The sequence below is a fragment of the Theropithecus gelada genome, chromosome 8, assembly GCF_003255815.1.
Source record: "Theropithecus gelada isolate Dixy chromosome 8, Tgel_1.0, whole genome shotgun sequence".
NCBI classification, from domain to species: domain Eukaryota; kingdom Metazoa; phylum Chordata; class Mammalia; order Primates; family Cercopithecidae; genus Theropithecus; species Theropithecus gelada.
Genome location: NC_037676.1, coordinates 87,587,908 through 87,732,086, shown reverse-complemented (window position 1 = coordinate 87,732,086; position 144,179 = coordinate 87,587,908). Strand labels below are relative to the sequence as shown.

Genomic DNA, 144,179 nt, shown 5'->3' with positions numbered 1-144,179 from the left:
CACAGCCAGCTGTTCATTGCATCCTTATTCTATAAGTCAGACTCAAGACATCCGGTCAGGGATTTTTAATTATTATCACAATGCATTGTTGTATGTTCTCTATTGCTTCCATAACAGTTTACTACAAACTTAGTGGCTTAAAACAACACAACTTTATTATCTCATAGTTCCCTAGGTCAGAAGTTCTACATGGCTCGGCTCTTACTGCATGAAAAGTAATTGTCAGCAGGGCTCAGGTCCTTTTTTGGTGGCTCTAAGATCAAATCTGTTTCTCTGACTTTTTCAGCTTTAGAAAGACCACTCACACTCTTGGGGTCATGGCCCATTTCTTCCATCTTCAAAGTGCACACTCTCTCTGACCTCACTTGTGTCATCGCCATTGCTTTCTCCAATCCCAGCCAGGGGAGATTCTCTGCATTTTAAAATGTATGTGATTACATTGAGTCTACCTGGATGATCCAGGAAATCTCCCGTCTCTTAGTCTATACCTTTATTCACATCTCTGAAGTTTCTGTTGCCATGTTAGGTAATATAGCCACAGGTTCTGGGGATTCAAATGTCAGCATCTTTCAGGGCCATTATCCTGTCCACCACAATTTCAAACAGTTCAAAGATCTTTCATAAAAGGGAGGATATCCACCTTTGTGCAATGCCCATTCTCAGCATGTTTCTTGGGGCCTTTGTCCTGTATCCATTCCAAAAAGCTCTCTCCTCTCAGACATAATACCTAGCTTATGTAACTCTTAGTGTAAGTCATAGTCTTTAATTATCAAGCCAAAACTTGTCTTTACTGCCATTACCCAGGTCAACTTCTAGAGACTTGTACGTCATAGATGAACAGACTAATTTTTCAACCTGCCTATTACTCTTTGCTGGTAAATGATAGCAAAAGGCATCAGATTTTTTTTTCCGGAAGTTGTATTGAACTTCTGGAAAGTTGAGAGGAAAGAGAAGAGAGATAATACATTAATTTAAATGGTTCAAATTATATCATAGAAGGACCGATAAATTGATAAATACTATTTTTTATGCTTTGAATAGCTCATCATTGCTTTGCTAAAAATATTCATAACAAACGCCTCTGATTCTCCACTACATCATGTATCTAGTAGTTTTGCATTTCTATAACTGGAGTCAATACTCACTCCCATATCAGCTTCTCCTATCGTAGGGCTGACATTTGTTTCCATGATATCTTAAAGGCCACCCATCTCACAGGATATATCATTATTCATTAAATTCAATGCTGTATTATCTTTCACAATCTTAAAAAAACTCACTCTCAAGAAATGAGTAAAGAAAACTAATAATACAGACTTTAAAAATTCTAAAATGTCTCCAGGGTTCCATGCTATTTTAGAGCATCAGCTCTACAGAATGCAAGTGTTAACTGATGCCATTTGCTAGAAAAACATTTGATTTCCAAAATAGGATCCAGTTTATTGAGTTCATTTTATTTCCTCTTGGCTGTTTTCGTTTCTCTTTTTCCTTCTTTCTTTTCTTTTTTTTTTTTTTTTTTTGATGATTGAATGTCCTCCTGCTTGGAGGCAAGGGCTGAACTACCTGACCTCTCAATGTCTCCTCTAGTCTTACTATTCTTTGCATCTGGATTTTCCTTCTTGTATAATAGAAGAATGATTGTTGTCTCTGCACACATTCTTTCACAGTAACCTCTGACCTTTATAAAATGTCAGTTGACTACCTCAGGTTTTCTGTTTACATGTCATAGTTCATTAATAACTGGGACTCCTTGTCTCACTTGGCCAAACTGGAGGAAAGCTCTAGCAAGCACTCACTCCAAGTCTATGAGAGAGGTTTATGCTGAAATCAAAGATTGATACAAAACTCTGTCCTGGTTATCTTGTCAAACTCTTCTTTATCTTCTCACTTTATCAGAAAGCCAAGGATGTTTATGGAGATGCCATTGCTTTGCTGCTGGTACTATGGATTCCTGGAATAGCAGAGAATCTCAGCAGGGTTCTGGCAGCAAAGGGAGCAGCTTCTCTGTGTTTGTGTGTATTCCTAGCCCACTGTTCTTTTCCCTGGCAGTGCAGTCTACTGTGGGGGTGGCTGTCTCTGGTAGAAAAATAAAATCTAAATTCTAACACATCTATCAGAAACACCCAGGATTTATACCCTTGCAGTAGAGGAAAGATGACTTATTCTTACACCTATCTTTTCTGAATAGTACCAACCAGAAATTACATATACTTTATATGTTTTTCTACTTTTGCTTTTAAAATACCACTCTCCACCTTAATTTCATGCATAAAGAAATCCAAATGTAAGAATGCTTTTGTATTTTGTAAAATAAATTGATGAATATTTCCATACCATATAGCTATCTCCCTCACAAGATTGTGGGCCACTTCAAGTCAGGGACAATGTCTTATTTATTTTTGATACCAGTGCCCATAACAGTGTCTTGTGTGTAGTAGGAACTCAGTAAAGGGTGGTCGAATAAATAAATAACAAATATTGTGAAGCAACTATTATTTACTTTTTTATTAATTTAACAGTGACCATACTCATTTATTTATAAATGAATGAGTTTATTCCAAAGTATTAAACAAGCATCTACTATGTGTCTGGCACTGCTAGTTCTGGGGATACAAACATGTAATAGACACACCCTTGCTCCTAAGGAGCTCCAGTTGACCAGCAATGGGGGACGCGAATACAAAGAACTGCATAACAAGGTGGGCAGTGCTATGAACAAATCACAACAGAGCAGAGTTGAAAAACCTCTTCGTTCTGCTCAATGCAGGGATGGTCAAAGAAGATTCAGATGCTATCTTTATGCTGGTCCTTAAAGGAGAGTGCAATCTGCTTTCTTCCAGGAAAGGGAACTTCATAGAAGGGAAGAAAGCATGCATAAGAGCAAAAGAAGAGAAAAACAGAGCTGGCTTAGAGAATGACAAGGTTGTCTGGAGAGATTGGAACACAAGGGGGCTGGCCAGGGAATGGGAAGAAATGAGGTGGAAAAAGGGGTTGGAGCTAGAGAGTGAAAGAAAGCTCTTGAAGGCAGGAGTAAGGGGTTTGGACTCTGCTCTGTTGTCAATGTAACCCTCATCAAAGGTGTGTGGCCAGGGAAAAATACCACCAGCTCTGTGTTCTAGCAATGATGAGTATAGTGGTGAGGGAGTCAGACTGAAGCAAGAGAGTTGGAAGGTTATGACAATAAAGGCCTGAACTAGGGTGATGGGTGTGAAGAAGAGTTTCTTCTTCCAAAGAGACTGTCATATCACATACACAATTTCCAGGTTCCTTCATGGGATCTGAGTGTGAATGTGTGAAGTTGGGGTATCCTATGGCCTCATTAATCCAATCCCTACTGAATATAGAGCCAGGCCTAAAAGCCAACTTTTCTGTGCTAAAAGGTAAATGTATGACTTTTAACAATTAAAATCCTAGTGTCTTCTTGAACTTTAATAAAGACGGACATACTCTGACCTTGTTTGCTCCAACCTTAATGTTGGCATCCATGTGATACCATAGACTGAATGTCTCTGCTTCATGAGAAGAGAGATTAGCACCAGCCAGCAGGGCAGTGTGTGACATCCTTCAGCCATTTGCCACTACCGTGTCATGGGTGATGTCATATGGAGGTGAGAAAATTGTACAATTGCTCCTTGTCCTCTCTGCTGAGCTTGCAGGTGGGTTTATAGGTGGGTTTACATGTTTGACTAAGAGAAGTAAACTAGCACATTTGGATATAAAGTAGCCTTAGCCTTCATAATATAAAGGACATTATAAATTATTCAAATTTGGCTGGGCGCAGTGGCTCACACCTATAATCCCAGCACTTTGGGAGGCCGAGGCAGGTGGATCACGAGGTCAGGAGTTTGAGACTAGCCTGGCCAAGATGGTGAAACCTTATCTCGACTAAAACTGCAAAAATTAGCCAGGCGCGGTGGCAGGCGCCTGTAATCCCAGCTACTTGGGAGGCCGAGCAGAAGAATCACTTGAACCTGGGCGGCAGAGGTTGCGGTGAGCCGAGATCATGCCACTGTACTCCAGCCTGGGTGACAGAGCAACACTCCATCTCAAAAAAAAAAAAAAACAAAATTATGCAAAGCTGAGATTTATAAGAACAATTTACCAATGCATTATCCGGCTTATAAAAAGTGATGCTAATTACCAAAATTGTATTAGAGCAAGATACATTAGAGACTCATTTATTTTAATTTCCAAAAGTCAAAATAGTAAGAGTTATCACTGGTAAGGGGTGAAAATATGAGTGATTTTTTTTCTCTTTCCTTTTTTTTTGTCCTTGGTAATGTGATATTTAAAAACCACTACCTGTAGAAAATAAATACATTAACATTTCCTCCAATGCAGCCTTGTGAATAAGCAGCACTAATTACATTCTGCCCCATTTAAATTTCAGAGTGAAGAAATCTTCAGGAAAAGTTCAGTTCCCCAAATTGCAGCCCCTCAATGATGGCTTTCAAGATTCCAAAAGGACCAGTGTGTCTTCCCTTTTCTGTGATCCCTGAATAGCTTTTTAAATTGGCTCTTGAAGTGTTTTGGTTTTTGTTTTTTTAATCTTGACAGGCTTCTTATTCACAGCTAACCTTTTTTCTCACTATTTTTCCAGCCACCTACTACAGCACATTCTGTGAGCTAAACTTTGGTGGCACCAATCGAGCTCGGCCAGTTAGCCTCACTTGGAACATGGTAGACAAGCTACCTTTAAATTAGGATGATCCAAATACACTAATTTACACTGCTAGGTTTTATATTGTTTTATTTTTTGTCTTTTATATGTGTAGGGTTTTTTTGTTTGTTTTTCAAAGCCGTCACTGTTGGGTTGAGAATAAACAGGAAGCACATGTGCATTGCAACTGTAAATTGCCTTAGCCAGGGCAATTTGTCAATGCTGCTTAACATGCTTATAAATGTTCATACCCTCTAGGCCTAAATTAGTGCCTGGAAATTTAAAGTAAGGAAACGGTTAAGAGGAAAAGCAAAAATAGCATGTGTACGAAGCTGCTCATAGTGATATTTTCTGTAACAATAAAAAATGGAACGAACCTAACTGTTCATTAGAGGAATTCTAAATTACAGGCTAACTCATGATATTTAAACTATTTTGACTATGGCATCCTTTCTTTAATGAATAGTATGCACTAAATATGCAAGTTGATTTTAAATACTTCATTTTTTAAAGTGCAATAGCTCTAGATGAAGCAAGTGGGTAGGGGTAAGAACCAAGACCGGCCTGTTTGTGGTCCTGACCTATCTCCACTCCTGGCCCCAAACCAACTCAGAATTCTGAGGGCACTCTGGAGCACACCATAATTCCTATTGCCACTAAAAATAAGTGTTCACCACATTAAAAAAGTATTTACAAGACAACATTTATAAAGTTATGCTAAATGAGAAGAGTGGAACCAATGTGTACTATACGTACTTAAAACTATATAAAATGTTTAATTAAGAAGATCAGAAAGATGGTGGATAGATGAACATGATTGACCTTATCTTACAAGTTTTTTTTAGAAACATGTAACTCAACTTAATGAAATCTTGTTTTATCAAACCTACTAACTAGCCCAAATGCTTTAGGTAATTAACCTGGCCTTCCTCAGCATTCTCATCTGTAAAATGGGAATAATTATAGTACCTGTATCATGGGGTTATAGTGAGCCTTAAATGAACTGATCTGTGAACAGTGCTTAGAGAAAAATTTAGATTTATTTAGCTGCCCATCTCTTACTCTTTTTCTTCTGCAAAGTAAATGCCTGCCCTCCTCCTGGGCTAAGACTTCCCGCAGCAGTCGATCAACTATTGTGAATGGCGAGTAGGTGTGCTTCTAAATCCCTGCCACCACCTCTCTTTTCAATATTTGATAAAAAGTAGCATTTCCTGTCTCAAACCTCTAATGCAATTAACAAAATCAGTACAGTTTGAAATTCCATTTCTCTTACATATATGCTGAATATGGGAATTTTTACTTTTAGCTATATATTTTTATTAATCTGATGTTCTATACATATACAGACTGAGGGAAATATTTCAAAGAAGGCTTCAACATTTGAATAAATTGACTAAATATTTAATGGGAAGAAAAAGATCCATATTTATCTAATGTTACCCATCATGTAAACACAAGATCTGTAGGCTGTTTTGTCTTTTACTGTTTTTCTTCCTTCTATTATTCAGCTGTTGGTTAACGTCCCTTTTCCATCTCTTCCTCCATGCCTCTAATTTTTGAGGCTTATTCCATTGTTTCAGCCTTTCAGCAGAAGCAGCATCTTTTTAAATATAGTAGCACTATTTATTTTTGTGTCAACTTTAATTGGTTAAATCAGCAAACCATACTGACTTAATTGATGTCTAAGTACATTGATTTAAGCCTTACAATTTTTCTAAGGCTAGCTCACTTTTAATATAACATTTAAAGAAATGCATCAAGGCTTGTGTTCTTAAGAGGGCAATGTCTACTTTCCCTTCTTCTCCCACCCCCAGCACGTTGTTTTCATTAGAACTTTTTTGTAATTTTGATTTTTATTTTAAGTTCCAGGGTACATGTGCAGGATGTGCAGGTTTGTTACATAGGTAAATGTGTGCCATGGTGGTTTGCTGCACTTGTCAACCCATCAGCTAGGTATTAAGCCCAGCTTGCATTAGCAATTTTTCCTAATGCTCTCCCTCCTCCTACCCCACCTCCCACTCACAGGCCCCAGTGTGTGTCGTTCCCCTCCCTGTGTCCATGTGTTCTCATCATTCATCTCCCACTTATAAGTGAGAACATGCAGTGTTTGGTTTTCTGTCCCTGTATTAGTTTGCTGAGGATGATGGCTTCCAGCTCCATCCATGTCCTTCCAAAGGACAGGATCTCGTTCATTTTCATGGCTGCATATTATTCCATGATGTATATGCACCATATTTTCTTTATCCAGTGTATCATTGATGGGCATTTGGGTTGATTTCACGTCTTTGATATTGTGAATAGTGCTGCAATGAACATACGCATGCATGTATCTTTGTAACAGAATGATTTATATTCTTTTGCCTATATGCCCAGTAATGGGATTGCTGGGTCAAATGGTATTTCTGGTTCTAAGTCTTTAAGGAATCACCACACCGTCTTCCTCAGTGGTTGAACTAATTTACATTCCCACCAACAGTGTAGAAGCCTTCCTACTTCTCCACAGCCTCACCAGCATCTGTTGTTTCTTGACTTTTTAATAATCACCATTCTGACTGGCGTGAGATGGTATCTCACTGTAGTTTTGATTTGCATTTCTCTAATGATCAGTGATGTTGAGCTTTATCTCACATGTTTGTTGGCCTCATAAATGTCTTCTTTTGAGAAGTATCTGTTCATGTCCTTTGCCCCCTTTTAAGGGAGTTGTTTTTTCCTTGTAAATTTGTTTAAGTTTCTTGTAGATTCTGTATACTCAACCTTTGTAAGATGGATAGATTGCAAAAATTTTCTCCCATTCTGTAGGCTGCCTGTTCACTCTGATGATAGTTTCTTTTGCTGTGCAGAAGCTCTTTAGTTTAGTTAGATCCCATTTGTCAATTTGCTTTTGTTGCAACTGCTAGAACTTTTTTTACCCTCTGTTTGGAAAGTACTAAACATCAGCAGTGACCCCTAGTGTCTGGACCTAAAAAAGGAATCTGGAAATACTAGATTGTTCTTAAATCTCCCGTGTTGACAGATTGTACACATTCAAACAAATAACAGCTAACATTTATTGAGGGTTCCAGGCACTGCAATAATTCCTTTATGTGCCTCATCCTGTATAAGATGCACATCAAACTTATTATATGGATACTATTATTATTTTCATTTTTATGAATTAGATAAGCAAGACCTGGAGATGTTAGGAAACTTGCCCTCCAGCCTGGGCAAAATGGCGAAACCTTGTCACTTCAAAAAATACAATTAGTCTAGTGTAGTGGTGGGCACCTGTGGTCCCAGCTGCTTGGGAGGCTGATGTGGGAGGATCAGTTGAGCCCAGCAGGTCGAGGCTGCAATGAGCCAAGATGTGCCACTGCACTCCAGCCTGGGTGACAGACCAAGACCTTACCTCACATTAAAAAAAAAAAAAAAAAAAAAAGGAAAGAAAGAAAAAGAAGAAACTTGTTCATTCTAACAAGCCATCGTACTTTATCCTCTGTCCTTCAAGTGAGAATTAGTACTTCCCTCATGGCCACTGCCCTTAATCTAAATCTAAAAATATGCAGAAAGTCATGCTTATATTGGGCCTTAGGTGATTCAGTTGGGGGTGGGTAGGGCCAGCAATCCCAAAGGCTTCTCCAAATTTTTTCTTATATGAAAAAGCAGTACCTGAGTTCTCTAGAAACCCAAGGCTAGAAAATTCTAATCACATTCCCATAACTTTTCATGAACAAATAAGTGCTTTGCTTGCTCTAATGCTACGAATGTCCTCTGAAGAATGGAGTCTTGTGTATGAATAACTGGGTAGACAAGGTACCACAGAGGAAAAAGCTAGACTGGGCAAGGTTGTAGATTGCTTTTAATGAAATCGCTGAGCCTTGAAGGCAGAGACGTGGTCTTGACCCAGCAGAAAACCTGAAATTGAATAAGGAATGGAGAAAGAACAGTAGCTAACCTTCAAGGAATCCCAACTCACTGGGAATCTTGACAAGAATGGAGCATGCCAAAGAGAAGGGCAGGGAGGTAAGACAAACACAGGTGCCCTTTGTAAGAAAGATTTTTATCAAAAAGCTTTTAATTAATGGGTCTTTGAAATCCACTGGTTGATCAAAGCTGCTGAAGACCCTTGATCGAGTCCATCCCACCTGCAGAGAAGAACAGTGTTCACAGATGAGACTCTATGCCACTTGTGGAAAACTTAGAACAAGATTACACATTTATAGAAGTATAGGTGAAGAGTAATCCAACATTCAAGCAGCCTTGGCATTAGGAAATTTTAATCCAAACCTGCTTTTACCCGAAGCCAGTTCTCCTTATTTTGTGCTTAGTAGAGGTAGATTACAGAGGGCTGAGCACATCAAATGTTTACTGTTAAAGAATACTTCTCTGCCTTCTCTTCCCTAGCAGCAGCAAAAGCAAGGCCCAGTGGAATCAGTTTGGGACCCAGAGGATTAACAATGCCCAGAGCAGGTGGCGGAGCTGCTCCCACAGGGAATGGTGGCCAAGTGATGCACCTGGAAGGTAGGAGGAGGAGAGAGGGAGGTGAAGACAAAACAGAAGAAATTATGAGACACCAAGTGCGAGCTGACTTGACTCACTCATGACCACAATTGAGACACTCTTTGGGAATATTTAGAAATAATTAGGAGAGGGAGACTTCGGAAGGGACTGAACTCTTGCACTAGCAGGTGGGAGTAAAGTAATGGCCATGGTGCCCCATAGGCTCATGCACTCCCAGGCAGTGCAAATCAGCTTTTCTGATGCGACACCACCACCTGGTGGTTAAGATAAGGAACAAGTCACTGCTGTCTCTGTACCTTCCTTTTTCCTCTTTAGAGGAGATTATGCTCACATAATTGTTTCCTCTGAAGGCTTAATTCCTGTTAAATACTCCTTTTCTTTTACTGCATATTCTCCCTTTCAAGTACTGACCAGTTACTGTAAGAACATTTTATTTTATTCTCTCCATCCTCTCCCTCACTCTCTTTCTCTCTTTCTCACCCTAGCAGTGTTGTTGTGGAAGATAAGGGGCCCATAGTGAAGTGACCACCTGAGTATTGGGAAATATGGCATCATATTCCCAAGGCACTGTGAATAGAAGGCATGATCATTCCGTGCTGGTTGCTAGACAAGTTCAAAGAAGGCTAAGAGAGATGAGGATGAAATCTAACAGACACGTCTCTGCCTTCTTGGAACTTCAGAGAAGCCAGCAAGAGACAGGCCACAATGCTCAGAACCCAGTGTCCACATGTGAGTCCCACATGGGACACCAACAAGATTGGGTCACCCAGTAGCTCTGTCCCGCTGAAATGCCAAGTTTGCAATTCCAGGTTTAGTTCCCAGGTCTGACAGTCCCTATTCTTCCTCATGCCAGTTAATCACTTTATCAAAGCATTAGCAAGAAAAAAAAATATAAATCTTATGCCTTATTGAAATGCTGACTCTACTTTTGGCTTGAGAAACATCTCTTAATTGAATGACAGTTATCTCCTGGAAACTCTGAATTACCTTATGAATTTTATTCTTTTCTGTCCTATTTGAGCCACTTTTTCAGGTCTAAATAGATATTTGTTGCTTTTGCTGTGCAGAATATTTTCCCAACCTTTGGGTCCTAGCCCCCATTTTCTTTCACTGCAGTGTCCCTCTGAACCCCACCACTCTTAGTCTGCTCAGTTATGGAAGAAGCTGACTCCCGCTGCTGCCCTGAGCCAATGTTCTCTCCATTTGCCGTGAGGACTTGATGAAGAATGGGCATGTGACTCCATCCAGGTCAGTCAGAATTCAAGTCAGACACTTTTTGAAGTCTTTGGACATAAAAGCCCTCCTTTACCTTCTAGAAGCTGTCTTATAGAAGGTGGTATAGGTACAGAGGTGCAGGCATTCATCTGCCAACACGAGGGGAAAGTCCCACAGAAGTTGGGGGGCAGCCAAGAAGTAGAGAGACTGAGGCCTGATTGCAGGTCCTGGCTTTGCCATAATGAAAGCCAGCTTTACCTCTGGACTTTTTGATTGTGTGAATCAATAAATTCCATTATTGGTCAGGCGTGGTGGCTCACACCTGTAATTTTTGGGAGGCCAATTCAGGAGGACTGCTTGAGGCCAGGAGTTCAAGACCAGTCTGGATAACATAGCAAGACCCCATCTCTATCAGAAAAAAATTAGCCAGGCATGGTGGTATACATCTGTAGTTCCAGCTACTTCGGAGGCTGAGAAGGAGGATCACTTGAGCCCAGGAATTTGAGGCTGCAGGGAGCCATGTTTGAGTCACTGCACTCCAGCCTGGGTGGCAAAGCAAGACCCTTCTCTAAATGAATAAATAAATTATATTATTTGTTTTGGCTATTTTGAGCTGAGTTCCTATTATTCTAAAACAAAAGAGTCCTCGTTGATACATCTCCCTGTCCCCAGACACTTGGTACCAAACCACACAGGGAACCAAAGAACTCAATTTCCAAATATATCACACTTGGAAATCTTCAGGCTTTTTGTTAATTTTTCCAGAACTAATAATTTCTTCATTTTCTCCACATTCCCACAGCACTCTATAGATGCCTAAAATTAAGAAAACTAATATTTTGTATTGAGGCATTTTGTTTTTATACGTGCCGTGGAAGTTTGAGCTGTTTAAGAGCAGGAATAACATCTTAAACATCTTTATATCTCTAATCCCTAGCATTACATTTAGCATCTAACATGTCCAATAAATGGTGGTCAAATTAAATTTACAGAATGGGAGAGAAGTATAACATTGGTTTTCTCTCTCTGGAGGCTTTCACCCTAGCATCATAGTCTTTTGTCTGACCTAATAATGGAGGTTCTCAGTGCCGGTGTCTTGGCTGATCTTAAGCCCATATGGTCTCAGATTCAATCCTAGACCTTTCCACTAATCTCTGTATCACAAAGTGGATGGCCTTTCATGTGTCTGGCTTCTGGCGAGGTTCCATCTACGGGTACTAGTGGAAATTTAGTGGATACAACAAAGAGAGAACCCAGAGTATTTCTCCCCTCCTCTCTGCCTCAAGCAAGATCTTAGATAATAACTGTGTTTTTTTAAAAAAAAAACAGATCCTACCACTCAGGCATACTTTCATTTCAACTCAGCTGTTCCATAGCTCCTGGGCTCCAAGAACACTGCCTCCTCCTGTGGAAGACGGGAGCCTCCTGCTCTTGCTAATCTCTTGGTTGCCTCACTGTCCTCTGTTTGGTTTCTCAGCATCTTTCATCACTTGTATAATTAATCCCAAGTATTTACACCCTCTGTTTGGAATACTGAGTGGTTTCTGTCTTCTTTTTGGAACGTGACTGATACTATGCCATCTATTTTTTTTAATGCCAGTATCATTTAATTATGTGTTTGTGTCTGGAGCCTTTAGACACATAATACAGTTATGTATCTCCTCCATAACACAGTTATTTCCAGGAGTCTTTGTTAAAATACAAAATCTTTGTGTAACATATTTTTCCTAAGTCATATCTTCCATAAATAACTTAGGGCTAAGTTATGGTTCATCTGATCTCATTGAGACACAAACCCACACAGTTTCTGCAACTCTCACTCTCTGAGCACAGCTAAGATAAACTGACCATTCTCTTCACCCAGAAGAGCTATATTGGAAGCAAACTCATTTGAAACAAGGAAGTTTAATGTACCCACTTTCTTCCGCTGGGTAACTTATTCTGGCAGGAGTGGTGAAGCAAGAAAATGCTGAAGCTCTTCAGGAAGAAAGACTGCTGTCAGCCCATGACAGAGACGGGGGTCCTTGCTTGGTATAATTTCTCTTTAGGAAGGGAAAGGCAGGTTTCCAGCCACACCAGAAAAATCGCCAATTAATTCGACTCAAGAAAGAGTGATTTCTATTCACCAAAATTGAGTATTTACTATACATCAGTCATGGTGCAAGGTGTTAGGGTACAGTAAGCATACAGGCAAAACTGTGAAGTGGTTCAAGTCCACCTTGGTTATCCAAACACTCAGATCATTCACTCTTGTATTAAGCTAACTTTCCTTCTGTCAGAGTCTTCCGTCCTACCAAAACTTGACATATGAAGATCAGTTACACTCAAGTGCATATCACTGCCGGTAACTTGGAAAATTATCCTGAGTGGAGTTTGCATTTCAATGGGTATTGAAACCTTAACGTAAAGGATTTAGTCTTCTTCAGTAAAATGTGAAAGATCTTGGTGAGGTAGTTATCTGAGGGCCAGGATGCCTTCCCATCCTCTCAAATAAGACCACTATTTCTTGACCTACATTTTCTGCAGCCCCACTCAGAAGGTACTGAAAGCCTTTCAAAAAATATCCCATTCCCATACCATTTTTGATAGAATGTGTATAAGTAAAGCTACTAACTTTATGTTAGAAAAACAAAAAAGGACTTCCCTATGAACAGCTCAGCAAATATTTCAAAGCATAATCTTACTCTTACCCCAACCTTTCCTCCTCTCCCCTACCCCTCCCCTTCCCTACGCCCCCTCCTCTTGCCCTCCCCTCCCCCTCTCCTCCCCTTCCTTTCTGTTCCCTTCCTGAAAATTTAGTCCAATGTCTATAAGATAGAGCCAAGCAAGGTGGACACTGCATGATGACAGGAGGGACAACGCAGCCTAGCCCAGGATGCCAGAACCCAAGCTGAGTGAGACAGGCATCTGTGCAGTGTGAGGGTGAGAGGTGAAGTAGTAATGGGGTATTTGCTACACACAGAAGAATGAGCCAAATCAGAAACTATGTTGGGGATAATGGAAGCCAGGTTTCTCACTGTTGGAGAAGGAAATTACAAATATAGAAATGGAGAAAACTAGAATGAACAGTGTAGTGCTGGATTAGAATTGGAGATATGAGTGTGAAATCATGTTTTAATGTAAATAAGTATAGACATGTAGATATTTATCTGTGCGTATACATTCTCAACCACTGTTTATCAAGAGGGCCTCCGAGTAGCAACATTCCAATAGCAATGAGCTCACCCAAATCTTGGTTTTCTCAATACTATTTTCTACTAAGAGAAATCAGGGCTACTTGGTTCTAGGGCTGGGGAAAGAAAAGTATAAAATGAGCCAGGAACATAGGAGAGCTGCCAGAAAGTAAGTACATGGTGACATGACAAAAGGAGACACAAGTCAGCTTGAAGGTGCTCCTGCTGGGCAAAACAAAAAATTTGAGCATCAGAATAAACAATGATAATAACAGAATACAGCCTATTAAATAACACAGGTATCTCTAAATCTATGCTGGAAACAAATGAATAAATTACAGGTTTAATGAGGAACAGAATATTTATATACTCTTAAAAGAATCCCTTCCCAACAAATATTTACAAAGGACATAATAACTTTACAACAAAGACATCTAGCAGACAGCATCTGATATAGTTTGGCTGTGTCCCCACCCAAATCTCATCTTGAATTGTAGCTCCCATAATTCCCACGTGTTATGGGAGGGACCCAGTGGGAGGTAACTGAATCATGAGGGCGGTTTCCCCCATACTGTTCTCCTGGTAGTGAATAAGTCTCAGGAGATCTGATGGTTTTATAAGGGGAAACCGCTTTTGCTTGATTTTCATTCTCTCTCTTGCCTACCACCATGTAAGATGTGCCTTTTGCCTTCTGCCATGATTGTGAGGTCTCTCCAGCCACAGGGAACTGTGAGTCCATTAAACGTTTTTTCTTTATAAATTACCCAGTCTCGGGTAATTGAAGGACACGTGAAGGAAACATGAAAACTAAATGGACAAGTTATTCTTGAATGGATTGAGTGATTAATAATAAAGCCAAGTTTGTGAAAATGAAAGCTTGTCTCATTCTCTTTATTGTGGTTGAATCCAATTTAAAGTAAAATATGAAATGCTTAACAATCATAAAATCAATATTTGCTGTGGTAAACAAAAGAGATCTACACTAGTATTTACAACTTTTTAATTTGTTTAAAAAGGAAGCAATATAACCATTTTAACACACATTTAAACCTTTTGCCTCTAGGAGATATATCAGTTAACACACAATATTCAAGGAAATCAGTGCCGTATAGATATTTCTGGTCTATTAAGGTGCAATTTATAATACAGAACCAACACAACATTGCAGCAGAAACCATAAGTTACAAAGTAGTAACTCTCACAGACAGTAATTAGAACCCCTGTCCTACATGCCCCTCCAGATATAGTAACTTACATTCTTCGAGAAAACAGGTTCTTTCTCTGACTGGGACACTTCACAGGTCTTTCCAAACTAAAGAAACACTTTTCCACTCAACACTGGCTTTTAGAAACCATTAGAACTTTTAGTTTTACAAGTTACAATTAATTAGTATCCCTTTAAAAATAAACTATTTTCAAAAGAGAATGTATTTTACTTGTTATATTAACTTACAGTACATTTGATTTCAACCAGAGAGATAATTACCAAAGACAGCAAATAAATTTTTTAAAAATATTTGATTCATTAAATAATCGCTACAGATCAATCTTCTAAAAGCCTTAAACTAGACACCGAGGGAAAAAGAACATTGACCAAAGTATTAGCTTCACTCTTAGGGAGCTCACCTTATGCAACAGTATCCATCACTGTTACACAATTTACTGATATTCAGTTACTCTATCAACATTGCAGGATAAGGTCAATTATTAAAATCTACATTCAAGCCAGGTGTGGTGGCTTATGCCTGTAATTCCAGCAATTTGAGAGGCTGAGGCAGGCAGATCACTTGAGGTCAGGAGTTTGAGACCAACCTGGCCAACACTGCAAACCCCCATCTCTACTAAAAATACAAAAATTAGCCAGGTGTGGTGGCATGTGCCTGTCATCCCAGCCACTAAAGAGGCTGAGGCAGGAGAATCATTTGAACCCGGGAGGTGGAGGTTGCAGTGAGCCGAGATCATGCCATTATACTTCAGCCTCAGTGACAGAGTAAGACTCAGTTGGAAAAAAAAAAAAAGAAAAAAAAACTACATCCAGAGGAAGAGAGATATAAGAAACAAATCATCAAAATCAAGGGAACTCAGGTAAACTTATGTTAGAGGATGACAAAAGTATAGCATGTGTGCAAGTCTTAAATGTGGTTATTAAATTAATGCTTAGTGTCCCTCCGTTTGTACCAGAAAGAGCAAAAGAAACACTACTCTTATCCCCCACCAAAAACAAACAAAAAAAAGGATAATAGGTTAAAATTAAGATCAAGCTCCACCTGACAAAATTAAGAGACGGAGGGACATGCATAAAAGGAAAAGTGAGTTTTGCCATGGAAATGGGTTGAAGGGCTTATGGACCCATTATATATTTATAGGAGACTGAAGTAATTTTTTCCACAAATTGACAGAATAATGACCCACACAAGATTGCGTTCTGCTTTGCTGCCAAAACACCAGGCAAAAATGGGCAATGTGTTCATCATGCCTGAGGGCAGCTGTGACTGTACTGGTACTATGTTATATGTTAGTTTCAAACCATGTTAATGTCATAAACTGGCAGGCATTGCATTTTGTCAGCTATTAGCCAGTTCATTATTAACATTACTGAGTGAATATTATATATGGTATAATTCATTACAGTGTAAATAGCCATTTATACCCTGAGGAATTCCTCACCAAGACCATAAGGAATATTTTTGATCAGTGGAGGAGACACATTAAGTAGCTTTATCCCATTGCCCTTAACTCTTATATTGTGCATTTTATTAAAGGTATCATGCAATGAGAGTTAGCAACATAATCACTGCAAAAATTATCCTTATAGGAAAACATAATCTACTTTTTATGAATTGGAATAACAACAAAATATTAAGCAGAATCACTTGTTTCAAAAAAAAGTATCACAATCCTATCATTTGAGATGTAAGTTTCCACCTAACATCACTGAGAGCTGTGACTAATTCAGTCTCTATGGCCAGCTAAAATTTTTAATACATTCTGAAGTTTGCAATGTTAACCATATTTTCATGCAGGTTGAAGTAGACATATTTCATGGCTTTTAATATATGTCAAACAATGCTTACTGTGAAAATCCATGAGTGCAAATATGAGACAGTAAGTTAGTAAAGAGATCTAAGCCAGCTGGGCTTGATGGCCCAGGCCTGAAATCCTAGCACTTTGAGAGGCCAAGGCAGGAGGCTCACTTGAGGCCAGGAGCTGGAGACCAGCCTGGGCAACACCGCAAGACCCCATTTCTAAAAAAAAAAAAAAAAAAAAAAAAAAAATTAGCCAGGCATGCTGGGTCCTACGTACTCTGGAGGCTGAGGTGGGAGGATCACTTGAGTCCAGGAGTTGGTAGCTACAATTAGCCAAGATGGTACCACTGCACTCCAGCCTGGGTGACAGAGTGAGACCCTATCACTAAAAAAATTACAAAAAGAGAGAGAGAGAGATCTAGTGTTCTTTGTGACACTGAAGCTCATAGTAAAATGGTTCCTATAAATTAGAATTCTACAAAGGAGTTGTTGGCAGAGACTTTTGTGTTGTGTTTTGTTTTGTTTCATTGTCTCTCCACAGCCATGTTTGGGGGAGTTCATTGGTGACAATTTTTAACGGAAAGAGGCTCTCACTTTGCGGCCCTTCAGAGGCTGCGGTGGGCGGTGATTGCTCACCAGAAAAGCTGCTGCTTCACCCTCCGCTGTGCACAGGAGACTGCGGAATTTGGCCAGCTGTAGAAGAAGAAAAGAGTTAGCTTCAGCATAGAAATTCCCACCAATATTAATGAATTACCCTGCATAAAGAATTAAGATATATTTATAACCAGGAACAAAAAATATTGCAACGAAATTTTTCTGTTATATGTCATATATAATAAAGAAACTCTTTTGCTAAATTCTCATCGCTCTACAAATACCTACAGGTTCCAAAATTAAATGTATAAGCATTTTTAAGTTGATGATCAAAGTAACAAGAGGAAACATCTAGAGTGTGGTTTAAAGAGTAAATATCTAGAAATCAGAGAATGCTTTTCAATGTTTTTCAATCTGTAAACACACACATTTTATGACAAAAATGAACTCAACTATATATGCTCTTTTGAAACCTAATTTTTTCACTTGGTATATATACTAGCCATTTTTGCATAACAATATCAACCTACATCACTATTTTTTATTGCTGAAAACTTTTCTATTATAAATATGTTTTATAAATTTTTAACAACCCCTTGGTGGTTTAATATTATTTATTAAAAGTTAGTACAGGCCTAAAGTGAAGTTGGAAAAATTAAAACTAATTTTATCTTCTCAAAAATATGCACCAAAATTATATTGTCAATTAATAAAAGTAAATCTTTGGTGTTTGTTTTATTTTGATGAAGACAAATTAGGAATGAGAACCTACATTCTCTAAACTTTGTTAACCATCTAATCTCAGAGTCAAGCAAATTCAGACTAGGACACATCCTTTAGGTTTTCATCAAATACCTGATGCCTAAAATGTTTCTTATACAGTACTAACCAGGATGGGGGGCAGAGGGGAGGGAGGGCCTTTATAAGAAATAGGCAACAGTTTGTAACTATGCTCTAAGGCAATAGGATCAACCATCATATATACAAGCAACCATGTTTTCCACATGTGGTATTTTGAGGGCTTTATTTGTTTGTTTGCTTGTTTTTTGAGACAGAGTCTTGCTCTGTCGCCCAGGCTGGAGTGCAACGGCACAATCTCAGCGCACTGCAACCTAAGCCTCCCAGGTTCAGGCAATTCTCCTGCTTCAGCCTCCCATGTAGCCGGGACTACAGGCAGGAGCCACCACGCCCAGCTAATTTTTGTAGTTTTAGTGGAGATGGGGTTTCACCATGTTGGCCAGGATGGTCTCGATCTCTTGACCTCATGATCTGCCCTCCTCAGCCTCCCAAAGTGCTGGGATTACAGGCAGGAGCCACCACACCCAGCCATTTTGAGGTTTTTTTGTTTTGTTTTGTTTTTAAGTACAGATATGGGAAGGAGACAAATGTTTACAACATACTATTACTCATGTTTCAATAGACCAGATCATTATAGCTAAAACCACATGAGGCTTAAGAGAATCTCTGGTCAAGTAGCAGAGGCTAACAGCAGAGGCTAACCTCTGAGACCATAGGAAAGACACCTAGTCTTCTGCAGATCATGACGATCCAGGTCTGTCTGGAGTGGTCATTCCAGGTGGCTGTGCAGGAATTCTGAGTCCTGAATTAAAGCATGGGTCCACAGGCTTCATCAAGCAACCTGCCTCCACAGTGATACTGCTGATTCCTCTGAAGAGGTTGGCTTTATTTTTCTCCCACAACCCCAGTTCCTGCCCCTGTTCAATCCCTCTGGAAGTTGATCATGGCTCCCTGCCCCAGCAGCACTCTCAGCTCACCAGTCTAGAATTGGATCCGACTTCAACTCCTTCTCTGAACAGCCTGTGTATTTTGGTAAGAGTTCCTAGACCTGTTCTGATGTCTCGCCAAACCCCTTCCCCTTATAACTGGGTCTCACAATCATTTGGCCCAGCTAGGTCAACCCTGTATTTGCCAGTCCCCATTCAGATTTGCTTCTCTTGGCTCTAGGTGTCCTCTACTACTGCCCTGGCCTTAAAATGCACATCCCTGGCTGGTTCCCACTGGTCTTATCCCTTTATGTGGTTCCAGGCTTTATCCAGGCAGGCAACAAAGCTGCCCCCTGTCACTAAGGCTGACTCAGTACCTACAGGTTCCCAGTAGAAATGTTCCCAGTTCAGCCTTGAGGCTGAAGCAGGTATGACCTGTTTTGCTGGTTTCCTTGACTCTAATACTGAAATTCTAATTTCATTGTGTAGCAACTCCAATAAGCTGAAATACTCTTCTTCTATGGTTCTGTAAACAGCTTTATGTCACTCTTATGCTCAAACCTCTTTGATAGCACTCGACTGCCTGCCAAAATTGAGTAATAATAAAAATAAGTTCTGTTATGGAAAATGATGGACTAGGCACTGTGTTAAGTGCTTTACATTACCTTAGTTAATCTCCAAAATATCCTTATCAATAATATATAATTATTCCATTTTACAGATGAGAAACTTGAGGGGTAGCTGAGAAGTTTCAATAAATAAGCCATCTTGACAAGCCATGCACAAACCACAGAGAAACTTGTTTTCTGTTTCCCCATTTTCCCCTATCCTTTTAATTTACATTTTATTATGTAAATATTCAAAAGGACACAAAGGTAGAAAAAGCAACATCATAAATCACCAGGAATCCATGACCTAGCTTCAACAATCATCGACATACAGCCAATTTTTCCATCCATTCTCCCACCAAAGCTGTCTTTGCATTTGCCATCCTACCCAAACTAGGCTATTTTTAAGCAAATTCCAAACATCATATCATTTTAGTGTAAACATTTCCAAATACATCCCTATAATACATCACATTTCTAACATTTTTATAGGTACCCAAAACAAATGTGTCAGCATGGCTTCCAAGCCCCTTGACCACCCAGTTCTAACTAACCTTCCTAGATGGATCTATTATGTCCACACGCATGTCTCACTCTAAGCCAGTTTTGGGAGGGGTGGTCCCAAAGCATCTGAATGAAAATACTTTGAGTTAATTCTTAAAAATTCAGATCCCTGGACCCTACCCCAAATTTGTGAATTGGAATTTCTAATAAGGTCCAAGGATTCACTTTTTTCTTTCTTTCTTTTTTTTTAAGATAGAGTCTCGCTCTGTCACTCAGGCTGGATTGCAGTGGCATAATCTCGACTCACTGCAACCTCCACCACCTGGGTTCAAGCAATTCTCATGCCTCAGCCTCCGGAGTAGCTGGGGTTACAGGCAGGCGCTACCACGCCAATTTTTTTTTTTTTTTTTTTAAGTGGAGACAGGGTTTTGCCATGTTGGCCAGGCTGGTCTTGAACTCCTGGTCTCAAGTGATCCTCCCGCCTCAGCCTTTCAAAGTGCTGGGAGAAAGATTGTCCCCAGGGCCTGAAAGCTTAAGGGAATGAATAATTCCTCCCTCCTCAGGCCCAGTCCCAAGGCGTAAGGCCACTTGCTCCAGCAGTGTGCGTCAGCAAGATAGCAGAAGCAGGAAGAGAGCTGGCTGGAAGACACACACCCCCTGAAGATCCAGAGGGAGGCCGTACGGGTATATGCAGCGGTCACATCAGACTGGGACACTTCCTGTTTACAGAGGACTATAGAGTCCCTCCCCCATCCTCACGTGGGGATGACGCCATTTTAGGCCTCCCCCCATCTGCACCCAGGCGCTCATTACAACATCGTGTTGCTCCACACCGCCTCGTGTTGTCTGTCTGTTGGTGCGCTCTCAGGGTTCAAACCGATACACAAGCCTTGCATCTAGTATCAGTACCCGCCCTACTGTCCACGGCAGCCCCTCCGAGCTGCCATGAGTGTTATCTATCAGTCTTTCCACTACGGAGGAAAAATACAACAATCCTTTACTTACCATACTCATACAGAAGAATCCTGTTATGGAATCTTAATCGAGGAATGTGTTGAGTCAGGGAAAAGTTACTATAAAGTAAAAAATCTAGGAGTATCTGGCAGTCGTAATGGGACTACATGTCCAAAAGGTAAGCAGTGGCTTTGCTTCACCAAAATTGGACAATGGGGAGCAAACACTCAAGTGCTAGATGATATAAAGAGAGAACAGATTACAGCCAAACAAAAGCCAACAGCCCCCCTCCAAAATTACCCGTGGCATTTCCATCCCTTTATATAAAACTACAAGCAGACATATCCCATCCTAAGCCAGGAAAGAACCTGTTTGTAGATCTAGGAGAGCTCATCGTGCTTACCATGAATGTGTGCAATCACTGGGTATGCGGGGGAGCCCATGTGAGTGAACAGTGGCCACGGTATGGAATAGACTCTATTCCCCCTTACTTACTAGCATCCCAAAACTCCAGCCTCACTTTCACTCCTCAGGAATGCCCACAGTCCTGGACACGTCTAGTAACAGGGACGATGTGCATATCCCGCAGGTGGAATAAAACCCATCACGCCATAGGTGAAAGCCCCTGTCACCAAACCCTAACAGTCAGTGCCTCCACAGCAGAGTGGTAGCCAAAATTACCCCACGGAGCTTGGTCTCCTTCTAACTTAAGCTGCCTCAATTATGTCTTGCCAAAAAAGGCCTGGTACTGTACCAACACCATTAACCCTTATGCCGCATACCCCAGCCTAAGTGCACTATGGGACAATCCTATTAACACCAGCCTATAACAGATTGCCCCTGATGGATTCTTTTGGATATGTGGAACCCAGGCATACTCATGGCTACCTTATCACTGGCAAGGTACTTGCTTCCTAGGCACAATTAAACCTGGATTCTTTTTTACCTCCAAAGCAGGCGGGCAACACCCTCGGAGTCCCTGTGTATGATAACCTAACCAGAGAAAAATGATCCTTGGAGGTAGGAGGGAGCCAAAGATGACAAGAGGACAAGTGGCCTCCACAACGGATCATCAAATATTACGGCCCTGCCACTTGGGCTGAGGATGGTCCATGGGGTTATTGCACTCCCATATATATGCTAAATAGAACAATTAGACTACAAGCTGTTCTAGAGATAATCACTAACCAAACCGCCTCAGCCCTAGAAATGCTCTCACAACAAAACCAAATGCGCGCAGCAGTTTATCAAAACAGGCTAGCACTAAACCGCTTATTAGCAGAAGAGGGTGGGATGTATGGTAAGTTTAATATCTATAATTGCTGTCTTAACATAGACAATCATGGAAAAGTGGTTCTAGAAATCGCTTCAAACATCAGAAAAGAAGCCCATGTATCAGTCCAAACCTGGAAGGGATGGGACCCAACAAACCTTCTAGGAGGGTGGTTCTCTTATTTAGGAGGATTTAAAACACTGGTAGGGACAGCAATCTTCATCATTGGGAGCCTCCTGTTTCTCCCTGTGTTATCCCACTAATAATAAAAGCATTAAAACTCTTGTTGAAACTACAGTTAGCCTCCAGGACAATCCAGACGATGCTCCTGCTACAACGACACGATGGATACCAACTCGTCTCTCAAGAATACCCCCAAATTAAGTTTTTCTTTTTCCAAGGTGCCCACGCCACCCCTATGTCACTCCTGAAGTAGTTACTGAGAAAGTCATCCCTTTTCCCTTTTCTATAGCCAAACAGACAGGAATGAAAGATTCTCCGGGGGACCTGAAAGCTCGGCAGGGGGTGAACAACTCCTCCCTCCTCAGGCTGAGTCCCAAGGCACAAGGCCACTGACGCCAGCAGCATGCGTCAGCAAGATAGCAGAAGCAGAAAGAGAGCTGGCTGGAAGACACATATCCCCTGAAGACCGAGAGAGAGGCCGTCCGGGTACCACATAGCAGTTACATCAGACTGAGATACTTCCTGTTTACAGGAGACTATAAAACCCCCGCCTGCCCTGTCCTCACTTGGGACTGACGCCATTTTAGGCCTCAGCCCGTCTGCACCCAGGCGCTCATTAAAACAACGTGTTGCTCCACAGCACCTGGTGTTGTCTGTTGGCCCGCTCTCGGGGTTCGAACGGATACAAGAGCCTTACATCCCCGGATGCAGACGGGTTGAGGCCTATGGCTTCAGCCCCAAGTGAGGACAGGGCAGGGATTTTATAGTCCTCTGTAAACAGGAAGTGTCCCAGTCTGAAGTAACTGCTACGTAGTACCCAGATGGCCTCCCTCTCGGTCTTCAGGGGGTATGTGTCTTCCGGCCAGCTCTATTCCTGCTTCTGCTATCTTGCTGACGCATGCTGCTGGTGCAAATGCCCTTGCACCTTGGGACCGGGCCTGAGGAGGTAGGAGTTATTCATTCCTTTAAACTTTCAGGCCCTCGGGAGAATCTTTCACTGGGATTACAGGGGTGAGCCATGCGCCCAGCCTGAGAAAGAGCTGTTACCCAGACTATATAAAGGACTCTTGCAAACAACTCAGTGTTAAAATGGACAGATGATTTGAACAGATACTTAACAAAAGGAAATACATACATAGCCATTAAGCATATAAAAAATTTTCAAAATCAGTGGTCATTAGATAAATGCAAATTAAAATCACACATACCCACTAGAATACCTAAAGTTAGAAAAATTGACAATGCCAAATGCTTGCAGGGGTATGAAGCAACCAGAAATCTCATACATTGCTGGTGGGAATTTAATATGACACAGCCACTTTAGAAAATAATATAGTAGTACTTTACTCAGCCGGGCACAGTGGTTCATGCCTGTAATCCCAGCACTTTGGGAGGCTGAGGCGGGCAAATCACTTGAGGTCAGGAGTTCGAGACCAGCCTGGCTAACATGGTGAAACCCTGTCTCTACTAAAAATACAAAAATTAGCTGGGTGTGGTGGCGAGTGCCTGTAATCACAGCTACTCAGGAGGCTGAGGCAGGAGAATTGCTTGAACCCGGGAGGTGGTGGTTGCAGTGAACCAAGATCACACCACTGCACTCCAGCCTGGGCAACAAAGCGAGACTCCTTCAGAAAAAAAAAAAAAAAAAGAAAACAATATAATAGTACTTTACAAAATTAAGCAAACATGACCTAGTAATTCCAGTCCTAGGTATTGACACAAGATACATAAAAATGTGTGCACACAAAAGTGTGCAAATTATTCCTAATATCCATATATGGATTGCCATTATTCATAACGGCCAAAAATTAAAAGCAAACCAAATGTCCATCAACTGTGAAATATATTTTTAAAATATAATATATCCATACCATGGAATATTACACAGTAATAAAAATTAATGAAATGGGTCAGGTACCATGGGTCACACCTATAATCCCAACACTTTGGGAGGCCAAGATGGGTAGATCACTTGAGGCCAGGAGTTCAAGACCGGCCTGGCCAACATTGTGAAACCCCATCTCTACTAAAAATACAAAAATTGGCTGGGCGTGGTGGTGAGTGCTTGTAGTTCCAGCTACTCAGGAGGCTAAGACAGCAGAATCACTTGAACCTGGGAGGTGGAGGTTGCAGTGAGCCAATATCACGCCACTGCACTCCAGCCTGGGCAGCAGGGCCAGACTCTGTCTCTAAGAAAAAAATAAAATAAAATAAAATGGATGAATCTTAAAAAGATTATACCAGTAAAAGAATTCAAACACAAAACTCTATTGTATGACTCATTTAAATAAAATTCTAGAAAAAGTAAAATTCTAGCGACAGCACATCAGTTGTCGCCTAGGACTATAGTGAAGAAGGTTAAGGACTACAAGAGAGCACCAGAAAATTTTTGGCTGAGATCTCTATCTTTTATTTATTTATTTTGAGATGGAGTCTTGCTCTGTCACCCAGGCTGGAGTGCAGCCGTGCAATCTGGGCTCACTGCAACCTTGCCTCCCGGGTTCAGGCGATTCTCCTGCCTCAGCCTCCTGAGTAGCTGGGATTATAGGCGTACACCACCACACGTGGCTAATTTTTGTATTTTTAGTAGAGACAGGGTTTTACCATGTTGACCAGGCTGGTCTTGAACTCCAGACCTTAGGAGATTCACCCGCCTTGGCCTCCCAAAATGCTAGGATTAGAGGTGTGAGCCACAGTGGTGGTTGAGAACTACATCTTGACTGCAGTAGTTGTAGCATGTCTATATACAGTTACCAAAATCAGCAACCACACACTTAGAATTCATGAGTTTCACTGCATGCAAATAATATCATAATAAAAAAGAGTTATTTTTCTTTAAAAGGAGAGTAGAAACAAAGCCAAGTATTTTGCATATTGAATTTCAGCTAAGTAACCCAATGTTGATGATTTAAGATAACCCAAAGAGATTTGGCAAGAGAAGTTGGCCCTCCAGAGAAAATGACAGATTTGTCTTCAAAAGGATCAGAAAATAGTACATTTATCTGCTCACTGGCATGGCAGTTAAGAATTTAGTCCTGAATGAGTGACTCTGAGAGAGAAAAATGGACTTAAATCAAGAAAAAGAAAATGAAAAACATCTGATTTGCCCCTTAGGTCAAACTGTAACTTGACAGGAAACTGTGGAGAAAACCCTAGGAAAAAATCCGGACAACACTACACTTAGTATTCATATCTCCTTGGGCATTTCTTGATTGTGACAGTGTCTCAGACTTACCTTGTTTTTGATGACCTTGGCAGTTTTAATGACCTTGAGAATACTGACTGTTTTATAGAATGTCCCCTGACTGGATTTTGCCTGATATTTTTTCATGGTTAGACTGGGACTGAATTTTTTTTCTTTTGCTTTATTCTTTAACTTTTAAAACCACCACAATATCAGATTTTAATAAATTGAATTGTTACTCAAATAATTTTCTCAATTTGGTTAGAAACTAAAATATGTGAAAGTGTTCCTACTAGAGGAGATTTAAGTGGATGCTCCAAAGTGAATTAACGATCACTTCAGAGCTCTAAAACACAGCTATTATTTTATATACTGTTCTGCAGAAAAACCACATTAATAATAGTAATCCATTGAGCCTCAAATAAGACAAAGTAGTGAATCCACAGCTAGGCAGTCATAATTCCTAAACTTGCAGGTAGATATTTTTAATAAGGTTAACTTTATTATTTTTAAGGAACTAAACTATATATTTTGATATATTCTCCTCCAGATCACTGGTGGATTGAAAGCAAAAAATAAAACTAAACAAAAAGTTATTTTCCAAGTGGCTTTAAGAAATAATAGTATCCTTGAAATATGATGGAAAATATGATTCCCTTATTAACCACCTTGATGTTACAGTTTATTCATTCTTAGTATCATTCAGTTCAAATTTAATAAAGAAATATAAAAGTAAACCATTTAGCATGTGACAGGGAGAAAAATGAATTCCCTTATTAAGGACTCTGAATCAGTAACAGGTCATTTTTCTCATGATACAATGATAGAAAAATTCACAGGAGTTTTCATGTCAGTCAAGCTCTGGATTTCTACACAGACCTTTGTAAAATGTTTTAAAAAGTATACACACTAGGTTATTATTTGCCTTTAATCCTAAAAACAAGGTCAACAAGGAGAAACACCCAACAGAAAGAAGGATGTGTTCAATGCTCCAAGGGGAAATGCTGCCTGAAATGATCTCGGTAAAGGTGGGCCAGCTCTGGTATCATTAGGAGAAACAATAAAGAGGTAGGCAGGTGGGCAAGCCCAGTACATGTGTACTTTATTAGCTGCAAAAATTACTAGACTATCACGCCTGTAATCCCAGCACTTTGGGAGGCTGAGGTGGGCAGATCATGAGGTCAGGAGATCGAGACCATCCTGGCTAACATGATGAAACCCCGTCTCTACTTAAAATACAAAGAATTAGCCGGGCGCGGTGGTGGGCACCTGTAGTCCCAGCTACTCAGGAGGCTGAGGGAGGAGAATGTCGTGAACCCGGGAGGCGGAGCTTGCAGTGAGCCAAGATCGCGCCACTGCACTCCAGCCTGGGCAACAGAGTGAGACTCTGTTTCAAAAAAAAAAAAAAAATTACTAGACTATGTTCATGATAAGATATTGCACCTAATTCAAAAAGAACAACAAAAACAAAACGAAGAAGCACAGCATCCAAGAACACACAGCATCCACCCATCAGATTGGCCAGCCCCCTGGTTCAGCGCTCCAGGCACAGTTTTTGAACATTAAAGACTGGATATCCTGACTGGGCGCAGTGGCTCATGCCTGTAATCCTAGCACTTCGGGAGGCCGAAGCAGAAGGATCATTTGAGGCCAGAAGTGGATCACTTCAAGACCAGCCAGGGAAATAACGCAAGATCCTGTCTACACAAACTTTTTCAAAGTAATAAGCCAGTCATGGTGGCGTGCCACTGTAGTTCCAGCTACATGGGAGGCTGAGGCAGGAAGATGAACAGCTTGAGCCCAGGAGTTCAAGGTTGGGGTGAGGTATGGTTGCATCCACTCCACACCAGCCTGGTTGACAAACTGGATATCCTGAGTCTGGCAGACTCTTGGCCTACAGGGGAAGCTCCATAAGCATTTAACAGAAGAATGAGTGACTAGATGTCTACATGAAAAGAGCCTCCCCACAGCCTCTCTACAAATGCTTTAAGCATTAAGCCCCTCAGACAGCCCAACAAAAGTTTTTGTCAACAAATGCCAAAAGATCAACAATTCTTCCTCTCCCTCTCACTCCCCTCCCCTTTCTCTCTCTTTTCTCTAACACTTAAATGAGATCTACCCTCTTTTTTTTTTTTTTTTTTTTTTTGAGGAGGAGTCTGGCTCTGTGGCCCAGACTGGAGTACAGTGGCCGGATCTCAGCTCACTGCAAGCTCCGCCGAGATCTACCCTCTTAACAAAAGAAAATTTTTTGAGACAAAAGTCTTGCTCTGGAATGCAGCAGCATGATCCTGATTCACTGCAGCATCTGCCTCTTGGGTTCAAGCAATCCTCCCACCTCAACCCCTCGAGTAGCTGGGACTACAGGCACGCACCACCACACCTGGCTAATTTTTGTATTTTCTGTAGAGACGGGGTTTTACCGTGTTGCCCAGGCTGGTCTCAAACTCCAGGGCTCAAGCGATCCACCCATCTCAGCCTCCCAAAGTGCTGAGATTACAGGCAGGATCCACTGTGCCCAGCCTACCCACTTAACTAGTTTTTAAGTGTACAAAACAACAATTTCTTACACTTAGCAGGCACACATTTCTTAAGGCACTGCACGAATCACTGTCCTCAAGTTTCACTTGGAAATTTGTAGAAGCAGGAGTGGAGACTCAGGTCAGAAAGAAAAATGTCACCTTCTATAAGTAGCCTGTCTCTGATTTTTTTGTTTGTATCTCAGCCTGTTTATATCCCCATATCAAACAGCAACAAAACAAAAGCAAATGACTATAGTGCTCAAAATGATGCTTCACTTTCATCAGTGTCGCTATGTACATTTCTAAGAAGTGGCAAATAAATCGTCTAATCACAGAAGGTCAAATATGAAAGGGACACAGATCTCATCTAGCCCAATCATCCATCTGATGAATAAAGAGAAAACACAGACTTCAAAACACAGCAGAAATTAAGGGCAGGGTTGAAAAAAAAAAAAAAAAAAAAGCCCACTTTCCTCTAAGGGAATCAGTATCAACCTGGAAGAGATTATGTACCTGTTGAGAGCTGACGTTTATCGGTTGCTTTAAAACAATCCATATGACACTCTCAAGAAGAGGTGGAACTGTAAGAGAACCAGGATATGTCCAGTAGTCCCAGGATGGTGGAAGCAGAGATAATGGGTCAAAATTTGTGAATCGAGTTTGTTTACCCTGGGGGAACAAAAAGAATTCCCACAAATTACAATGGGATAGCTTTACATAGACCTCAAAAAACATACATCCATGCACATCCATTATAATTATGTAAATATAGAATATCTGCATCCAGAGTTATCTAATATCTTCTTTTAGTATCTTTTAAAAAGCATCTATCTTCATCTTAAAAATTTTAGATAAAGTAACATATCATATAGATTTATTTAAGAAGCATAAGGTTTGTTTTAATATAAGTGGTCCCTTAAATGTGTTACAATTAAAGGCTTACTCTGTAATATAATACCAGAGACTAGTTATGCATAAGTATATGTATTCATGTTTATTTTAGGTAATTTAAGACCTTTACATTCAAAAGATAAGTGATAATAGGTTACTTCTGCTTTTTTTTCATCAAGTATGTTGCAAACTTCAAAGCAGGCAGCATATATCTAAGTCTTTAAAGGAAGATAAGAAAATATGGGAGAGAACAAAAAATACGTTAATTATTAACAAATAGTAATTCATTTTACCTTTTCTTTAATGGAATCCAAAATGTCAGTAATCTTTTGCAGTTGGGAATTAGGTTCACCAATCTAAAAACATGAAATTTCAAAAGAAATGGTTACTGTAGCAGATCAGGTCTGAATCACTCAATTTCAGCCACTATTTTAAAATTATTTTTAAAAAACCTCAGCCAGCACAGAACATACAGTGATTGTTCTATAACAAAGCTTCTCTTTTACCTGCCGGTCTTATCATGCCAGAAGGATCTGAACAACAAGATAATATTACAGGGTTCCTGTACTGAACTTGCAGCTTAGACCCAAAACTAATAGTAACAGCTTAATATTTGTTAAGTTTTATCAGTGTTTAAGATGTAGGTTAACTTGAGAGAAACTTTGCGTAAGACAGTCTAACAAATAACCTGCACTACCTAGCTAGATGTGACAGTCAGCCCCTCAATTCAAACGGACAATGGTGGCATCAAAATACTAGATGCAAACATCTCACATTTGCAGCCTACAATGATTTGAGGTCCCAAATCAAGACAATATATCATCATAAGCAAACTCATCATAAATTATAGATTCATAAAGGATCCTCTTTTCATTATTACAGGTGTTCTGAATCTACCTGAAGGTTTTAAAGCACCTGGATCCTGCCGCAACCACCCCTACTTGGTGTCCAAAGGCAAGGAACTGTTGCCATCCGTGGTATTCACTGTTCATGAGTTACAACACATGGAGAGTATGGGGTGTGACAAAGGGGCACACCTACAAGAATGTGGAGGCGGAGGGAGGTGAGAAGCCCAACCTGTTCCCAGGTATGATGACAATAATTGTCTAACCACATGTGAATATTAGATTAAAGGAAATACAATAAATTTTTTTTAAAAACCAGTGAGCACATTGGGACAATATGTCATTGTGGTGAGACCGGTGTTTGAAGAATCAGGAGCTTGAACTTTATTCTGTCCTAAATAGTATACAATTAGGAAGAGCCCAGAATAAATGTTTTCTTCCAGTATCTCAGTTGTTATTTCTGCTGCTGTTCTTGATGTTGATGCTGCTGTTGTTATTCACATAAAAATGATCAACGGACAATAAGAAGACTTATAAGACAATGCTCCTAAATGAATATATAATTTGTAAATATTCATTGCAAAAGGAAAATGCTACACCTAAATTGAGTTTACTATTAAACAAGACGGTTAAATGTCTACTTCGTGACTGAAGCTCTTTCTTCAACAAGGCTGATCATTTAACATGAAATCAGTAGATTCTCACCTGTAAAAACACTCCCAAGACAGCCAGTCCATCTGGTTCATGAGCTGCCTCAACAAAGCTGGGGTATTTGTCTGAATTCCAGTGAACAACATGGAGCTGAAAGGGAGATACACAACATAGTAGGAATGTTTTGTTAGACATCCTGAAAAACATAAATGCAAATAAAACATTTACAAATTTTCTGGTGCTGTACGCTTATGTATAATGTATTTACCACAAGAATCTTGGACAGAATCCTCTTACTTATTTTTGTCCAAAAGTGAAAGTTCATGCAGTGAAGGATCACAGTCACTTAACTAGCCCGTGGTGCACTATATTAAAGACTATATAGAATGCCTCGAGCATCCTAGCTGGATATGGTAGTGCATGACTATAGTCCCAGCTACTCGGGAGGCTGAGGCAGGAGAATTGCTTGAACCCAGGCGGTGGATGTTGCAGTGAGCTGAGATTGAGCCACTGCACTCCAGCCTGAGCGACAGAGCAAGACTTCATCTCAGAAAAAAAAAAAAAAAAAAGCTTTGAACATCCTTCACAGTCCCTCCAGCCCTAACAAACTCCAGTCATTGCTCCCAAGTAACTGGAGGCTCCTCCATGTCTTCCACAGATGAGACTGCAATGCAGCAGCCTCAGATCAGATCCCGGCTGGCAGTAAAGTCCATGGAAGGGGCCTGAGCTCACAGGTGAGTGGAGAAGTCAACCTCCTACATAGTAGGTTTTCCAGGACAATCCCGCTACCAAGGACAGTGAGGCTGTTTCTAAAACTGCCCAGTTAAATGTTTACTACCTGTCATTTTAAGACTTTTTATGGCTTGAAAACACAAAGTCTCCTTATGAGTAATCATGTTAAGTAGCATTCACACTTTTTTATTATTAAGAGCATTTTTAATTGGCAAATCATAAGTGTTATATTTATGGGGCACAATGTAATGTTTTAATATATGTATAAATGTGGAATGATTAAGTCAAACTGATGAACATATTTGTCATCTCACACATAAAAATGCTTATCATTTTGATACACTTACCATGTTCTATGAATATGTTTAGATACTTTGCTGTAAGCAAGTTTCAATGGGGGAAAAAGAGGTAGAAAATGGGAGGGTAGCTGGTGCTACGAAGGAGGGGGATAAATAGACAAGGGGTAAGGGAAGGAGGTGGAGGGCCTGGAACTCTGGAAAACAGACTTCACCCACCTCACAACTCTACTCATATGCAAGCAGCCTCATGCAACACCTAAAGGTATCCTAAATGTTTTACCATTGCAAGCAATACAGTATCTCGAACACACCCACAAGTGTGAAAGATTTCAGAATAACAATAAAGGAGAAAACCACTTTTGGGGAGTCTTCCCCAAAAGGACAAACTGAGACAGAAGCCAAAGGGCAATGCGACATGCCCAAAAGATTTAGCTACGATCATAAGTGGTGATCAAGCCATGGTGTCCAAGGACCTGATATGAGGGACTGACTTCAGACAAGATCTCCTTCTAATGAATCCCTTTTGTTTATCAGGAAGAAAATACTTTTGTGAGTCTTCATGCCCAAATCATCTTTCTAGCTGACTGTTACAGAGAGGGTTTAGCATTTTCAAATACATCTTTATCCCATCCTTTAAATATAACTCTATGTCTTACAGGCAATTTATAGGAGATAATTTCTGAATAGATAACAATCATAAACAGTCAACTGTAAAACTATAAAACAGTGTACCATCCACAAACAATCAAGGAAGACTGCGATATCAGGCAAGTAATATAAAAGTGGATTCCTATAGTGCCATGTTGCAAGTTGGTGTGAGATAGTTGGGGGAGGAAAGAAACCTGAAAACACTGGGTGATGAAACAGAATTCATTTGGCTCACATGAGACAGATGACATTCACTGTCAGGGAAGGGCTGATAAGGATGTTAAAATTGTTTTAAGTGGCTCCGTGCCAATGCACCAGTTCTTTTAGTAAGAGATGAGACCAAAGAGAGGAAGATATAAAATGACTTCTTTAGGGTCACAACCAGAACTGATTAAAATATGAATGTGTAACTAAAGAGAGATGAATGGACATATATATATATCCTACATATAACCATCCTTCTGCTAGCTAAAAATACAACTATTTAAACTATGATGGGAAACTAGGCCAAGAAAATCTTTTTCTTTCTCTCCTACACACCTTACTTAACTGGCAGCAATAACTTCACAGAGAAACTGATACCACTTCTATTAACATTTATATTTGAATTAAAACATTAAAAAAACTAGCAAACTCACATTTCCTGACTAACATTGACAACAGCAGTGATTTGAGCTGAATGACAAGAAATTGTAGCCACTACAAAAATGAAAATTAGATTCTCCCCTACTGGCAACTAATTTCTAGATAATAATATTAAAATTTAGCAGTTTCAAACACATATTAGTGGTATGCAAAATATACTGCCAAATACTATGCCAAAAATCCATGATGAATGTTGAAATCAGTTTTATTATTAGTTACATATTTAAAATGCTTGCTATATATTTTGCCTAAACTTTCATTAGATAAAGTTCCAAACACAGAATGGACAATTAGCCTAGTTTTGCAGATGCCTAACTTTTGGGATAAAATGTGTCTTGATTTAGATCACTTTAATCTCTCTGTAATATCACAAACCATCATATTAGGCCTAAAATTAAATTTGTATATGTTGCAACTTGAAATGTCTTTTTTCTTTCTTTCACTTCTTCTTTTTACTTACAAGGGAACATAACTTGATGACGGTCATGAACTTAGTACAAAAGTGGCTGGAAAAACTAATCAACTCCTTGGAAATATGGAGCTGAGCACAAAAGGGTTCTTTTGAACGTGAAACCAAATGCAAGGACTCCCAAATGCCCCCATCTCCAGCCTTGACCTCTTCTTAAACTCAAAGTTTTTATCCAACAGCCTACTTGAACATGAGCCTAGAATGCCTAACAAGCATCTCAAACAACATGTCTAAAACAGAGAGTGAATTCCTCTCTGCATCCTGCTCCTTCCCAGACTTGCACATTTCAGTAAATGGCACCACTAGCCTCCGATATGCTTACACCAAAACCTTAAGAGTGTTTCTAAACTCCTCTTTTTCCTTCCTTCAATCATGACATCCTTTTCATCAGCAAACCCTACTGACTTTATCTCCCAAACATCATAGATTTGTCCAGCTCTCTTTGTCTCCACCACCCCCATAGTCCAATTTACTGTCACTGCTCACTTGAATGACTTCCATAACCTTCTAGTTCTTCTCCTTACTTCAACATTTGCCTGACAACAGCCTCCTCTCCACCCAGCAGCTAGTTATATTTTATAAAATATAAAGCAGAACATGTCATTCCCCTGATCAAAACCTTCCATTGTCTTCTTCCCACTGCGTTACAGATAAACTTCAGACTGCTTACCATGCCCAACGGCACCCGATGTGGCATGGTCCCTGCCTGCCTCTCTGGGACAGAGCCCATAACTGTTCCTTTCTCATTAATTCCAATCCTATAGGCCAATGACTTTCTCCTGTTGAACATGCCAGCCACACGCCTGCCTTAGAGCATTTGTGCTTGCTGCTCCCACTTCCTGGAAAGCTCTCTCTAGATTTTTCTCACAGTGCTTTCTTCTTATCATTCAGTCTCAATTCATGTATCACCTCAAAGAGGCTTTTCCTAAGCCCTCAGCCACTCTACTAGACCACATGGTATTGTTCCCATCAAAGAACTTACCATGCACCACTTATTTGTTTATTGTCTACCTCTCCCACTCCACCAACCCTGAGGTTTGACCCAGACTTTCTCTATCTGCATTTCCTATCTCAATCAGAAACATGGATCCTGCCCTTCCTCACTCTCAAACCCACCAATCGACAAATCCCACTAAAGCTGCCACTGCCAGCCAGCCAGCCTCCACTTGCACTCTCATTTATTGCCTGGAACTTTCCCCAAAAGTTTCCTCCAAAGCTCCCCTTAGCCACTCCTGCTTCCATCCAATCTATTCTCAAACAATAGTTGTGAATTATTTTTGAAATGCAAATATCACCACTTCCCAATTCAAAGCCATTCAGTGGATTCCCATTGCGCTCAGAATCACCTTCATAATCCTTACCAGGACTTACCTCAGTTAGATCGGGCCCTTCCCAGCCTCTCCAACTTTGCCTCTGACAACTCTCCCCGTCATTCTCCATGCTCTAACTACACTGTTGAAGGACATACTGTTTTTCAAATGTGTAAGCCTCCTTCCCAACCCACATCCTCACACATGATTTTATGCAAAACTACTGCTATCTCCCCAGTTGACCTGGTTCCCTCCCCTTCATCCATCCATCCACCTGGTTTAACTTAAAACAGATGCCCATCCCATAGGGCAGCATTTTCTGACCTCAAATATGTGTGAGGCTGCACTCCCTTCAGGGTAAGCATCAGTAAGCTGTGTAAAGATTAGGAGCGGGTTTGATTCTCAAAGAATTCTTACTGAGTGAAAGAATGAATGAATATATAAGCCAATGAAATAAGAAATAGCCTTGAATGCATATTAAAGAACAGTATACAATTCCAAGGGTGGGTGCAGTGGCTCAGGCCTGTAATCCCAGCACTTTGGGAGGCCAAGGAGGGAAGATTGCTTGAGCCCGGGAGTTTCAGACCAGCCTAGGCAAGATGTCCAGACTCTGTCTCTACAAAAAATAAAAAATAATTAGCCAGATGTGGTGGTGCCCACCTGTGGTCCCACTTGCTCCGGAGGCTAAGGTGGGAGGATCCCTTGAACCCAGGAGGTCAAAGCTACAGTGAGCTATGTTTGTACCGTGGCATTCTAGCCTGGGCAACAGATCTCAAAGAAAAAGAAAGAAAGAAAAAAGAAAATCTATTCCAAGTTTTATTCACAAAGCTTTATCTTTAAATGCTGGTGCTGGTCATAGCTTTTTTGTTAGAGTCTCTCCTTAAAAAAAAAAAAAAAAAAAATACTGGCCTGGCGCGGTGGTTCACGCCTGTAATCCCAGCACTTTGGGAGTCTGAGGCAGACAGATCACCTGAGGTCGGGGGTTCGAGACCAGTCTGACCAACATGGAGAAACCCTGTCTCTACTAAAAATACAAAATTAGTCAGGCACGGTGGTGCATGCCTGTAATCCCAGCTACTCAGGAGGCTGAGGCAGGAGAAGCACTTGAACCCAGGAGGCGGAGGTTGCAGTGAGCCGAGATCGCACCATTGTACTCTAGCCTGGGCAACAAGAGCAAAACTCTGTCTCAAAAAAAAAAAAAAAATACTGTTTGTTTAAAGCATGCATAAAAATGTATGTCTTAAAATATACTTAAAAATTCCTAGATGCTTCCAATTTGTATAATATTTACCTGGAGGACTCATACTTAGGTGTCTTAACATGAATTGAGTCTCCAGGGTCTCCATGTGAAACAAAAGAAGGGAAAAGAATTATCTGTAATGTTGTAAGTTGTACCTAAGTTTTTGAATAAGTGAAATTTGCATTACAAATTTTTTCCATTCATAAATACATAAATGAACCAAAGGTTTTGGTCCTTTCCTTCACTGGTTTGCTATAAATAAATAAATAAATAAATAATGATTTATTGCAGAACAACAACAACAAAAAGTCTTTATCTACAGAAATGGCCCTTGATCTGCAGGTAAGGACTCTGAGCCTTTGACACGTGTCAGGAGGACCCTTTTCAGGAAACGACTTGCCAGCTGGCAGAAAACCTAAGCCTCTCTGAGTATATAGTACTTTCAAGTTTATTAAAGTACAAGGTGTAACTACACAAAGCATTTTGACCAATTTCCCTGAGTTGCTAAGGAAAATGAGAGACCAGTGATCCAAAGCAACCAGTAATTAGTCCCGAGGGTGCTTTGGACATTTAGTACAACATGTTATATTCAGAACATAAAACTTTAGAAAGAAAACATGAAAACTATTTGGTAAATGATCTAAATTGAGACACCATACAAATTCAGGAGTCCCACTTTCTACCTTCTTGACATAGTTTGTCCATCATCATAAAAAACTTTGTATGTACCTTTTATTTCTCTACCCTGAGGACAGAGCAGGTTCCATACCCTAAAGCTACTTGGCCTCAAACACAAGTGATTTTCGTGGCAAAGCAAACGTTTTGGATGATAAACTTAAAAGGGCAGAGGTACATGTCAATGAAAGAGTGAAACTGGAAAAAAGTTCGATTGTCGGATTTCTCTGAACAGCAGGGCTATACGGGGTATCTAAACTCTACAGCTCAGTAACCATGAGAACATGAAGAAAAACTGCACTTGCCTGATAACTTAGCTCTGTCTTGCCTAGGCGACTCAGAAACCAAATTATTTTCACGGGAATAGTATTGATTGAGTCATATAATTCATTTTCATCTCACGGTTAAGTTGGGTGTTAGTAATATTTAATCATATTAAATCTGAAGCTTATTATGCTTTGTTCTTTAACCAGAGGATTAAAAATGTAGAGTATTTTTTTAATCCAGATCCTGCACAGAGTATTATTAGTGAATATAATTATAAGGAAAAAGGAGTAGAAACAACTCAATAAATGCTTTATTGTGTTATGATTTACCAATAAGCTGAATAATTAACAGATTTTTATTTTTTATACCTGTAAATATAGAGATAGAGTTCAGAAGAGTTTGTCTTTTTTTTTTTTTCTTCAGTGAGACTTTGCCATTTACCTATTTAAATATTACCCTATTGAATGTGGTCTTTACATATTAGTGGATATTTGTATCTGGATGAAACATGACCACATTTGGACATAAGACAAATGTTTCTCTCTCTACTCACTGGCCTTTCAGTAGATAGAAACAATTTGTAATTTGATATCAGACAGATCTAGATTTAAACCTGTCTCAATGCTTCCTAGCTGGATAAATTACTTAATCTCTTCAGCAACCAGTTTACTCATTTCTAAAATGGGAACATATAACCCTAAGCTCTCAGGGTTGGTTTAAGGCTTAGGAGGGCAACATTTGAAGCTCTCATATTGATAAACTCTCATATTGAATGAATAAAGCAATTTCAGACACTAAGATACTTAATTGGCTCAGGATCTATTTGGAATCAGTAAAGTTGTCTCTGTACCCTTTAAATCCCACCATGTAGGATAACCGTGAATCACAAAGATGTGTCTGAGGGCTTACCTCTGCAGCATAGCTCACTCCATCTACTATGTGCTCGGAGCCGTGGTCATCAGCAGACCCCCAGTGAAGGTGAAACTGCCGTAACCTGTAGCTTCCAGCGAGAGGACCACCACGCAGAACTAAACACCAACATGTTTTATATTGTTAGCAAGAAAAAAAAATTTACATAAGCTGCTCAAACCACAACATCTCCCTGAATTATTCCGTACGTCCATGTCCTCCAAGGAATTTTTTACAAATATGTCATCTGCTTTGCTGAAAAGAATACCACTTTTAAATACGTGTAGAGTGAAAATAGAACATTTCTAAAAACTTAAAGCGTCCACAATACAGATTTTTATGGAACACCTGAGAAATCATCTGGTTAGAAAGCTATAGAAATTAGGACTTCTGAAAGGTAAGGAATGGTTGTGTTTACCTGAGGATAAGTCAGCCTGTCTGAATAAGGCTGTGACATGCAGAGAGGTCCAGTTTGAGCTTGGTAGAGCAGTGCAGCATTGTGGTTAGGGCGCAGGCGTCAGCAATTAGAAGGCCTACACTCATGCTGTCCTTTCCTAATTATGTGATCTTGAACAAACTCTAACTTCTTTTTTCTTTTTTTTTTTTCTTGAGACAAGGTCTCGCTCTGTTGCCCAAGCTGACGCAATCATGGCTCACTGCAACCTCTAAATTCTGGGCTCAAGTCATCCTCCCACTTCAGCCTCCCGAGTAGCTAGAAGTACAGGCGTGCACCACTACACTCAGCTAATTTTCTTTTTTTTTTTGTAGAGACAGGGTCTCACTATGCTATCCAGGCTGGTCTCAAACTCCTGGCCTCAAGCGATCCTCCCAAAGTGCTAGAATTACAGGCATGAGCTGCCACACCTGGCCACAAACCCTAACTTCTAAGCTTTATCTTCCACGTGTAAAAACAAGATAGTAATGGCACCTCCTCCTAATGCTGTTATTAAAACAGAAGAAAAATTGAAAACAAAGCACTTATTAATACCTGACACACAGTCAACACAATCAACACAGTTTTTTACTGTAAAAACAGGCAAAGCAGGCACACTTTTTGTCCTTAAATTCTATATTCTTGGGGAAATGTGAAATACAGGACAAAAATAATTTTTCAAAAACCTGTCATATCATATCTTTGTCACTTTGACAAAGTACATTTGAGTACTTTTCCTCAGCAAATATGATCTCTAAAACTATGACAATAAATCATATCTTAAGTATATAGAAAAATTTCTTAATATAAAACATAGTCCTAAATTGTCTCATCCTAATTAATCTTTATTGGGCATGTTTAAAGCATATGAGAGAATCAGGAAGCATTGGATGCTAAATATACCATAAGCATTATTAAATTTCCATGAACAGTCCTGGCATGATGGCTCACACCTATAATCCCAGTAATTTGGGAAGCCAAGGAAGGAGGATTGCTTGAGCCCAGGAGTTCAAGACCAGCCTGGGCAACATAGCAAGACCCCATCTTATTATTTAAATATATATTTATATAAATTTAATATGTATATATTTAATATAAATATATGTTATATAGTTGATATTTAACATCTATATATAGACCTATTTTATATATATACTTTTTTTTTTTTTGGCTGGGTGTGGTGGTTCACACCTGTAACCCCAGCACGTTGGAAGGCTGAGGCAGGTGGATCACTTGAGGTCAGGAGTTTGAGACCAGCCTGGCCAACATGGTGAAACCCTATATCTACAAAAAGAAAAAAAAAAATACAAAAATTAGCCAAAAGTGCTTGCTTAAACCCAGGAAGCAGAGGTTGCAGTGTTTTGGGTTGTTGTTGGTTTTTTTTGTTTTGTTTTTTGAGACAAGGTCTCTCTTGTTGCCCAGGCTGGAGTACAGTGAGGCTCAAACTCGCAGCCTCAATCAATTCTCCCACATCAGCCTCCCTAGTGGCTGGGACTATAGGTGCACACAGCTGTGCCCAGCTAGTTGTATTTTTTTGTAGTGATGGGGTTTCACCATATTGCCCAGGCTGGTCTCAAACTCCTGGGCTCAAGTGATCCTCCTGCCTCAGCCTCGCAAATTGCTGGGATTACAGGTGTGAGCCACCATACCAGCCTTAAATTTGACTTTTTAAAAATTGTTGGTAATTTGCTAACCCTAGCCATATTCCTAAACTACACTATAGTCAGCTGTCTTGAATAACAAACAAGCTGGCAACAGGATCTGTTTGCTCACGCATTTACTCTCTGCCAATTAGGATGCAAATTCCTTTGAGGCAGAAACTGTTTTGGTCCCCTGTATCTCCAGTGCCTAGAAAGTACTTGAATCAATTAACATTACCAAGATAAAATAAGAGACCTCACCTGTTAAGGCACTCCTCCACAAACTTTAGTTTGTAGGGATGCTACTGAAGTTACCTAGGAATCACTAAAATCTAAGTTCTTAGGACTAGTAAACCTGAGAATAATCACTTTATGGTAAACTTGTTCTCTGAAGTAAAGCTACATGAACAGCACATCTGCAATTTGCTTGGAATCTAGAGAAACAAGAAGCAAGAGCACAAATCTGCCAGGAGAGAAAGACAGAGAGAGAGAGAGAGAGAGAGAGAGAGAAACCAAAGAACATAGATGTTCCCACTCAGTAGGACCTTGTATTATTTAGGGAGCCAGAAGAACCTTCGTTAAATCTGATTTATTTTACTCAGAGCATATACACACCAAGCTACTCTCTCATTCAACAATTATTAAGAGCTTACAATGGGCTAGCAACTATTCAATACTAATTATGCAATGACAAACAAGTTTGTTCTTATCCTTAAGAAACTTAGTCTATTGAAGGAAACAAATAATCATAATAGAGCTTTATATAATTATCACATTGTCATAGATTACCAATTCATTTCCTAGCTATCTTGGCTCCTGGGAGGATTATACACCTATGGTATGTCCACCTACTAAATCTTTTTCTGTTTGTTGTTTGTTTTTGTTTTTAAGAACATATAGTGTAAGATCTTGTGAATAATTTGTTTGACTTCAGGCAGTTACCTAGAACCAGATAATGGAAGCATAACTGAAAAATTGGCATTTTCCAGAGATGAAAATTAAAGAACAATCACTGAATTCATCAACTTACTGCTCTTCCTAGCAGGACTTTCTTAATCAGAAGACAACTTTATTTTTGATATCTTTTTAAAATTTCAGCACACATATTTTATCCACAAAAAGAACACACACCATTACTGTTAGTAGTAGTAGTTACTAATTGTTATTGAATGCTTACTATAATCCAAGAACTATTTCATTTATAAAATACAAAAATTAATACCACATATTTTTTAAAAATAAAGGTTCCAGCAATGAATAATGTTTAAGTACTTAAGTGTTAAATGGTAAATATTAATTGATTTCTGGTGGTTTGTAATTTTATTGAGAGTTAATCTATGTATGCTAAGGCACCCTAATGCTGTGTCATGGTATTTTCCATGTGTTTCCGTCATACAAAAAGGTTTTTTTTTTTTTGTAACTTAAACACACATGTATTGAGTGCCTACCATGTGCCAGGCACCATCCTAGGTAGGTAAATAAGACATAGTTGTTGTTCATAGAGAGCTTTAGCTAAATGGAAAGACAGAGAAGCCAACTAGCAGTTACAACATAATGTGGAGAGTTCTGTGTCAGGAAAATTCCAGGATGCCCTGGGAGCCACAACAAGGGTGATAGGGCCTCAGGTGAGCTTCCCAAAGAAGCGAGATACTGTTTGAGTCCAGAAAGACCAGGAGCTCAGGTGAGAACAGCCTTGTCTTTCTTCATCAGACTACTATTTTCCCTGTATATTACAGCCAACCGGAAGTCTTCCTAAAGAATTTCATGAGCCAGGCATGGCACAGTGACTCATGCCTATAATCCCAGCACTTTGGGAAGCTAAGGCGGGTGGATTACTTGAGGCCAGGAGTTCAAGACCAGCTTGACCAACATGGCGAAATCCTGTCTCTACTATAAATGCCAGGAGTTCGAGACCAGATTGACCAACATGGCGAAACCCTGTCTCTACTAAAAATACAAAAAATTAGCTGGGCATGGTGACTTGCACCTGTAATCCCAGCCACTCAGGAGGCTGAGGTGGGAGAATCACTTGAACCCAGGAGGCAGAGGTTGTAGTGAGCTGAGATTGCAGCACTGCACTCCAGCCTGGGTGACACAGTGAGACCTTGTCTTAAAAAAAAAAAAAAAATTCATGAGCCAGACATGGTAGTGTCCGACTGAGTGGGGAGAAGCAATTGAGCCCAGGAGTTCGGGACTTCACTGAGTTATGGCTGGGCCGCTGCATTCCAGGCTGGGAACAAAGCAAGTCAAGAAAAGAAAGAAAAGAAAGAGAGAAAGAGAGAGAGAGAGGGAGGGAGGGAGGGAGAGAGGAAGAAGGAAGGAAGGAAGGAAGAAAGGAAAGAAGGAAGGAAGGGAGGGAGGGAGGGAGGGAGGGAAAAATTTCACATCCACCTGCTCCCTTTTGCTCCCTTTTGAAAGGATTTCTGAGTAGTTCTCTAAAGGTTTAACTATGGAGCATGGATGTGTCCAGCCAAACAAGCCCTCCAAGGACTATGAGGAAGATTTCATGCCTGTGGTTTACTGACATGCCTGAGGTGGGATTCAGGGTTAATCCTGGTCAAAAATGGCTTCTTTACAAAATGGAAACTGTTTTATTCAAATTAATGTAGTTTGCTACAGAAAGTATCTTTGTGTTTTTTATAGTTTAGCAAAAATAAAAATAAAACAGCAAAAATTTATTTCGTTTAACTACTGTGGTTTCTTCTTTTTAATTGACTTAATCTCCCAAATCACCATGAAACAATCTCTTTGGTGGGTGGTAGGTTTATCTTGAGAAAAAAAGAATAAGAATCATGACCCATATTTACATAGTTACTGTCTCAGAGGACTACAAAGTACTTTATGGATATTTTCAATTAATCCTGGTAATTTTATTGTGAACTAGATAGGAAAAGGATCTTCATTTAAAAGAAAGAACACACACTACTGATGACAAAGTGTCAAATCTGGAAACATAAATTGATTTCACTGATTAACCCGAAGTAGACAGAAAACGAAAGAGAAAAACAGAAGAGAGAGAAACCTGGGTTCTCATACAGCAAATTAGAGTAGAAATTTTTTACCTTATGAATGTCTACATTTATAAAGAAAATACTTAAAGTTTTAGATGAAGTAAAATGTAATCTTTTCTCATTCTAAAATGAGGAATGAGTAGCTTGAGTAGCTTTACTTTTTTTTTTTTTTTAAGATGGAGTCTGCTCTGTTGCCCAGGCTAGAGTGCAGTGGCACGATCTTGGCTCATTGCAACCTGTGCTTCCCAGGTTCAAGCCATTTTCCTGCCTCAGCCTCCTGAGTAGCTGGAATTACAGATGTGTGTCACCATGTCTGGCTAATTTTTGTATTTTAGTAGAGACGAGGTTTCACCATATTGGCCACGCTGATCTTGAACTCTTGACCTCAGGTGATCTGCCCACCTCGGCTTCCCAAAGTGCTGGGATTACAGATATGAGCCACCACACCTGGCCTTATTTTTTTATTTATTTGTCTTTTTATTTTCTGAGACAGTTTCACTTTTTAAATGTTTGAGATATTGTAAATAGTAACAAACTACAATTATGGGTGGTATAAACTTTGTATTTAGAAGATTTGGACACTTTTACAATAAATCTATTACATTAACCACAAGAGATGCGGTCTTCCTATGTTACCCAGCTGCCCTCGAACTCTTGGGCCTAACTAATCATCCTCCTTCCCCAGCAGCATGGTGTACCAGTGTGTGCCAGCATGCCTGGCTTAACCATTTTTATTAACATAGATTCACAAAACTGAGGGGTTGAAAGAAACATAGTTGAATATGTATACAAAAGGCCAGGTCCCTCCTTACTTGCATTTCTTCCAAAAAGTTGAAAATACCATGTATTTATTTGTCTTTATGCATTTTTTACAATGCTCTGATGAAAATGTACTACTTAGGCCAGCATGGTGGCTCCCAGCACTTTAGGAGACCGAGGTGGGTGGATCCCTTGAGCCCAGAAGTTCAAGATCAGCCTGGGCAATATGGCAAAACCTTGTCTCCACAAAAAATACAAAACTTAGCTGGGCATGAGAGCACATGCCTGTGGTACCAGCTACCGAGGAGGCTGAGGCAGGAGGATTGCTTGAGCCCAGGAGGTCAAGGCTGCAGTGAGCCATGATCGCACCACTGCACTCCAGCCTAGGCAGCAGAGCAAGACCTTGTCTCAAAAAAATAGATTAAAAAAAAAAAAAAAAACTTAACCACTTTTATGAATTGGACAAATATGAGGAAAAAATGTGTGTGGGCTTATAATTTTTGCTAACAATAAAGCTTTACATAAATATAAGATATTACTACTAATCTAAATCAGGGCTCAATTAGTAAGTAAAAACTTTCTTTCAATTAAAGATTTTTAAAAATTAACTATATTTTTTCATTAATATAGCTAATACAGCTCCATCCTGATCTTAGACTAAAAATAAAAACAATCTGTCAGAGACCCTAAAAAGTGTTTCCAGGTATGATTCCCTCTAATATTTTATCTCATCTTACACTTAAACTTGACACCTTGGGCAGAAACTCTGCTTGGGCAGTAGATAGTCTGAAGAGGGATTAAACATTCATTTCAAGAAATGTTTTTTTCATCACTTAATAAATTAACAAATAATCTGTGAGTCCATTATTTATTCATGGTGTGAAAGACACTATCCCAAGAACTAATCATTAAATGAAATGATTACATGTCCTAGAAAAAAAGTATTAACAGGGAATATACAGAACGTTTCCAATATTTATATATTTTTAAAATTAAACTTCTACTTTCCCTCCCTTCAATGTTCATTATTAGGAGAATGGTACATAAATTACGATACGAGCATAGATAATACAATTCAACTTTTAAAATTATTTTATTTTTATTTTATTTTTATTTTTTGAGAATGGAGCTTGCTCTGTCACCCCCGCTGAGTACAGTGGCGCTATCATGGCTCACTGCAGCCTTGACCTCCTGAACTCATGCAATCCTCCTGCCTCAGCCTCCAGAGTAGCTGGGACTACAGGCACACCCCATCGTGCCTGATTAATTTTTTATTTTTTGTAGAGATGAGGTCTCACTATGTTGCCCAAGCTGGTCTTAAACTCCTGGACATAAGCAATCCTCCCACCTCAGTCTCCCAAAGTGCTGGGATTATACGTGTGAGCCACCACACCTGGCTGCAGTTTAGCTTTTTAAACAAGATATATTTTAATCTGGAAAGATGTCTATAAAATATTTGTAAATGGGAAAAAAATTTCAGAGTTATATAGCATTATTCCAAATGTATTTTTAATAAGAAAATGCAAAGCAAGGACGATACACATGTATGTATACATAACTAAGCACTGAAGTATTATGGAAGAAATAGTTACTTCAGGAGAGACTGTGGGAAGAAAGAGATGTTAATATTTGTCATATATTTCCATATTGTTTTATTTACTATGAGTGGATATTACTTTGGCAATTAAAATAAGGGAATAAGTTTTTTTAAGAACTAAACTTTTTCTATTAAAGCATGTACTAAATGGCATTATAGGTTTGCAAATAATGCTAAAATAATTACGGCTAATACTTTGCAGAAACAAATCATGAAATATTTATAAAAGCTATTAAACTTCAATATTTTTATAATGGTAAATTCTAAGTTATAATAAGTTAAGGTCAATTTTAAATTATCATGCAACATATCCTTTCCTAAATACTCTTTATTATTTTAAGGTAAAATTATCTGAAGGTTCAAATATATAACAAGATACCTCAATTCACACGAAGAAAAAATATGCTTCAATTTGACAAATTCCAGGTCTAGCAAAAACAAAACATGAAAGATTAGAGAGTGTATTCTAGGCTGGGCGCGGTGGCTCACGAAGGTAATTCCAGCACTTTGGGAGGTCAAGGCAGGTGGATCACAAGGTCAGGAGATCAAGACCATCCTGGCCAACATGGTGAAACCCTGACTCTACTAAAAATACAAAAAAAATAGCTGGGTATAGTGGTACGCGCCTGTAATCCCAGCTACTTGGGAGGCTGAGGCAGGAGAATCGTTTGAATTCAGGAGGAGGAGGAGGAGGTTGCGATGAGCCGAGATCGTGCCATTACACTTCAGCCTGGCATCAGAGCAAGGCTCCGTCTCAAAAAAAAAAAAAGAGTGTAGTCTAATTATTCAAACGCTTCACCCACCACCACACACACACAAAAAGAAAAGCCAACCTGATTTGTCCTCTGTGTCATCAAAGTCAACATTGAAGGAATGGCCGCTGTTGCTGATGATTTTAGCTGAGCTTGGGTCATACTTGATACTAAGTGGTCGGAGGGAAGAGTCATATTTCACTTCTTGGGTTTTAATCTCAATCGGAGATTGCTGATCACCATCAGCAATAGGGAAAAATTCCTTCCAGTGAATAGGACCTTAAATATATAGGACCAAAAGAAAAGGATTAAATAAGTTCTTTCTTTCAACAAACATACATTGAGTATAACACACTGTGCTTGAAATGGAAGAAAACGCAAAGATTAATACAATGAGATTCTCATCCTCAGGTCCTTGGCATCTAATTGTTTTTTTTACAAGATGGGTTGTTTTTATTATAGATGTGGGAAACTCTTGGTGTGCCTTAACTCATTTTCACAATTAAACTAACCCTTGTAGACAAAGGAGTCTGTAAATTTTATAAAGTACTCTCCAAAGGTAACCTTCTACCAAACTAAAAACAATAATACAATTCATCATTGAAAACAATGACATTCAGTCTCAGCTCCAAGAATAAGCAGTTGCTCCAGAGGTCAAGTTTGCAGATTGGGAGAGTCAAAAAAGCTGAAAAAGCCATGAAGCAAAGAAAGGGTGTCATTCTTAAAGATGCTGTGCTTACTTCTTTATTCTTCCTTCTATCACTCAGTGCTATCTTCTAGTGTCACTCAGGCCTCCACTCAATTACCTGTGATGTGCAACAGGCATACTAAGAAAACATACAAATTTTTCACCTAGGATAATCCAAATAAAATGGCTGCACCATATCAGGAAATGTAATATTGTTGATTATCTGCAGTAGAGTCAGTTGTAATTTATTTCTCTCTTTCTTCATTTCAGAAGGTTCTTCTGTGGTTATTTTGCCAATGTTACATTTGAATTTCAACACAAGAGACGAGTGTCATCCCGGTCCTCTATTCAAAAAGTCAAAATCGTATCCAGTTCACAAATCAGACACATTAGAGGAAACTGAAACGAGCCAATCAGCTGACAGTTCCCTTTTCAATCCTCTTTACTTCTTTGGGAGACTCTATAAAGTCTTGCCTCTCAAAATCAGCAGCAAAGCTGTAGTTTCATGTAAGCTCCACATCATTCTACAAATGTGAGTCACTTTATAGGTTATAGGTTCTTATTCTCTTCTCTCTACTATTCCTGAAATTTATACAGCTATCACCACCTACACTGGGCTACTGACTAAGGTTTACCCACCTACTTTGCTAAGCAATCTTTCACTAAAAATCAAGTACTAATTAAAGAAATGCAATATATCACAATCATCAAAAAACTCTAAAGAGTAAAACTCTAAATCTTTTTTTTTTTTTTTTTTGAGACATGGTCTTGCCACGTTGCCCAGGCTGGAATGCAGAGGTGTGATCTCAGCTCACTGCAGCCTCAACTTCCCAAACTCAAACAATTCTTCTTCCTCAGCCTCCCAAGTAGCTAAGAATACAGGTGTGCACCACCACACCCAGCTACTTTGATAAAAACTGTTTTTTTGTTGAGAGAAAGTCTCACTATAGGCTGGTCTCAAACTCATGGGCTCAGGTGATCCACATGTCTCAGCTTCTCAAAGTGTTGGGATTACAGGCATGAGCCACCACGCCTGGCCCAAATTCTAAATCTAATACCGCTTACTATGCATCATTTTTGCAAAAGAGAATGCACACATACACATATTTTTTCTTTCACATATCCTTCAGGCACAAAAAGTCATAGCATAAATATATAACTATACACTTAGCTTAAAAGGTGTCATCTGACAAACTGGACTTCAAAGCCACTTGAGCATCAAAAGTCCTTGCTTAGAATGTATTACAGAAAAAGCCTTGTTTATTCAATAATTTTACCATCTTTCTGAGTACTTTTTCTATATATAACCCAGACCTTTTTTCCCCCTTAATTCAGAAAAAGCCTTCTATTTCACTGCCACCAAGTAAGAGTTAACCTAATGAAAATTCAATTTTAAATACGCAATGTGTGTTTCACAACATGCAGGTGACATTCTTCCAGTCACTAAAGAGTTGCTTTCTTCTCCTAATTGCTTTGCTCTCCTATTTCCAGTCATTTATAAACAGAACTATTTTTCTAAAAAGTCAAACCAAAATAAAATAAAAGTAATAATACTTTGTATCACATTTCCAATATTATCTACTAACTACCAAAGTCAATTCAGCACCTTGCCTCTTAAAGACATCCCCTTTTTCAATTTTTCCAAAAAAAAATTTCCTCCTCCTCCTCCTCCTTCTCCTCCTTGTCCCCTCCATGACCCAGCAGGCTAGTCTAGAACTCCTGGCCTCAGGCTATCCTCCCATCTCAGTCTTTTGAGTAGCTAGGATTACAGGTGCAAGCCACCATAATCAGCCTAAACATAAGTCTTTTTTTTTTTTTAGACGTTGTTTCGCTCTTGTTGCCCAGACTGCAGTGCAATGGCGTGATCTCGGCTCACTGCAACTTCCGCCTCCCAGGTTCAAGCAATTCTCCTGCCTCAGCCTCCTGAATAGCTGGGATTACAGGCACGCGCCACCACGCCCAGCTAATTTTGTATTTTTAGTAGAAACGAGATTTCTCCATGTCGGTCAGGCTGGTCTTGAACTCCCGATCTCAGGTGATCCACCCGCCACGGCCTCCCAAAGTGCTGGGATTATAGGTGTGAGCCACCGAGCCTGGCCAGCAGAATTCTTAATTAGAGATATGTGGTGGTTGCTCAATTGATTTAGGAACTTTTAAATATCTACAGTGATACACACTTTTCAGTGATGTCACATTCCCTAAACTAAACTAATAAAGCAGTCAAAAGTTAGGGGAAGACATCTTAAGTTATTTGTCAAGGCAGTACCCTTTCAGGGCTTCAAGACTTGATGTTTCATTTCATCAGTGTTGCTATCCCCAGCTCAAGTTTCCTTTTATCTGCTCAGTCACTGGTTTTACCAATGTTTGAACAGAAAAAAAACAACAACAATAAAACTTGCCTAGTTAAGCCCAGAGCGGTGGCTCATGCCTGTAATTCCAGTACTTTGGGAGGCCAAGGCAGGCAGATCACTTGAGGTCTGGAGTTCTAGACCAGCCTGGCCAACATAACGAAACCTTGTCTCTACTAAAAATACAAAAATTAGCCAGGCATGGTGGTGCGTGCCTGTAATCCCAGCTGCTTGGTGGAGCTGAGGCGGGAGAATCGCTTGAACCCAGGAGATAGAGGTGGCAGTGAGCCAAGATAGTGCCACTGTACTCCAGCCTGGGCAACAGAGCAAGACTCATCTTAAAAACAAAAAACAAACAAACGAAAACCTTGCCTAGTTAGTATATAATACATTTCCAATAGGATTTTCCCAATCTTTCTCTGAAGACCACACCATTAAGTAAGGATGTGGTCTTCAGAGAGAGATTGCATCTAAAAGAAGGGAATGGCTAACTCCTAACAGAACAATTCCTAACAGAAATACAAAACCACTCCTTATTAATGGCTTTGCTAAGATGAATTTTTAAAATTCCTGAAATAAGCTTCATCTGGGCCAGTAATTTCTAACCTACTAAAGAATAATCAATATCCATTGATTGAAATACCCTTCTTCTTCCTAACTACCATAAGGGCGCAGTTGGGATTCAACGACTGTTAAATAACTCTAATAAAAACGACTTCAGCAGAGAGGGAAATGAAAATAGATTTGTCATGTTTTCCCCCTAAACATTCAGTGGAAATTAGCAAAATGTAAGATTATAATTATTGCCTTAATCAAGAAGTCTGTGTATACACTTTATTATTAAAGTTATAAATTTTACCTGCTGCCATTTTTAAACTAGCATGTTTAAAAACAGGCTACAATTAGAAATAAAACAGGCTACAATTAGAAACGGAATTTTTCTGTTAGTTTGTGAAATTAAACTTTCTATAAAATTTGACCATTCTATACTATTCAATCATGTACATGCTAATAGAAGGAAAGTATTATTATTCACAGCCTTAATTTTTTTCTTTAATTATTATTACATATTTACTCCTTAAAAAGACAAAAATTGTATATATTTATGTGTACAACATAATGTTTTGAAATATATGCACATTGAGGAATGGCTAAATCAAGCTTTAATTTTGCCAGTTATTTACTATAAGGCTTTTTGGTGTCACTGCGATTATTTCAAATAATTATTATTTGAAATAATCAGTTCAGTTTAACGTAGTAACAAGAAAAAATGTTTTTACTTTTGATAATGTGGGATATGCAAGATGAAAAGTGTATGTCTCGTTATTGTTTATCCTATAATTTCAGTAATCCTTTGCTCACCCTGCAAGGATGAGCATGGAAAGAGAGGAAGAGTGAAGAAGTAACCCACGATGTAACTTCATTTCCAGCAAGAACGTGAACCCTTACCAAAGTCCCCAGTAGTAGTCAACCAACTGCAAATTGCTGTGGGAATATTACAGTAACAGTTATTAGGAAACATACAGTTTTTTGTTTGCCACGAAGCCAACTTAGTCTTCAATGTCACAATGCAAGTTAAGATTTCCTAAATATATTTCCAAAGATTTTCTATGATTTGTTTCTCCTAAGTGAATAGTGAGCTTAAAAGACTGAAAGCGGACTTGTCCTTATTTCATCAAAGTGTGTCATCAGACTTCTAATTTCCAAGCCTTTAATTGATAAGTGGCGGTTACTAGGCAAAGTCCTTGGCTTTTCAGATGAAGGTGAACGCACACGTATGAACACTTGGGAGTTTGGGGAATCCTGACAGAGATACACACCAATGCTCACATCCACTACCAACAACCCGTCCACCCTGACAAGCCAGCTCTCCGCTTCCTGCACTGGGCTCTGAGGAGTGCTGCTAGGTTTAAAGAGGAACCGAAAAGTTTCCCAAAGTGTGAGCCGAGTGTGCGGTCAGCGAGCGCCGGGGCGTCGCGCCAGTCCTCCCGCCCCCCCCGCCCAAAGCCCCCCTCGGATCAGGAAAAGGCGCTCACCATTGTGCTCCCGGTATCCCCAGCTGAGCCTCGACATGGTCCCTCGGGGTGGAAGGCAGAGGAAGATGTGGCTGGGCAGCGAGAGCGCGGAGGGAGCGGGCGGGGAGGGGCGCGGGAGGGAGCCTGCTAGGGCGGGACCGCGGGGCGCCGGCGGCAGGAGTGCGAAACCGTGAACCCAGCTCGAGGCGCTCCCGCCCGCGTCCTACAGGCGGCAGAGGCGTGCGGGGAAGGCGCCCCCGCGGCTGGCTGAGTCCTGGAGGGCGCGAGTCCCTGGGGGATCTCCTGCCTTCCGAGAAGGAGTCACTCGGGAGAGGAAAGTTTTGCCTAGAGGGCTTCCAGGAAATAAATGAGTCACCAGAGCCTGGAACTGCCAGGCTGGGAGGTGGGGATCCCGGTGGAGGCGTAAAAGAGGTCGGTGATGGTCGTGGCAGTGGTGATTACAAATACAAAACAATAATGACGATGGTAATCACCACCATTGAAAAAATAACTACTTATTAAGGGCTTACCGTGGGCAAGGGTCTTAGCTAAGATGTTTACCCACGTTTTCCCATTAGATACTCTCAGCATTTCCTCGAGAAAGACGTGTGCCCCCTAATTAGGAGATCAGGCTTAGGAGACACGAGGTAACCTGCCCCAGGTCGCACAGCTAAAGCGGGTGGGGTCGTTGTTAGAGAGGGCCAGCTCCCTGTCCTGGACTGGCTCCATTGCCCATTCACCCTTTCCTTACCCCTTCCTCTCACTCTGCAGACTTGTGGCTTGTTGAGTGAGGAAACCAAAACCAGTTGTTGAGATTTGGTCCCAAAATTCTGCTGCCCTCCTGACCCCGCAAGAAAGAAGGTTTTCAGAACATCTTTCCTGGATGCTTGGTGGGCTTGTTACCCTAGGACTGGAGTCAGAACTAGCTGCAGAGACTTGAATTTCTGGCCTGGAATCGTGAGTGTTCTGGGTTCAAAGTGAAAAATAAAAATTGGGTACATGAACCACTTTCTACCTCCTTGTCTCGGGTTAGCTGCCTCATATTTTATAAATCCAAGCAACCTCTTTGTAAGGAACCTAGTAAACCCATTTTCAGTAACTGGATGATTTCGTATGTCAAGATGAATAATGTTCTTAACGTTCTAAGTAAATATCAGTTCCTGATACTCAATAATAGTGGTTACATGAATGGATGAATGACTGAATAGACCAAAATTGTTAAAGAAATTTTGGTCGTCAGTGGGTTTCAACTTCCCAAGTTGTTACTTCTATTGCTTGGGTACACAGTTTGTAACCACCCAGTGGGTTTAACTTGCCCGCTGTCAAGACAGAGCTGATTTATCAAGACAGGGGAATTGCAATACATAAAGGGTAATTCATGTAGAGCCGGCTGTGCAGGAGACTGGAGTTTTATTATTACATAAATCAGTCTCCTCAAGCATTGGGGGATCAAAGTTTTTAAGGACAATTTGGTGGGTGGGGGACAGCCAGCAAGTCAGGAGACCTGATTATTTGGGTCAGAGGTGAAATCATAGGGAGTCAAAGCTGTCTTGCAGTCAGTCAGTTCCTGGGTGGAGGCCGTGGGATCAGCTGAGCCAGTTTATGGATCTGAGTGGTGCCTGCTGATCCATCAAGTGCAGGGTCTGCAACATATCTCTAAAGCACTGGTTTTAGGCTTTACAATAGTGATGTTATTCCCAGGAGCAATTTGTGGAGGGTCAGAATCTTGTAGCCTCCAGCTGTATGACTCCTAAACCATAATTTCTAATCTTTTGGCTAATTTGTTAGTCCTATAAAGGTGGTCTAGTCCCCAGGCAAGAAGAGGGTTTGTTTTGGGAAAGGGCTGTTACTGTCTTTGTTCTAAACTATAAACTATGTTCCTCCTCAAAGTTAGTTCAGTCTATGCCTAGGAATGAATAAGGACAGCTTGGAAGTTAGAAATAAGATGGAGTTGGTTAGGCCTGATCTCTTTCACTGTCTCAATTATAATTTTGCAGTAGTGGCTTCAAGTTCCTTCTTGCTTAAATTCATAGCTCAGTCTATATAATTTTCTAAAACAGCAACCTAAGTATTGGCAACAATCTAATTACCTTTCATAGGAAACTAGTTAGATCATCTGTAGAGCATCCATCACTCAATGGACTTTTTTTTTTTTTTGAGATAGAATTTCGCTCTTGTTGCCCAGGCTGGAGTGCAATAGTGCGATTTCGGCTCACTGCAACCTCCGCCTTCCGGGTTCAAGCGATTCTCCTGCCTCAGCCTCCAGAGTAGCTGGGATTACAAGCATGCCCTACTACACCCGGCTAATGTTTGTATTTTTAGTAGAGATGGGGTTTCACCATGTTGGTCAGGCTGGTCTCCAACTCCTGACCTCAGGTGATCCACCTTCCTCGGCCTCCCAAAGTGCTGGGATTACGGATGTGAGCCAACACGCCCAGCTGCCATTCAACGGATTATTGTCCATTTATAAAAAGAATGAAGATCTCCATGAGCAGAGCAGATGTAAAGTGAGTCCTGGGATGTATTGAGGATGCGGGGGCGGGGGAAGCAAAGGAGCAAAGAGTGTATATAATAGATTACATGCTTAAGAAAAAAATAGAAATAAAAAACTGCACACATATTTTCCGATTTTTACCAAAAAAGTAGAGAATAAGCCATAAATCAATAAAAATGGTTCCTTATAGAGGATGAGCGTGAATGGGGTGGAAGTGTCAGAGGCAATGGAACCAACCTCTGACTCCTAGGTTCAAACGATTTTTCTGCCTCAGCCTCCCGAGTAGCTGGGACTATAGGCGCACACCACCACACCCGGCTAATTTTTGTATTTTTAGTAGAGACGGGGTTTCACCATGTTGGCCAGGCTGGTCTCGAACTCCTGACCTCGTGATCCGCCCGCCTCGGACTCCCAAAATGCTGGGATTACAGGCGTGCGCCACTGCACCGGCCCCTTTTGTTTATTTACTTCTCTAATAAACCTGCCTTACTTTACTCTGTGGACTCACCCCAAATTCTTTCTTGCATGAGATCCAAGAACCCTCTCTTGGGGTTTGGATTGGGACCGCTTTCCAGTAACAGAGGGATAGGGATGAGTAAAACTTCTCAGTGTATCTTTTTTACTTTTAATCATAAATGTCGTTAAATTAACTTCAGCCTAAAGCTGCCTCCTTATATATTTTAGTTCAGCTTAAAGTTTTCTCTGTATATAGTGAACTCTAACCTAACTAGATGTGTAAATAGACTGTAGCCCACTCTTGTGCCAATCACTGAGTGTTGGCCAATCAAAGGCAGCCAACTGTTCAAACACTGTTCAACTAAGGTAAACTTTGAGCTGTAACAAACCAGTTGTTTCTGTACCTGACTTTCATTTTCTATCCATCATTTTCCTTTCCCTGTCCATCAATCTAAACACACAGAAGGGCTAGAGTCTCTCTGAACCTATTCTGATTGGAGACGCTGCCCAATTTGCAAATTGTTGTTTGCACAATTAAACTCTGTTCAACTTAATTTGTCTAACATTTTTCTTTTAACATTGTTCTGCATTTTTAAAAAATAAAATTAAATCAAAGAGAATAAAAAAGCAAACCCTGAAATTGAATTCAAACAGAAACAATTAAAATTAATTGTATATTGAATTGATAATGTAACCATAAAGAAAAAGTTAAATAGCATTCGAATATAGTACTTTGGCTATATATCCTTAGTAGGACATATAACATATTAAGAAGAAATGCAAGAAAATCTTGAACGTTACTAGTAGGTTTGTTTTTGGTAGGATACTGCTGTTATGCTTCTGAAACCACTTTTCATTGGTTGGTTTGTTTGTTTGTTTTTTGAGATGGAGTTTCGCTCTGCCACCCAGGCTGGAGTGCAGTGGTGCGATCTCGGCTCACTGCAACCTCCACCTCCCGGGTTCAAGCGATTTGCCTGCTTCAGCCTCCCAAGTAGCTGGGATTACAGGTGCCCCTCCTCCCCAACCCCATGCCCTGGCCCTGGTCATTTTGTGTTTTTAGTGGAGACAGGGTTTAACCATGTTGGCCAGGCTGGTCTGGAACTCCTGACAAGTGATCCACCAGCTTCGACTTCCCAAAGTGCTGGGATTACAGGCATGAGCCATTGCGCCTGGCTGGAAACCACTTGTGTGAAAATCGTAAGATAGAGCAAATGAACAAATATATTGATAATCTCTGGAAGCATGATTTTCATTCTGGTTTATATAAAAATAGGAAATGAACAGAAGCTAAGAAATAAACCCGTGGTGTTGCATTTGAACATTCTCTTCACTGAACGATCCTAAAAACAATAATATCCCAATAATAATGAAGCTAATAAACCTTAAAATCTATAGCCCTTCACTGAGGGACCACTTCTAAAGCCATATACTAATTTTATATTTGTAACTTTATGTTCCTTTCCTTAAAAAAAAAAAAAAGTCCCAAAATTGTAGTAGCTTCAGGCTCTACAAATTTGAATCTCCCCCTTGCTATGAGACACTGAAACTGCCCAGTGGGTTCATCTTGCCCATTTCTTAGGCAGAACTAATTATTGATTAAGACAGGGGAATTGCAATAGAGCTAGCTAAATGAGTGACTGGAGCTTTTTTGTTTGGTTGGTTTTTTGAGACAGGGTCTCATTCTGTCACCTAGGCTGGAGTGGAGTGGTGTAATCATGGCTCACTGCAGCCTCCACCTCTCAGGCTCAAGCATCCTCCTGCCTCAGCCTCCCACGTAGCTAGGATTGCAGGCATGTGCCACCATGCCTGGCTAACTTTTTTTTTTTTTGTAGGGGGAAGAAACAGGGTCTCACTATGTTGCCCAGGCTGGTGTCAAACTCCTGGGCTCAAGCAATCCTCCTGCCTTGGCCTCCTCCCAAAGTGCTGAAATTACAGGTATGAGCCACCATGCCCTACTCACAGTTTTATTATTACACAAATCAGCCTCCCACCAAAAACCAAGGTTAGGGTTTTTCAAGAACAGTTTGGCAGGCAGAGGGCTAGGGAATGGGTGATGCTGATGGGTTGGAAATGCAATTATAGGGGTGTAGAAAATGGTCCTCATGAGCTGAGTCCACTTTTGGTGGGGGCCACAGAGGAGTTGCTGGTCTGGGTGGGGCCATATGGTCATCATAAATGCAAAAGCCTGAAAAAACATCTCAAAAGGTCAATCTCAGGTCCTACAATAGTGATGTTATTTATGGGAGTAATTGGGGAGGTTACAAATGTCGTGAGCTCCGGAACAAATGGCTTTGGGAAGGGTTATTACCATTGAAATTATAAACTAAATTTCTCCCAAAGTTAGCTTGGTTCACACTCAGAAATGATCAAGGGCAGTTTGGAGGTGAAAAGCAAGAAGTTGTTAGGTCAGACCTCTTTCACTGTTATAATTTTCTCACTATTACGATTTTTGCAAAGGTGATTTAAACACTAGCACCCAGATCTTGTTTCCTAAACAGCAGTCCCCATTCGAAGGAACCAGAGCTACTTGGAGAAGTGACTAGTTTTGTTAGCAGCTGCGAATCTGTACAGGTTTACAGCAACCTCAATTCTTGCCTCCTCAGAAGAAAGAATTTGACCATGGGGCATAGGGCAGAATGAAAGACCAAGGCAAGTTTTAGAGTAGGGATGAAAGTTTACTAACAAGTATAGAGGGAACAAAAGGAAGTAAAGTACACCTGGGAGAGGGCCAAGCCAGCAACTTGAGAGACTGAAGTGCACTGTTTGACCTTTGACTTGGGGTTTTATACATCGGCATGCTTCTGGGATCTTGCAATCCTTCTTCCCTGATTCTTCTTTGGGGTGGGCTGTCCACAGGCATAGTGAACTGCCAGCACTTGAAAGGGGCTGCACGCACAGTGTGTTTACCAAAATTGTGCACATGCTCACTTGAGGGGTTTTCCCCTTACCAGCTGAGTGTTCCTAGTGGAAGATCATATACCAGTTAAACTCTGCCATTTGCCTCTTAGTGTGCATGCTTGAGACCACTCAACCAACTCCTGAGATCCTATCAGGAAGCTGCTGATCACCAACTTTAAGTATCTCTATCTATTGGGAGACGGCCTTTTCCTGATGCCAGTTGCAACCAATTATTATTTTAGAGAAGCAGTTTAATAACTGCCTGACCATCACCTGATGGTTGTGTGACATTCTTGGTTGGGGGCAGTAGGGGCTCTCCTGCCTTGCTTATGTCTGCCTGACTACCTACGTAACAGTTTCAGGTCTAGAGCAGAGAAAGACCAAGATAAGCCTAGAACATATTTCTTATGCCAGAAAGCTAGAAAGCATTCAAACATACACACACACAGGCACATTAACACACACACACACACACATACACAGATACGCACAAATAAGCTAGCTTAAAGGAGGACCTGCTGACAAATTTGGGATAATTTGACCATCAAAAGAAATAATGATAGTAATAGATTATAACTCCCCACCCACTGAATATCCATCAATGCATAGTGATGCTGAGAGAGAATGAGAGATCTTCTTTATGTCCACTAGTAAATACAGATGAAATGACAAAATTTTAAAACCACCATTTTTGCAAGGCCTATATAATCTCTGTATAATCTCTGGTTCAGGCAAGGATCAGTAATGGTTACTAAAACTTCTGGATGAAAGGTTATTGGGGAATAGAATACAGTCTAGGATTAAAAGAGACAAAAGATATGTAACAACAACAAATGCAATATATGACACTTAATTAGATTCTAGGTTACATAAAAACTGTAATAAATGTTTGGGGGCCATTTGGATAAATTTAAATATGGACAGCATCTATGTGATATTATTAATTGATACTAATTCTCTCAGGTGTGATAATGGTACTGAGAATGATTTAAGAGTTCAACACTAAAGCTACAGGGCTGAAGTACTTTTTTTTTTTTTTTTTGAGATCGAGTGTCCCTCTGTTGGCTGGAATGCGGTGGTGCAATCTCGGCTCACTGCAACCTCCGCCTCCCTGGTTCAAGCAGTTCTCCTGTCTCAGCCTCCTGAGTAGCTGAGACTTCAGGCACACACCACCACGCCCCGCTAATTTCTGTATTTTTAGTAGAGACAGGTTTCACCATATTGGTCAGGATGGTCTTGAAACCCTGAACCTAGGTGATCCACCCGCTTCAGCCTCCTAAAGTGCTGGGGCTGAATATCTTGATGTCTGAAACTGACTTCCAAGTGTGTCAGTAATAATTGATTAATCTAGCTGAAGGATATTTGGGAGCTCATGACACTATTCTTACTATTTTTCAGTAGGTTTGAAATTTTTTCAAAAAAAACACTGAGGAAACAAAAGAGGAGGAGACTGCCTTGTCCTGATGCCAGCTGCATCTACATAACGGTTTCAGGTCTAGAGCAGAGAAAGACCAAGATGAGCCTAGAAATCAAATGAATGAATCCATTAACTTACTAAATAACCTTTCATAACTATTTGTGTGGTTTCTCCTTAACAAAGAGCCTCTGTCTCCAGGCTCACAACCATTAAGTGTAATCAAGTAAAAGAAGACTAACACTGGCTGGGCACACCTGTAATCCCAGCACTTTGAGAGGCTAAGGCAGGAGGATTGCTTGAGCCCAGGAGTCCCAGACCGGCCTGGGCAACACAGTGAGACCCTATCTCTGCAGAAAAAAACACAACAAAATATATATATATATAAGCCAAGTGTGGTGGCACCCATCTGTGGTCCCAGCTACTTGGGAGGCTGAGGTAGAAGAATCACTTGAGTCTGAAAGGTGGAGGCTGCAGTGAATTGCTTGAGCCTGGGAGACGGAGGTTGCAGGGAGCCGTGATCATGTCACTGCACTTCAGCCCGGGTGACAGAGTGAGACCCTGTCTCAAACAGAAAACAAAAACAAAAAGACTAACACTAACCAAATAACCCAGAAATGCTGACCCACAATATGGTCATCATCTCCACCTCACTCTTTTTTTGGTGGGTGGAGGTGTGGGGTTTTTTTTTTTTTTTCACTTCACTTTTGAACCAGTTAGATCCAATTTAAGCTCTCTTAAGGAACAAAATGTGCCTAAGTCCACTCTCCTCTTCAATGACACTGTGTGTCATAATAAAGTAGCACTTGTAGATTATAAATCTAGCCATAAAAATAACAGTAACATATTAAGGAAATATCCCCCATAAATTCATATTGTTTTATTAGGGCATGTATACAGACTCTGCCTGAGATGCACATTTTTCCAGGTATTCTTTTTTTTTTTTTTTTTTTTTTTTTTTTAACCCCTTTTTTTTTTTGCCCGGGCTGGGGTGCATCCTCTTGGCTCACTGCAACCTCCGTCTCCTGGGCTCAAGCAATTCTCCTGCCTCAGCCTCCCGAGTAGCTGGGATTACAGGCCTGTGCCACCACACCCGGCTAATTTTTGTATTTTTAGTAGAGACGGGGTTTCACCGTGTTAACCAGGCTGATCTCAAACTCCTGACCTCAGGTAATCTGCCTGCCGCAACCTCCCAAAGTGCTGGGATTACAGGCATGAGCCACCGCGCCCAGCCCCCAGGTATTCTTTTTAAAAACTCTAAATGTGAACCGAAGTAGCTATTATCATCTGATTTTTATCAAGCACAAAACTTAGATGAGCAAGGTTCCCCAGTCCCCTAGAGAAGCAAGCCACACAGTCAGGGACATAGCCCCAGTCTGCAGAGTCCCAAGTCCAAGGTGCTTTCCAGTTTGTGCCCAGCTTCCTTTATTCATTGAGTCCTGTGATTTGTACAACCAGGACTTATTAACCACAAGAATGTCTTATCACTTGATATCTTGTGGAGATTGTTGACTTTATGGAACTGATACTATGTGGGGTTTCGATTTCTTTATTTTCTTATTCCTAAGGTTAGGCTTGCATAATGCAGTCTCCCAAAGAGGAATTTGAGACCCAAAAGGGTTAAAGGACTTACTCAGGTGACCAAGGTTTCATGCCAAGATAAGGATTCTCAGACCAAAATTGAAAGGATAATTTTAGTAAAACTCTTCTCCAGTCACCTCTCCAATGATAGATTTCAGAAACTAGAGCCAAACATTTCTTTGTCCTATATTGTCAGATAAGAACACATTGCTAATACCCAATTTCTACATTTTTGTTTTTTTAAATTTTATACAGTTTTCTAATCAAAATTTATCCAGACCCTATTTTGTAGTGTTTCGTATCTTATTTGAGCACATTACAAAAGAAGGTAAAGTGTGAAAGAGAAAAAGGAAGCATTAAGACTATTTAAAGGGAAATACACTTGTATAAACATCAGATCAGGGTTGAAAAGTCCAGATAATTCATGCTAAAGTAATTCAGCTGTTAAAGAATTTAGTGGTTCCTTGGCCTAGAATGAATAAGTCAATGTCATTCTATTGCTGTCAACTCTTTGAAATATAACCACAGAGAGATATTAGGGGCATGACAGGCATTCTGTCATCAGCTCTTGTGAGGTTTATCTATTCCTTTCTGTCCTCTAGAAAAGGAAAGTTTGTTCATTTATTTATTTATTTATTTTTTGAGAAAGAGTCTCACTCTGTTGCCCAGGCTGGAGTGCAGTGGCACAATCTCAGCTTACCGCAACCCCCGCCTCCTGGGTTCAAGCAATTCTCCTGCCTCAGCCTCCTGAGGAGCTGGGACTACAGGCACGCACCACCACGCCTGGCTAATTTTTGTATTTTCAGTAGAGACGGGGTTTCACCACAATGGCCTTGAACTCCTGACCTCAGGTGATCAGCCTGCCTTGTCCTCTCAAAGTGCTGGAGTTACAGGTGTGAGCCACTGCGCCCCTGGCCGAAGTTTGTTCTATGAAGAGCAGTACCCATATCCCCCTCTCGCCACTGAGGAAGGTGTGATTTACCCTCATTCCAAGAAGTTCTGACCTGGATGCCACCATTTCACTACTGAAAGCTTGCTGCACTAGCCCTATGTGCCTAGCAAAACTTTGCACTCTTGCTGAATGTATACTGTTTTATCCTTTATTGCCTGCATTGCCAACTCCATTCACTCTTCTTCATTACTGCCATCAGCATACTAACATGTTCTGGAATTTCTTCTCATTAGGAGGAAAATTTATTCCTGAATTTATATTTTCCACTTGCTACCCACCCATGCTCTCTGGAATTCCCTGGGTTCTTCTTTCTATACTCAACTGCATTATGTGTTAGTTAGGGTTTTTGAAAATCATGTATATGTATTGAGAGAGAAAATGAGATTTATTATTAAAAATGGCTCACTTCATTATGAAGCCTGACAAGTTCCAAGATCCTCAGAGTGAGTAGCCAAGCTGGAGGCTGGAGACCCAGGAGAGCTGTTGGTGGAGTTTCGGTCCAGAGTCCAGTAGGCTTAAAACCCCAGGTAAAGCCATTATTTCAATTTGAATTCTAGAGTAGGAAAAAGCCAATCAGGCAGAAGGGAGTTTCCCTTACTTGGAAGAGGATCCGCTTTTTTTTTTTTTTCTCTCCAGGCTTTCAGCTGATTAGATGAGGCCCAGCTCCTTAGGGAGGCAGTCTGCCTTAGTCTGTCTACTGGTTGAAATGTTAATCTCCTCCAAAAACACCCTCACGTAAACATCCAGAATACTGTTTTACCAAATATCCGAGTACCTCATGGCCCAAATTGACACATACAATTAATCATCACACCAACCTTTAAATTTGGGGGTTTGGGGCTTTCTACTAGAATCTCTCCTCTCTCTACACTCTCTTCCTAGGCTCTTCCGTCAGTTCTTATGGAAGGAATCGACCTAGCTTAGACATCTATTCCAGAACTCTCCAAGTGCTAAGCATATATGTTACTTAAATTTTTGACTAGGTACACTTTAAAAACTAAAAAGGAAAGTGAAATTATTCTTAATGATATATATTATTTAACCTAATACATCCAAAATATCATTTCAACATTAGTCAATATAAAAAAAAAAATTAATGAACTCACGACTGTAATCCCAGCTCTTTGGGAGGCTGAGGGGGGCGGACTGCCTGAGCTCAGGAGTTTGAAACCAGCCTGGGCAACATGGCGAAACTCCGTCTCTATTAAAAATACAAAAAATTGGCTGGGCATGGTGGTGGGCGCCTCTAATCCCAGCTATTTGGGAAGCTGAGGCAGGAGAATCGCTTGAACCCAGGAGGTGAAGGTTGCAGTGAGCCGAGATCATACCACTGCACTCCAGCCTGGGTGACAGAGTGAGACTCTGTCTCAAAAAAAAAAAAAAAAAAACAAGTAAATGAGTGTTTCAGTTATCAATTTATTGTCTTTCACGTCTAATTTTACCCTGCATTACTAGCTCTGTGATAATGAAGCTTTAAGCATTTCTTTTTTGCAGCAAGCATAATGTTCAACTTTCTTCAGTGGAAGGTCATTGCTAGAGAAAGGAACTTGTCTTCCTGGTTCCTGAATGCTGTATTTTTTGTTTTATTCTTGCTCCTGTTGGGCTGCTTTCGGCAGCCACATGTGGCCATGTATAGAGACATCCAGGCACTCTGGCCCAGCAGCACACCCAGAGTATGCAGTCTCTCAGCAAGCTGACAACCCTAGCCCCAACCCAGTGACCACCTCACTGCCCCTCCCAAAACAAACCCCACATACTCCAGGTCTCATGCCACCCTATTGGCAAGCAGATGCCCCAACTCCCTCTGCATACCTGCCCACCAGCCTTAGTCTGCCTGCACCCCAAAGAGTGTTTCCCATGGCCTCCTCACATGGACACTGTGCACTCTGGGCTATGCATCTGTCAGCCAGAGTTGTTCCCAATGCTTTGAGTCCCTCTGCACACCTGCATTCTTGCACACCAGTCTTAGCCCACCTGTACCCTGTTTCTTGCTTGTCTAGTAACTGTGGACCAGCTCAGACCTGGACAACCCAGCAAAATTCTCTGTCATCCACTGGGTTGCAACTGTATCTTCTCCAGTGATCTGAATCCCTTTGGAGTGGAGGCTGGCATCCAAGTTTGTCCCTCATTAGAAACTTCCTTAGCCTCAGGATATTCTTTAGAGTTCTCTTTTACATCTTTACAGTTGCCCCATTATACTTAATAATTCTTTCAGTAAACTTTCCCTGTTCAAATTACTGTGTGTTTTGTCTCCTGATTGGATCTTAACTGATACTATCGTATCTTTTACCTTCTTTTTACTTATTTACCTTCTTTTTACTTACAAAGAGTTCCAAATCTGGCGTATATTTTATTCTGACGGCACATCTCAATTCAGGGTAGCCACATTGCAAGAGCTCAATAGCCACATGAGGCTAGTGGCTACTATGCTGGTGGCACAGCTCTAGATCTACTGAATTATATCCAATGACTTCAACTTAAATTGTTCACATGGAATTATATACTTTTTCCCTGTCCCAATTTCCCTGTCACATTTCTATCTCATCCAATGGTACCACCATCCACTAGATGCACAAACCAGAAACTTCATAGTCACATTAATTTCTGATTTTCTCTTTTTCTCCTCACCTCTAAATTTTGTCTATTTTAACTCCTAAGCAATCAGTTAATTTCACACACACACAAAAAACACCCCACTATACTATAAGCCTAAAACAAAATTCAGAAGATGTATAATTTTAAAACAATCTGTTTGCCCTTTCTTCCTAATCAAATTTTTTCTGCTTCTAAAAAAGTATCGGGCTGGGCACGGTGGCTCATGTCCGTAATCCCAGCACTTTGGGAGGCCGAGGCAGGTGGATCACTTGAGCCTAGGAATTTGACAACAGCCTGGGCAACATGGTGAAGCCCTGTCTCTACAAAAAAAGAAAGAAAAAACAAAAATTAGTTGAGTGTGATGGCACAATCTTGTGGCCCCAGCTACTCACTGAGGCACGAGGATCGCTTGAGCCCAGGAGATGGGAGGCTTCAGTAAGCAGTGATCTCACCAGTGCACTCCAGCCTGGGCAACAAAACAAGCAAGATCCTGTCTCAGAAAAAAAAAAAAAAAAAAGAAAAAGAAAGAAAAAAAAGAGAGTGGCCAAGCTCGGTTGTTCACGTCTGTAATCCCAGCACTTTGGGAGGTCGAGCCAAGTGGATTACCTGAGGTCAGGCATTCGAGACCAGCCTGCCTGGCCAACAAGGTGAAACCCCATCTCTACTAAAAATACAAAAATTAGCTGGGTGTGCTGGTACGTGCCTGTAGTCCCAGTTACTCGGGAGGCTGAGGCAGGAGAATAGCTTGAACCCTGGAGGCGGAGGTTGCAGTAGGCTGAGATTGTACCACTGCACTGCAGACTGGGTGACAGAGCAAGACTCCATCTGAAAAAAAAAAAAAAAAAACCCACCAAAAACGTATAAACAATTTGTGTTAATGAGAATATGGTGAAACAGGAATGCTCATACACTATTGGTAGAAAAGTAGAATATATGATCTTTTGGAGAAAAATTGGTAATTTAAATCAAGAATTTTAAGTGTATTCATAACTTTAGATCCTATTGATAAACATGCTGCCTGAGCAAATATTAAGAAATTTTGTCAAAGATTATGCAAAAGGATGTTAATTACATTGTATTTATAACAGAAAAAAGATCTAGAAACAACAGAAGTGATAATGATAAGAAAAGGGTTGAAACACCTTATGTATATCAAAATGATACAATTTTTGAAAGACATTAAATACCGTATTTCCAAACTACTTATTAATGTGTATATATAGATACATAGATTATAAAATTGTATCTGCACAGAAATTTTAATTTTAATAAGCAATATAGTATGTATGCCTAGAAAAAAAGATTGTAAAGAAATACATCAAAAAAGCTGGGTGCAGTGGCTCACACCTGTAATCCCAGCACTTTGGGAGGCCAAGGCAGGTGGATCACCTGAGGTCAGGAGTTCGAGACCAGACTGGACAACATGAAGAAAGTCTGTCTCTACTAAAAATACAAAAGTTAGTGGGACGTGGTGCTGCATGCCTGTAGTCCCAGCTACACAGGAGGCTGAGGCAGGAGAATCACTTGAACCTGGGAGGTGGAGACTGCAGTGAGCCTAGATCGTGCCACTGCACTCCAGCCTGGGCGACAGAGCGAGACTCCATCTCAAAAAAAAAAAAAAAAAAAAAAAAGAAAAGAAAGAAAGAATGAATTAATTAATGAAAGCAAAGTACTTGCAATGACCTGCAGAACTCTATGTAACCGCCTTCAGCCGTGCTGCTCTCTGTTCATTAATCATGCCAGGCTTTCTCTGGCTCTTGGCCTTTCTGCCTAGAGCACCCTCCCCCTAGATATCTGCAAGACCCACTCCTTCTCCTCTTTCCAGTATTCTCTCAGTTTTTGACTGTCTGCTTTGGTTTATGTAAACTCTGAAAATAACACTTTCAACTGAAACACAAAATCATAGTTGAGACTTAGCCGAGAGTTTACATTATCAAACTTGGTAATTATAAAGCACTGCATCCTTTCATTTTTTTAAATTTAATAGCACACTGCCTTCTTTGCCTTTGCCAACTTTCTGAGTCTTAAATATGCACCTGCTAAATATTTCACAGTTCCTCTAATTTTTAACCATTACTCATATTTTAACCAAGTATCATAGTGAAAAAGGACGAGGCATGCCCTTGGAATATTTTTATTGTCTTTGTGATGTGTATTTGACCATTCTTAACCCTCGAATATTTCAAATGCAAGTCCTTCTTTGTGACTGTAATTAGTTCAGGTTCAAGATCCCTAGGCATTTGGCCAGGAGATGATTCTAAATCAAATTTGCTTAATTAAATTAATATGATATTTGTGGAGCACCTATCACATCCAAGAAGCAGTGCTACAAGAAGAAAAAAAGTGTTCTTCTAGGTATATCTTGGCTGTGCTAACAGTGATAGTGCTTTACAATCATTTTTAGTGTATGGCTGCAAACCCTTACCTACTTTTTACATTTCAGGAAGTTTTATTTCATTCAGCAAATGCTTCTTTCACACCTCCTATGTCAAGGAAGTATGTGTACATGAATGGAAATTCAAGGTGACTTTTTTTTTCTGGGCCCTGAAAAGAGCACGAGAGAAAAGCATGCATAAAAGTAACATGGTATTTGAATACAGAAACCATACCATGAAAAGCTAAAGCCTGTGACTCACCTCTTGCAGCTTCATAGTAATCTACTGATGGGAGTCACTTTTCCTTCAGTGCAAAGCATTAACATCTCTTTTCATTAACTGGTTCTTACCCTCCAGATATTTCCAGGAATTTGACCTAGATAGAAAGGTGGTGGATCCTGTTTATTCTGCTGCATTTTCTTATATAAGCCGTGTTATAAATTTTCATTTATAGTCTAGAAATAAATGCTCCTGTCATTAGGGGGTTAAAAAAAGATTCCCCATTTCCACAATCAATCATGAAAATGTTCATCTGATTGGTTCCTCATAAGAAATGTAGATTTCTTTTCCTTCCTTCCTTCCTTCCTTCTTTCCTTTCTTCATTCTTTCCTTCCTTCCTTCTTTCCTTCCTTCCTTCTTCAGTCTAAAAGACATTAGGTCTTATAAGGAGGAGAGAGATGGCATCAGCCCACAGAAAGTCAGAGCCTGAACAGGATGGGGAAACCACCTATTCAGGTGGCAGCACATGAAGATGGCAGCAGCCCAGGTGGATGATGAGAGTCCATGGGGGTGTGGAGGACACCTGCATGGCGTAGAGGTAGGGGAAGTAGGTGGCAACAGTGAAAGAAGACTGGTTACATACAGAAAGATGAACCAAATTGGTACATATATTTCAAATCAGGGAGCCAGGAAAAAATGACAAACATGGAAAGGTAGAAAACTAAAACCTGTGGTATTCAAATGAAATTAGAGATATCAGCATGAACTCATGGTACATACATATAGAAATAAATACAGTTGGTGTGTGAATATTGATAGGTAGATAGACAAATAGTATGTACATACATGCATGTATTTCCTAGCCATGCTCACTGCAAAGACATGGAAGTATCAACTTCCCAGATCTTGGTTTCTTTTCTTTATTTCTTTCCCCCCTTTTTTTTTTTTTTTTTGAGATGAAGTTTCACTCTTGTTGCCCAGGCTGGAGTGCAATGGCACGATCTCAGCTCACTGCAACCTCTTCCTCCCAGGTTTAAGTGATTCTCCTGCCTCAGCCTCCCGAACAGCTAGGATTACAGGCACCTGCCACCACGCCCGGCTAATTTTTTTTTGTATTTTAGTAGAGACAGGGTTTCACCATGTTGGCCAGGCTGGTCTTGAACTCCAAACCTCAGATGATCCGCCCACCTTGGCCTCCCAAAGTGCTGGGATTACAGACGTGAACCACTATACCTGACCCAGAGTTTGGGTTCTTTTCTTGTCTTTTTTTTTTTTTTTTTTTTGAGACTGAGTCTCACTCTCTCACTCATGCTGGAGTGCAGTGGTGTGATCTCTGTTCACTGCAACCTCCGCTTCCTGGGTTCAAGTGATTCTCATGCCTCAGCTTCCCAAGTAGCTGGGATTACAAGTGTGCACCACCACACCTGGCTAATTTTAATGTTTTTAGGGTTTTGCCATGTTGGTCAGGCTGGTCTTGAACTCCTGGCCTCAAGCGATACACCTGCCTTGGCCTCCCAAAAAGTGCTGAGACTACAGGCATGAGCCACCACACCTGGCCCCAGATCTTGGTTTCTAAGTATCATTTGTCACCTAAAAGAACCACGGCTCTGTGGAGAAATGACTGATTCTAAGATTGGCAAAGCATAGGTCCAAAATGAGCCTGAAATGCTTTGTTGTGCCAGAAAGTAAGGAAGTGGTCAAAGAAGGGTAGGGATGGACCAAAATAGTGGGGCAGGTGAAGGAGCACTCACTGTCCAAATCTGGGTCCACATGTGGGTCCACACTGTCCAAATGTGAACATCAAAATAAATTATAATAAAAGACTATAGTCTGAGGCCAGGCATGGTGGCTCACTTCTGTAATCCCAGCACTTTGGGAGGCTGAGGTGGGCAGATCACTTGAGGTCAGGAGTTTGAGACCAACCTGGCCAATATGGTGAACCCCTGTCTCTGCTAAAAATACAAAAATTAGCAGGCGTAGTGGCACATGCCTATAGTCCCAGCTACTCAGGAGGCTGAGGCAGGAGAATCGTTTGAGCCTGGGAGGCAGAGATTGCAGTAAGCAGGGACTGAGCCACTGCATTCCAGCCTAGGTGACAGAGGTAAACTCTGTCTCAAAAAAAAAAAAAAAAAAAAAAAACAGACTACAATCTGTTGAATAAGATAGCAACCTATGAGCTCACACTGATCTCGATAAATACATAAGTGGAGGAGAAAGCTTTTACTAGCAATAAAATGTCAACTGATGACTGCAGAAAAGATGGAAATACAAAAATTAAAAATTGGCAATCATCATAGTAACAATTCAGCCAAGAAACATCAATGTGTACCAAAAACAAAAGTTTGATTGTCTCCTTAAAAAAATACTTACTGATTAAAAAAGGGATAACTTTCTGGTTTTCTTGGGTTTTTTTTTTGTTGTTTTTTTTTTTTTGAAATGGAGTCTTGCTCTTGTTGCCCAGGCTAGAGTGCAGTGGCGTGATCTCTGCTCACTGTAACCTCTGCCTCCTGGGTTCAAGTGATTCTCCTGCCTCAGCCTCCTGAGTATCGGGGACTAAGGCACGCACCACCATGCCTGGCTAATTTTTGTATTGTTTTTAGTAGAGATGGGGTTTCACCATGTTAGCCAGGCTGGTCTCGAACTCCCGACCTCAGGTGATCCACCTGCCTCGGCCTTACAAAGTGCTAGTATTACAGGTGTGAGCCACTGCACCTGGCCTGAGAAGGGACAATTTCATGGGAGAGAAACCTGATAGATACTGTCTTAACGAAGTGATCAAAATTCACATTTCCCTGTACAGGGACAAATAAAATCATGTACCAAGTAATAGGATGTAATGAAAGATCACAGCACTACTTTTCTGGTATTTTTGTCTCTCTTTCTCCCTCATCACCCAAAACAGTATACACTAAATCTAATCATAAGAAAACAATAGAAAAAGAAACATTCTAGAACATTTCAAAAAAATGATTGAATGGTTATTTTCAAAAGCATCAAGCCAGGAAAGCCAAGGAAAGACTGAGGTTCTATTCAGGTAAGAGGTACCTAAAGAGACATGACAACTTGATGCAACACTTTATCCTGAATAGGATTCTTTTGCTATAAAACATGTTATTGGGATAACTGATGGAATCTGAATGACAAATATGGATTAGATAGCAGTAATATGTCAGTATCCATTTTTTGAGTTTTGATGGCTGCATTGTGATTATGAGGGAGAATATCCTTATTTTTTGGAAATACTAAAGTATTTAAAAATACTAAAGTGAAATGAACCCTTCCTGGTTGTTAAGGCCCTTCATTAGTTTATCTTACCAGTCTCATCTTCAGCAGTATCTCTACAACCCCATCCTCTGCCCATATTAGACCTTTCTCACAATCATAGCATGTCCATCTCTGGGTCTAGGGCTTGCTCATGTTATGCTGTATGTATATGTGTATGTATACAGATATATGTATATGTATCTTTTAAATTTTTATTTATTTATTTATTTTTTGAGACAGAGTTTTGCTCTTGTTGCCCATGCTGGTGTGTAATGGCATGATCTCAGCTCACCGCAGCCTCTGCCTCCCGAGTTCCAGCAATTATTCTGCCTCAACCTCCTGAGTGGCTGGGATTACAGGCATGCGCCACCATGCCCGGCTAATTTTGTATTTTTAGTAGAGATGGGGTTTCTCCATGTTGGTCAGGCTGGTCTTAAACTCCTGACCTCAGGTGATCCACCCGCCTCGGCCTCGGCCTCCCAAGATGCTGGGATTACAGGCATGAGCCATCACACCCGGCCATATGTACGTATATCTACAAGGCCTTACAGCTCCATTTTTGCCAGTTAAAATGCTTGAGTTTAAGAAACTTCATGGTAGGGTATGATGATTTGCGCTTGTAATCCCAACACTTTGGGAGATGAAGGCAGGAGGATTGCTTGAGCCCAGGAGTTCCAGGACAGCCTGAGCAACAGAGTAAGACCTCATCTCTACAAAAAATAAAATTAGCTGGGCATGGTGGCATGCGCCTATAATCTGAACCACTCAGGAGGAGGGGCGGGAGGATCGCCTGAGCCCAGGAAGCAGAGGTTGCAGTAAGCCTGTGTGACAGAGCAAGACCCTGTCTCCAAAAAGAGGATCATCAAAACACTTCAATACCTGAGAATAAGTGTGTTAGAAACATCATAAAACTTAAAATTTTAGATAAAATTAAATCTGACTCCGACTTTCCCTTCTTAATTTGGCATACAAATGTGATCTCAGTCTCAAATATATGGAAGTGGGTGGCTTACCTGACGCCCAGAAAATAGGAAACTTTCTCTGGTCTTCAATTCATCACAGTGGCTGCTGAGTTGCTCAATGCCAAAGTCCAGGTTACATTTAAAGGCAGAAAACTCCATCCCTTCTGTGACATTTATTGGTGCAAGGATCTTACACTACTGTTCCTAGGGCTGTGGTAGGGGGTGCCACAGGGAGAGTCTCACGCACTTGCAGAAAGCCCTTAACCGCCCTTTCCCCAATCATTTCTCCAGTCTTATCTTCTCCTCTAGGATTAAGCCATTTCCTGTTTCCACTTTCTAAGACAGATCCAGGTGGAAATATCTTCTACATAACTGGGAGCTTCCATTTTTAGCCCAGAAGAATGAAAATTATTGATAACCATCAGATGAAAGGGAACCCAAACTCATGACATTAAGGTTTTTCTACCTTATTGAAATGCTGGGAGGAAAAATTCTTTTAAGCTGCCTGTGTATTTGAGTATAAAACAGCAATATTCTGAATAATACCACCATGCTGCTCAACTCTAATATAGGGATTGGCAATGTTTTAAAGTTTTAAATTGGTGACTGGGTGCAGTGGCTTACACCTATAACTGCAGAATCTGGGATGCCAAGGAGGGTGGATCACATGAGCTTAGGAATGCAAGGCCAGCCTGGGCAACATGGCGAAACCATGTCTCTGCAAAAAATACAAAAATTAGCCAAGCATGGTGGTGTGCACCTGTAGTCCCAGCTACTTGGGGGGTTCAGGTGGGAGGATCTCTTGAGTCTGGGAAGTGGAGGCTGCAGTGAGCAGTGTTCACGCCATTGCACTCCAGCACAGGCAACAGAGTGAGATCCTGTTAAAAAAAAAAAATTCAGGGCCGGGCGTGGTGACTCACGCCTGTAATCCCAGAACTTTGGGAGGCTGAGGCTGGTGGATCACCTGAGGTGGGGAGTTTGAGACCAGCCTGACCAACATGGAGAAACCCCATCTCTACTAAAAATACAAAATTAGCCGAGCATGGTGGCGCATGCCTGTAATCCCCAGCTACTCAGGAGGCTGAGGCAGGAGAATCGCTTGAAGCCAGGAGGCAGAGGTTGTGGTGAGCTGAGACTGTGCCACTGCACTCCAGCCTGGGCAAAAAGAGCAAAACTCTGTTCCAAAAAAAAAAAAAATTAAATTGGTAAAGGACCAGGTAATAAATGTTTCAGGCTTTGCAGGCTATGCGGTTTTTGTTGCAAGTACTCAGCATTACGGTTATAGCATGACAGCAGCCAGATAAGATGTAAACAAATGAGCATGGCTGTGCTGCAATTACTCTTTGTGGACATTGAAACATGAATTTAAAAGAATATGCATGTGTCACTATGTATCATTCTTATGTTGAGTTCCTCCCTATCTTAAGATGTAACTTCATTCTTAGCTCCCAGGCTATACAAAAATAAGTAGTGGGCTGGATCTGGCCTTTGGGCTGAAGTCTGCCTATTGCTGCTCTGAGACAATCAAATGAGAGCTTTAACATGAATATTTCCAGAATTCAGAATTATCTCCACTCATAAATCGCATATTTTGTGCATTTATCATAGTTCTTATCACTTTGTCAAGAATCATTGTTCCCTGTGCATTTACAAACCAGACGATTGTGCCCTGAGAGACAGAAATGTGTTATGTACTTCCTTTGAGCACCCACAGAGCCTAGGTGTCCAAATTATTTTGACTTAATAGAACTGTGTGGTGGAGAGAAGAGAGGGAGGTTGAATAAGTGAGACAAATTTATTATGGAGTATCATATATACAAGGCTGGCTCTGTTCCCTTGGAGGACTATGAGTTTTGTTATAGATGGTTTGTAATTTTATGTGGTGTTCTCATTTTCTTCTTCTCCTTAATTATCTTTGTTTACTTGTTGAATTGCTTCCAAGACAATTATATGAGGTTCAGGTCTGTATAAAGAACTTGGCATTGCTGAGTCTATCCCAGGAAAAGTAAGGTTTCTGAAAGATTATTTTTCTATTTATGATTTTATTCATCTTTAAGATTGTTAGAAAAACTGGAAATTTACTTTTTGCATATATTTTTAAAGATGGAAAATCTTTAAGCTATTTTCTTTATGCATGGTTCATTTGGAACATGGGTAAATATGGCTCTTAGAAAATTAACATGATCCTTTCTTTTGTTTTAGTAATACTTTATGCTTTCAGGTTTTATATTTCACTAACTCTGCACAATAATCCTGTGAAGTAGGTAAGACAGTGGAGTCAAGACTCTTTCAGGTAAAAGTGACTAAAAAATAAAATAAAACAAAGTAGTTTAAGCTCAAAGGTGGTAATATTTTAGTTCAGGTACTTGAGAAATAGAGGGATGGATCTTTCTTCCATCTATGGCTGAATCCAAGGACTCAAATGATCGCATTAGAGTCCTCTGCTCTGTTCAGTTCTGTCTTCTTGTGTGTGTTGCTCTCATTGTAGGAAGACTTCTTCCAAGTTGCTGGAGGAGATGGCCACTAGTAGCCTCCATTTTATATCATCCCAGCACAAAGACACCAAATGCAAGAGACAGCATTTGCCACCAGCTCTAGCTGGAAAATCCTTAGAGGAGGACTGTAGCTATCAGCCCAGCCAGGACCACTTGATCAGAGAAGAATGGGATCCAGAAAGGGATGCTAAGCAGATAATCAGTGTTCTCTGAAGTGGGTATAACGACCGTTTACATGTATATGGGAAAGGGAGGCACAGAGAAATGAAGTAACTTTTCCAAGGTCACACTGTTGGTTGGTGGGAAAGGAAAACCAAGAACCGAGGCCTCCTCACTTAGATCTCTGCTCTTGCCTGAATAACTATGTTATTTTGCCACTTCAAAATAAAAGTGAGACCTACCAGTTTCCATAAAACACTGTAATGTCGTTCTGTCACATCTATTTCTTTGCTTTCTGTATATACATCAATAGCTTCACATTCAAAGAACCAAATAATTATACCCAACTTATTCGCCTCAGTATTTGTGAATAACTCTGGCCTTATAAAAAGTCCAATGGTTTTGTATATGTTTTGCTCTTACACTTTATGGGCATTTTATACCAGCATTTTTAGGTGTTTTTAACAGGTGGATCTTCAGAAAGAACATAAAAGTTTGAATAAACATACATTGGCAAGCAATTAAATTCCTCTCTCCTTAGTATATTCTATTCCTCAATTTTTTTGTGTGATGGGCATAAACATAATTAAATGATTTATCACAAAAATTGCTTATCTTTCTGTAAGTAGGCAAGTGCCTGGTTTGTTGGAAGGAGGACTCGACCAAGTGCTAACCAATGTGGATTTGCGAATTACTAAATTTACAAAAACTTCTAAAAAATTGTTTTAAAAAAGTGCTTAGTTTTACAAAACCGTCTGGCTTTGTCAATTACTAGTTAGTTGTATGGCTGCCAGCAAACGACTTACACTAAACCTTAGTAGTATCACCACTTGCCAAAGAGGAGTGGTTTTATCACCTTATTTTGAGCATAGTGTAGGCTGAAATCTTTTGTAAGCTACAAAATGGCATGTAAATGTCAGTTTTACTGACAGAGCAGGAACACCGCCATCTCGGACAAACACCGCCACTTTTAAGTTCCAGCTCCCTTTCTAGCCCCGTGCATTTCAAGGAAATCACTTCTCCTCTAACCACAAGCAGATACAAAGAGCAGTCAGTAAAACACAGATAAGACAGCTCAGGCACAGAGTGAAGTAGGGGGAAAGTCTCTTGGGTAACTACCAAACCCTAGTAAAACAGTAGGCCTTAATAAGCACATTCCTTTCTCTTCAGGTGCACTAAGATAGGGAAGCTAAAAGCAGACTTTTAGCTGCCAGTATGCCTGCAGCTGCAGAAAGATGTATGGGAACAGACACATAACTCTCCCTCCCAGATAAGCACAACAAAGAGACACAGAAGCAGTCCAAGCCTCTGATAAACTCTCCCACCCTGAATCCTTAAAAACTCTTAGTCTGTAAGAGAGTGTGGCTCTGACCTAACTCGGCCAGCCGCCACTCTCAGGTTTATTTAAAATAAAACTGTCCCTGTCGACTATAAAGCCACCCTTCGTGCTTCTCTCCTCTTTATTTCTTACATCTACATTTGTTTGAAATCCAGCTTTTCCTATGACTTCGACAAAATAAATAGAGGCACATGTGAAAAGTTAGCTTTAATAGGGTTATTCTCTTGGAAGAACTGAGTCAATTTTCTTAAAACAGAAAAACCTAGACGACATTATGGGTTGAATGTTTTAAGTTCCTTGGTACCCGCTTTACTTGTATATTTTATATTGTGCCTGGTTTCTTGTGCCTCTGCAGTGCTGCCAAAAATTTTCTTTTTGAAACAAGGAAGCTGCAATGAGAAAAGCATTTCTAACTGGCAGTGCATTACAAATCTTCCTTTCGGAGATTATAGCTCTAGATCTTTTCCAACCTCAAGCCCTCTAACGTCAGCAGAGCCCTGGAAACCACCCAGAAGTGCACAGCGCCTCCTCCTGGGAGCGTGACAGAGTCAGCCGGGAGTTCGCGGCGGAGCGCTGACCTCCAGTGCGGCGGTCTTCACTGTGCAGTCACAGAAGCATCTCGGGAAGTTTCTGCACAAGTACCCACGCCAGGAAGGGGAGACTTGGCTGGCTCTATAATGTCCCGAGCTCGCTTGAGCTGAGGATAAGTCTGCAACACTGCGGAAGACAAGGGACGCTAATGAGACTGGACTTCCGAACCTCGCTTTATGGTAAACCTTGCTCGGTAGAGTTGGCTCTATGGGCGGGACTACGCCAGGTGGGTGGGAACCCGCTCTATGGGCGGGACTTCCGCCTGTGGGCGGGGCTCCGTTCGGCGGGCGGAGCTACGGCTCGTGAGCGGAATCGTGACTGGTTCATTCTCCCCGGAACTTCCTAGACGCCGTACGTGCCAGATGGTGTCTGCTGGAGCTTAGGAAGTTGCACGCAAGTATTAAATTTCTGGTGAGAGTTTAATAAATTAAGTTTTCTGGAGGGCTGGCGTGAAGTTTGTAGGGGTCGGGGTTGGATTGGGCCGGTTTCTTACCGCTGTGACCTGGAGACTCGGTTCCGTCGCGCTCTGCCTCAGGCAGCCGTACTGGGTAGCAGGCCCGAAACCCCGGTGCTTGTTGGGCTTTCATCTCCTGACAGGGTCCCAGTTTTGGGGCTGTATCTTTCATGATCAGTTTCCACGTGGTTGTCAGAGAATATCCCTCCACTCGCACACCCCCACTAATGTATTACTTTCTCCACGAACCTTGCTCAGGTCTACAGCTCTAGTAAACCTCTCCTCCACTTGTGTGCTGTCTGTGCATGGCCCTTGTGTATATGATAGGTAGTGTCATGTGTAATCTAATACCTATCATGTCTGTGTATGTTCCGTATATGTCCTGTCATTATGTATGTTCTATATATATTTTTTGTGTGTGAAATATAAGTTCTCTACCACACCTGGCATATAGCAGTTGATTAATATATACTAGATGAATGATTGGATTTTGGTTACTATTGTAATGATTTTTTAAAATTTTTATTTATTTATTTTTGAGACTGAGTCTCACTCTGTCGCCCAGGCTGGTGTGCAGTGGCGCGATCTCGGCTCACTGAAACCTCCGCCTCCTCGTGCCTCAGCCTCCCAAGTAGCTGGGATTACAGGCGCGCGTCACCACGCAGGGCTAGTTTTTATTTTTTTAGTGGAAACGGGGTTTCATCATGTTGGCCAGGTTGGTCTCGAACTCCTGACTTCAAGTGATCCGCCCGCCTCGGCCTCCCAAAGTGCTGGGATTACAGGCATGAGCCACCGCGCCCGGCCTGAAATGATTTTAGATTACTTCATTTGACGGATTTTATTATGTGTATTTTATTTTTTGCATCTTCTGTAATAACCATGTATTTTCTATGGCATTCTTTTTTAAGTAGGAGGAATACTGTTGGGGTTCAAAAGCATTGCTGTTTTAGTTAAGTAGTTCCTTAATTACTTACAATGTAGTAAGGCTACATTGAAGGAAGGTGCAAGGCTACGAGTGAGCAAAGGAAAAAAAGGAAGAATGTTCAAGATGTCTGTGCAAGAGAACAGTTAGACCAGGCTGGCTAGAGCAGGGTTTATAGAGACGTAGCAGCAGATTTAGGGTAGATTCAGCGTGCCAGTAATGTGCCAAGCCAAGGCACGTTGCCCCTTATACATTGGGAAGGTCGATCGCATAGCTTGGTGCCAGATAGCCACTGTGCAGATGGCTTAAGCCAGGGGTTGGCAGACTTTCTGTAAAAGGTCAGACACTAAATATTTTGGACTTTGTGGGTCATAGTTATAGCAGGAAAGCATCCATAGCAGCACGACTGAATGGATATAACTGTATTCCAATTAAAGTTTATTTTTTATTAATTTTTTTGAGACAGTCTTGCTCTGTCACTCAGGCTGGAGTGCAGTGGTGCAATCTTGGCTCACTGCAACCTCCACCTTCCGGATTCAAGCGATTCTCCTTCCTCAGTCTCCTAAGTAGCTGGGATCACAGGCATGTGCCACCACACCCAGCTAATTTTTCTATTTTTAGTAGAGACAAGGTTTCCCCATGGCGAGGCTGGTCTCTGCCTTCGCCTCCCAAAGTGCTGGGATTACAGGTGTGAGCCACCGTGCCTGCACTTGGCCTCCAGTTAAACTTTACTTACAAAGACAGGTGCTTGGCCTGATTTGGTCCATGGGCATAGTTTGACAAACAGTGGTTTGAACAAATGGACCTACGAACTTCAACAGTCACCCAGTCCTGAGCTAAGCAATACTATACCATGTTTTTGTATAGCTTTTATATTTATACATGAAGTGCAATACCACATAACGTTAGCTCTGATCTAGTCTGCCTGGCTGTAAGTCCTGGCATCTCCTGGTTATTGACAGTGTGACATTGGGCAGATTAACTTCTCTTTGCATCAGTGTTTTAATTTTAATCTTTAAAATGGGGATAATAGTACTTCTTAAAAAGGGTTGTTGTAAGGAGTAAATGAGTTAAAGCACATTAGTGTGCTTGTACATATAATAAAAGCTCAATACATGTTAACCTAATATTTTAAAAATTATTCCTCATATACATAATTAAAGGCAGATCTGAGAGATGTTTTAAGGTAGAATCTACTGGCTTAATACATCTCTAGCTACGGAGGAAAGACAGTATCCAACATTTCAAGGCAAGGGCCATTCACATAGAGGAAATATGGAAGTCATAAAAGTAATTTAAGGGAGAGAGGGAGGTAGGAAGTGGAGGATTAAGGACTGATTTTGATGGGATGCACAGGTGAGAAAGTGGGGAGAGTAAAGAGGAATAAAAAAGAAGTCAAGAAGGAGGCAGAATCAGTCTCTAAAGTATGATAGGAACCAGAATAGCACAGTAGTATATGGACTAACAGAAGGATGGGTACTGCTGAGAATAACAGTTATTGTGTTGATGATATTAATGAATTCAACCAGCAGATATTAATTGGATGCCTCCTATGTGCCCAGTACTGGGGATACAGGAAAGAATTAGATACATACTCTGTACTCAAAGAGCAGAAAATCTAGGAGTGAGAGACATGGAAATAATACATGCACCAACTTTAAAAATACGAGTAAGATGAAATTTCTTAGATTTAATTGGTACCTTTAAAAGCTTAAAATTGACTTATGGTTCATAAATGTGGGCAATTTAATTGAATTTGTTTTCTTTTCTAGACAATGGGCAAGAACAAATTAAGAGGGCCGAAGTCCAGGAATGTATTTCACATAGCCAGCCAAAAAAACTTTAAGGCTAAAAACAAAGCAAAACCAGTTACCACTAATCTTAAGAAGGTGAGTATTAGTTAAGCACTCTGACTTTATTGTTTACAAGCAAAGTGTCATTGTAAGCTACTGAACAACTGTATGCTATTACTTTTTAAAAAGGTTCTTAGTTTTTCCTAGAAAGGTAAGGACGGTTTCATGCATTTGTCTAAAAAAAAAAAAAAAGAAGAAGAAGAAAAATCACCTCCTTTTCTTGAAAACAAATGTTGAAAAGAAAAAAACATTTTAACTACAAATGTGTGAAGCTTCAATTTAATAGTTTTACTGAAGCATAGAACTCATTTAAAAACCATAGTATGGGAAACAGTTCTTATCTCTGAACTCAAATATAAGAATGTATTAATAGAGGCAAGACATGGGATGTCAGTGAGCACCCATTCTTTTTCTCCTCAGTAATTATCTCTTTGAAGACATCTGCAATTCAAACAAAAACCTGTAAAATGAAGATAAAAAATATTTATTGAAACGTACAATTTGAAAGGGGTTTCTTTCTTTTCTTTGTTTATATTTCAAAATACCTGAGAAATTTCTTCATTAAGATTAACTAGAATCTTTTAAGAAACATTTTTTAAAAAATGTTTTCAAGTTTCAGTAGTAGATGGAGTCAGCTCTCCAGGACTCAGTTTAATTATAATAGTCCATAGAAATCTAACATTTCATCTTTCAACTTGCATGAGCTAGCTGAGTTAAGCTTTTTGGTTGAATAGTTTTATGATTTTATAAATGCTAAGAATGAAATTAAGCAGATGATGGGGGTTTTGGGGATAACAGTTTACAAAGGATGGTCTTCATAGTTGACACATTGAAACCAAGACTAGAATGATAAAGAGCTAGGAAGTGTTGGGAGTGGTGGGTTTGAGGCAGAGAAATAGCAAGTGCAGAGGCCTTGAGCTAGGGAAAAGCTTGGTGTATTTGAGGAAGATTATTTTATTTGGACAGGAGGTACTAGAACTTTTATATATGCCACCAGGTAGGATCTAAGAGAGAGATCTATGGGTAGGTAGCATAAGGTGCAAAGGAGGTAAGGGTTTTGAAGGAGAAACTGTTTGGTAGCAGCAGTGAAGAACAAGAGCACCACCCCTACGTCTCTTATACTCAGAAGAGGAGGACTCCAAGGGAAGCTGTTGTCAGGGGTCTTCCATTAAGACAAGAAGGTCAAGGAAGGATTCCGAGATGTACTATTATGTTAGAAGGGACTAAAAGTATTTGATCCAGGTTTCTTGTATAGATGAGAGATAACAGCACTGTAGCCTAGAAAGATTTTGGTCACTGTAAGGATACAGGAAAAAACAAACTCAGTTTCTCTTATTCTCACTCTCATACAGTCACTCAACACTTCCAATACTGTATTTGTGGGGCGATTTCCCCCACACCTAACAATTCTGCAGATGAATCTTCAGCAGGCAGCAACTAGGTGTCTTTTAATTCAAATCTGACACTGCTGACCTGGAGATAGCATCAGATTCCACAGGTTGAGTCCTAAGCCTCTCTCCAACTTCCAGTGACAATCGCAAGCCCCAGATGTTTTACCTGTGCTTCTCACCAACCAGCTATAAATAAGGGTTCCCATGACCACCTCCTTGGGTTTGATTAATTTGCTAGAGCAGCTCACAGAACCCAGGAAAATACTTTTTTTTTTTTTTGAGACGGAGTCTCGCTCTGTCGCCCAGGCTGGAGTGCAGTGGCTGGATCTCAGCTCACTGCAAGCTCCACCTCCCGGGTTCACACCATTCTCCGGCCTCAGCCTCCCGAGTAGCTGGGACTACAGGCGCCCGCCACCTCGCCCGGCTAGTTTTTTGTATTTCTTAATAGAGACGGGGTTTCACCATGTTAGCCAGGATGGTCTCGATCTCCTGACCTCGTGATCCGCCCGTCTCGGCCTCCCAAAGTGCTGGGATTACAGGCTTGAGCCACCGCGCCCGGCCTATCAGGAAAATACTTTTACCAGTTTATTATAAAAAGTACTACAGAGGAGACAGATGCGTAGCCAGATGGAAGAGGTACAGAGGGCAAGGTACGTGGGAAGGCGCATGGAGCTTCCCTGCTCTCTCTGGGCATGCCACTCTCTAGGAGCCCGCATGTGTTCAACTATCCAGAAGCTCTTTGAACCCAGGTCTTTTGTAGATTTACGGAGGCTTCATTATGTAGGCATAATTCATTAACTCATTGGCCATTAGTGATGGGCTTAACGTTTATCCCCACTCCTCTCCCTGGAGCACAAAGTCCTAATCTTCTAACCCTGTGTTTTTTATCTGACCAGCCCTCTTCCTGAAGCTATCTAGAGACTCCCAGCTACCAGCCATCTCATTAGCATTCAAAAGACACTCTTATCCCTCTTGATACAATGATTTAAAAAGCTGTATGACAGGAAATGAGGACAAAGACTAAATATGTTTATCTTATTATGAATCACAATATCACAGTCACATATTTTGGCCTTCTGTATCAGTAAGTGTGAGGCATATCCACATAAATTCCATTTTTTAAAAACCAAAACCTTTTGTCTAAAATTTCCCAATAAGACTGTAAGAATTTTTGAGTGAATTATCCCTAATTTGTTGGTAAGAGTTTTTAGATTTTAGATTTAACAGGTTAAGGTTGAATATATCTTATCTTTAGTGGTTATGAGATCATAGATTAATGCTTTTTTTCTTTTTTAAAAGATAAACATTATGAATGATGAAAAAGTTAACAGAGTAAATAAAGCTTTTGTAAATGTACAAAAGGAACTTGCACATTTCTCAAAAGGCCCCTCAGTTGAACCTCTGCAGAAAGAACTGGTAAGCAGAAATCATTTGCTTTTCTTTTATGGCTAACAAATTGAGGCTAATAAATTAAACTCCAAGTTTTCAAAGCCTGTAAGTTGAGTGTAACTTTTAGTACTTGGCTCTCTAGTACTAGGCTCTCTAGTATTAATAGCATATTCAGACTCTAAAACATTGTCTGAATATGCAGATTTATTCTACTTCCAAAGATATGACTAGAAAAATTGAATGACAGATTATATAAGTCATTAGTCTGCTATTGTTGTCTACATTTTTAAATATAATACTTTCTCCTTTCAGATTCCTCAGCAGCGTCATGAAAGCAAACCAGTTAATGTTGATGAAGCTACAAAATTAATGGCTCTGTTGTAATATAGTGGTGATGCATCAAATTCTCCACAAAGACCAATAAATTAAATGTTTTATACAATTTTATTTTTAAAAATCTTGTTAATGTACAGGCATTGGCACATTTTAAAAACAAACTACATAAACAGATCTTTCCTATAACCTAGGAAAGTGGAATGTCAGAAGTCAACGAAATGTGATAAACTTAAAGTGCTAAAACAGAAGGCACTTCACAAAATCTGTTCACTGAAACAGTTATATATCCTCGTTTACATCCTTCACTTTACAAGTGGCAGTGAATGTCTGTTTGGATAGAAGGACATACAGAAATACAGGCAGTTTCGTGGCAGTAAAAATATAAGACAAACAAGTAATGAGCCCTTGGCCAACTTGTTTTTGATGACCTGTAGTGTCCTTTAACTTTCCTCTTATAAGAAGAAAAAACAGAAGGATTCACAATTAGAAGAAAAGTTGAAATCCAGAATATAATTACTTTTGGGAGTTGGGAGGTTTGTGGATATTCAATCACTTATCCCCTAAAGCAATCAGAGCCCTTTGTTTTTATGGTTGAAGTTTTGTGAAGTAAAGAAAGTATTAGGGAAGAACACTTCAGAATCAGTGAACTAAAAAAGGTGTTACATTCATTATTTTAAATACTTAGGTTATTAAGAAGTCTAAAATGTTACACAGTTAGAGGTAGATAACAGTCCCAAGTTTCCATGGAATCTAATAATTTAGTATCTGGACATCAAACAGATCACAAACTCCTTCATTATCATCTAAATTAAAGTTGTAGTCATCTGCCGGGGTAGGAGAAAGCCTTAAGAGAGGAAACACTGCAAACAAAAAACAAATTCATTGTTAAAGATGGTTTCTACATATGGTTAATGATCTTTAACAAAATACTCTCAAATACATCATTCCAAATTAAAGACTTGTGTAATGTGTATTTTAAAAGATTCTCATTTAGTAACAGTTTATACATTGATATTAGATTGAGAAATATAATTTTTTTTGGTTTTTTTTTTAGACGGAGTCTTGCTCTGTTGCCCAGGTGGGAGTGCAGTGACGCAATCTTGGCTCACTGCAAACTCTGCCTCCCGGGTTCACGCCATTCTCCTGCCTCAGCCTCCTGAGTAGCTGGGACCACAGGCACCCGCCAACACGCCCGGCTAAGTTTTTGTATTTTTTAATAGAGATGGGGTTTCACCGTGTTAGCCAGGATGGTCTTGATCTCCTGACCTCGTGATTTGCCCGCCTTGGCCTCCCAAAGTGCTGGGATTACAGGCGTGAGCCACCGTGCCTGGCCTAGAAGTTAAATTTTTTATTGGTTGCACTTACCACTAAGATAATATGACTAAAAGGCACTAATGAGGCCAGGTGCAGTGGCTTATGCCTATAATCCCAACACTTTGGGAGCCTGAGGCAGGTGGATCACTTGAGGCCAGGAGTTCGAGATCAGCCTGGCCAACAAACATGGTGAAACCCCTTCTCTACTAAAAATATAAAAAGTAGCCAGGTGTGGTGGCAGGCGCCTGTCATCCCAGCTACTCAGGAGGCTGAAACAGGAGAATCACTTGAACCCAGGAGGTGGAGGTTGCAGTGAGCTGAGATCGTGCCACTGCAGTCCAGCCTGGGTGACTGAGGGAGACTCCGTCTAAAACAAAAAACACACAACAAAACACTAATAAAAGTGCTTTGTTTGCCACTTTGCGAACAGAAGAATGAACTGGGCTTACAAAGTCTGCTGATGTTCTCTGCTTCTACATATATGTTTAGTACATCTCTAGTTACCATAACATTTGCTAACTTAACTGCTACCACTTCGTAGGTTTCTACTATATTGTTAGGAACTAGGACTCAGATCCAAGAACTTACAGGAGAGAAATTATTAAAGTAATTAGCATATTGTAGCTAACTGATATTTAATAATTTTTCAGGTTAGATGACAACATGGTTAATGTTAATACTAATTCAGTGACTTCATATTGGCAGCTTGAAATTGGTCAGGGTAGGGGTATTTACAAAAGCAGGTGTACAGATCATTTGCTGATTTAGACAAGTTATTTTACTCTTCTTGGGCCAAATCCTTCAGGAGTGGAAAGGGCTAACAGTTTATTTTCAATGAAGGTGAGAAGTATCCCCATATGGATTCCTTTCCCTCAAAATGCAAGTAAAGAAAAATAAATTCTGAAGGATGCCTATTACTTACTGTAAGTATTAAGGGAGAACTTTCATGAATCTTCATAGAAAAGCAGTTAGCAAATATATGTTCATTTCTTTTAAATCATGTTTCACTTATAAATTCCAAAAAAGCATTACTTTATGAGTTAGTAAAATTTTTAACCTACTTACCATCAGAAGACATTAACTCATCAATGATATCTCCACTAATAGATCCTGCTGGAAACAGTATCAAAGTTTTGTTACATTTCTGTTAACAGTAAAAGATACTTATATTTAAACAAAAGTAGTCACAGCAGCAGCTTGACTGACATGCACATTTATTTAAAGTACTAGTACTTTGTGGACAAGTTGTTTTCATGAGCACCTACTCTGTGCCTGGCATTACTTTTAAACTCCCAAACTCAAGACGAAGACCAAAAAACTCATTATCTGCCAGGCGTGGGGGCTCATGCTTATAATTCTAGTACTTTGGGAGGCTGAGTGAGGCGGATGGATCGCTTGAGCTCAGGAGTTCCAGACCAGCCTGGGCAACATGGCGAAACCCGTCTTTACAAAAAATATTTAAAAATTAGCCAAGCGTTGGTAGCACGTGCCTATAGTCCCAACTACTTGGAGGACTGTGGTGGAAAGATCACTTGAGCCCAGGAGGTTGAGGCTGCAGTGAGCTGAGATCGTGCCACTGCACTCCAGCCTGGCTGAGAAAGTGAAACCCTGTCAAAAAACAAACCAACAAACAAAAAACTCATCATCATTCTACCAAAACTGACTCAGTTTTACAGTCAGTAGTTTTAATTCTCCCAATTATTCAACCTTAAAACTTCAACATCACTTTCCATTCCTCCTGTTAAAAAGTTATCTCCAGATCTCACCCATCAAATGTTATTTTGTCTACAGTGTTTGTCAAATCTGTTCGTTATTTCTCTTCCTGATCTCACTGTAATCACTATTTTAGCCTTTTTATTTATTTATTTATTTTGAGACAGGGTCTCGCTCTGTCAGTCAGGCTGGAGTACATTAAGTGCTATCATGGTTCACTGCAGCCTTGACCTCCCAGGCTTGTAATCCTCCCACCTTGGCCTCCCTCCCCAGTAGCTGGACCACAGGCACACGTCACGATGCCTAGCTAATTTTTTTTTTTTTTTAGAGAGATAGGGTCTCACTGTATTGCTCAGGTTGGTCTCAAATTCTGGGGCTCAAGCAGTGTACCTGCCTCGACCTCCCAAAGTGTTGGGATTACAGGCATGAGCCCCACCACACTTAGCCCTTGTTTTAGCCCTAATGTTCTCAGCTATATAACTGCAAACATCTACAGTTTCCATCGCCTCTGAATTCTGCTTCCCAGGGCCAAAAGCATCTTTCCTAATCATATTCTGTGTGCACCATTAGAGGTAATTATGCTATTTCCTTGGTCACACATCTTCACTGGTTTATTGGATAAATGTCCTAACTACTCTGAAATTCAAAGCCTGCTCTAATTTGGCCCAAAATTACTTTCCTTAGTTAGGATTTCTAAATATGAAACAATAAAAACAGAATACTCACTTTTTAAAAATACTTTGTTGAAGCCAATGTGTTAATTGTGCCTAAGCTAACCCACGTAAAACCCATGTAAAGCTTGCCAGCTCTATATCCTAGATTGTACGCTTTTTAAGGATTACATTTTCTTTTTTTTTTTTTAAGACGGAGTCTTACTCTGTCACCCAGACTGGAGTACAGTGGCACGACCTTGGCTCACTGCAACCTCCAACTCCTGGGTTAAAGCAATTCTGCCTCAGCTTTCCAAGTAGCTGGGACTACAGGTGTGCACCACCATGCCCAGCTAATTTTTGTATTTTTTAGTAGAGACAGGGCTTCACTGTATGTTGGGCAGGCTGGTCTCGAACCCCTGACCTCAGGTAATCTGCCTGCCTTGGCTTCCTTCAGTGCTGGGATTATAGGTGTGAGCCACTGCGCCCAGCCAGGACTACATTTTCTATTGTGCATCCTAATGGCCTATTGTATAGACATATTTATAGGGGAAGGAAAGGAATAGATGTGGGCAAAAAGAAGCTAAAAAACATTCCATGTCCAGTTAGATCTTGTTAGTGTCACTTTTAACCTGTGAACTCCCATTTAGGCAGTGAGACACATCCTAGAGGTAAAATAAACAATTTGGATTATATACAGTATAGTTGTAAATTATCTGCAAGATGATATCTATATTGGCACAATTCATTCATTCATTCCCTAGTCACTGAGAAACTGCCTACCATGCTCCCTTTATTTGGAATCAGTAAGGTACTGCCAAATTAAGAGTTGCACTCTCTACTCCTGATACCCAGTGTGAATTGTTTTAGCTTTTTACAATTTCATAGATGAAACAACTGAGGAAAGTAAGATTTCCTACATAACTGGAATTGAGACCATTTATCAATTCTATAAAACTAAGCTTCCCAAATAAAAAGTATAACAAAGAATATGGAGAAACAAGAGGCATAAGTCACTGTGGTTTATACTAGTTTGATTTTTCTTAAAGGTAGTTGGAACATATTTCACTAATGTATCCTAGACTTAGTAAGAGATAAGAGAAGCTTACCAAGTAAACTTCAGGTGAAAGCTGACATCTATATATGCCACAAATGGAAAATTCCACACCCGACCTTGTGATAGGTTGCAGTCAAGCCAGTCAATACTTTGTTTCACCCAAAAAGTAAAACTATTGTATAAAATTATCTTCAGGCTATGTGAATAAGGTGTGTATGAAACAAATGAATATTGTGTTTAGACTTAGGTCCTATCCCCAAGATATCTTATTATGTATATGCAAATATTCCAAAATGTTGAAAGTGCTTGGGACATTTCTGGTCGCAAGCACTTTGGATAAGAGATACCCAACCTGTTTTTATATTTCTTCCTCTCTAACTTACAAAAGAAAGGCTCTGAACCCACCTGAAGATATTTCTGTAGCTGATGTCTGCTGCAGAGTCTGGCTTCTCTCAGAGACATGTTGCTCAGGCAGATTTTCAGTTGCCATGCTGGATTTCTGTGGAGTCACTGGAGTCAAGGACTGCGAGGAAGGCTGTGTGAGGTCATCAGGTGGGGGAACAGGAAAAACCACGGGCTTAGATGAACTCGACTCTTTATTTATAAGCAGCACATGGATAGGTCCTGAATGACTCTTTAGATTGATCTGGTATTTCTTTTGTCCATTCTGACCCTTTGAAATTATTGGGTATAAATAAATGTATAATTATTAACATTTCTAGCTAACTTAAGACAGTAAAATAAGACAGGCAAAGCTATTAGGGACTTACTAAATTCACATAACACAATAAAGTCATTAAGTCAAAACACAAAAGTAGAGACCTAGAGTAGAATGTAATTTTGAGGGCTCTAAACCACTAGTTTCTGAAAAGTAAGCTTTTCATAAATACTGATCATCAAAAACTCTGTTGTAGAATTCTGGCAACCGTCCGTTGTTACCATGTGTGACTACATAACATGTCAGGGCCCAGCAGTGCTCCAGGTATTCTCCATATACAGGAACTTTATCCCTTGGAGTTGGCCACCACAGATGTGATCATTTCAACATGCTTCACAGATCAAACTCTTTTTTTTCCTATCTGCAAGCAAAAGGACAACTAATTTCTCCTACAAAGAAATAAATATAACAGGCTTCCAGCTGAAAAAAGTAATCTGTATCCTGAGGCTTCAGACTCCAGTAATACAAATGCCTAAATGTAAACTTTTTGAATAAGGGGGTGGGGGAAGGAGGTAGATAATATAGTAATCTTTTTCTACTCCCTTTTTTGGTTATTGCTTTCAAATTAGTTTGTTTTTAAAAATCTGAATCTGAAAACAAAAATCATGAAACTCATTTATAGAGTCAGTAAATGTCTTTGACTTAATAAGCCAGACAATGTTTTGTAAAAGACCTAATTGAAAGGAATTGATTGTTGATACTTACATTGAACTTTTTCCTCAGTGGCAATTTTTATATCAGTTGTAGATGTGGTGGTGGTGTTTTGAGACAGAGTTTTGCTCCTGTTGCCCAGGCTGGAGTGCAATGGTACAATTTTGGCTCACTGCAACCGCTGCCTCCCAGGTTGAAGCAATTCTCCTGCCTCAGCCTCCCAAGTAGCTGAGATTACAGGCGTGCACCACCATGCCCGGCTAATTTTGTATTTTTAGTAGAGATGGGGTGTCACCATGTTGGTCAGGCTGGTCTTAAACTCCTGACGTCAAGTGATATACCTGCCTCGGCGTCCCAAAGTGCTAGGATTACAGGGATGAGCCACTGCGCCCAGCCCAATGTGGTCATTTTAACTGATTTTTATAGATTATTGGCCATATCATTAGTCATTTCTTGACATCCTCTAACTTAAAAAATTCAAATTTAAAATAATAATCAAAATGTTAAATCATTTGGTTACTTGGGGATAGATATCTTAGGGATAGGACCCAAGTCTAAACACAAAATTCATTTGTTTCATACACACCTTATTCACATAGCCTGAACATAATTTTATACAATAGTTTTACTTTTTGTATGAAACAAAAATCACTTGTTAAAGCATTTTGATTACTTTTTAAAAATTGACTTTATTTGAGCTAAATGATACCAATAAATGACTAAGGATATAGTCAATAATCTTTAAAATCATTTATGATTGATTTAGTTCTGTAATTTTACCAAGGTATTAAAGACATACAAATTCAGGTATCAATACTTGCAGATAAAAACTTGAGTAACTCAAAAGTGTTTACACAATTAGCTCACATTCAGCTAAAGAAAATATATTTATCCTTCTTGAGACAGTAGATCCATTTTTCCCACTTATATAAAAGTTATCCTACATACCATTTCTGGAATGGGTACCTCCAGTTGTGTACCAGAAGGTGCCTGAATGGCCAAAAGTGTATCACCTGATCAAAAAAATAAATATAAAAAGTTACATAAAATACTGTTGATCATGGAATACAATGGCAAGAATGTGGACTCTGGAATCAGAATGTTTGGTTCATCCCAAACTAGGTGACCTTGAGCTTTGTTTTTCAATTCTATAAAATGGGGGACACACAACCTCCTGCATAGATGTATTTTGAGCATTAAATGAGATAATAGGTGTATAAGTATTATACATGGGTTAGGTATATGATTCTCATTAACAAATTCAGCTCAAGTTGATTTTGCTGTCACTAAGACTCCTGTAACTACAAGTCTGAGATTCTTAAAACCATTTAGCCTCAATTAAATAACACTGTTCATTGGATTGAGGATACTGGATATTAGGTATGAGACAGTGAAATGTTGAGCTTAAATGAATTTATTATTTTTGAAGCCAAATTCTACAACAAATCTCTGTTGAGTTGCAGATTAACAGAACTCTCAGCAAACTTCCTTTAAAAACTCAGGAAATACAGTGGTAAAATAGAACAATAGGCCCATATGTATTTCCAATGTAGTCTTACATATCAGATTCTGCTTGATGAGGTACTTGGCTTTTTTAAATAGGTGGATAATAACACAAATTTAAATATGCATAATTTCATTTTACTTGTGCTGTAATTTTGGGAACACACACCCCCATTTTAGTTATATTAATAACTATAATTACTAAAATGATATTGTTATTTTTAAGGAGAAAACACAGGGGCAGCAAATTGCATAGGAATAGGTTTCCTGGTTATAAGATAGATTCACCTAATTCTTTCCTCATGGTTTCTTTGGGTTTCATTTGTGACCAGCATACTTACTGCATATAGTTTCATAAACAGTGCTGATGAGAACCATGTTCTAGTTCAAGTCTGGTCACTAACTCTGTGACTGTGTGACAATGACAGTTGCTTAATCCCACTCTGATTTAGCTTGCCCTCTGCCCCTGCCTCCTTCCCCTTCCACATACAGTTGATCCCTACCAGTGGAGCTAATGAAGTGAATGCTGTGAAAAGCAGCTATTCTCATGAAAACAGAAACAAAAGCAGCCTATCAATACACAGCACGGTGCAGTGAGACACAATGTCCACAACTTCTGAAAATAATGACAGGATGAAGACACGGAATTCTGAATCACTTCACTGAATAGGTTAAGGAGAGGAAGAATGCAAGGAAAAGTCTAATGGTACTTACCATTAAAGCAATTACAGATGTCTTCATGAGTTACATAGGAAAATGTACTGTCGTAGGAGTTAAGGAACAACATTTATATCAAGCCCTAGGCATTTAAATTAAGGTAATACATCTGAAGGTCAAAATAACTAAATGACCATATGCACAGAGGGACTGCCACACATGGACAGATAAAAAAAGAAATCTAGTCTAGCAACGTAAAGACAATCACAATCAAAGGAGTTCCTATCCTTTGCTCTTAGAAGAAGCCATTCTGATTGTGACATTTGAGGACCCTTAGGAGAGAGATGGAAAGCAGTGCACATTCTTCATGGAGGCAAGGGCTTCTGGGGGAAGGGAATGATGGGGAAAAGGAGGTCATCAGCAACCATATCAGCTTCCACATCAGGAATTTTCTGTGATTGTTGATTTTTGTTCTTGTATTAAATGGTCAGGTACAGCCACAAGAGGACACAGAGGAAAGGAAAGGCTCAGAAAAGCAAAGTATTATACCCAGGTCCTAGTGATGGGAGGCAAGGCAGGCTACTCAGGGCCACGTGGTTAAGACACCAGGGTGGTTAGGAGGCAGAAGACAGGAGCGGGAGGAAAGCATTAGCCCAGAGCTTTTATTGGGGTTTCCTTGGGAAAAGAAATGCAGGGTGGCCAGTCATGGTGGCTCACACCACCCAGCACTTTGGCAGGCTGAGGCGGGTGGATCACTTGAGGTCAGGAGTTCAAGACCAGTCTGCCCCTGTGCACAGAGGGACTGCCACACATCGACAGATGAAAAAAGAAGTCGAGTCTATAAATGGTGAAACCCGTCTCTACTAAAACACAAAACTTAGCAGGGCATGGTGGCAAGCGCCTGTAATCACAGCTACTCCAGAGGCTGAGGCAGGAGAACTGCTTAAACCCAGGGGGTGGAGGTTGCAGTGAGCCGAGATCGCGTCACTGCACTGCAGCCTGGGCGACAGAGCAAGCCTCTATTTCAGGGGAGAAAAAAAAAAAAGTGCGGGGCGGGGAGGACATTTCGATTAGCTAGTTTGGATAATTTTGTTTTGAGATGGAGTTTGCTCTGTTGCCCAAGCTGAACTGCAGTAGTATGATCTTGGCTCACTGCAGCCTCTGCCTCCTGGGTTCAAGCAGTTCTCCTATGGCCTCCCTGGTAGTTGGGATTACAGGTGCACATGGCCATGCCCAGCTAATTTTTGTACTTTTAGTAGGGACTGGGTTTCACCCTGTTGGCCAGGCTGGTCTCGAACTCCTGACCTCAGGTGATCCACCGACCTTGGCTTCCCAAAGTGCTGGGATTACAGGCGTGAGCCACTGTACTTGGTCTAGTTTGTATAATTTTGGTGGGTTCTGAGCTATGCAGGTAGTCCCTAGTTGTCTGGTACCTGGCCCTGGGATGATTAAGGCAGAAGAATATTGCCACCTGGGTGTATGGGCTGGAGAGAGGAGGTCTGGACCTGGACTGGTTAGTTTATATCAAAGGGATGCTTCTGGCTGAGCCCTTGCTGTTTCTAAGAAGTGGCTAGTCCTGGGATGGGCAGTCTTTCCTCAGCCAGAAAGGTTTATTGAGACGTCAAAATACCGTAATATACAGAAAATTTTGTATGTATCACACATAATCATGGTTGGTGCATTGGGAATGGCCAGCATCTTGTAAAGCAGGGCAGCAAAGTCCAAGATAAAATAGATCAATGGCTTTTGAATTTCAGAGCTCCACAGAACACAGCTTGAAAACTCCCATTGTTCTCCAACTGTTAAGGGGCTCTGATCCATAGAAAGGAAATAACAAATGAGATCATGGACTTGTTCACCAAATACATGAAAATGTGAAAAGTAAATTATATTGTATACATTAGTCAAAATTTCATGAGGTGCTACAAGGTAAAATATGGTTAGTTTCCTTATGAGTACAGGTAAGTTTATAAACTAAGAGAATCACAGATATCTAAGAGAAGACAGTGGTTTGTAAGAAACACATGGATATATCAATAATGTTTTCCCCCAATATATGATAGGCACACATGACTTAGACCCCTGTTCTCCAGCAGGAACTATTTTGGGGTTCATATTAGGCAGAAAGTATCAAGTATTGATTGTGGGCCCATGATATCTCATCTTTAAATGAAAAGTTTTCAAAACTTTGAGAGCTGCTGAATTTTATACTTCAGAACACTGAACATAATTATTTAAAAATACATATGTACTTAACAATGGCTTCTAATATTCACAGATCTCCTAAGCACACTGGCTAGCATACCGCATTCTATCAATAGGTAGACCAAAAGTCGATTAATCTCTTTTTCTCCCTCGGTGCACCACAGGAATAATGCTAATGGATCTGTACTATATCACTTAAAAATGTAACATTTAAAAAATATTAGTATATATTATAAGAATATCATAAAATTAAAATGTTATATTTACTTATAAAACTGTCTAAAAACAAAGTGAATGATCTTCAGACTGAAATAATTTATACATACATATTCCAAAGCTATATGTATATGCATAACTTATTTAAAAGGATATCTATTATTAATGGAATCGTCCATCACATTTTTGATGCTTTGCTGTAGCCACAACTTCTGCTGATCAAGTTCTCTTTCCTTCAGTTCTAGATCTTCAATTTCAGCTTTAAGATATCTTAATCTATCTATGACTTCTTTAGTATTACAGCCAGCACCTACACCTCTTAAAAACATATGAGAATTAATATCCTCAGTATCAGATCTAGGTTAATATCACTTAATTTTTACTGTAATAAAACTGACTTATTTAGTAATATATTCAAGATAGAAGTCTTTGCACTCTTAAAATCAAGCACTAAAAATGTTAAAAATTTTAAACACCGTACCTCTTGCTTAGAAAATTTATTGACAGGAACAACCAAATTATAAAAATTCTCAATCTTCCCTACAATGTTTTTTTGTCATCTGGAAGGCCAGACTGGTTGGTGACTGGGTGCCAAAAGTGTGCGCTCAGCAGTCACACCTAGCAGTCTCAGGATGTGACTGAGGTGCTGGTAAAATAAATTACAACCTTTTAATGTTTTGGTGGAATTTTGGCTAAAACAAAACAAAACAAAAACGATAGTCAAAGGGGACACATTAGAAGAACAGAAATTGTTTGTTACATTCAAACGTATAACCAGGCCACAATTAATGACAACATGCATTTCAATCAATTACTATTTACAAAGTACAAATTCCTATGAAAGTAGTTCTTGCTCTCAAGGATGGGTCAAGACTTAGGAAGAGGTTAATACAAGATAGTATGCAATGTGTGCCAAATGAGTAATACCTCGAGGAAGAAAGTAAGATTTGAACTTTAAGAGTGAAAATCCAACATCCAAGAGAGCAAGGGAACACCCCAACACAGGAGTGACAAAGAGGTCCAGAGAGGGTGTTCAGGGACAGCTGAGGGGCCTAGCTGAAACAGAAGATTTGAGAGAGATAAACATTGGGAAGGTCAAATTTTACAGAGCATTGAGAAGAAAAATAAAGATTTCAGAAGAGGGTGCTGGTTTGCAACTTACTTCCACTGGATACTGTTTTTTGACTTTTTTTCAATCAAGTCAATTCCCTCTAAGACATTGGTGATATCATAAATTCTCCTTTTTTGCCTCACAGCCAAAGTATCAGCAGCCTGTTTAGGAAAGACAACGAGAACAGTGAAATAAAGGGCAAGTCATATTTTAAAGCCAAAAAGGGTTGATTATTAAGTCCACAGCAAGTCCAATCTCAAATTTGACCCAGTCAGTTGCTTGGGGACAATAGCTAAGCATGTTCAAAGCATCTCCCAAACATTGCAAATACCAAAGAAAGTATTCCATTTAAAAGCCAGCAGATGTTGGAACAGAGAAAGAAATTAAGGTCATGACACAAAGCCTGCAAAAATAAAAGAACACAATAAGAATACTTTGTGTCACCTTATGGACTAATCCTGAGGAGGAGCTACTAATTGCCTATCCATGTCACCTCCTATCTTATTTCTGTGTTCATAAACAGTCTCATCTAAAGATGCATTATTTATTTTTTAAATTTTAAAGAATTACATCTCAGCAATTTACTTTGGTAATTAAGACACTTGGAAATTCTGAACTATATGTACACTCATAATACCTTAAAGTCAATATCTACATTTTTAAACTCATAATGAAAACAGAGGAATGAATCATGCCATCCTAACACAAAGCCCATCAACAAGAAATCAGAATCAATAGCTCAAGATTGCACTAGCAGCTGTTATACAAAAACTTGGTAGTTGCATTCACATTAGATAAGATCAATGAAAACAACATATGCTATCATGTTATGAATTAAACAACACTGTACAATTCTTCTGATTAGTTCCAATTCACATTTTTGATGTTTGTTCTCAGAAGAACAAAGAGAACCTCAAAGGAGTTTTCAGAGTGGATTAGACAATAGCCTGTTTTGAATGTGGAGCCACATTTTAAGATTCATGGTAGTTACAAATATTTATGTCTCTACTGACAATTTTCAGCACATTATCTAAAATATCTAAATGAACAGGATTTAGTTTCACATAATTGGTTAATAGCTCTCCCAGAGAGCATCACTACTTTCTTCATTCTGTAAAAACCTAGCTCAGCACAGTGTTTGCAATCTGGACCTGCCTTCCCCCTGGAGCAGGTGCAACTGACAGCTATACTCACTGTACAGGCATTTGGGATCTAGAGAGAAATGTCAGTTCTCTCAAACCCATTTTTTTGTGTGTGCCACCAAAACCCCCAGGTTACTACTGTCCCATCATTCAGGTCTTCCTCAGGAAGGGGATTCATGCCTCAGCGGACCAGGAGAGTAAGCAGGATGTGGCAGAAGGAGGAAAAACTGGATGGTGGGGCTCTTTGTTCTCCAACTCTAACTTGGCTCTGTCCCTTCTAGAGAACCAGAAAATTAACAGTAGGACTAGCCATGGTTTGTTTCATTGATACTTTCTTCCCTTGTACTTAGCAATTCCATTCTTGTTTCATCTACCTTCATAGAATTTTTACTCTCAACTTCGAGGCTGTTTTTATGAAGAACAATAGACGACTGCAAAATTAACGGTACAAATCTGAAGCTGAGGTTTCATTTCTCACTTTCCTCTCTCTAGAGAAGTAACTCAGAGAACTCCAAGCCATGGCTCTGTGTTATTGGTATCTATGTACTCACAAAAGCGTTCACAGCCATAGCAACAGCACACTGGTTTTGGTATCAGAACATGTTTGTATGAACCAGACCACAAGAGCTAGCCTAGGTCATTAGGCAAAGTGCCATGAGATTTAACTTGTAGCTCAAAGTTTTAAAAAGGTGTCTTGTTTATCATTTATATTTATTACTGCTTAACAATCACAACATTTAAGCCCATTTTCTAAAACTAAACATTATTTCTCAAATACTTTACTATTTAAGTATGTAAACCTATAAATGACTAACATGTACAGATCATATGTAAAAGAATCTCCAGGAGGCTTTTATTTTAGAAAGTCCCATCATTCTTTTTTTTTTTTTTTTTTTTTTTGAGACAGTCTCCCTCTCTTGCCCAGGCTGAAGTGCAGTGGTGTGATCTTGGCTCACTGCAACCTCCACCACCCGGGTTCAAGTGATTCTCCTGCCTCAGCCTCCCAAATAGCTGGGACTACATGTGTGTACCACCACGCCTGGTTAATTTTTGTATTTTTAGTACAGATGGGCTTTCACCATGTTGGCCAGGCTGGTCTCGAGCTCCTGACCCCAGATGATCCACCGGCCTCGAACTCCCAAAGTGTTGGGATTACAGGCATGAGCCATGGTGCCCAGCCAGTCCCATCATTCTTAAGAAATTCTGAAGCTAAACACACTGAGATCCAATCCCAGGGCTGCCACTTCCTATCTTCAGCTGGCCTCATCGTATGCTCACTAAGCCTCATTTCCTTTTTCATAAAATGGTATAACATATACTGAAAGGAGTATTGTGGGAGTTAAACTGGATAATCTTAGCACAAGGTCTACTGCATAGTGATTACTTAAATATTGGCTAGTCAGCCTCATCATCAAATACAGGTTGAAACGGATTGCGGGTAAGATTGTGTGTAAGATTGGTTAAAGTTTGTGTGTATACAGACCTACCTTGTTTTATATAGTGTTTGAAAAAGTTGTGTGTGAATTCTTTAAAAACTAATTTGGGGCTTAAATACCTAACAGAATCATACCACGAATCTCCACCACCACCACCACCATCACCACTACCTTACTCCGTTCATTTAACACCAAAATGTTCCAGGCTTGGTTCTGGGTCTTAAAGATATAGTTGTGACAGAACAAAGTCCCTGCCCTCAAAGAAGGGAGGGAAGTTAATAATATACAAATAATTATGTTTGGAGAGAATGCAGGCAAGAGGAAGGTGCTATATCTAATAGGATTTTCAGGGAAAAAGCTCTCTGACAAGGTGATATTTGAACATTTGAATGGAGTAGGAGACCCCTGTGAATGTTTGGTGGCAGAACATTCTGGGCAGAGGAAGCAGCAAGCACAAAGGCTTTGAAGTGTGTGGGGTCCTTAGCTCCTTCAAGGAGAGGCAGGCAGGCCAGTGTGGCAGAATAATGAGAGGGAAAATGGAAAAAGGAGATATAGACAGGAAAGGAGACCAACAAGAAGGCGATGGCAATAATCCATGCAGGAGATGGTGGTGGTATGGAGGGGTAGCTATGAAGATGGTGAAAAATGTTAATATTCTGGATATATTTTGAAGGTACGGCAAGCAGCAGGTCTCTAGAGAGGAATCAGAAATTACTTCAGTTTTTGATAAGAGCAATTACAGATAAGGTAAACTACAGAAGGAACCAGTTTGGGGCACTGGAAATAAAGAAACTGGCCTTGGACCTTCTGACATCCATGGGGAGAAATCAAGGAGACCACTGGACATGAGAGTGTGTGGCTTAGGGGAGAGATCCAAGCTGGAAATATAAATTCCGTAGTCTTCAGCAAATAGACATTTTACAAGAGGGAATACACTAGTTTGATACAGGAGGTGAGCATAGAAGGGAAGGTTAAGAACCAGCTCTCGGGAAATGTAAGGTCTAGGAAATGAGGGAGCAACCTGCCACTGAAATCAGAAGAAAAGCAGAAAGTGTGGGGTCTCGGAATCCAAGGAAAGAAAGTGTAAGAAAGTGTGACCATGTCAAGTACTGCTATCACAGCAAGTTAGAATTGATCAGTGATTTGCCTTTGGAAAGATCATGGGTGACCTTGATCAGAGCTGTTTTGGCAGAGAGGTGGGGCTGAAAGTCTTAATGGAGAAATTTCAAGAAAGAATGGAAAGAAAGCTAGAGTAGACAACTCTTGAAGAGTTCTGCTGCCAAGAGGAAAGGAGAAATGGGGCAATATTTTTAGGGAACTATGGGGTCTCCAGGAAGTTTTTTTTTTTCCTTTTAAAGATGGGAGCTATTTCAACATGTGAGTATGCTGATAGGAATGATCTGGTAATAAAGAAGGAAGAGGAATCATTAACAATGCAGAAGAGAGAAGGGACGACTGCTCGAGATGGCCATAAGTAGGCAAGGCGGGATATGAATTCAATAAGTGAGGATTGGCCTCAGATAATAACAGGGTATATTAATAACTGAAGTCCAGCAGAGTACCTGGGTACAGATATAGGTACATTAGTAGACCAGGTAGGGAGAAAGGTTAGACATTTCCTTCTGGTTGATTTTTATTCTCTCATCAGCATTGGGATGGGGGAGAAAGGAAAGGAGCCATTAATGGTTGAGAGGAGAGGAGAAAGTGCAAAATATTCATATAAAAAAGCAAGACAATAGGTAGCATGGAAGGAATGCTGGACAGCACTACTGGCCCCTTTGTAGTTGGCGATCATGAATTTAAAGTGAGACCTATCAGCATTATTTTCCATTTTCCTCCAGCCTGGACAGCTGTCTGGGTGCAGACAAGGGGTAGGTGGAGAGCAAAGCAAGTCACCATTCTCATCCCATGCTTGCCACTGTAACTGTTGAATACGTATATGCATGTCTTAATCACATTTACTTTAAAAGGCTACATTTACTCTCATATGATTTTACCTATACAGCCATAAAGGAAGCATCTAATTGTATCACATTAACTCAGTTTACAGAAAAACAAACAAAAATATTCCTCTGAAAGAATTATATCTCCCCTCCAAATATTAAATCCTGTTCTAAAAATATAACCAAAGGTGAACAAAGCAATGTCTATAGGTGGAATAAAATTAAAGCTTGCAATGCTTCTAAGAGGTGCTCAAGACAAATGAACCAGGAAAGCTGAGACAGGTAGTCCATAAGTGCTAAAAACGGCTTTAATAATCATGAGGCCACATCCCTTCATTTGAACAAATGAGCCCACTAAGACTCGGTGTTAACTCTGGATAGGGAGAGACATTATGTGGTAGCTTTATTTGAGTTAGGGTTAGCTGAGGCTCATTGGCTCAGGGTTGTTCTTCTGGTGGACCACGATGTTGTATTAAAAAGGCTAATACCAAAACAATAATAGGAAACACCCTGTCTTTCAGGTTCTCCACGCAAAGCAGGTACTTTATTTGCTGTCTTCCAAAATCACAAGAGTCAATACATGTACACTCAATAGTTTAGCTACTGTGATTCAGAAACTAACACTACAATGAAGCAGGCCAGAATCCCAAAATAGAAAATATGCAACAGAAGTACTATCTAAAACCAGTCAGTTCCACTTGAAAATAAGATGAGAAGGACCCCAAGTGATGCTCCAAAACTGCCTGTAGATTATTTTAATGAGAATTAAAATAAAAACTGAAAGAACTTGCTTTCAACTCAGCCACATGGTACTTTATGTTGATCTATTCCATGATGAGGTTTGGACTAATTATTACCTAATTTTAAACACTGTTAAAGATAATATATATCTTTAGATGTTAATGCAGAATGTTTGATTTCAATCCACAATTAAGAGGAACCTTTTATAAGTCAGTAACAGGATAATTGTGTAACAGAATCTTACAGAGACATTATCTAATTCAATGCTCATGGCAGCTTTGGTGTTCTCCCTGTTATATTGGAAACAGATTCACAAAGCTAATGAATGATCAAGGTGGAATTTAGCATTAACTGCATATTCATAAATACATTTTTGGTAAAACATTTTCAAATGGACTTATATAATTTCAAATGACTTTAAATAAATTTGGTGCACAGCCAAAAGTTTCCAAGTTATATAACTGCATTGAAGAAGCAATTCAAATAACAATTGTCTACAGGAAGTTTCATATAAAGTGTATTAAATGGTCTGAAAAAACAGAAAGATCTTAATTTCTACTTATTATTGAAAAATAATAAACAGTAACAAAAAATTGCATACATGTCTAAAGCTCTGGGACTGTGACCAACACCTTACAGAATGAGGTTTAAAAAATGAAATAGTACCTAAAGTAGACAAAATGTTACAAGAGATAGAAAAATGAGAGATTACTTAAGGTGGGAGCAAACAGGAAATAGTTCCTGGAGGAGGCCACCATGTGTTTTCAATGGGTCTGTAGGGGCTACCAATCAATAAGGAAATTAAATATAAAAGAATAAATAACTTTAAAGACGCAAAGCGCTCCCTCCAGAAGCTGCATGTTTCAATTCCCAGTCACTACCCTACCACAAGGAAATCTCCTTAAAAAATTTTCAGGGGTCGTCTTGTCACTCCAAACTAACTGCTACTGTACTTGATATTTCTGAAATGCATAAGCTTTAAATCTTTAAAAAAATTTTTTTAATAAACTTTGTATAAACTTTTAAAAAAGGAAATTCATTTCTATTGTCTTACCAATAGAAATCATTGAAGATGACTCAAATGAAAACAAGATATTTGATAAAGTGCCTATTTAGGAAAATATTGCTGAACCTCAGAAATCTATAAATTATTCAGATCTAGAGATTGCTTGCCTACGTTTTCAATTGCATACTTTGAAAATTCTCTTGGTCGATGCAGTGGCTCATGCCTGTAATCCTAGCACTTTGGGAGGCTGAGATGTGAGGACTGCTTGTCCCCCGTAGTTCGAGACCAGCCTAGGTAACAGAGGGAGCTCCCTGTCTCTACAAAAAAAAAATTTTAAATTAGCCAGACAAATTGGTACATGCCTGCGGTCCCAGCTATTTGGGAAGCTAAAGTTGGAGGATCACTGGAACCCAGGAGGTTAAGGCTGCAGTGAGCCATGACTGTACCACTGCACTCTAGCCTGGGTGACAGAGTGAGACCCTGTCTCAAAAAGGAAAAAAAAAACAAATAAATAATAATTCTCTTAAGTATTAACTTCCTAAAATAGGAGAAAGATTAAGTGTGAATCTGCTATTCTACTACTGAGATTTGCACCTCCTTTTTTGTTGTTGTTGTTGTTTTTGAGACAGAGTCTTGCTCTGGTGTTTAAGCTGGAGTGCAGTGGCACAATCTCGGCTCACTGCAACTCCGCCTCCTGGGTACAAGCAATTCTCCTGCCTCAGCCTCCCGAATAGCTGGGACTACAGGCGCATGCCACCAAACCTGGCTAATTTTTGTATTTTTAGTAGAGACGGGGTTTCACTGTGTTGGCCAGGCTGGTCTCGAACTCCTGACCTCATGATCCACCCGCCTCGGCCTCCCAAAGTGCTGGGATTACAGATGTGAGCCACCGTGCCCGGCCTCCATATTTAACCTCACCCTGTCAGTAACACAGCATGAAGCTTAGGAACATGGGCTCTGAGGTTGACCCCACTTATTAGCTGTGTGGCCCTGGGCAAGCTACTTAGCCTCAAATTCTTCATCTGTAAGATAACTATGAAGATATTGTTGCTGTGAGGACTAAATGAGTATAATATTTGAAACAGAAGAGTGTCTGGCATGGCCGGGCATGGTATTAAATTCTACAAAAATTTTAAAAATTAAAAAAATTAAAAAAAAAAAAAAACAAAGAGGGCCGGGCACAGTGGCTCATACCTGTAATCCCAGCACTTTGGGAGGCCGAGGCGGGTGGAGTTGAAGACCAGCCAAGATGGTGAAACCCTGTCTCTACTAAAACTACAAAAATTAGCCAGGTGCGGTGGCAGGCGCCTGTAATCCCAGCTACTTGGGAGGCGGAGGTAGGAAAATCGCTTGAACCCGGGCAGCAGAGGTTGCAGTGAGCCGAGATCGCACCACTGCACTCCAGCCTGGGTGACAGAGATTCCATCTCAAAAAAAAAAAAAAAAAAGAAAAACAAACAAACAAAAAAACAACAGGGATAAACCTAAGCTAATCAGAAAACTAAGTTATACACAAAATCTCATTGCCTAAAGGATAACAAATGGTGTCAGGAACCTAGACTTGTCATATTCAAGAAAAATGTACTAGACAGAATCTACTAGAATGCACATGGATTTTTAAATAATTTAAAAAATCCTGAAGAAATTATAGTGAATATGAACTACGCCTCAACTTTCATGTTAGCTGTCTTCATAACTGCCAACAGCCCATTCTCAAAACTGATTAAAACCCCCCAAGTTACTGTGCACACACATACACAAACATACATGCGTATACAGCAAAATGTCAAAAATTTCCTTCATGGGAACTGAAGAATATATAGAATAAAAAAGATTTGACTATCTCAATAATTAAAACATATAAAAGAAAATATAAAAACCACAAAATAAAACATGGACAAAATACAGAACTCACAAAAACAAAAAAAGTTAATATTCTTGAAAAAGTTTTCAGACTTTTAATGAGTTAATAAAGGAATAATAAAGGAATACACATTAAAACAATAAAAGTGTATCTATACGAAGGCTTATACATGAATTCATAGCAGTATTCATAACAGCCAAAACTATACATTTAGTAGAGTAAATGTATTCATAAGCAAAGTGTGGTACCTCCGTAAAACAAAATACCACTCGGGGAGTGGAAGGAATGAACCAGTGGTACATGCTACAACATGAATGAATCCCAAAAACATGCCAAGTGAAAGAAGCTAAGCACAGAGTACATATGGTACGATTTCACTGACATGAAACTCTAGAAAAGAGTATTCTAATTCATAGGAAAGAAAGCAGAGTGATGGTTGTTTGGGATTGAGGATAAAGTTGAGGACTGACTGGGAGGAGACAAAAGGGAACTGTTTGGGGTGATGGGAATGTTCCACATGTGGTTGAGGTGATGGTCATTCAGGTACAAGTATTTATCAAAACTCATTTAACTGTTCGCTTAAAATAGGAACATTTTATTGATTGATTGAGATGGAGTCTCTCTCTGTTGCCCAGGCTGGAGTGCAGTGGCGTGATCGCCACTCACTGCAACCTTCACCACCTGGGTCCAAGCAATTCTCCTGCCTAAGTCTCCCGAGTAGCTGGATTACAGGCACCTACCACCAGGCCCAGCTAATATTTAAATTTTTAGTAGAGATGGGGTTTTACCACGTTGGCCAGGCTGGTCTCGAACTCCTGACTTCAAGTGATCTGCCCGCTCGGCCTCCCAAAGTGCTGGGATTACAGGTGTGAGCCACTGCGCCCAGCTAGGAGCATTTTAATGTCTGTAAATTATATATATAAAGTTGACTGAAAAAAAGTACTATTCATTACTTTTCATATTTGCAAAATATGAGAAAATTAGAATACCCAACATTTATTTTATGTATCCATCTACGTATCTGTCATTTATCCAACAAACACTTCAAGGTAGCATTTACTATGTGCCAGATGCTGTTTAAGTGCTTTAAAAGTAAAAACTCATTTTGATAACCTCTTTAATCATAACCACATGAGGTAGGTAATATTATTGTCCCATTTTTGCAAATGAGGAAACCAAGGCTGAGTAACTTGCCCAAAGGCACTAAACATTATAAAGTCAGGACATAAACTCAGAGATACCATGCTACTTCTGATGCTGTGAGATGGTTGGTCACAATCATATGCTGCTATTGGACTGAAAACTAATTTCATCTTTTTGTAATTTGACAACATTAAGTAAAGGACTTAAAAACGGTTATTATGTTCTGCTCCAGTAATTCTTTAGTATAAACTGTCTAAAAGCCCAAAATGTTTTCTGGAACCTTAATTACCTCTATTACTAAAACCAGTGGACACTATGAAGTCCTATTGCATCCTCTGTAGCACTCAACACTGGCTGGCTACTCCCTCATCCCTAAAACATCATTCCCTGGTTTTGGTGTTACCATACCCTCAGGCTTTTCTCTTATCTTATTTTCCATTTCTTCTGCCCTCTGTTACTGAACTACTAGTGTTTCAGAGTTCCATTCTTGTTCCTCTTTCTGCTAAACGCCATTTTCCTTACATAAACTTCATAAATCAACCATATCCAAGTCAGACAGGAAGCCCTCAACTTTATCTTGGGTTCCAAATCTGTAATTCCGATAGGCTGCCAGAGACCTACTCTAGGATGTTCCACAGGCATCTTATTCATGTCCAGAACTGAATATACCATTCCTCTCAATTCTTTCTCCCTTTTGATAACTTCTAAGTGAAAATCACCACTATCTACTCCGTTGACCAAGCCAGCAATATGGCAGTCATTGATAATTTTTCCTATACCCATAGACTCAGCACCAGGTTCTGTCATTTCCACTTTCCTATTCCCATAGACTCAGCACCAGGTTCTGTCACTTCCACAATGTGAAGTCACCAGAATCTCTCCATTTCTTATTCTCCCTGCCTCTAATCTAGTTTAGGTCTGTAAATCTGCCTGCAATCCAATATTCTCTTCATGCAACAGTCATCTGATTTATAGCCTCTCAAATGTACCCACATCTTTCTCTGCCTCTTGGCTCTGTCATATACTGTCTTGCTGACTAGGAATGTCCTCTCACTTAACTAAAAACTAATAGCTATTTGTTGAAAGCTTATAATGGACTGACTGGGTCAGCATTGGTAATACAGAAGACAGTCCCTGGCATACAGCGAAACATGGGCAAACAAAGGAATAAGTAATTCCATACTGTGATAAAGGATAGTAAGGCAAAAACCCAGGTTGCTGAGAAGGAGAATAAGCAGGAACCTACTTTAGTCACTTCAGATTAAGGAAAGAGTCAGGACAAGCCTCTGTATGCACTATATTCCCTTAGTTTCCATTGCTACCTGTCACAAATGACTAGAAATGTAGTTGTTTAAGACAACGCAAATTTTTAAAATAAAATTGGCAATTAAAAATTGTACATATTTATCATTTACAAAATGTTGTTTTGAAATATGTATACATTGTAGAATGGCTAAATCAGGCCAGTTAACATCCATTATCTCACATACTGATCATTTTTTTTTGTGGTGAGAACACTCAAATTCTATTCTCTTAGCAATTTTCAAGAATGCAATACATTGTTTTTAACGATAGTCACAATGATGTGCATTAGATCTCTCAAATTTATTCTTGTCTAACTGAAATTTTGTATCCTTTGACTAACATCTCCCCAAGCTCCTGGTAACCACCATCCCATTCTTAGATTCTATGAATTTGACTATTTTAGACTCTCTATATAAATGAGATCATGTGTCTTTCTGTGCCTGGCTTATTTGCTTAACAAAATATCCTCCAGGTTCACCCATGATGTCAAAAACTGACAGGATTTCCTTCTTTTTTTATGGTTGAATAGTAGCAAATTTATTATCTAATAGTTCTATAGATCAGAAGTCCAAAATGGATCTCACTGATCTAAAATCAAAATATTGATAAGGCTGTGCTCCTTCTAGATGCTCTAAGGAAGAATCCATTTCTTTGCCTTTCCAGCTTCTAGAGGCTATCACACTTCCTGGCTCATGACCCCGTCTTCCAACAGCAGAAAGGTCATTTTCAAGCTTCCACCTCTTTGGTTCTCACTCTCTTCTTCCACTTTTAAGAACTTTCTGATTACAACAGGCCCAGCCATATATTCCAGGAAAAATCTCCCCATCTTGGCCGGGCGTGGTGGCTCACGCCTGTAATCCCAGCACTTTAGAAGGCTGAGGCAGGAGGATCACTTGAGGTCATGAGTTCGAGACCAGCCTGACCAATATGGTGAAACCCGAGTATCTCTACTGAAAATACAAAAATCAGCCAGGCATGGTGGCGGGCACCTTTAGTCCCAGCTACTTGGGAGGCTGAGACAGGAGAATTGCTTGAACCCAGGAGGCGGAGGTTGCAATGAGCCGAGATCATGCCACTGCACTCCAGGCAACTCCGTCTCAAAAAAAAAAAAAAAAAAAAAAAGAAAAAAAGAAAAAAAAGAAAGAATAATCTCCCCATTTTAAAATCAGCTGATTAGCAACTTTGACCTTAGTTCCCCTTTCCTATGTAACTGAACATATTCACAGGTCCTGGGAATTAGGACATGAACATCTTTGAGGGACCACTGATCTGCCTACAAAAACATCTAAAAGAAGGAAAAAAAAAAAAAAAAAAAACCAGATCAGACAGTTTAGAGAAGTGGCCAGTGTGTGTTTGTATATGTGTGGTACAGTGGTGGTGGTGTGTGTGCATGTGTGTTTACACACATGCAGAAGTCCATTTCAGGCAGCAGGAAACGCCTGTGCAGCAGCCCTGAGGTGGGAGAAGAGGGCATGTGAGAGTGCTGAAACAGTCAGTGAGACTGGAGTCATCTAAGAGGGAGTGCATAGACCAGGTGAGAGAGGAAGGAGGGCCAGACTAGGCAGGATGTTGTAGGTGTCTGAATGTTGTTCTACGTAGAGGTGTAATATAACCTTAAATTCTTAAATTTGATATATATTGATAACATCGGAATTACTAGGTCAGTTCCCAGCTACTCCCTGAAGCCTTTTATGGCTTTTGTATCACCAAGCCTCAAGGCTCAGGTAGGTGCTTCCAAACACCCCTCACAGTGTGAAAAGTGTGGAACTGCCCATTTCTCTTTTTCTGATAACTATAATCTGGAAACTACTAAAATAAAGAACAATGGGGCACATATCTGTGAACACATTTGTTGTATGAAATAGGAAAAAAACATAAAAACGTATACGCCTACTAATAAGAATGGCTAACTCTGGGTAATATGACAGATCAAAATTATGAAGACATTCTAAATCATGTTTACAATTTGGAAAAACAGGTTGGGTACAGTGGCTCATGCCTTATAATCCCAGCACTTTCAGAGACTGAGGTGGGCGGATCACTTGGGGCCATGACTTCAAAACCAGCCTGGCCAACATGACGAAACCCCGTCTCTACCCAAATACAAAAATTACCCAGGTGTGGTGGTGCACGCCTGTAATTCCAGCTACTTGGGTGGCTGAGGCAGGAGAAATCGCTTGAGCCCGGTGGTGGAGGTTGCAGTAAGTCGAGATCTCACCACTGCATTCCAGCCTGGGTGACAGAGAGAGACTCTGCCTCAAAAACTATAATAATATTAATAAGTAGGAAAAATAAACATTTGATCTCAGCTATAAAAAGATGTAAGAAATGGAAAATGCTAAAAATTGTTGACAGTAGTTCTCCGTGAGTGGTTGTATACTGGGCAAGTTTTACTCTAGACTATATTAACCTTTCCCCAAGTTTTCTACTATTTGTATGTTACTTCAGTGATTGCATTTAAGGTTGGAAAAGGAACATCAGAAAATATATCCTCACTTTCACAAAAATATTAGATGTAAAAGGAAACTTATGGACTCTTAATTGAGAACAATCAGTCTTCACTGGCAAAATTAAAACAATGATTTATTTAGGAAGAGATGGAGCAAGATGGCAGAGTAGGACTCTTCAGCAACTTTCCCCAGCAGAAACATCAATTTGAACAAGTATCCATGCTATAACATACCTTCACAAGAGCTAAGTAAGCCATGTGAGAGATTATACTATCTGGATGCAGCACAATATTAAGAAAAGTCACATTGAAGAGGGTAAGAAGGGAAGTTTTATATTACCCCATCATCCTTCCCTCAACCCTAAGAAGCATGGCAAGGAGAGAAACACCATCCCTTTAGCACCAATGCTAGGATTGCCAAAGTAAAACCCAACACTGGTGAGACCACCACAACCCCCTGTTCCAGGCTAGTACCCATGGACTGAAGCTCTAGACCCAGCCTGGTGCCAAGCAGGATCACACAGCCCCAGGCTTCAGGCTTTCATGGCAAACTCAATTTCTGGGCTGCACCAATGCCAGGCTGATGTCAGCAGTCCAGGGCTCTGGACATCTCACAACACCAGGGATATCTCAGTGAACTTTGGCTTCAGATGTGCACCACTCCTGTGCTGGCCACATCTGCCCCAAGCTTCTGGCCTGCCTCAGTGCTCAAAGTGCTGAAAGAAGCCCTGCCAGCCAAGAATACCAAACCCAACAAAGCTGTCCTTCAGAAATGAAGAAGAGATAAAGCCTGTTCCAGAAAAACAGAAGATGAGGGAATTAATGACTACCAGAACTGTTTTACAAGAAACGGTAAAGGGAGGTCTTCAAGCTCAAAAAAAAAAAAAAAGGATGCTAAGGAGTAACACAAAACAATCTCAAAGTCTAAAACTCACTGTTAAAAGTAAGTACACTGACTAAAGATATAAGCAATTTATGCAGCATCATCACAGAATTAAAGTATTCTGGATTTTGTATAAAAGTTAAAAGACAAAACTATTAAAAATCGTAATAGCCACAATAATTTGTTAAGCAATAGACAATATAAAAAGATAAAACTTGTGACATCAAATATTCAAAATGTGAGGAGGGGACTGGAATAAAAGCGTAGAGGCTTTTCTGTTGTTAAGGTTTTTTTGTTTGTTTTTGTTTTTATGTGATCAAAGTTGTTATCAGCTTAAAATACCCCATTGTAAGATATTTTTTTTGTAAGCCTCATGGTAACAACAAAACAAAAACCTATAGCAGATACATAAAAAGGCAAGGAATCAAAACATACCACTAGACAACAACATAATTTAGCCACAAAAGAAGATAGAGGTAAAGGAAGAAAATGTCTACAAAACAACTATAAAACAACAAAATGACAGTATTAACTCCTTACCTATAAATGATAACCTTGAATGTAAGTGTTAATTAAGTGCTCCAATAAAAAGGCAAAGTAGTTAAATGGATTTTTTTAAAAAGACTCAACTTTATGCTGCCTATAAGAGGCTTGCTTCACCTGTAAGGACACAGACCGAAAATGAAGGAATGGAAAAATATACTCCATGCAAATAGAAACCAAAAGAAAGCAGGTGTGGCTATACATATATCAGATTAAATAGATTTTAAGTCAAAAACTATAAAAAGATACAAAGGTCACTATCTAATAATAAAATGGTCAATTCAGCAACAGGAGATATAACAATTGTAAATATGTGTGAACCCAATATTGTAGCACCTAAATATATAAAGAAAGCATCAATCTGAATGGAGAAATAAACAGTAATAATAGTAGGGGATTTCAACAGCCCACTTCCTATAATGGAAAGATCAAAGAGAAAGTCAATAAGAAAATATCAAACATAAACTATACTCCAGATCAAATGAACCTAACATCCATCCAACAGTAGTAGAATACACATTCTTCTCAACTGCACATGGAACATTCTCCAGGTTAGATTATATATGAGGCCAAAAAACCAATCATAACAAATTCTAAAAGACTGAGATAATTACAAGTATCTTTTCTGACCACACTCATTAACAAGAGAAACTACAGAATATTCACAAATACATGGAAATTTAAAAACAACATGCTCTTAAACAACTAATGAGTCAATGAAAAAATACAAAGGGAAATTGAAAAATAACAAATGAAAATGGAAATGATATAACAAAATCTATGAAATATAGCAAAAGCAGTTCTAACAGGGTTTTTTTTTTTTTTAATGCTTGGATTGTCAGAGAAAACTAAGAGGGAATTTTTAATATATACATATATACTTTAAGTTCTGGGGTACATGTGCAGAACGTGCAGTTTTGTTACATAGGTATACACGTGCCATGGTGGTTTGCTGCAACCATCAACCTGCACCTACATTACATATTTCTCTTAATGCTATCCCTCCCGTAGCCCCCCATCCCCCAACAGGCCCCAGTGTGTAATGTTCCCCTCCCTGTGTCCATGTGTTCTCCTTGTTCAGCTCCTACTTGTGAGTGAGAACATGTGGTGTTTGGTTTTCTGTTCTTGTGATAATTTGCTGAGAATGATGGTTTCCAGCTTCATCCACATCCCTGCAAAGGACATCAACTCATCCTTTTTTATGGCTGCGTAATATTCCATGGTGTGTATGTGCCACATTTTCTTAATCCAGTCTATCATTGATGGACATCTGGGTTGGTTCCAAGTCTTTGCTATTGTGAATAGTGCTGCAATAAACATATGTGTGCATGTGTCTTTATCATAGAATGATTTATACTCCTTTGGGTATATACCCAGTAATGGGATCACTGGGTCAAACGGTATTTCTAGTTCTAGATCCTTGAGGAATTGCCACACTGTCTTCCACAGTGGTTGAACTCATTTACACTCCCACCAACAGTGTAAAAGCATTCCTATTTCTCTAATCCTCTCCAGCATCTGTTGTTTCCTGACTTTTTAATGATTGCCATTCTAACTGGTGTGAGATGGTATCTCACTGTGGTTTTGATTTGCATTTCTCTAATGACCAGTGATGATGAGCATTTTTTCATATATTTGTTGGCCGCATAAATATCTTCTTTTGAGAAGTGTCTGTTCATATCCTTTACCCACTTTTTGATAGAATTGTTTTTTTCTTATAAATTTGTTTAAGTTCTTTGTAGATCCTGGGTATGAGCCCTTTGTCAGATGGGTAGATTGCAAAGATTTTCTCCCAATTCTGTAGGTTGCCTGTTCATTGTGATGATAGTTTCTTTTGCTGTGCAGAAGCTCTTTAGTTAGATCCCATTTGTCAATTTTGGCTTTTGTTGCCATTGCTTTTGGTGTTTTAGTCATGAAATCTTTGTTCATGCGTATGTCCTGAATGGTATTGCCTAGGTTTTCTTCTAGGATTTTTCTGGTTTTAGATCTTATGTTTAAGTCTTTAATCCATCTTGAGTTAATTTTTGTATCAGGTGTAAGGAAGGGATCCAGTTTCAGTTTTCTGCATATGGCTAGCCAGTTTTCCCAACATCATTTATTAAATAGAGGATTTTTTCCCCATTGCTTGTTTGTGTTGGGTTTGTCAAAGATCAGATTGTCATAGATGTGTGGTGTTATTTCTGAGGCATCTGTTCTGTTCCATTTGTCTATATATCTGTTTTGGTACCAGTACCATGCTGTTTTGGTTACTGTAGCCTTGTAGTATAGTTTGAAGTCAGGTAGCATGATGCCTCCAGCTTTGTTCTTTTGGCTTAGGATTGTCTTGGCAATACAGGCTCTTTTTTGGTTCCATATGAAGTTTAAAGTAGTTTTTTCCAATTCTGTGAAGAAAGTCATTGGTAGCTTTTTGGGGATAGCATTGAATCTATATATTACCTTGCGCAGTATGGCCATTTTTACGATATTGATTCTTCCTATCCATGAACACGGAATGTTTTTTCCATTTGTTTGTGTCCTCTCTTATTTCCTTAAGCAGTGGTTTGTCGTTCTCCTTGAAGAGGTCCTTCACATCCCTTGTAAGTTGTATTCTGAGGTATTTTATTCTCTTAGTAGCAACTGTGAATGGGAGTTCACTCATGATTTGGTGCTCTGTTTGTCTGTTATTGGTGTATAGGAATGCCTGTGATTTTTGCACATTGATTTTGTATCCTGAGACTGCTGAAGTTGCTTATCAGCTTAAGAAGATTTTGGGCTGAGACGATGGGGTTTTCTAAATATATAATCATGTCATCTGCAAACAGAGACCATTTGACTTCCTCTCTTCCTATTTGAATACCATTTATTGCTTTCTCTTGCCTGATTACCCTGGCCAGAACTTCCAATTCTATGTTGAACAGGACTGGTGAGAGGCAGCATCCTTGTCTTCTGCCAGTTTTCAAAGGGAATGCTTCTAGTTTTTGCCCATTCAGTATGATATTGGCTGTGGGTTGTCATAAATTGCTCTTATTATTTTGAGATACGTTCCACTGATACCTATAGTTTATTGAGAGTTTTTAGCATGAAGAGCTGTTGAACTTTGTTGAAGGCCTTTTCTGCATCTATTGAGATAATCATGTGGTTTTTGTCATTGGTTCTGTTTATGTGATGGATCTCTTTTATTAATTTGCATATGTTGAACCAGCCTTGCATCCCAGGGATGAAGCCAACTTGATCATGGTGGATAAGGTTTTTGATGTGCTGCTGGATTTGGTTTGCAGTATTTTATTGAGGATTTTCACATCAATGTTCATCAGGGATATGGGCCTGAAATTTTCCTTTTTTGTTGTGTCTCTGCCAGGTTTTGGTATCAGGATGATGCTGGCCTCATAAAATTAGTTAGGGAGGATTCTAAGAGGGAATTTTATAGCAACAAATGTCTACATCAAAAAAGATATCAAATAACCTAACGTATCTTAACAAATGAAAATGGAAACAACATAACAAAAGCTATGGAATACAGCGAAAGCAGTTCTAACAGGATTTTTTTTTCTTTTTTTTTTTTTAATACTTGGACTGTTAGAGAAAACTGAGAGGGAATTTCATAGCAACAAATGTCTACATTAAAAAGTATCTCAAATAACCTAACATACTTCAAGGAACTAGAAAGACAAGAACAAACTAAGCTCAAAGTTAATAGAAAAAAGAAAATAATAATGATCAGGGCAGGAATAAATGAAATACAGGCTAGAAATATAGATCAACAAAACTGAATTGTTTTCTGTGTTTGTTTGTTTTGAATTTCAACCTTTATTTTAGACAGAGGGGATACATGTGCAGGTTTGTTACACTGGTATACTACATGATGCTGAGGTTTGGGGTGCAGATCCTGTCAACCATGCAGTGAGTACAATAACCAATTGGTGACTTTTCAATCCATACTCCCCTGCCTGCCTCTCCTGTCTAGTAGTATACAGTATCTATTGGCCCCATCTTTATGTCCATCTGTACTCAGTGTTTAGCTCACATTTGTAAGTGAGAACATGCCATATTTGGTTTTCTGTTCCTGCATGAATTTACTTAGGATTATGGCCTCTAGCTGCATCCATGTTGCTACAAAGGACATAGTTTCATTCTTTTTATGGCTAGGTAGTATTCCATGCCATATACGTACCACACTTTCTTTATTCAATTCACCCTTGATGGGCACCTACGTTGGTTCCATGTCTATGCTACTGTGAAAAGAGCTGCAATGAACTCGTGAGTCCATGTGTCTTTTTGGTAGAATGATTTGTTTTCTTTTGGGTATATATCCAGTAATGGAATTGCTGGATCGAATGGTAGTTCAATTCTTAGTTCCTTGAGAAATCTCCAAACTGCCTTCCACTGTGGCTGAATTAATTTACATTCCCACCAACAGAGTATAAGCATTACATTTTCTCCACAGTCTTGCCAGTGTGTGTTATTATCTGACTTTATAATAGCCATTCTGACTAGTATGAGACAGTATCTCACTATGGTTTTGACTTGCATCTCTCTGATTAGTGATCATAAGCATTTTTTCATGTTTGTTGGCCACTTGTGTATCTTCTTTTGAGAAGTGTCTGTTAATATCCTTTGCTGCCTTTTTTTTTTTTTTTTTTTAAAGACATGGTCTCACCCTGTTGCCCAGGCTGGGGTGCAGTGGTGCAGTTTCGGCTCACTGCAACCTCTGCCTCCCGCCTTTGCCCATTTTTTAATGGGGTTGTTTTATGCTTGCTGATTTAAGTTCCTTATAGATTCTTTATATGGTTCCTTATAGATTCCTTATAGATCTCACCTTGTCAGATGCATAGTTTGCAAATATTTTCTCCCATTCTATAGGTTGTCTGTTTACTCTGTAGGCTGATGGTTTCTTTTGCTGTGCAGAAGCTCTTTATTTTAATTAGGTCCCACTTGTCAATTTTTGTTTGTGTTGCTATTGCTTTTGGGGACTTAGCTAAAATTTCTTTGCCAAGACCAGTGTTGAGAAGGGGATTTCCTAGGTTTTCTTCTAGAATTTTTTTTTTTTTTTTTTTTTTTTTGAGACAGAGTCTTGCTCTGTTGCCCAGGTTGGTGTGCAGTGGCGCAATCTCGGCTCACTGCAAGCTCTGCCTCCAGGGTTCATGCCATTCTCCTGCATCAGCCTCCCGAGTAGCTGGGATTACAGGTGCCCGCCACCACGCCCAGCTAATTTTTTTTTGTATTTCTAGTAGAGAATGGTCTAGTAGAGAATGATCGAGACCAGGATGGTCTCGATCTCCTGACCTCGTGATCCACCTGCCTCAGCCTTCCAAAGTGCTCGGATTACAGGCATGAGCCACTGCACCCGGCCTCTTCTAGAATTTTTATAGTTTGACATCTTACATTTAAGTCTTTTATCCATCTTAATTGTTTTACATGGTGAAAGGTAGGGGTCCAGTTTCATTATTTAGCATACGGCTAGTCAGTTATTCCAGCACTATTTATTAAATAGGGAATCCTTTCCCAATTGCTTTTTTTGGTTGGCTTTGTTGAAAATCAGAAGGTTGTAGGTGTACAGGTTTATTTCTGGGTGCTCTATTCTGTTCCATTGGTCTATGTGTCTGTTTTTGTTCCAGTACCATGCTGTTTTGATTGCTGTAGCCTTATAGTGTAGTTTGAAGTCAGGTAATGTGATGCTTTCAGCCTTGTTCTTTTTGCTTAGGATTGCTATTTGGGCTTTTTGGTTCCATATAAATCTTAAAGTAGTTGTTGGTAATTCTGTGACATTGGTAGTTTGGTAAGAATAGCATTGAATCTGTAAATTGCCTTAGGTAGCATACCTATTTTAAAGATACTGATTGTTCCAGTCCATGAGCATGGAATGTTTTTCCATTCACTTGTGTAATTTCTGATGTCTCAGCAGTGTTTTCTAGTTCTCCTTGTAAGAGATCTTTCACATTATTGATTAGCTGTATTCCTAGGTAACTGAATTTTTTTGTGGCAATTGTAAATGGGATTGTGTTCTTGAGTCTCAGCTTGAATGTTACTGGTGTTCAGAAATGCTACTAATTTTTTTTTGCATTGATTATTGAATCCTGAAACTTTTGCTGAAGTCATTTATCAGTGTTAGGAGCCTTTTGGCAGAGTCTTTAGGGCTTTCTAGGTATAGAATCATATCATCAGCAAAGAGAAATACTTTGACTTATTTTCCTATTTGGATGCCCTGTATTTCTTTCCCTTGCCTGATTTCTCTGGCTAGGACTTCTACTACTATGTTCAAAAGGAGGGGTGACAGTGGGCATCCTTGTCTTGTTCTGGCTCTCAAGGGGAATGGTTCCAGCTTTTGCCCATTCAGTATGATGTTGGCTATGAGTCTGTCATAGATGGTTATTATTATTTTGAGGCATGTTCCTTTGACACCTAATCTGTTGTGTGTGTGTGTGTTTTTTTGTTTGTTTGTTTTTTTACCATCAGGGGATGTTGCATTTTCTGGAAAGTTTTTTTCTGTGTCTATTGAGATGATCATATAGTTTTCGCTTTTAATTCTGTTTAGGTGAATTACATTTACTGATTTGCATATGTTGAACCCACCTAGCATCCTAGGAATAGAGCCTACTTGATCATGGTGTATTAGCTTTTTGGTGTCCTTTTGGATTTGGTTTGCTAGTATTTTGTTAAAAATTTTTGTATCTATGTTCATCACGGATACTGGCCTGAAATTTTCTTTTTTCATTGTGTCTCTGCCAGATTTTGGTATCAGGATGATGCTGGCTTCATAGAATGAGTTAGGGAGGAGCCCCTCCTCCTCAATTTTTCTTCTTCAGTGATCTAACACTGCTAGTGGGGTGTTGAAGTCTGCCACTATTATTGTGTGCCTGTCTTTTTGTAGGTCAAAAAGAATTTATGAGTTTATGAACTTTTTTTACACATTTCTCAAAAGAAGACATACAATAAGTCAATGTGTATATGGAAAAAATGTTTAATATCACTAATAATTAGGGAAATGAAAATTAAAACCACAATGAGATATCACCTCATACCTGTTAGAATGGCTATAATCAAAGACAAAAGATAACAGGTATTGACAAGGATGTGGAGAAAATGGAGCCCTTGCATATTGGAGATGGGAATAGAAATAAGCAGAGCCATTATAAAAACAGTATGGAGGTTCTTTTAAAAACTAAAATTAGAACTACCGTATGACCCAGCGATCCTACTGCTGAATATATATCCAAGGAAAATGAAATCAGTATTTCAAGGAGATAGCTGCACTCCTGTGTTCACTGCAGCATTATTCAGAGTAGCCAGGATATGGAATCAACTTAAAATATCCATCAGTGAATGGAGAAAGAAAATGTGGTATATACAGACCTACCTCCTTTCATTGCACTACTATTTTTTGTGCTAACAGATACTGTGTTTTGTACCAATTGGAGTTTTGTGGCAACCCTGCATCAAGCAAGTTTATTGGCACCATTTTTGCAACAGCATGTGCTCACTTCATGTCTCAGTATCACATTTTGGTAATTCTTACAATATTTCAAACTTTTTCACTATTATTATATCTGTTATTGGGATCTGTGATTAGTGATCTTTGATGTTACTATTGTAACTGTTCTGGGGTAGGAGAAACTGCACCCACATAAGACTATGAACTAATTCAACAAATGTTGTGTATCTTCTGACTGCTCCACTCCTGGCCATTCTCCTGTCTCTGTCTGTCTCCATGGGCCTCCCTATTCCCTCAGACAAAACAATATTGAAATTAGGCCAGTTAATAACCCTATAATGGCCTCTAAGTGTCCAAGTAAAAGGAAGAGTCATATGTCTTCCATTTTAAATCAAAACCTAGATATGATTAAGTTTAGTGAAGAAGCCATGTCAGAAGTCAAGACAAGCCGAAAGCGAGACCTACTGAGGTAAACACTTAGCCAAGTTGCAGATGCAAAGGAAAAGTACTTAAGCGAACTTAAAAGTGCTACTCCAGGTGAACACATTAATGATAAGAACGTGAAAAAGGCTTATTGCTGATATGGAGAAAGTTTGAGTGGTCTGAATAGAAGATAAAACTAGCCACTACATTCCTGCAAGCCAAAGCCTAATCCAGAGGAAGGCTCTAACTCTCTTCAATTCTATGAAGGTTGAGAGAGATGAGAAAGCTGAAGAAGAGAAGTTGGAAGCTAGGTTGGTTCATGAAGTTTAAGGAAGCCATTTCCATAACATAAATGTGCAAACCACAAGTGCTAATGTAGTGAAACAAGTGCTGATGTAGAAGCTGTAGCAAGTTACCTAGAAGATCTAGCTAAGATAATTGATGAAGTGGTTAGACTAAACCACAGATTTTCAACGTAGACAAAAAAGCCTTCTATTGGAAGACGATGGCATATAGGACTTTCATAGCTAGAGAAGTCAATGCATGGCTTCAAAGCTCCAAAGGACAGGCTGAGTCTCTTGTTAGGGTTGAATGCAGTTGGTGACTTTAAGTTGAAGCCAATGTTCATTTAGCATTCCAAAAGTCCTAGGGCCCTTATGATTGATATTAAATCTCCTCTGCCTGTGCTCTATAAATGGAACAACAAATCCTGGATGACAGTACATCTGTTTACAGTGTGGTTTACTAAATATTTTCAGCCTGCTGTTAAGACCTACTCAGAAAACAAGATTCCTTTCAAAATATTACTGCTCTTTGACAATGCACCTGATCACCCAAGAGGTCTGATGGAGATGAACAAAGAGATTAATGTTGTTTTCATGCCTGCTAATACAACCTCCATTCTCCAGCCCATGAATGAAGGAGTAATTCTGACTTTCAAGTTTTCTTTTGAAACACATTTTGTAAACCTATAGCTGCCACAGATATTGATTCCTCTGACAGATCTGGACAAAGTATAGCTTTCTGGAAAGGATTCACCATTCTAGATACCATTATGAACATCCATAATTCATGAGAGGAGGCAAAAATATCCATATTAACAGAAGTTTGGAAGAAGTTGATTCCAACCCTCATGAATGACTTTGAGGTGTTCAGGACTTCAGTGAAGGAAACTAAAGATTCAATTTAAAAAAAGCAATAGAACTAGAAGTGAAGCCTGAAGATGTGACTGAATTGCTGCAATCTTATGATGAAACTGTAATAGATGAATACTGGTGTATGATGGATGGGCAAAGGAAGTGGTTTCTTGAGATGGAATTTACTCCTAGTGAAGATGCTGTGAACATCGTTGAAATGACAACAGAGGATTTTAAATATTTCACAAGTTTAGTTGATAAAGCACAAGAAGGTTTGAGAGGGCTGACTCCAATTTTGAAAGAAGTTCTAATGTGGGTAAAATGCCATCAAACAGCATTTTATGCTACAGAGAAATCTTTGCTACAGAGAAATCTTTTGTGAAAGGAAGAGTCAATTGATGTTGCAAACTTCATTTTTGTCTTCTTTTAAAAATTGCCACAGCCACCCCAACCTTCAGCCACCATACCCTGATTAGTCAGCAGCCATCAACATTGAGGCAAGATCTCTACTATCAAAACGATTGACTTAATGCAGGCTCAGATGATCATTAACATTTTTAAACAATATAGGATTTTCTAATTAAGGTCTGTACACTTCTTTTTAAGACATGCTACTGCATACTTAATAAAGTATAGTGTAAATGTAACTTTTCTATGCACTGGGAAACAAAAAAATCTGTGGGACTCATTTTATTGCAATATTCATCTTATTGTGGTGGTTTGGAACTGAACCCACTGGAACTGAACATTATGTTAAACAAAATAAATCAGGCACAGAAAGAGAAACACCACATGATCTCACCCAAATGTGGAATGTAAAAATGTTGATCTCATAGAAGTAGAGAGTAGCATGATGGTTACCTGGGCCTGGGGTGGGGCAGGGAGGAGTGGTTGGGGAGGTATTGGTCAAAGGATACAAATTTCAATTAGAAAGAAGTTCAAGCAATCTATTGTAAAATATGGTGAGTGTAGCTCGTAACATATTGTACTAGGTTAGTGCAAAAGTAATTGTGGTTTTTGTGATTAAATTGCAAAAACCACAATTACTTTTGCACCAGCCTATACTGTGCTAAGAAAAATGCGGGATGTTAGCCTCATCAAATATGGAAGAGAAACAACCTGTAGTCAAAAGGGAGTGATTTGTTAAGTGGTACCTGTCTATCTCATAACTAGACATACCAACCAGGGAAAGGCAAAGTATGGAAAGGGGTAACTTTTGTGCTTCCAAAGTAGCTAAGCAGAAGTGGGGAAGCAGTTTTGTCAAATGATCTTTGATTAGGCAAACACCGAGTTTTAAAGAGGCTGTCAAGTTGAGGCCACTTGGTCCATTAGCTGGTGCAGCAAGACCACTACTCAACATTTTCACACTGCCACAAGATTGTTCCTCTAATGGAGTAATGCCCTAGTTTCTCGGAGATGCTGTAAGTGGCATGATGTTACCTAACGCTTAGGCTTAGTTTGATTTCTGGGTCCACCATATGTGTTCTTAAGATGCCAACCTGTTGCTTTTTTTTTTTCCATTTAAAAGGATAGTACCTGCTCCCTCTAACCACCTCACCCCATTCTTGAATGATGTTTTAGCCTTTGGAAAGAACAAGGCTATGATGTAGTGACTACTGTCTGTATCTCCTGTGTGTGTCTGTTCTTGTCACAAATGTATTTGGGGACACTGGATGCACTGATTTTCTGTAATAAAGTTTTTTAATCACTCTTCCCAAAAAGTAAAAAATAAAACAAAAAAAATGCTGGATGTTAAGTGTTCTCACCACAAAAATCATAACTATGTGAGGCAATGCATATATTAATTAGCTAGCCAATGTATATATACTTCAACACATCATACAGTATATGATAAATATATACAATTTTATCTATCAATTTAAAAAATACAAACAGAAAAAATAAATATTTTTTAAAATACCAATATTTATCATACTAAAGAAATGGCATAATACAATATACATACCCAGTCAAATATATGTGTAAGCACATTAATAGGTATCTCATCCAAACATTTCGTGGCCATGTTCACTGATGGGAAGTGGCAGGATAAGGACCAAAAACTCAGAACTGGTGTCTTAAGTTTTAAGTCAATTTATCTTGTCCAGAACTAGAAAAATGAGATGGCTGACTCCCTTTCTTCTTTTATCTATTAAAGTTGTTTTTTCAAATCATGCCAAAACTTCAGGGCCGGGAGCAGCGGCTCACACCTGTAATCCCAGCACTTTGGGAAGCTGAGGTGGGTGGATCATTTGAGGTTGGGAGTTTGAGACCGGCCTGGCCAATATGGTGAAACCCCATCTGTACTAAAAAAAAAAAAAATACAAAAATTAGCCAGGTGTGGTGGCAAGCGCCTGTAATCCCAGCTACTCAGGAGGCTGAGGTGGGAGAATTGCTTGAACCCAGGAGGTGGAAGTTGCAGAGAGCTGAGATGGCACCACTGCACTCCAGCCTGGGTGACAGAGCAAGACTCCATTTCATAAAAAAACAAACAAAAAAACCTTCAGAGGTAGGTATACCATTTGCTTAGCATGTTGGTTCATGGCATCAATTCTGGCATTAGATTATTGTATTTCACTTACTGTGGATATCAGGTACGCCATTTAACTTCTTTATGACTTGATTTCCTAATCAGAAAATGCAGATGTAGTATCTCCTTTATACTTTTGCTATAAGGATTAAATGAACACAAGGAAAGTACCTGGCACAGTGCCAGTCATTTAGTAATAGTATAATATTTTTCACTATGATATAGCTTTTGTCTCCTGAGAATTATTTCTTCCATTTAGCCAAACGCCTTGCATTTGATAGATGTTTAATGATTAGACCCTGGAATAGATGTATCTTTATCTATGTGTTTTAATAGGCTTCATATTTTATTTTAGTTCTATTTCCACAGGTAACAAAGGCTTTGTATTTTTAAGCAGTTTTAAATTCACATCAAAATTGACCAAAATGTAGAGAAAGCTCCCCTATGCCCCCGTCCCTGCTCATGCACAACCTCCCCCATTATCAACGTCCTGCACCAGAGTGGTACATTTCTTACAGTTGATGAACCTACACATGATTATCATCCAAAATCCATAGTTCACATTAGGGTTAACTCTTGCTGTTTTACACTATGAGTTTTGACAAATGCATAATGACATGTATTCATCATTATGGTACCATTCAGAATAGCTTCACTACCCTAAACACAGTCTGTGCTCCATCTATTCATCCCCCCTACCTTCTAGCCTCTGGCAACCACTGATATTTTACTGTCTCCTTAGTTTTGCCTTTTTCTGAATGTCATATAGTTGGAATCATAGAGTTCACAGTCTTTTCAGATTGGCTTCCTTCACTTAGTAATATGCATTTAAAGTTCTTCCATATCTTTTCATGAATAATACTATATTGTCTGGATGTACAACATTTATATTTTTACCTGCTGAAGAGTATCGTGGTTGCTTCCCAAGTTTCAGCAATTATGAATTAAGATGCTATGAATATCTATGTATCTAGGTTTCTGTGTAGTCATGAGTTTTCAACTCTTTTGGGTAATACCACGGAACACAATTACTGGATTGTATGGTAAGAATATGTTTAGTTTTCTAAGAAACTGCTACGTTGTATTCCCAAGTGGCTATACCATTTTGCATCTTCATCACCAATGAATGAGAGTTCCTGTTGCTCCACATCCTTGCTAGCTTTTAGTGTTGTCAGTCTTTTGGATTTTTCACCATTCTAATAAATATGCAGTGGTATCTCATTGTTGATAGTTTGTGGCAAGATACATAAAACATCAAATTTATCATCTTAATCATTTTAAGTGTACAGTTCAGTAGTATTAAGTACATTCTCAACATTGTGCAACCAATCATCAGAACACTTCATCCTGCAAACCTGAAACTATACACATTGTATTAGTTTGCTAGGGCTACCAAAACGAAGTGCCACAGGCTGGGTGGCTTAAACAACAGAAATTTATTTTCTCACAATTCTGGAAGCTAGAAGTCCAAGATCAAGGCATTCATTGGCCCATTTGGTTTCTTCAGAGGCCTCGCTCCTTGGCTTACAGATGATCACCTTCCTGCTGTGTCCTCACATGGTCTTTCCTCTGGGTGGGAGCATCCGTGGCGTCTCTTTGTATATCCAAATTTCCCCTTTCTCATAAGGCCCCCAGTCAGATTAGATCAGGTCACAGCTTAATTTTAGCTTAATTATCTTCAAACGCCCTATCTCCAAATACAATCACATTCTGAGGTATGGAGGTAAAGTCTTCAACATATGAATTTTGGGGGACATATTTCAGCCTCTAACATCCATTAAGCAACAAATTCCATTCTGTCTTCCCTCAACCCCTGGTAACCACCCTTCTCCATTCTGCCTCTAAGAATTTGACTACTCTAGGTACCTCACATAAGTGGAATCATACAGTATTTATCTTTTTTTGTGACTGACTTATTTCACCTAGCGTTATATCCTCAGTTCATCATGTTGCAGCATATGTCAGCATTTTCTTCCTTTCTAAGGCTGAAGAATATTCCATTGTATATATACCATAATTTGTTAAGCTACTCATCTATTGATGGACATTGGGATTCCATCCGCATTTTGGCTATTATGAATGCTGCTGTTATGAACACAGGTGTATACACACCTTCTTGAGGCCCTGCTTTCAATTCTTTGGGTATACACCCAGGAGTTGAAAGGTCCTGAGAATCTGTAAGCACGCACTAAAGTTCTGGCTGTACTACCCACATATCTCTCCTTAGGCTAATTCTACCTTAAAATATTTGCCCGGTATTATAAACTAGGGTCTTTTATTGTTGTTGTTGTTGTTGTTGTTTGAGATGGAGTCTCGCTCTGTCACCCAGGCTGGAGTGCAGAGGCGCGATCTTGGCTCACTGCAAGCTTCGCCTCCCAGATTCACGCCATTCTCTTGCCTCAGACTTCTGAGTAGCTGGGACTACAGGCGCCCGCCACCATGCCCGGCTAATTTTTTTTGTATTTTTAGTAGAGACGGGGTTTCACCGTGTTAGCCAGGACGGTCTCGATCTCCTGACCTCATGATCCGCCTGCTTCAGCCTCCCAAAGGGCTGGGATTACAGGCATGAGCCACCACGCCCGGCCAAACTAGGGTCTTAAATTATTTATTTATCCCAGGATGTACGTAACTCAGGCTATCATAAACGGGTATGCATCAGGGACCTGTCAGATAAGACGCACCATACTTTATCACATTAACTCAGGTATCATTCAGGTAATTTGTAAGTTAAAGAATTATAATAAAGGAGATAAGCAATCTTCATCATGCTTAAAAAAGCTCAAGATGACACCAAAATGGCAAATAAGATGTATAAATTTAATTATAACTTACATTTAATAGGAATTTTCAAAACAACATACAGATACATAGTCATGACTATCTTAACAGTTGTTCAAATTCTTAACTGTGAACAAGTGGAATCCTAGCTTAATTTATGCAATAACAGAATTTGCCACCAATACCCTCATTTTCAGGAGCGCAGTACCTCCCTTTTCACAATGGGCAGAGGAATAAGAATAATCATGCATTTTTCCATGCCCTTACACAAATGGAAACCTACCTACATACATTTATTTTTGAAGACGACTGAAAGATGGTATAACAGAGAATAACAATAAATGGTCTAGTTTTGAATCTTAGCTCTCACTTTCTACTGTATAACTCCAGGCAAGTTATCTAACCTATCTTGGCCTACTTAACTAGAAGTTTCTTATGCTGTGAAATGGGGCTATTCTGCCAAAATGTTCACTGTTGTTAAGAGGATAACATTAGCTAAAAACATGTAAAATGTTTTGCATGTAGTAAGTTCTTGATATATATTAGCTATTAACAGCATAAACTGGCAAACCACATAGCTTGAAATAACCATGATATAATTTCTTATCTCACTGGAATAAAGAAATAATAACTATCCCACCTCCACTACTGTAAATGAGACTATATAGTATGGGTGAAGCTGCAGAGATAATGAATAAACTTTCCTCAAATCACTTTCAATGTCTTTCTATTGCCTCCTAATTGTTAAGTTACACTATAACAGCTTTATTAAAATTGATTTTCTGTGTTGAGCCATGTTTTTATTTTTTGAGACACAGTTTTGCTTGTCGCCCAGGATGGAGTGCAGTGATGCGATATCGGCTCACTGCAACCTCCGCCTCTTGTGTTCAAGCAATTCTCCTGCCTCAGCCTCCCAAGTAGCTGGGATTATAGGCACCCACTACCACACCTGGCTAATTTTTTTGTATTTCTAGTAGAGAGGGGTGTCGCCATGGTGGGCAGGCTGGTCTCGAACGCCTGACCTCAGGTGATCCGCCCACCTCAGCCTCTCAAAGTGCTGAGATTACAGGTGTGAGCCACCACACCTGGCCAAGCCATGTTTTCAATTAATTATACTATTAAGAAGAAATGTGTCACTAAGATACAACCTTACATTCTTATTCTTCAGCAGTATAAGACAGAAAAGAAATAGCATCTATGTGGTCTAGGATACTTTATGATATCCAAAATATTTGAATATTTTACTTGAAGTTTGATATACTTTTTTTATTATTTGGAATATTCAAAAACTGTTTCTTCAAAGCCAGGTGCGGTGGCTCATGCCTGTAATCCCAGCACTTTGGGAGACCAAGGTAGGTGAATACATTTGAGCTCAGGAGTTCGAGACCAGCCTGGACAACATGGCAAAACTCTGTCTCTACTAAATATACAAAAATTAGCCAGGCATAATGGTGTACACCTGTAGTGCCAGCTACTTGGGAGGCTGAGGCAGAAGAATCACTTGAGCCCGGGAAGTGGAGGTTGCATTGATCTGAGATTGTACCATTGCACTCTGGCCTGGGCGACAGAATGAGACCCTGTCTCAAAACAAACAAACAAAAAAACAAAACCAACCAAAAAACCATATATATACATAGTTCCTTCAACTGCTTTTAAAAAGTCAAGTGTATAACTTAAAAGTTTCAAAAAAATTATGCTGAAATATGCCCCCACCAAAGTAAGAATACAAGAAAAAGAGAAAATGTGTCTTTATAATTTCAAATTAGAGGAAATTTGTAATTGTCAGTGTGAGTCCATCTTTAATATGTATTATCAAACATGTCTTAATGGGCATGGTATAGTGGCTCACACCTGTAATCTCAGCACTTTGAGAGGCTAAGGCGGGCGGATCATTTGAGGTTGGGAGTTCAAGACCAGCCTGGCCAACATGGTGAAACCCCATCTCTACTAAAAATACAAAAATGAGCCAGGAATGGTGGCGGGCACCTGTAATCCCAGCTACTTGGGAGGCTGAGGCAGGAGAATTGCTTGAACCCGGGAGGCAAGAGCTGCAGTGAGCAGAGATCACACCACTGCACTCCAGCCTGGGCAATAGTGAGACGTCATCTCAAAAAAAAAAAAAAAAAAAAAAGTCTTAATGATCTTTTACTATGGTGTACAACAAGAAATATCATTAGAAAGATTTCAATGTAAGATTTTTACATATATAAGTATATATAAATAAATGAAAAAGATGTAAAATACATAAAATGTATATGTTTTTCATACATATATATGAAAACTAATGACATTCAAACTCTTTTCTAGGAGTATAAAGTCATTAATATGAGACATAGTGTTATTGTAGAAACCTTCAAATTTTTAAGAGAGTTCCAGAATGAATAAAGCAATTATTGCTATGAAATATCAAACTTTATATCCTACTCACTGCCTCTGTGACTTCTGTAGGGCAATTATATGGCCACAGATGAAACAGGAGGAAGCTAAAGAATTTCAAGTCAAGAAAGGGCAAAGTTACACCATGTCCTGAGGCAAGCTGAGGGAGAAGACCTCAAAGTCTGGTTATCAGAGTTCAGTTTTATCTGGAAAACCCCAAACTTCCCTGATTTTCTTACAATAAAGTCACAGGCTACAGCTGAATTTCTAGATTTTGAACAGCAGTTTGCAACCTGTACTTTGTAACATTCCTGGCTTTCTCTGATAACCTCATGACTTCCTGTGAAATTCTTTAAACAGAATCCATTTTAATTCACTACAGTTTAAATACTACACATGCCATACATCACTTTCAGGGAGAGAATGGAAAAAGGGGCTGTGGTGGAAAAAAGAGAACAAGGAATTTCTAGAGGTGGGAAAAAAAATTCCAGGAATAACGTTTCAAAAAGAAAATAGTAGAAATTACTTACCAAAATGCAAATTATGTGCAGCATGCCTGACTTGTATGAAGTTGAACAATTTAGATAATTCAGTTCAACAATCACTGACTGAACACCAACTATATCCAGGGAACGGAGAGGGCACTGAAAGATCTACTTCCCCTTGGGCTACACTGGAGGAAGGCTTCTAGCGGAAGAGTTGGCCCCTGCAAGTCTTGGCCCTTACATTCAGGGAGCTGCCACTGCTTTATGCAGAGCCTTGAGAATGCAGTGACACTCTCTAGCCAGGTAAGGTGGTCCAGGCACTCCCCTGGGTGCTGGTCCCAATCCTCCAAGGACACATTTAGGGAGTCAAAGGGGATTTGCAGTGATTACTGACAGGTTAGTAGTACTTTTTGTTTGTTTCTAAAACTTTGGTTCTTAAACTTGGCGCGCAGAGTGACCACATTCTCTTTATCCTGAGCGCTGGTGAATTCTTCCAAATCCTTCCTAGATCGGTTAAGTCATTCTGTATGACAGAACAGCTTTTGATGCCTGCTCCTGTTTGAAAAATCTGAACGCAGTAAAGGACGACGCAGGGAGAAAGTTCACTGAGCACTTCCACCTCTTTGGATGAAAGTTGTAAAATATCCCCTTTTTGTGTGATAGCAGATCTCATTTTTAGAAACCCATGCCACATGCCACATGAAGTCACAAATCAAATACCCCTCCTAACTATCAGGGTGATGAAAGAAGTGCATAAGGAAGACAATACTATTTTATCGGGGAGGGGCGTGGAAAGAAGTAGTCTTTTTTTTTTTTCCTTTCATCTGGTAGAGATGGCAGACTGGGTTTTGTTTTTCCTCCTTTTTATTTAAACTACAGGAACATGGTTCCAACTGGAATTGCCTATTAAAACCATCCATTCTTAACAGCAAAATCGATATCCACGGTGTCTCCGGGCAAAGCGCCCGTTACCCCGTGAGCCTCTGCCACAGGTGGACGCAGAGCAACAGACACTCGGTTGCCCTCAGGTCCCTGCGCCCGGAGACAGAAGCCACGCGGGCGCGCTCGAGGTCCTGGGCTCTTTGTCGAGAGCCCGGCGTGGCGCCGGGCCCTATTGGTTACGCGTCCGCTCGGGGCCATCCTGGTCCCTCGTCCCTCCCCCATCCTGGCGTCCAGGACCTGGGCGCAGGCCACATGGTCCTCGGACTGTCCGGTCCCGGGTCCCCGCTAGGCGCGTCTACACCACGCCGCTAGACCCACGCGGCGAGGGGCTGGGCTTCCCCGGGACCCACGGGTTCCGAAGTCCGCCCCCGTCCCCGCCTCCCGAGCTCACCGCTTTGAGATCCAGAACGCCGTCCTTGGCCTCCTGCAGCAGCGACACGAACTTGGTAGTGAGCAGCCCCAGGCTCTTCTCGTGCCTGCTGCTGCCGCCCCCGGCGCCCCCAAGCTGCTGCGGCGGCGGCGGCTGCGGGGCTTGCGCCTGCGGAGGCTGCGGCTGCGGCCGCTGGCCCTGCCCCTGCCCTGGCGGCGCCTGCTGGCCCGAGCTCGCGGGCTCTGCCGCCGCCATCGCGTCCCGGCCCCGCGGTGGTCGGGCCCCCGCGCACTTTCGCTCGCCGGCCCCGCCCGCGGCCACCTGCCGGGTCGGCTCCGCTGCGGCCGCTTCCCCGCCGGTCGAGAGCGGCAGTACTGGTCGCTGGCTGCTGCAAACAACAGGTGTGCGGCGCCCACGGGAGTCTCGGCCGCTTGTCACGCCGGGTCTCCGCCCCCTCCCCAAGCCCGGGGAAGCGTGAATGAGGCCCACGACCGTGGGGGGAGGGGGTGGAAACGAGGAGAAGGGGCTGCGAGGGGTGGGGACCTGAGTTTAAATGGCAGGAAGTGACGCCGCCGCCCGCCGTTGCCTAGAAACACATTTTTCTGTAGGAAGGAGGAGCGCACGAGGAGGAGGAGGGGTGTCGGCGCGTGTGTTTCACACTCGCCGCCCTGGCGTTCGCGAGCTGACCCGAGGAATGGTAATCTCACGCGGCAAAGCAGGGAGAAAGAAAAAAAGGAAACAAAAGAAAAAAGACTTTTATCTGGGCAGAAAGTCACAACGCCCAGCGGCCAAACGTTTTTGAGCCGTGAAGTTGGTTGACTGCTCAGTTTGCAGAGCTGCTGCAGTGGGTTACTTACTTTCTCTGGACGGTTTCTGCTATCTTGCTCTTTCAAGCTCTAGCATCGTTTGCAAATATTTCAATGACTTGGACCAAGTGCAACGTTTTACTTTATAGCTCATCCTTTTAGATTCGGAGTACAGGAAAAGGCATCGTGGAGTGTTAGGGTTGGTTTTCATCAGTCCTTTCTAAGGCCTTTCCTTTCTACATAGAGAAACGCGTAGAGAGAGAAGTTGTGAATTGCCAAAGACAGGCCGTTAGATTCCAGATCTCCTGTGTTTGACCAAAGTTCTTAGTATCTTATTTGAACCAAATTATATTGTATTTGGAATATTGGGTAGCCACAGGCCCTTGGACTTCAGTGATATTCCAAACCGTTGATGGCAAATGACATCATGGAGATACGAGTAAAAGAAAGTTGGGATTTTTTTTCCTCATTATATTACAAACTCTTGAGAATCCAGACTAAATTTTAAATGACTTGGTGTCACACTCAACACTTTGAATATAGTAGACAATAAAGATTAGGTGAATGAGACCAGTAGCGGTGGCTTACTGGTGATTACGTCTGTAATCCCAGCACTTTGGGAGGCCAAGGCAGGCAGATCATTTGAGGTCAGGAGTTCGAGACCAGCCTGGCCAACATGGTAAAAACCCCATCTCTACTAAAAATACAAAAATTAAAATTAGCCGCGCATGATAGTGCCCGCCTATAGTCCCAGCTACTCCAGAGGCTGAGGCAGGAGGATCTCTTAAACCTGGGAGGCAGAGGTTGCAGTGAACCGAGATGGCACCACTGCACTTCAGCCTGAGCAACAAAGTGAGACTCTGTCTTAAAAAAAAAAAAAAAAAAAGATGATTCCATATGGCAGTAATTAATCAAGAAGATTTCATGCAAAGAAAGATTTTGCTAAATTTTACATAACAATAAACTAACAAAAAAAGGTCACTGAAGTAGCATCAAATACAACAGCAGCGTTAACTAGTGAAGCTGAACACACCATTTATATAACACATCATAGGCACAGAACTTTATAACCTTTATTAATAACCTATTCATAATAGCCTTTATTTTAATCAAATAAATCTATAAACTTAAAATTGAAAATCTGAAGTAAAACATGAAAAATTCAGTTGATGCAACCATTTTCCAACAACCTATGTGAGAAAGGCTATCTCTATGTGATCTGACATGTTTTGCAAATTTATTTTATTGATTATTGTCAAAGAGTATTTCTTAGAACGTACTGAATTAGGAAGATTCTAATTTGTTTTTAACTTTATAACAGAACATTCTGTTATATGTGCAGGGACAGGAATTAATAAAACTAAATGTATTGATATTTTTAAAACTTACACTTCTATGGTGTCTTAGTTTCAGAAAGTACCATAAACTGGGTGACTTAAATAACAGAAATTAATTTTCTCACAGTTCTGGAGGCTGCAAGTCCAAGATCAGGAGGCTGCCATGGCCAGGCTGTGGTGAGGGCCCCCTTCTTGGCTGTCGGATTGTGGCTTTCTCATTGTGTCCTCATATGGCAGACAGAGAGAGAGAGAGACAGAACAGAGAGAGCACAAGCTCTCAGATTTCTTATAAGGGCACTAATTCCATCTGAGGGCTCAATCTTCATGACTTCATCTAAACCTAATCACCTCCCAAAGGCCCCACCTGCAAATACCATCACATTGAGGGTTAGGGTTTCAGCATACAAATTTTGGGGAGATATAGTTCAGTTCATGGCATGTAATCATATTTTATAGTAGCTATCTTGGTAATTTTTAAAAACAATATCTTTTAAATTTCAGCTTTAAAAGGTTTTCTATAAAGCAATTATTAGTGATTCTAAAAGGTCAATTAAAAATTTATTTTGTACTGTTATTTGTGTTTTTCACAATGAATTTTTCATCTCTTTAGATTGCCTGGGGTTCAATTAGAAATTATTCACAAATTAGCAGCCATTTTAATTAGCATTCAAAATCTTATGTCTGTCTGAAGAGCTAAAAATCACTTATACCAGTGGTTCCCAGACCTTAGGAAGAAAAATAATCTACAATGTTTGTTAAAAATATAGATGCTTGGATCCAAACCCCAGGGATCAAATTAGCATTTGATATGAGAATATGACCTGTGAGTCCACATTTTTCACAGTTCAGATAATTCTAATGCACAACATAGTCACTCTTTGAGAAACACCACATAGCACAATGAAAAATAGTGCAATATATATTTTTCCTAAAAATCGACAAAGAACAGAGATTGATAATGCAAAAGGTTTTTAAATATTGCTAAATGTTTTTAAAAATTCTATTTTTTTAAAAAAACTAAGAAGCATGATTTTTAAAAAGTTATGATACAAATAACCTTTAAGAACATGATATTGATCAGTTTTGTAATCTAACTTTTATTTCTGTATCCTTTTGACTATAAAGGAAATAACTCTCAAAAGTCTGTAAATTCCTACATCAGTTCTTTGTGCCATTTCTGACAAAGGCTTAAAAATTATTTCCAGCAAAAGTCAAAACTGGCTGGGTGCTCACGCCTGGCCGGGCACTCACTGTTTATAATCCTAGCACTTTGGAGGGCTGAGAGAGGAGGATCGCTTGAGCCCAGGAGCTCAGGACCAGCCTGGACAACATGGCAAAAACCCATTTCTACAAAAACTACAAAAATTAGCCGGGTGTGGTAGCGCACACTTGTAGCCCCAGCCACTAGAGAGGCTGAGGTGAGAGGATCACTTGAGCCCAAGTGGTCAAGGATGTAGTGACCTGTGATCCTGCCACTGCACTCCAGCCTGGGTGATAGAGTGAGAATCTATCTTTAAAAAAAAAAAAAAAAAAAAAAAAATTGAACTAAACTACATTTCATTGACCTGTAAGGGTAATAAATGCATGACAGTAATCCTTCATTAAATTCAAATTATGCTGATTAGTTGGGTAGATACTATTATCTATTATAATATTGTTTATATGCCCCTGATTAAATTTTCTTTTTTAAATGCATTTTGGAAGTGCAGCTCCTTAGCTAGTTCAGGACTAAGAGGGAAGGCTTAAATATTTTGAAATAGAACAATTTATTAGTCCACAGCTCTTTAAACTTATAGTATCTAACATTTGTGGAATTTCACAAATGCCATTTTTATAGAGATTCAGGATCAATTTACAATATGTACAGTTTTGTCATAATCTGGTAGTTAAATATTTAAGAAAATCCAACACAATTTTGTTTATTGATGATGGCAGACTTTTTTTTTTTTTTTTTTTTTTTTTTTTTTGAGATGGAGTTTTGCTCTTGTTGCCCAGGCTGGAGTACAATGGCATGATCTCAGCTCACTGCAACCTCCGCTTCCCAGGTTCAAGCGACTCTCCTGCCTCAGCCTCCCTAGTAGCTGGGATTACAGGCATGTGCCACCATGCCCAGCTAATTTTGTTTTTTTAGTAGAGATGGGGTTTCACCATGTTGGTCAGGCTGGTTTCGAACTCCTGACCTCAGGTGATCCACCCACCCTGGTCTGCCAAAGTGCTGGGATTACAGGCATGAGCCACCACACCCGGCCATGCAGACTGATTTTTTAAGTGCAATTAGCCCATTCAGTGATCATGAATGGTTGGAACTTGAAACTCTCAGATGCCCTTTGAGCTAACAAATCTCCATCAGAAGGCTGCTACATCAACCCTAATACCTCCTTCTTGTAATCTGTTAGTGAAAATAAAATACAGTTTTCCATTTTTCCTTTCAAAACCTTGCAACATACAGGCCAGGCACAGTGGCTCACACCTGTGATCCTAGCACTTTGGGAGGCCAAGGTGGGTGGATCACCTGAGGTCAGGAGTTCGAGACAAGCCTGACCAACATGGTGAAATCCCGTCTCTACTAAAAATACAAAAAAGTAGCCGAGCGTGTTGGCATGTGCCTGCAATCCCCGCTACTTGGGAGGCTGAAGCAGGAGAATCACTTGAACCTGGGAGGCAGAGGTTGCAGTGAGCCACGATCGCACCACTGCACTCCAGCCTGGACAACAAGAGTGAAACTCCGTCATACAAACATCTATCTTCTGCACTTTCTAGGTTAAAAAAAATAAAAATATATGTTTCAAAGATTATGAATCCTTTTGTTATGATAAACAACATCATTCTTTGCCCACTCATGATATGCTTGGTACAACAATATGAGAGAAAATGCATACACTTTGTCTTCAGAAGTTTGTACCCTATAAGTAGAAACAGGAAGTGCAGATTATACTCAAGCATACATAGAAATATAATTCATACACTAGAGAGATTTTAAGTTTTATTTAGCGACTAGTACTCTACGTTTTTGCAAAACTTTATGAAGATTGCATCACTAAAGACAGCAAGCACACAGATTTTGTAAGTTCAGTAATGTTGACAAAATAATAGGTGATGCATGCCAACATTGTTAATACTGAGATTAGGAGGGGCTTTCCAGGATTAGGTTACAAAGCAATGTTCTCTTCACCACTATTCAGGGGGAAAAAAAAAATCTGACGATCAAAGAAGCCCCTCCTCATACCACCAAAGGTTTAAAGACAACGGGAAGAAGTGGTGTAGACAGATCTCAAAGCCTCTCACCATGTCCTATTCTCAATGAGACATAGCCTAAGAAAATAGAATCTAAAAGCAAGACAGATACATTACCAACAAATACAGTAGTATGTAGATGAAAACAAAAAATGATTTAACAAAAATAAAATAATCCATTGAAAGCTGATATGGTTTGGATGTTTTGTCCTGTTTAAATCTCATGTTGAATTCTGATCCCCAGTGTTGGAGGTGGGGCCTGGTGGGAGGTGTTAGGGTCATGGGGGCAGGTCCCTCATGAGTGTCTTGGTGTGGTCCTACTGGTAATGAGTAAGTTCTCACTCTGAGTTCAAAAGCTGGTTATTTAAATGAGCCTGGAACTTCCTCCTCTCATTCTTGCTGCATCCATCGCTGTGTGAGACCGTGGCTCTTCTTGCCCTCCATCATGACCAGCAGCCTCCTGAGACCCTCACTAGAAGCAAATGATGGAGCTATGATTGTACAGCCTGTAGAATCATGAGCCAAATAGCCCTCTTTTCCTCATAAATTTTCCAGCCTCAGGTATTCCTTTACAGCAACAAAAATGAACTAACACAAAAACCATGGCACTACAAAAGCAGACCATGGCAGGGTGAGACTGGGTAGGAGAGAAGGAATCATAACCATGAAGCATGTTGAAAGAATTGTCTACTAGAGGTAATATTGCCAGGCTGTGATTGAAATCCTAGAAAGATTTCAAAGATTCTCCTAATATTGGACCTAGACTCCCAAATTCTCAAGGTTGTGGAAACAACTGTTTCGTTAGGTTTAAATAAAAAGATATTCTAATAGTTTAAAGAAATGGAGAAAAATCGAATTGCGTCTATAAATCACATGCTTACTTAATCTATGTGTATAATGACTGCAGTTGGTACATTCCTTGAAGGAAGACAAGGCAAAATTTAGTCTAATTGCAGATGTAACGACTTTTCTTCTAAATATCACTTTTATGAAACCTGGTAGGAGCCCTGGTGGAAAACTGCACAGCAACCCCTTGGTGGAAAGAAACTGATACGGTGTATTGCTATGGCAAAAGAATGTTTTGGTTGGGTGAGCCTCAGATAAGACACCACAGATTGATGCCCCTAATTCATTCTCAGTATGTATATAAACCAGAGAGAGGGTGCCTGCTACAGAAAGGATGATTTTTATCTCTTTAAAGCCCGAACATATGCTCAACAAGACTCTGGGGCAAGGATCAGGGTGTTTATATTTGATTCTAGCCTTTGTTTCATAAGTTCTAGTAAGCAGGTGTTTGTTTTGCTGTGTAGGTGGCTATCCCTGTATGCCTGAACCAGCAGGTCTTTCAGGAAGTAAGAACTGGGTGAGAGATTTGGTAAAGTGCTCTAGGAAAGATACGGTATGAGCTATCTGATGGGAAGAAATTAGATCAGACTGGGGCTTATATCCCAAGCTGTGACAATAAATGTTGGGAATACCAGCATGACTGGGACATAATGAAAGAACACAGTCAGATTCTAGGGACCCTCTAACAACTGTTAGATTTATGAACTCCAGAGGAGGCACATGGACAAAAATGATGGTTACATCCACCCTACTGCATGGAATGTATAATTGCGAGTCAAGCCTTAGGATTTGGCATAGTAAGTGAGACCCCTTTTTCTCCCTCTCTCCACCAGTGTTATCAAGGAGTAGCAACACTATATCTCCAAAAGAAGTTAAAAAATAAAGAAGATAATTAGGGATCACCATTAGAGTTCCATTCTCTCTCTTTTGAATCCTCCAGTTATTTATGATCATCCCATAAATCATAAATTAGATGGGATATCAAGACTTCTTGATGAAAATCTACCAACTGAATTAAGTAGTCACAATATTGGCATCTTCACTCTCCTACGCCTGGAACATGTGGATTCATCTACTATTTGTCAGAGATTTATTTACTGGGACTTGCAATGGTGATATCAACCTAAGGATATGTACTTTTTTTTTTTTTTTTTTTTTTTGAGACAGAATCTCACTTTGTTGCCCAGGCTGAGGTGCAGTGGCGTGATCTCCGCTCACTGCAACCTCCGCCTCCTGGGTTCAAGTGATTCTCCTGCCTCAGCCTCCTGAGTAGCTGGGATTACAGGTGTGTGCCACCACGCCCGGATAATTTTGTATTTTTAGTAGAGATGAGGTTTCACCATATTGGCCAGGCTGGTCTTGAACTCCTGACCTCAAGTGAGCCACCCACCTCGGCCTCCCAAAGTGCTAGGATTATAGAAAGGAGCCACCATGCCTGGCCAGGTATTTACTTTATCCATTCCACCTACAATATTTAATATTAATAGAGTTTAATAAAGGAAGCTAGCAACTTTTCTTTATCCCCTAATACCTCAACAAAAAAAGAAAGAGGTTAAACTGTTATCCCCAAAAAAACTCAGGGTCTGGCCATGTGAGTGACCATACTGGGACCCCAAGGGATGAGAGCAAAAGACTTTTTTCTAATTATCTTCCAGAATGTTAAACTGGAAACTGTTTCCATAACATCTCAATCTTGAAGGAGCTCAGCAGTCTTGGAGAGAGCGTATCTTGACTTTGGGAATTTGGTGAGTTGTATGCACACTAGTGCACAAGCTGGAAAATAAATGCATAAACATAAATACATAACGGTACATAAACTGAAAGACTAGGGACTTTGAGTTGAGATACTTTTATTTATTTATTTATTTATTTAGACAGAGTCTCACTCTGTTTCCCAGGCTGGAGTACAGTGGTGGGATCTCAGCTCACTGCAGCCTCTGCCTCCTGGGTTCAAGCAATTGTCCTGTCTCAGCCTCCCGAGTAGCTGGGACTACAGGTGCCTGCCATCATGCCTGGCTAATTTTTGTATTTTTAGTAGAGACAGGGTTTCACCGGATTGGCCAGGCTGGTTTCAAACTCCTGACCTCAGATGATCCACCCGCCTCAGCCTCTTAGAGTGCTGGGATTATAGATGTGAGCCACCATGCCTGGTCTGAGGTACTTTTAAATCAAGATTTTGGATTAAAGGATAGGATGCAGAGTAAGCGGCCCTTCTGGGACCCCATGACCCAGAGAGCCAAATGATTTGTAAAACCTCTGCCATCTTTTGAATCATCTCTAGGCAAACTGCACACACACGCATGCAGCATGGGTCAATATAATGCCAACTTCCCTATCACACAATGACCTGAGCTGCCTATTATGAACTGAGGATGATCAGCACCTCCTTCTCACAGATAAGTGAGCCTAATACTTTGTCAGGAAATAGAAATGGAATATTCAAAATTATATAAATGGTAACTAAGTCTCACAGAGTGTTTGCTACCTTAGTGCACAGTAAGGATTCCACAGGTATCCTCATTTGTACATATCCATGTGATATTAGAGAACTACTCATTCCCTCCTGTAGGCTGAAGGAGACATAGATTAAACAGCAATAGAGAGTGTGATTGAGAGTGCCATAAGGAATCCTGGATCCTTGTCTATTTATGGAATATAGCTAATATTATAGCTAAGTGGTCAGAACTGAAAAATTGGGAGTTTTAGGAATTGGTTCAGGCAAAAATTGGACTCATTGTCTGATCTCACTCAAATTCATGTGTCACATATAGACGGATACCTGAAAAATAAAGGATAGGAAGCATAGAAAATAATGATGCCAATTTGGCACGGCCAAATACAGATGAGTACAACTTAACCTGAAGTAGATGCTATAACATCATTTTATCTATTATAGTTTTGAAATAGTACCAAGGATGGATGATGTGTTAATAAGGATGGCCTAGATTATGTTACAATAACAAATAAAATCTCGCATCTCAGAAGCTTAAAACATCATCATCTGCAGTGAAAACGTATTGACCAGAACTAGTTGCATAGACCCATCCAACCACAATGGTGCCATGAAATGTGCCTCAAATGGAACAAAACTCAAATACTTACAAACAGCACTAGTGATGGCATGTTTGTGAAATGAGATTGCATAGATACTATTGTGACAAATCACTTCAACTACGAGCAAAATAAGTCACACTTAAGGACTATATCAGAGATGTAAACAGGCAGAGTTTGGTAAGAAAACTAACTACGTAGGAGCTCGCCAGCAGAGGGGCGTATAAAGGTCTTACCTAGGGTAACTATTTAATAAGAATTTTAGTTTTCATATTCATTGATAAGGTCCACAGCTGAAGTAAACTGCAGAGAGCTGTAGGCCATTGCTCCTCAAATGTGAGTGTAAATCTGTCACCTAGAGTACTTGTTAGGAATGTAGATTCTGGTTGGGCACGGTGGCTCATGCCTATACTCCCAGCACTTTGGGAGGCCGAGTTGGGCAGATCACTTCAGCATAGGAGTTCAAGACCAGTCTGGTCAATATGGTGAAAGCCCGTCTCTACTAAAAATACAAAAAATTAGCTGGACGTGGTGGTACAGGCCTGTAATCTCAGCTACTTGGGAGGCTGAGGTGGGAGAATCGCTTGAACCCGGGAGACGGAGGCTGCAGTGAGCCAAGACAGCTCCACTGCACTCCAACCTGGGTGACAGAGTGAGACCCTGTCTCAAAAATAAATAAAAGTGTAGATTTTTATTCAGCAAGTCTGGGGTGGGGCCTGAGAGTCTGCATAATTAAGAAGCTCCCAAGTTATGTAAATGTTCCTGATCCTCGGATCATACTTTGTTTTGCTTTGTTTTTCTTCAGCTTTTATTTTTAGTTCAGGAGTACACGTGCAGGAGGTTTGTTACATAGGTAAACATGTGCCATGACAGTTTGCTGCACAGATCATCTCATCATCCAGGTATTATGCCCAGTATCCATTAGCTGTTCTTCCTGATGCTCTCTTTCCACCCGATGGCCCTCTTCCCCCACAGGCCCCGGTGTGTGTTGTGTGTTTTTCCCCACCATGTGTCTATGTTTTCTCATCATTCAGCTCCCACTTATAAGTAAGAACATGCAATGTTTGGTTTTCTGTACCTGCGTTAGTTTGCTGAGGATAATGGCTTCCAACTTCATCCATGTCCCTGCAAAGAACATGATCTCGTTCCCTTTTATGGCTGCATAGTATTCCATGGTATATATGTAGCACATTTTCTTTATCTAGTCTATCAGTGATGGGCATTTAGGTTGATTCTATGTCTTTGCTTTTGTGAATAGTGCAGAAATGAACATAACACATGCACGTGTCTTTATGATGGAATGATTTATATTTCTTTGGGTGTATACCCAGTAATGGGATCTCTGGGTCAAATGGTATTTCTGCCTCTAGATCTTTGAGGAATCACCACACTGTCTTCCACAATGGTTGAACTAATTTACATTCCCACCGATAGTGTAAAAGCGTTCCTTTTTCTCCACTACCTCGCCAGCATCTGTTGTTTTTTTTTCTTTTTTTTTTTTGACTTTTTAATAATAGTCATTCTGACTGGCATGAGATGGTATCTCATTGTGGTTTTGATTTGCATTTCTCTAATCTCTGACCACACTTTGAGTAGCCAAAGTCTAAGCTGTTACAGCACACCATTATGTTGTTTTTCCAGAATACTGTTCCTGGTTATAGACTCTATTAAAAGAGCAGGCCTATCAATGGGGAATCAAATCACAGTATTATTTGTACTAACTGCCAGTGGGATCATGGGATGGTATACTATAGACACATGAAGTTTCAAAAGCCAAAGAAATTAACACTGGAAAGATTACTACCCATATTATAAGAAGTAGAACGTGAATTAAATCAAATATACTTTCAGATCTTAATTTCAATTAAGACAGTGGTGTCCTTGCTTCAAAGGGTAAATATCTCCCTGGATACCACTGTTTTCTTTCTCCCTTGGGCATTTACATGGGTATGGGACTATACTGAAATGTTGAAATGCTAACAGTGTATCAAAATGGGACTCAAAACCTGGTGATACAATAAATGTTGTGGAGGACCAGGGAGGATAGGATGGAATAGAATTGACTAATTCTATAAATACTATTTTAAAGTGGAATGTAGAGGAAATTTGTGAGCAATATGCCTACTGCCCTCTGCAACATCTGAAGGCATTTGGAGGGTAGTTGCCATAGCAGAACAACCATTCCAAGAAAACATTTCATGAGGCCAGGCACAGTGGCTCACACTTGTAATCCCAGCACCTTGGGAGGCCGAGGCGGGAGAATTGCTTGAGTCATGGAGTTCAAGGCCAGCCTGGGCAACATGGTGAGACCTCATCACTAAAAATAATTTTAAAAAATTAACCAGGCATGGTGTCATGTGCCTGTCATCCCAGTTACTCAAGAGACCGAGATGAGAGGATCACGTGAGCTGGGGCGGCTGAGGTTGTAGTGAGCCAAGATCATGCCACTGCGCTCCAGCCTTGGTGACAGAATAAGATCCTGTCTTAAAAAAAGAAAAGAAAGAAAGAGAGCGAGAGAGAGAGAAGGAAGGAAGGAAGGAAGGAAGGAAGGAAGGAAGGAAGGAAGGAAGGAAGGAAAGAAGGGAAGGAAGGAAAGAAAGGAAGGAAGGAAAGGAAGGAAGGAAAGGAAGGAAGGGAAGGAAGGAAGGAAAGAAGGAAGGAAGGAAGGAAAGAAAGAAATACTCATCAAACTCTAAAATATTTGCAAAGTGATATTCTCGGGAGAAGGAATTTACCATCACGAAACAGTACCATTTATACTAAGAAAGCAAGAAAGGGTCTAAAGACTTAGACGGTACAAATAGCAGTGCAACATGTATTGGAATAACATGCAAGAGAGCAACTGAAGTGATAAAATCACCAAGTTGAGTGTTGCTATCATTCTGGAGGGCTAAAGTAGTCGTCTTCTAACATGAAAGTGCTTCCCACTTTCACCCCAAAGGTTTGTTCTTGGGTAGTGTACTTGTTCTCAGCCAACAAAAATTTCAATGGTTTAAATGCAGCTAGATATAAATCGCCATAACCTTGAAACAGATTCCAGGTGCAGTTCAGAGGAAATCCAGGTGGTCCTGGCCATCCAAGTCAGCCCATTCCATTGATACAGGTGTCTTAGGTAGTACAGATTGGGGAGATACTTATTGCCAGGTGTTATTTTTAAGTTATGGCTTCCAGAAAGTATCAGTGTACTACTAACCATGTAGGATGAGTTTGGAGGTGTTCCCTCTTTCTCCACTTTCTGAAAGACTTTAGCTAGGGACTGGTGTGATCCTTATGCCTGTAGTCCCAGCACTTTGGGAGGCCAAGGCAGGAAGATTGCTTTAGGCCAGGAGTTCAAGACTGCAGTGAGCTGTGATTGAGCCACTGCACTCCAGCCTGAGTGACAGAGTGAGACACTGTCTAAAAATACATAAATAAATTTTTAAATAAATTTTTAAAGAAAGAGGTTAGCTATGATTGGTTTTATTTCTTTTTGACATCATTTATAGCAGGGGTCCCCACCCCCAGGCCATGGACCACTGCTGGTCTGTGACATGTTAGGACCTGGACCGCACAAGCAGGAGGTGAGCTGTGGACCAGCCAGCAAAGCAAAACTCCATGATCAGTGGAGGCATTAGAATCTCATAGGAGCAGGGACCCTACTGTGAACTGTGCATGCAAGGGATCTTGGTTGCACATTTCCTGTGAGACTCTAACTAGTACCTGATGATCTGAGATGGAACAGTTTCATCCCAATACCATCCCCAACCACCGTGTCATCTGTGGAAAAATTGTCTTCCACAAAACTGGTCCCTGGTGCCAAGAAATGGTTGGTGACCACTGGATTTTAGAATTTAAGTTATGGCTTCTGAACCAGTAAAGCCATCTGAAGCTGAGCTTTTCTTTGTGGGAATTCAATTTCTTTACTTGTTATAGGTTGATTCAGATCTTCTATTCTTTCTTGAGTCAGTTTCAGTAATTTGCATCTTTTTAGGAATTTGTTCATTTTAACTAAGCCATCTAATATGCTCTGTAGAGTCTAGAGTTGGTAATGCTGTTTCCTTTTTATTCCTGATTTTGGTAGGGTTTTTTGTTTGTTTGTTTTTTAAGATGGAGTCTCACTCTGTTGCCCATGCTGGAGTGCAGTGGCATGATCTTGGCTCACTGCAACCTCTGTCTCCCAGTTTCAAGTGATTCTCCTGCCTCAGCCTCCCAGGTAGCTGGAATTACAGGCATGAGCCACCATGCCCAGCCATCTGATTTTGGTAGTTTTTATTCTCTCTTTTCTATTGCCCAGAGTTGCTAAAAGTGCATCAATTTTGTTTATATTTTCAAATAACAAATTGTTGGTTTCATTGCTTTTCTCTACTGCCTTTTTGTTTTCTATTTCATTAATTTTAGTACTGATCTTTAATATTTCCATTCTTAGGCTTAAGTGGCTCTTATTTTTCTGATTTCTTAAGAGGGAAGATTAACTTATTGATTTGAAACCATTCTTCTTTTTAACATGGGCATTTAAAGCTATACATTGCCCTCTAAACATTGCTCTGCTGTATCCTATATATTTTGCTCTGTTTTATTTTTATTTTCATTTAATTCAAAATATTTTCTACTTTTCTTTGTGCTTTATTTCTTAACTCATAGGTTATTTAGCTGTTTACTGTTTAATTTGCAAATATTTTTGTATGTCTCAAATTTCTTTCTGTGGTTGATTTCTAATTTAACCACATTGTGGTTTCAGGTAATACTTTTTATGATTTAAAACTTTTTAAATCTGTCGAGATTTGTTTTGTAGTCTAGCATACGATATATGCTAGATAATGGTAGATGTCTACTTAAAAAGAATGCATATTTTGTTGTCTTTGAGTGGAGATCTCTAGAAAATATCAGTTCAGATTAGTTTATAGTGTTGTTCAAGTCTTCATCATTCTTGCTGATTTTCTGCAGGTTGCCCTGTGAGATATTGAGAGTGAAATATTGACATTGGCAAATACAGTTATTGAATGGTCTATTTTCCCTTTAATTTTTGCTCATGTATTTTGTGGCTTTGTTGTTAGATGCACATAATGGTTATATATTCATGATGTATTTGCCTTTTGTCATTATGAAATATCCATCTTTATTTCTAGTAATATTTCCTGCCTTAAAGTTTATTTTGTCTAATACTAATACAGCCAACCCAGTACTCTTATGGCTGCTTTATAAGCAGTGAATTGCAGTATAATTTTCATACCATAAAGTTCACCCACAGTTAAAGTATAAAATTCAATAATTTTTACAGACCTGAAATTTACAGAGTTGTGCAAACACCATGACAAAGCAATTTTAGAACATTACGATCACTCCAAAAAGATCCCTCTAGCTGATTTGGAGGCATTCACTCCCCATTTGTATCCCTAGCCCCAGTCATCCATGAATCTGCTTTCTGTCTCTGTACACTTGCCTTTTGCAGACATTTAATATAAATGGGATCATACAATATGTGACCTTTTGCATCTGGCTTCCTTCGCTGTGCATATTGGTTTTGAGGTTTGATATGGTTTGGTTCTGTGTCTCCACTCAAATCTCATCTCGAATTGTGATCCCTACATGTTGAGGGAGGGACCTGGTGGGAGGCGATTGGATCGTGGGGGTGGTTTCCCCCATGCTGTTCTCATGATAGTAAGTTCTCACAAGATTTGATGGTTTTAAAGTGTGTGACTTTCTTTGCTGTCTCTCCTGCCACCATGTAAGACGTGCCTTGCTTCCCCTTAGCCTTCTGCCATGGTTATAAGTTTCCTGAGGCCTCCCCAGCCATGCAGAACTGTGAGTCAATTAAACCTCTTTCCTTTATAAATTACCCAGTCTCAGGTATTCTTTATAGCAGTGTGAAAACAGACTAATACAAGGTTATCCATGTTGTAGTAACTTTTCTTTGTTTCCTTTTATTTCCAAGTAGATTTCCACTGTGTGATCATACCACATTTTATATATCCATTTACCAGTATATGGACATTTGCATTGTTTTCCCATTTTGGCAATTATGAATGATGCTACTATGGACATACATACAAATCTTTGTGTGGGCATGTTTTTATCTTGAGTAGATTGCTAGGAGTGGAATTACTATTTCTGTTAACATGTCAAGAAACTGCCAAAGTGTTTTCCAAAGTGGCTATACCATCTTACACTCCCACCCTGTGTGTTCCGGTTTCTCCATATCCCTGCTAACATTTGTTATTGTTGGTCATTTTTATTAAAACCATTTGGGTGGGTGTGAAATGGCATCTGACTTTTATTTTAATTTTCTTTTATCTCAGCCTAGTGATGTTGATCACCACTTTTGTGTGCTTATTGGCTGAATGTATATCTTTTTGGGTGAAATGTTTATTCAGATATTTTGGCCCTTTTATACTGTGCAGTCTGTTTTTGGAATTGTACAAGTTTTTGTATATTCTGGATATAAATGTTTGATCATATGCATAATTTACAAATATTTTTTCTCAGTCTGTGTTTATCTTTTCATTTTTAATGGTGTGCTTTGAGGCACAAAATTTTTTAATTGTGGTGAAGTCTAATTTATCAATTGTATGTGTATTAGTTTGCTGGGGCTACCATAATATAATTCTACAGACTGAGTGGCTTAAACAACATAAATTAGTTTTTTCACAGTTCTGGAAGGTAGAAGTCCAAGTTCAAGGTATCATTGGGTTTGATTTTTCTGAGGCCTCTTTTCTTGGCTTACAGATGGTCACCTTCCCTATCCCTCACATGGCCTATTCCAAAGTACATGCACATCCTTGGTGTCTCTCTTCCTTCTTATAAGGACACCAGTCAGATTGCATTAAGGTTCATCAATATGACTTCATTGAATTTAATTACCTCTTTAGAGGCTCAGTCTTTAAATACAGTCACATTATGAGGGGTGTTGGGGGTTAGGACTTCAACATGTGAATTTGGGGTTACATGATCAGCCCATAACATTATGGATCATACTTTTTCAAGTCTAAAGAATCTTTGCCTAACCCAAGGGCACAAAGATTTTGTTTCATGTTGTCATCTTTTAAAATGTACAAATATTTAATTGACAAAATTGTATTATTCAAAGTGTACAATGTGATGATTTGATATACATTATACATTGTGTATTGATTACTACAATCATCACCCATAGTTACCTTTTTTTGAGTGTGTGTTTGAGGAGAGGTGAGGAGGCTTAAAATCTACTCTCTTATCAAACCATACAGTATTATTAACTAAAGTCACCATGCTGTACATCAGATCCCCAGAACCTATTCATCTTTTGAGTGAGAGTATACATTTTAACCACCATCTCCCAATTTACCCCAACCCCCAGCTCCCAGCAGCCACCATTATGTTCTCTACTTCTGTGAGTTCAACTTTTTTAGATTCCACATATAAGTGAGATCATACAGTTTTTGTCTTTCTGTGTCCGGCCCTATTTTACTCAGTATAATGTCCTCTAGATTCATCCATATGGTCGCAAATGAAATAATTTCCTTCTTTCTTATGGCTGAATAGTATTTCATTTGAATCTACCATTTTTGAAAATCCATTCATCCTTCAGTGAACACTTATGTTGTTTCCATGTTTTGCCATTGTAAATAATGCTGCATGAACATAAGGATGCAGATAACTCTTTGAGATACTAGTTTTATTTCCTTTGGATATATACCAAGAAGTGGGCCATAAACTTCTAAAAGTTTTATGGTCTTGGCTCTTATATTAATTCATTTTGAATTACTAAAATGATTGAATGCTTAGTTTATCTTTTCTCATCTTTTGCCTATCAACCGATTTGTGTCTTTGAGTCTAAAATGTGTCTCTTATAGGCAAAATATAGTTGGATCTTGACTTAAAAAAAATCTAGTCTGACAATCTCTGTTCATTGACTAGCATATTTAGAGCAGGGATCAGCAAACTTTTTCCATAAGAGACTAGATAATACATATTTTAGACTTTTCAGGGAAGTCTCTGTTGCACTCTTAACTTTGCTATTGTAGCACAAAAGCAGCAATAGAATATATAAATGGATGCGCATGGGTGTGTTCCAGGGGAACTTTATTTTTCAAAACAAGCAGCAGACAGAATTTGGCTCGCAGCCTGCATTTGCCAAGTTCTTGTTTAGACCATTCACATTTAATGTAAATATTGATATTATTGCATGTACAGCTGGTACTTCATGATTTGCTTTCTATATATATCAAATGGTTTTATTCCTGTGTTCCTACTTTATTCCCTTCTTTTGTCTGAAATCAACAGTTTTAGTGTATTATTAAATACTGAATTCTTGTTTTTTCGTTATAGAGATAAAATTTATATACTATGTAATTCACTCATTTAAGTGTATAATTTATTGATTTTTAATATATTCAGTGCCCCCAAAAACTAAATGTTCCTTTCCCCTCAAACTCCCAGCCACTGGCAACCAGTAATCAATCTACTTTCTGTCTCTATAAATTTGCCTATTCTGGACATTTGCATATTGCATGTTTTATCAGTATTCATTTCTTTTTATTGCCAAATAATATTCCATTGTATGGATATACCACATTTTATTTATCCATTCATCACATGATGGATATTTGGATTGTTTCTACCTTTTGGCTCTTTTGAATAATGCTGTTGTTAACATTTGCATATAGGTTTTTGGGTGGACAAAATTTTCATTTCTCTGGGGTATGTACCTAGGGATGGAATTACCGGATTATATAATAACTCTGTTTAACCTTCTGCCGAACTGCCAGAATGTTTTCCAAAGTGGCTGCACCATTGTACATTCCCACTAGCAGTGTATGAGGATTCCTATTACTACATCATTGTCAACACTTACTATGCCTTTTATTTATTTATTTATTTTCATTTTGTTTTATATAATTTTTTTGAGACAGAGTCTCACTCTGTCGCCCAGGCTAGAGTGCAGTAGCGCAATCTTGGCTCACTGTAACCTCCACCTCCTGGGCTCAAGCAATTATTGTGCCTCAGCCTCCTGAGTGGCTGGGACTATAGGTGTGCACCACCATACCCAGCTAATTTTTGTATTTTTAGTAGAGAGGGGGTTTCATCATGTTGGCCAGGCTGATCTGGAACTCCTGACCTCAAGTGATCTGCCTGCTTCGACCTTCCAAAGTGCTAGGATTACAGGTGTGAGCCAC

At 39.8% G+C, this 144,179-nt stretch overlaps 3 protein-coding genes across 8 annotated transcripts; 1 reads left to right on the top strand and 2 right to left on the bottom strand.

The window, feature by feature from the left end:
* Positions 1–14,417: 14,417 nt before the first annotated feature.
* On the bottom strand, positions 14,418–51,228 carry CA13 (carbonic anhydrase 13). The gene is made up of 7 exons (XM_025394576.1): positions 50,960–51,228; positions 45,969–46,166; positions 37,696–37,814; positions 30,556–30,651; positions 29,299–29,361; positions 28,628–28,783; positions 14,418–17,264 (listed from the first exon to the last, which is right to left on the bottom strand). Exons 1-7 carry the CDS (start codon positions 50,994–50,996, stop codon positions 17,145–17,147), a joined length of 789 nt encoding a protein of 262 aa, XP_025250361.1. The 5' UTR covers positions 50,997–51,228; the 3' UTR covers positions 14,418–17,144.
* A 23,789-nt stretch (positions 51,229–75,017) lies between these two features.
* Positions 75,018–81,188, top strand: C8H8orf59 (chromosome 8 C8orf59 homolog). 3 transcript variants are annotated; one of them, XM_025394661.1, is made up of 5 exons: positions 75,027–75,143; positions 76,095–76,135; positions 77,881–77,997; positions 80,652–80,768; positions 81,054–81,188. In XM_025394661.1, the coding sequence occupies exons 3-5, from the start codon at positions 77,884–77,886 to the stop codon at positions 81,123–81,125; spliced, it is 303 nt and encodes a 100-aa protein (XP_025250446.1). In that variant the 5' UTR covers positions 75,027–75,143; positions 76,095–76,135; positions 77,881–77,883; the 3' UTR covers positions 81,126–81,188. The 3 variants fall into 3 exon arrangements, with proteins under 3 accessions (XP_025250445.1, XP_025250447.1, XP_025250446.1); XM_025394660.1 differs by lacking the exon at positions 76,095–76,135 and having other exon boundaries at positions 75,018–75,143; XM_025394662.1 differs by lacking the exons at positions 76,095–76,135; positions 80,652–80,768 and having other exon boundaries at positions 75,018–75,143; positions 81,054–81,183.
* On the bottom strand, positions 79,173–126,394 carry E2F5 (E2F transcription factor 5). Of its 4 annotated transcripts, XM_025394657.1 has the most exons (9): positions 125,796–126,394; positions 92,924–93,033; positions 91,918–92,079; positions 89,398–89,441; positions 88,129–88,193; positions 86,217–86,484; positions 83,457–83,504; positions 81,788–81,937; positions 79,173–79,257 (listed from the first exon to the last, which is right to left on the bottom strand). In XM_025394657.1, exons 1-8 carry the CDS (start codon positions 126,027–126,029, stop codon positions 81,828–81,830), a joined length of 1,041 nt encoding a protein of 346 aa, XP_025250442.1. In that variant the 5' UTR covers positions 126,030–126,394; the 3' UTR covers positions 79,173–79,257; positions 81,788–81,827. The 4 variants fall into 4 exon arrangements, with proteins under 4 accessions (XP_025250442.1, XP_025250441.1, XP_025250443.1 ...); XM_025394656.1 differs by lacking the exon at positions 79,173–79,257 and having other exon boundaries at positions 81,170–81,937; XM_025394658.1 differs by lacking the exon at positions 79,173–79,257 and having other exon boundaries at positions 81,170–81,937; positions 83,457–83,501.
* Positions 126,395–144,179: the final 17,785 nt, after the last annotated feature.

What these genes read in the sequence shown, in the direction of transcription:
- CA13 (XM_025394576.1), bottom strand. Translation starts at nt 50,996, where the DNA reads ATGTCGAGGCTCAGCTGGGGATACCGGGAGCACAATG. An exon ending in TGACACAGAGGACAAATCAG is followed by an intron (nt 37,815 to 45,968) that starts GTTGGCTTTTCT and finishes GTTGGTGTTTAG; the next exon opens with TTCTGCGTGGTGGTCCTCTC. An exon ending in GAGTGAGCTATGCTGCAGAG is followed by an intron (nt 30,652 to 37,695) that starts GTAAGCCCTCAG and finishes TCTCCCTTTCAG; the next exon opens with CTCCATGTTGTTCACTGGAA.
- C8H8orf59 (XM_025394660.1), top strand. Translation starts at nt 77,884, where the DNA reads ATGGGCAAGAACAAATTAAGAGGGCCGAAGTCCAGGAATGTATTTCAC. An exon ending in TTACCACTAATCTTAAGAAG is followed by an intron (nt 77,998 to 80,651) that starts GTGAGTATTAGT and finishes CTTTTTTAAAAG; the next exon opens with ATAAACATTATGAATGATGA. An exon ending in AACCTCTGCAGAAAGAACTG is followed by an intron (nt 80,769 to 81,053) that starts GTAAGCAGAAAT and finishes TTCTCCTTTCAG; the next exon opens with ATTCCTCAGCAGCGTCATGA.
- E2F5 (XM_025394657.1), bottom strand. Translation starts at nt 126,029, where the DNA reads ATGGCGGCGGCAGAGCCCGCGAGCTCGGGCCAGCAGGCGCCGCCAGGG. An exon ending in GCGTTCTGGATCTCAAAGCG is followed by an intron (nt 93,034 to 125,795) that starts GTGAGCTCGGGA and finishes TTTCCTAAACAG; the next exon opens with GCTGCTGATACTTTGGCTGT. An exon ending in GACGATTCCATTAATAATAG is followed by an intron (nt 89,442 to 91,917) that starts ATATCCTTTTAA and finishes CTACGACAGTAC; the next exon opens with ATTTTCCTATGTAACTCATG.